The sequence below is a fragment of the Somniosus microcephalus genome, chromosome 23, assembly GCF_052327205.1.
Source record: "Somniosus microcephalus isolate GS21.2 chromosome 23, FLI_Smic_1.0, whole genome shotgun sequence".
NCBI lineage: Eukaryota > Metazoa > Chordata > Chondrichthyes > Squaliformes > Somniosidae > Somniosus > Somniosus microcephalus.
In genome coordinates this window covers 30,388,611-30,532,789 of record NC_141009.1, presented here as the reverse complement: position 1 = coordinate 30,532,789, position 144,179 = coordinate 30,388,611, and the positions used below count along the sequence as shown (strand labels likewise).

The 144,179-nt window shown below is 45.6% G+C and overlaps 1 protein-coding gene across 2 annotated transcripts; it reads left to right on the top strand.

Annotated features, from left to right (window-relative positions):
- Positions 1-22,537: 22,537 nt before the first annotated feature.
- Positions 22,538-141,776, top strand: LOC147101779 (keratin, type I cytoskeletal 18). 2 transcript variants are annotated; one of them, XM_085965714.1, is made up of 9 exons: positions 22,538-22,726; positions 112,316-112,405; positions 130,319-130,401; positions 134,760-134,916; positions 137,080-137,244; positions 137,777-137,902; positions 139,037-139,254; positions 140,253-140,299; positions 141,458-141,776. In XM_085965714.1, exons 2-9 carry the CDS (start codon positions 112,400-112,402, stop codon positions 141,562-141,564), a joined length of 909 nt encoding a protein of 302 aa, XP_085821840.1. In that variant the 5' UTR covers positions 22,538-22,726; positions 112,316-112,399; the 3' UTR covers positions 141,565-141,776. The 2 variants fall into 2 exon arrangements, with proteins under 2 accessions (XP_085821840.1, XP_085821839.1); XM_085965713.1 differs by lacking the exons at positions 22,538-22,726; positions 112,316-112,405 and adding an exon at positions 128,970-129,467.
- Positions 141,777-144,179: the final 2,403 nt, after the last annotated feature.

Sequence of the window (144,179 nt, the reverse complement as noted above, 5' to 3'; positions counted from 1 at the left end):
TCGATGTTTTTAATTGCGGTGGATGCACATTCAAAGTGGCCAGAGGTAATAAAAATGTCCTCAACCACCACAGAAAAAACTATCACAGTTTTACGAACCATATTCACCAGGAATGGGCTGCCTGAACAGATTTGCTCTGACAATGGACCACAGTTTGTGTCTGAAGAGTTCCGGAGGTTCTTAAAGAACAATGGTGTTAAGCATTACACATCTGCCCCATATCATCCAGCCACTAATGGACTGGCCGAGAGGTTTGTTCAAACATTCAAGAAGGCTATCAAGGCAATGTGTAATGAAGATTTACCCCTACAACACAAGGTGGACAACTTCTTGTTTGCCTACCGGAATGCGACACATGCGGTTACCAACCAAACTCCAGCCATGATGTTCTTCAATCGAAGACTACGATGCCGCTTGGATTTGGTTAAGCCAAACGTCCGAAGAGATGTGGAGAACAGGCAGTTTCAGAATATGAATGAAAGGCCGACCAGGAGTTTTAAGACAGGTCAACCAGCTTTGGCCCGGGACTACCGCACTGAGAAATGGCAGCCAGGAACGATTTGTACACGGCAAGGACCTCTCATGTATACCGTGGATGTTGGAGAGAGCATTGTAAGACGCCATGCTGACCAGATTCTAGAGTCACTGGAAAACGTCAACTCCACACCACGATCTGATACACCTGGCAATGAAATCGACGTACCAATTGCAGCTACCGCAGAATCGGTGATATTGGAAGCAGATGAACCAAACAACGACATGGATCCAGACTCAACCTTGCCAGAAGAACCTGATACTCCAAAGAGGCGTTATCCAGACAGAATCAGGAAGCCTCCTCAAAGACTGAACTTATAATTGCTTAACCTCAACCAATGTATCTAGCAACCATAATTGTGATTGTAATTAGTTATCATTTAGTTGTTAAATGAATGTTATGTACTGTTTATCTAAAAGGGGAGGAATTGTTGTGTATGTACCTTTAAGGGAATAACTGGTCTCAGACTGCAGTACCGGCAGTGACCACCCCTGTATAAAAGGTGCTAGCAAGCCTCTGTAGTTTCAGTTTCCCGATTGACTCCATTCAGTAAAGACTTGTTTAAATCAACTCCTGCTGTCCGTGTCTCAATTATACACGGACATAATAAACAGCTGTGAAACGGTAGCTTTCATACCACTTTTGCAGCTGTCACCCATTCACAGCAACGGGGAGACATAGCGAACCAGACCTACTTGCCTGACGTGATCCATGAGCGATGGGAACCTCGTAAAACATAGAAACATAGAAACATAGAAGATAGGAGCAGGAGTAGGCCATTTGGCCCCTCGAGCCTGCTCCGCCATTCAATGCGATCATGGCTGATCATCCAAATTCAGTACCTGCTTTCTCCCCATACCCCTTGATCCCTTTAGCCTTAAGAAATATATCCAACTCCTTCTTGAATATATTTAATGTATTGGCCTCTACTGCCTTCTGTGGTAGAGAATTCCACAGGTTCAGCACTCTGGGTGAAGAAATTCTTCCTCATTTCTGTCCTAAATGGCCTACCACTTATCCTTAGACTGTGACCCCTGGTTCTGGACTCCCCGACCATCGGGAACATCCTTCGTGCATCTAGTCCGTCCAGTCCTGTTAGAATTTTATATAAGTTTCAATGAGATCCCCTCTCATTCTTCTAAACTCCAGCGAGTACAAGCCCAATCGACCCAATCTCTCTTCATACGTCATTCCTGCCATCCCAGGTATCAGTCTGGTGAATCTTCGCTGAACTCCTTCCATGGCAAAAACATCCTTCCTCAGATAAGGCGACAAAAACTGCACACAATACTCAAGATGTGGTCTCACCAAGGCTCTGTACAACTGCAGCAAGACATCCTTGTTCCTGTACTCAAACCCTCTCGCTACGAAGGCCATCATACCATTTGCCTTCTTAACTGCCTGCTGCACCTGCATGCTTACCCTCAGCGACTGGTGCACAAGGACACCCAGGTCTCGTTGCATTTCCCCTTCTCCCAATCTATTGCCGTTCAGATAATAATCTGCCTTCCTGTTTTTGCCACCAAAGTGGATAACCTTACATTTATCCATGTTATATTGCATCTGCCATGCATCTGCCCAATCACCCAACCTGTCCAAATCATCCTGGAGTTTCTCGGCATCCTCCTCACAGCACACACGCCCACCCAGCTTTGTGTCGTCTGCAAATTTGGAGATACTACATTTAGTTCCCTTGTCTAGATCATTAATATATATTGTGAATAGCTGGGGTAAAGAAGTGGTAAAATAGAAATAGGCTAGCAAAATAGTAGTTAACAAGCATTTAACTATCTTAAATGACTCCCCCGTCTCTTGGTGTCGGATCTGTTCTGAAATTGCAGACCCGACACTTTGGACACTTACATGGAGGCGGGTTCGGAGTGGGTTCCCAACCAGCTGTCAATCATTTCGATTTTAACAGCGGACTCGCCTCCGAACCCACACTCTGAGCACCGGCAAAATTCAGCCTTGCATGTCTTAGTAGGATTCTTCAATCTGATTGGTTGAAGAGACACACTGTTGCCCTGTTCACACAGGTCCCAGATCCCCTGTAGAGGGCATCACGCTGAAATGGCTCTCTAATTATAGTAAGTTGCCGCGCAAAAGCCCACTGAAAGCCTGTGGGCAGCTGTAAGCGTAAGGAACGGCAAGCGCTGTTCCCTTGCCAGTGACTGCAAAATCCAGGCCATCGTGCTTGACTAATCTACTGGAATTTTTTGAGGATGTAACTGGTAGAATAGATAAGGGAGAACCAGTGGATGTGGTGTATTCGGATTTTCAGAAGGCTTTCGATAAAGTCCCGCATAAGAGATTAGCGTGTAAAGTTAAGGCACATGGGATTGGGGGCAAAGTACTGACTTGGATAGAGAACTGGTTGGCAGACAGAAAGCAAAGAGTTGGAATAAACGGGTCTTTTTCCGAGTGGCAGGCAGTGACTAGTGGGGTATCGCAGGGATCGGTCCTAGGACCCTAGCTATTCACAATATATATTAATGATCTAGATGAGGGAACTAGATGTAATATCTCCAAGTTTGCAGACGACACAAAGCTGGGTGGGCGTGTGTGCTGTGAGGAGGATGCCGAGAAACTCCAGGATGATTTCGACAGGTTGGGTGATTGGGCAGATTCATGGCAAATGCAGTATAATGTGGATAAATGCGAGGTTATCCACTTTGGTAGCAAAAACAGGAAGGCAGATTATTATCTGAACGGCATTAGATTGGGAGAAGGGGAAGTGCAATGAGACCTGGGTGTTCTTGTGCACCAGTCGCTGAAGGTAAGCATGCAGGTGCAGCAGGTGGTTAAGAAGGCAAATGGTATGTTGGCCTTCATAGCAAGAGGATTCGAGTACAGGAGCAAGGATGTCTTGCTGCAGTTGTACAGGGCCTTGGTGAGACCACACCTTGAGTATTGTGTGCAGTTTTGGTCGCCTTATCTGAGGAAGGATGTTCTTGCCATGGAGGGAGTGCAGTGAAGATTCACCAGACTGATACCTGGGATGGCAGGAATGATGTATAAGGAGAGATTGGGTTGATTGGGCTTATACTCGCTGGAGCTTAGTAGAATGAGAGGGGATCTCATTGAAACTTATAAAATTCTAACAGGACTAGACAGACTAGATGCAGGAAGGATGTTCCTAATGGTGGGGGAATCCAGAACCAGGGGCCACAGTCTAAAGATAAGGGGTAAGCCATTTAGGACTGAGATGAGGAGGAATTTCTTCACCCAGAGAGTGCTGAACCTATGGAATTCTCTACCACAGAAGGCAGTTGAGGCCAATTCATTAAATATATTCAAGAAGGAGTTAGATGTATTTCTTAAGGCTAAAGGGATCAAGGGATATGGGGAGAAGGCAGGGACAGGGTACAGGAAACTTTGTGATATCCGGCACTGACGGGACCGGCGTGTTGCCGATCTATCAAAACTGCCGGACATACAAAGTTAATGTTGAAGCATACGGAGGTTTTCATCTCCGTATCTGACAACAAACACTGTTGCTTAGCAACAGCTTCTAAAGAGTCAGCTGCAGCTGCAAGCGTCTGTAGCTGAAGCTGTTGCTATAGCTACAGACCTTGCAGTGGCTGACTGGGGAAAAAAAAAACAAGATCTAAAAAAACTTACAGAAAACGGCTCCTGATTTTTGCCGTTAGATCGAGTATTCCGGACATACAACCTCCGGATAAACCAAAGTTTCCTGTATTGAGTTTGGATGATCAGCCATGATCTCATTGAATGCCGAATGGCCTACTCCTGCTCCTATCTTCTATGTTTCTATGTTTCTATTATATTTTCAAAGCCACACGTCCCAGCAACTTGATGAGCAGGTCTTTAATTATGGAGAAAAACAAGCCTTGTCCCATTTTCATTCAGGGGATGCACCCACTTAGAATCAATAAAATATCTCACTTGTTTTCTGCAAATGCATTTTATATATTGAATTTGTTACTTGCATTTACCATGTGTCCTCGTTACCATAACACATAGTATTACCTCGTAGCATTTTTCAAATGGTCTCCGCCAGGTTGAAAGCCAGTCAAGGTGAGGAAGCTGGGCCTGTATAAATAGGTGAAGCACAGCAATCACCCCAAAAATACCATTTCTTATTTTTTGTTGATTTTCAGCAAGCTGAACATCACAACTGAGCCAATCCCAGCCTCAGCTGACAGGCACATTCTAGCAGGGATCACTGGATAGAAATCAAGAGTGAGGACCTTTGCTAATTTCTGTTTCTCTCCCTTACCAGCCAAAGAGCACTGAGGCCAACTTCAGTGACCCAGTTGCTTCCTGTCTGCAAACAGCTAACCGGGCACAGACCAGGGACTGAGCCTGGGACCCTCATTACTTGTGCAGTTTAGTACCACACCACATTAACCCACTAAGTCACTGGAGGAGTCATTTCTGCAATGCACCTTTATCGCTACACTATAACGCAAAACAGTAGCCTGGCTTAAAGGTTGTAAACTGCATGCTTCAACCTAACATGAGTTCTGTTAGAAATAGTATTGCTTCCGACAGGATTTAGCACATGTGCCTACTCTTATTGAAAGAACCGAATGACAATCTGGTTAAGTGTACGCAAGTACCACTGGCTCACTAAACGTACAACATTGGATTCATATCAGAGTCCAATTTAAACATTCATCTCCAAAAAGCTATCTGAAGTTCATTGAAATATTTCTTCATTTTCATACACAATTATTATTTTCATGTTTGGGAAATTGAAAACTTAAGAGCATCAAGTGGAAATGCAATTTACTTTAGAATAGGGACTGTGCTGTAATGTATAGAAGCCACAGTACTTTCCTGTGTAAGCGAGCATTATGAATTCCAATATCATTGAACCATCTATCACTATTTGGCATGACATCTGCCAGCAAATAAAAAAAAATGGAAATGATCAAGGGTAAAAGCCTTTGTTTCTATACAGCATACATTGGTTTGTGTTCCTGGGATTGGGATCTATATAAGAAAATTCTACACTCCCAGCAGGAAGATGCACTCACAGAGAACGAGGATCAGAGAACTGGGGCTCCAGTGCTGTGGGCCTATTTCTGATCCTCACTCCCTTTGAGTGTAGCTTCCCCACTAGGATTGTGGAATCGTGAAATTACTTCAAATACTTCTTGAGTTTCGCTTTCATTGTTTATGAGGCTGATTCAACTCCTCAGTATGTCACAGTCTTGTATCCCACTCAGAATTTGATATCATCCTGTATATTATGAGACAGGAAACACAAGCTCTGCCTGTTCCAATAGTCCAACTAAAACTTTAACATTTTGTGCTCCGTCTATGGCACACACCATATGAAAAGGATATTAAGATGATGCATTGGACACATTTGGAAGCCAGATGTATAATGTTTGTCCAGATTGATTGAAACCTACTGCAGCAAAGAGAAGGGTACATTACAAATATTGAGGCACAATTAATGTAGGAAATAATTAGAACTGCGCGCAACTTAAAATCTTAAAAAAATAACAATTAGTGACACAAATATCATCCTTCCGGGTGAAAACCGAATCAACTTGTCTTTGTTGCCTGTAACAGTTGAAATCACTCGTACAATTTAAAAAAAATTATTGAAATTTTCATGCTTTCTTTTTTTTATGTTCCTTTTCCCATCTGGTTTCCATCTGTTCAAGGTTCCATTGAAGCAACAAAAAATGAATCGTTTTGACAATTCCTTACTGGGGTCGGTTTTACATTGGAGTCCTGTGTCCCTTTTTGAGCCCATTTTCCACTGTTCAAAAGAAAACCCACTACGAATGCCTGGTACTTACACAAACCTAACTGTAAACAGATAACGGCCACCAAAAATAAAGTGCATCAAGTATTGGCATCAAACACCTGTCTTATTGCTGCAAGTCTTTTTGACAAATCTGGGCCAGAGTTTTACTGAGGGCCCACTTTAACAGAAAGACATTGGGCCGTATATTCCGATTGGGCTGAAAACCGGTATTTCCGCTCTGTCAAGAATGCTCTCGACAGATCAGACGCCTGCCCTGGAGAAGGGCCTCTGCAGGGGGAGAGTTCCGCTTTTTGCAGAACCTCCGCCCACTGAAAACCCTTAGAAATCTTACGCCTGCGTAAGGCCTACTTTTACCAGCATAAGAGTTGAAAAAAGTAAAAAAAACAATTTTTCACTCATTTATAATTTTTAAATACTTTTTTTAAAAAAAAGGTAAGTTTATTTTTAGCCCCGTAAAAAACGTTAATTATTTTTTTCAAAAAATTAAATTTTTTGTTTAAAATATTAAATTTATTGTAATTTTAACTCATTTTAAAAACGTGATGGTTTTTTAAAAATGTATTTAATGTTTTACTGTGTTTTTGGGGTGATCTCCATTCATATATTTGACAGGTCTATCTGTCAAAAGTATGAAGGGAGATTCCCTTCTCCTATTGGCTGGCCTGGCCCACGTGATCCCAGGGATGCTTGCAAACTGCATGCGCCCCTGGGACACATGTGCCCTGCGCATTTTGACTTTGGAGAGGCCCAGCATCGGAAGTGTCCGGACCTCGGGAGCCCTCAGGTAAGTTCGTAGATTTTTTTCCGATAGGAGGCATCTGCACGCAGGAAATTATGGGCTATAATATCAGTTATTGATGGTATGATTAACTCTAGTTAAACACATACCTGATCCAATCATAGAATGCCAATGGGCCGAATCATTCCCATTCACTTCCACTGCATAAAATTCCTGAACCAGGCATTACATTTCAATGATGATGCAACCAGAAAATGTCCCCCCCCCCATCTCCCGCAGTAATTCCTGCTTTTGTCTCCTTGTATACTGATCATTGTCAGTCCAGCACATGTTACTTACCTTTCACACAAATAATAACTTCTTGCATAGATCGCACTTTGCATGTAATTGTTTTCATCTATGTTCCATTGCCGATTGAGTAATTAGTGTGAGCTCAGGTTTTAAGATGATAAATTAGAACATTTTTTCATGAGCGTACTAAGAGATCCTGCCTCAAGCATGAAATTTCCTGGCAAATTAGCTGTGCATTAATCAGGATTCAGTTGTATGCTGACGCTCAGCAGATATCAGATACCTGCCATTCACAGGTCCTTGCTCTTAGTGAGTTCAGTCGTCAGTGTTTAAAGAGGGATGCTCGCCATTAGCGTCTCACTTTAGAATCAAACAATTACAAACGATTCTAAGAAGCGAAATGTAAAGGACCATATAGTGCTGCTATTTCTTTTAATACTAATGTTTAATAATATCTAGTCAAGTAATGCGTCTGATTTTGCTGCAAAGTGCTCCTGAGGTTACTGGAGTGTTTGGGTGAGCAGAATGCTGTATTTGGAAGGGTCTTGTTTCCCCATAGAAGAAGAAGCCTGGCAAGGCTCTTTTTTTCTTCAAACCTTTATTAAGAAGTGTGTTGCTATACAGAATTAAAGAGACATTCCTGGCAAACTTTTCAGCGCTAATGTATTTTTGCATCAAATTACAAACATTTTCTATCATTTAACAGAAATAAGAATTATTTTCCGTCATTCTCTGCAACTGAATATTTTAAAGCGGAATGGGTTAACTATGTAGCCATGTCAAATATTTTCTCAGGCCTTGAGAGCTTTTGATCGAAAAACAAGCCGTTCAACAGAAGAGCTTCCTTTTTGCGAAGGCAAAGAATGAGTCCAAAATGTTCTGTGAACAAACTGGAGCCATACTGTACTACAGTCTTCAAGTAAAAATACAGAATGCCAGTCAGTCAGCATCTGAAAGAGAAAAGGCAGGTTAATGTTTAAGGCGTATGCCTTTATCAGGATACCGTGGCCTTGTTATTTTTATTTGGTGCAAATATTGGAATCGTTGGGTTATAACTTAGAACGTAAGTAGAGCTATTTCTTGGCTGAGGTAATACTGCATGTGTTAATAGTTAATAAGTTTCCAATCATACATATTTGACTCAAAACCTACAACTGATCACAATCTTCACATCTGAAATATAGGCTTATCAAGATTATTCTACAATTTCACTATTCAAGGATTTTTTTTTTGTATTTTCTGCAGACTCCTTCACATCTCATTTCATCCCTTACTTCAACGAATACTATCTCAGTCAAATGCAAAGTACGCATTGTAATGGCTGCCCTGAAGAGTTAGTAGCTTGGCTTTGATAGAACTGTTACTTATTACCATTCACAAGAAATCTTTGCCTCTCAGACGACAAATTTCAATTTTGAGTTACCTTTATAAAAAAAATTTTTTCCCCCTTCAAGGACACTGTTCGCTTCAAAGATTATGGCAGTCATTACTACATATAAATCAAAATAAAGCAACCATTTGCAGCCCAAGGTTCTTTTTTTTAAAACGGAAACTTTAGATTGATATGTGCAGGGTCTTTTGGTTTATCTTATTGACCCTTCTACTGGGTCAGAAATTGCAAACACCCTCCCAGAGCAGCAGCTCTTTGAAAGTCACGCTAGAAAGAAATCCAGTAGAGACGAGTTGGGTTAGTTTGTTCTCGTCCAGCCAGGTTTAAAGTGGCCTTGCACCCTTTGGTCACTAAAGTTAGAGATACCGTTTAGTTGCAAGCATCCTTTTTATATGGCAAGCTGCATCGCTCGACCCATTAACTTTCCTCTCCACGTATAGATTGCCCTGGACTCTCCAGGAATTTAAAGACGCATCTCCAGCACACTGCCGCAAGAAAACCGGGAAAGAAATCACAGGGAGTTAAAAATACCGTGTTTTAAAAAAAATAAAAACATTCTTTGAACACTTTTGTTTACTGGTTATAAAAATATTGATATGGGGAAAAAGTGCTGTTTAACAATCAGTCAAGAATCATCCAATCAAGTAATGAAGAGTCTATTCACTTTCCAATTGGTGCAGGATGGCTACGCCCCATGAGGATGGATATGTCGGGCGACCAATGGCGAGAGTGAGAGGGCGGGGCAGAAGGTCATGTGACGAAACCTCTAGGAATATGTCCAATCAGAGTTGGCATCCTTACATACAGGGATGGATATAACCCCTAGAGCCACACTAAAACATTTTCCCCAATGAAAAAATGTTGTCATTTTCAATTTTTTTTTACAATTGCCGTGGATTTGTGATGACAAATTCTCTCTTGGAAACTTAAGGTGTTTTCCAAGCCTGAGGGGAAATAAACACAAAGGGCTTGTGAGGGCTGTGGCTCACAAAGCTTCTGGGATTGATGTTGATGCAAAGTTGATCAGGGTTGATCACAGCTAGAGGTGAAGGGGCTTCTGCTCCCCTAGAAGGAGAGAAGGCTGTTTTTCAGCCCCCAGGCAGACCCCAGGAGCTACAGCATTTAGAATTACATTAGGGACCACAATACTTAGGAGAAGATTTGAAAGCACAAACTTAGGGCCAGATTAGGACCCATAGCACTTAGAGGCAGATTAGAGACCACAGACATAGGGTAGTTTAGGATCTATAGGTTTGAGAAGGTGCATTAGAAACACAGGGTTACAGAGGTCTGCATACACACTGTAAACCTGGATAATCAAGAGATATGTTCCTGAATTAATGGTTAGATCATGGGCATAATTGAGAAGCAGATTAGACAGAGACCATAGCATTCAATATAAGACAAATGTCTAAGGGCAGCCGCTTAAGAAAACAAACCAGCAATCAATCGCTCGCAGACCTTTTTAAGGAGACAAATGTTGCCCTTTCTCATCCTCCTTTTGTACTGGTGCCTGCTGATCATTAGTCAACTGCGTGCTGCTGCTCCTATTAGTGACAATGATGTTCAGCATTGGCCACCTCTTCAGGGGTATGCCAGAGGCAACTGCCAGAGCTTACCTAAACACATCAGAGTTTTGCTCAATCTGCACCCTGGTCCAGCCATGGACCTCACATATAGCTCAGCCCTGCTGCGCAAGTTGCACAGAGGCATCATGACTTACAGTTGCAACATAAAGTCCCAACCCTCCCCTTGGAAGAAATTGGTAAAGCTAAACTCAGGCAGGATCTGTGATTCCTAGGCAGTGCGCATCAACATGGATAATTCTATCACAAATCACACACCATCTAGAAAATAAGGGGGTGGAAGCCCTTTCAGTTTAGGTACGGCGTCGCTGGATGTTGACTAATTGAAGTGTAGGTGCAATTAATTATTCCTTAAACCTAAGGGGAACATGGAAATTTGTAGACACCTTGGTGCCTTTGGGATTACAAGTGTTGTCCCATTGCTAAAATTGATGTATTGGTGGCCACAGCTCAACAGCAAGTTAGTCATTGACTGTGAGGACCAAATAGCATTTGACCCTGAAGTCTACAGTTGGGGCATGGAAGCCACTAGTGACATAGAATTGAGACATTTCATTACATTAACTAAACTACCACAAGGAGGGCAGTGCTGACTGAAGACTGTCCCTTCAGATCATCATTCTGGATATGATACAGGAGGTGGTACGACCTCCTTTTCGCACACTGCTCCTCCATTGGGGAGAAGTACCTACTTGTTGATCTGTACACCTTGCTGATGGAGTAGATGGTTCAGGTTGTCTTGAGTGTTCCATAGTCTTTGGTCCCACTCTATCTCTTACCTTTGGAACTCACTCCCTAAACATCTCACCTTTGCAAAGGCTCAACCTCTAGGCATTCCTTATCAAGGTTGAAGGGGCAGGAGATTCAGAAGTGGCAGATGAAAATGAAGGAAAAGGGAATCTAGGTGCAAGCATGATTCTGCAGGCAAGTGACAGAACAGACAAAGAATTGGACCCCGATTTGATGGCCGCTGAATTGGAGGTGGTGCTACATGAGATGATTACGTGGAGAATTTTCCTCTGTTCCACTCCACGGCATCATTCCTTTTAATTCGTTAAAGTTTCTTCGACAGCACCTCCCAAACCCATGACCTCTACCACCTGGAAGGACAAGGGCAGCAGATGCATGGGAACACCACCAATTCTAAGTTCCCCTCCAAGTCACACACCATCCTGACTAAGACATATATCGACGATCCTTCATTGTCGCTGGGTCAAAATCCTGGAACTCCCCCCCTAACAGCACTGTGGGAGTACCTTCACCACAAGGACAGCAGCGGTTCAAGAAGGCAGCTCACCACCACCTTCACAAGGGCAATTAGGGATGGGCAATAAATGCTGGCCTTGCCAGCGACGCCCACATCCCAGTAAAGAATGAATATAAGCATTAATTAAAAAAAACTCAGCATATTTTCAAACAGGTGGAGCCAAAGCTGACCATTACTGTTACTGGACTTGCCTACAGAAGATGACAAAGCATTGCATCTGGCTGACTAATGACCCAAACCCAGTGAAGGCAGATTTGCACAGTCATTGCCAGGCAGGTGTGCAGGTATGGTTGGTGGCATTTTAGCGGTTGGGCCAATCAGGGTATGCTGGCCGCTGATCATCCTGACGAGTATGTTTATGTGCAATGCCACCGAAATCATGGCATCCTGTGATCAAGGTTCTTCTGGGGAAGCATCCAACTTTTGTGGTTAGTCCTGCAGTCACATATATTAATAACGCCATCAGGGCTTCCGCCCCAGCTTGCTTTGGAAATAGGAGCATCCACATGGACTCTTCATCTGCTCAAACGAGGTTATGTTCACTGTTACCTGTAGACACGGGCGAGCAGATACATGTGCACGGGCACTGAGCACTTCTCCTGCAGTCTGACCAGATCTAGCATCCCTTAATTGGTGTTCCTTTTCCTTCTCAGGTAGGGGAATTCCCTTTAGGAAACCCACTGATGTCAGAAATAAGGCTGGGACAAAAAAAAAATTAGAACAATTGGTGCAAAGTCTCATGAGAACCCAAGTACCAGCAGAAAAAAAACCCAGTAAGAAATGGTTGAGCTGTATTTATTGTAACAGTTCTTTGTCCTTTTTCCACGCTGTTGCATATAATTACCATTACCTAACGATCCTGGATGGCTATTTCACATGGGCAGGATTATGGATGCCTGAACACTGGGAAATAACTGCAGGTCATCCAGCGAGCACTTTCCACCCTTAGGAAATTGCACTGAGTTTTCCAGTCAGTGCTTGCAAATCGGGTAATTTGATAGGAAAATACCCACCAATAATCCCAATGCAGGTCAGGAGCAATGGGGGGTGCCAAGAGAAATTTATAACGCCTAACAGAAAACAGCGCCACTCAGTGGTGTGAGCCATTATAACAAGCCTTTAGTCGGCATTACTCATAGAAACTATAGGAACAGGAGGAGGCCATTCAGCCCCTCGAGCCTTTTCTGCCATTCAGTGAGATCATGGCTGATCTGTATCTTAACTCCATTTACCCGCCTTGGTTCCGTAACCCTGGCCGAACAAAAATCCATCAATCTCAGTTTTAAAAATTTCAATTGACCTAGCCTCAGCAGCTCGTTGGGGAGAGAATTCCAGATCTCCACGACCCTTTGTGTGAATTTTAAGGTTACGCTCCCTTGTTCTGGACTCTCCTGCCAGCGGAAATAAGTCGTGGCCTTTGAAATAACAGTAGATGTTTGTTCTGTTAAACCCTTTTTTTTCCACAGGGTGGAAAACTTTGAAAAGTGCTGCAACTGCCAGTTGACACGATTAGCGTTTTTTTACCTCGTTTTTCGCCCTTTTCAACACCAACTTCCACTGGCAGCAGAAAAAAATACCTCACAAAGTCAGCTGCTCTCAGAGTGTCACAGTCGGAAGCCATGAACTACTTGTAGTGGTCATACTGCCTGCTACCCTCACCCTCTACTCCATTTCTTCCTACCAAATAGCCAGCAGCTCTGTTAAGCTCTGAAAGAGGCCAGTCTGGTAACTGTTGCATTAGTCAGGAGAATAGCGAGGCGTTTGTATGCTGCGATGCTGGTTTTCAGCAGAGTGGTACTATGCCAGCTTTCTGGCATAACTCCTCCCCCCACCCCACCCCCACCCCACCATTTATATTTCCACACTGGACCATTCTCCATCAGATGCTGAACAGAAGTGGAGCAGGCGAATCCAGCACTAGCTCATGAGACCCAAGAAAAACCCTCTGCTGCCACCGGAACTGGGTAAGTAGGGCAGTTTATAGTCCTTACTGCAGTTGAGGATGAGGAGATTGCCATCTGTTGTCAGCTACAGTTTTTAAACATAAAAGGTGCCACTCTTATAGAAACTTTACCTATGACCCAGCTGTAGCATATGTATATTGAGCATGAACTTTACGCTTCAAACTAAGTTTTTCTTAGCTCCAGGGAATGAGGGACTAATAGTGGGTGCATATGTGGCTTCAGACAGTGAAAGCATTCCCTTAAGGAATATGGGGTTGTTGTTGGCGCTGAGGGTGCTTTGACTGTGTGTTTCAGTAGTGTTGTGGGAGACTACAGTCTCCCGCGTAAAGAAATAGGCAACACAGCGAGCTACAAGAAATAGGTCTTTACTCCAACTCTCACAATACAGTACTGAATTCGTAAAGCCCGCAAACCTGTGATGACTCACGGATTGGTCACCTGCTGGAATCTGATTGGTTTTCCTCCTCTCAGCAGCAGGCAAGTCTGAACATGCCTTATTCCTCTCAGCTTGCAACTGTCTTGCGGGGGGAGGGGAATACAGCAGTTAAAAGGGGATTATACAGGTTTATCTACATACACACAGTGTTTCCCCAATGTGGCAACGCCACAGTGTCATATCCCACACACCAATAATTACCATAGCAAAATACTGCGGATGCTGGAAATCCGAAATAACAACAGAAAACACTGGAAAAACTCAGCAGGCCAGGCAGCATCCGTGGAGAGAGAAACAGAGTTAACGTTTCAGGTTGAAGATCTTTCGTCAGAACTGGAAAAAAGCAGGAAATGGAAAGCAAGTTTAGGGGCTGGGAAAAGGGGGGAGGGGATGAAAGAACAAAAGGGAAGGTCAGTGACCAATAATTACCTCTCCACAAAGACTGAAATCCTGTTCCCTTGTCCAATCAGTGTTTCCTGCATCGATCACTGCTTCCTAGCCCTTCCCTCTTCCCCTCATGCCCAGTGTGTGGCTGGTACTTCTGGCCATTGATTCCTAGGCTTTAGCTTTTAGGTCACAATATATTTTCGTTAGATGCACGGTGTTTTATGGACACAGAATTCATCTTAGTCCCAAATTATTGCCATGTCTTTTTTTTTAACTACAGGGTTAAGTGTTTCTTCCTCTTAGCAATTGAGGGCCTCCAGCAGCAGCCCATCAATTTCTTCCTCTGAATATCTGGCCTTGGGGAAGTTTCCTCATCCATGTCCGAGTCTGTTTCAAATTCGAGCTGCCGGAACACGCTTTCAAATGTTTAATACAAGTCATTAGTATGCGCAGTGCTGAGAGCAAGCACCTTCTACACAAAGCCGCATTTTTCTCAACTTTTCTGCAAGTCATTTGAAAATAGCAGACTAGAAGAAAATGACAACTTTTGTCCCATTACAACGCGAGCTGTGAAAAAGTTTTGAAAATCACGGCCCCCACACTCCTGTTTCCATTACTCAGATAAGTTTACCGAATGGTGCTTAATGTCATTGGCAAAGTTCAAATTTTACCATGTATTGATAGATTCACATTTTATTTCAGATTTGAAGATTTGCTCTTGCATAATGCGTCTTGGAATTGTAGCTTATTTCTGTTAAAGATTAAGTTGTACTTTACCAGCTGGATCCTACTTTGTGCTTTTCTGTCACAGACACAAAAACTGGTGCAACGTCAGGACTAGGCCAGCCTAGCAGGATTTACTTGTACTTCTTGCAATTTAATATACTGTATTCGCTGCTCACGATGCGGTCTCCTCTACATTGGGGAGCCCAAACGCAGATTGGGTGACTGCTTTGCAGAACACCTCCGTTCAGTCTGTAAGGGTGACCCTGAGCTTCCGGTCGCCTGTCACTTTAATTCTCCGCTCCACTCCCACTCTGACCTCTCTGTCCTTGGCCTCTTGCATTGTTCCAATGAAGCTCAACGTAAGCTCGAGGAACAGCACCTCATCTTCCGATTAGGCACTTTACAGCCTTCTGGACTCAACATTGAGTTCAACAATTTCAGACCCTAACCTCGGCCCCCATTTTTTCAGGTGGCAGCTGTTGATGATTCTGCCATCCCCATTTGCAACATTTAATCTCTCCTGCCTTCCATCCTATCACAGACCGTCCCTTTTATTCCTTCCTCCCCTCCCCCCTTTCCCTGCCTCTGCACCGGCTTAAAACCGGTTACATCTCTAACTTTTTTCCAGTTCTGACGAAAGGTCATCAACCTGAAACGTTAACTCTGTTTCTCTCTCCATGGATGCTGCCTGGCCTGCTGAGTGTTTCCAGCATTTTCTGTTGTGATTTAGGATTTAAATGCACTTTTTTTTAACTATCAGGCATCAGCATCATTGACTTCAATGGAAATAAAAATCAGGAGAGATGTAAAACGGGCGGCCGATTCACCATCACCCATTTTACACTATCGCTCAAAGTCTAAATCTACCCCTCTGGGTAATGATAACTATGTTGCAACTCAGTGTTAACAGCATTAATGTCAGAACATGACATCAAAAAAATCTGCGACATGGTTTTGGAGACACCTTTCTTAATTCCGAAAAGTTAATGTCCAATTTTCAGCCTGTAGCATCCATGTAAGGGTTAGTCAACAACAACAACTTGCATTTGTATAGCGTTTTTAATGTAGCAAAAATATTCCAAGGTGCTTTACAGAGAATCATTAAATCAAGTGAGTCACATTCATTTTTATTTTATTCGTTTATGGGATCAGGGCATCACTGGCAAGGCCAGCATTTATTGCCCATCTCTAGTTGCCCATGAGAAGGTGGTGGTGAGCCACCACCTTGAACCGCTGCAGTCCGTGTGGTGAAGGTACTCCCACAGTGCTGTTAGGGAGGGAGTTCCAGGATTTTGACCCAGCGACGATGAAGGATCGGCGATATACTTCGAAGTCAGGATGGTGTGTGACATGGAGGGGAACTTGGAGGTGGTGCTGTTCCCATGCGCCTGCTGCCCTTGTCCTTCTAGGGGGAAGAGATCGTGGGTTTAGGAGGTGCTGCCGAAGAAGCCTTGGCGAATTGTTGCAGTGCATCTTGTAGATGGTACACACTGCAGCCACGGTACGCCGGTGGTGGATGGGGTGCCAATCAAGCGGGCTGATTTCACTTAGAAGATTTATGTTCCAACCCTGCAATTAGGCCAGATGCCCGGTCCTACTTGTGTCACAAGTAGAATTCTTCAGCTTCTTACTGGATGTAACATGGGTTCCTCAGTCGGACTCCAGGACAAGGGATGCTAAGTCTTCATGGTCATCAACTGGGAAGAAAATAAAACTAAAAAAGGGCAAGCTTAAGTCATCAGTAGTAATAATCAACAGTGTGTCCTTAGTCTGTCGACTCAAATAAAACATGGGCCCATCAGACAAAGAAAAGGGATGGAGTAATTTGATGATCTCATGGGAATGATAATTGATCTTTGACTCGCTATTGGATTTTACTTTAGAAAAAGTGTGTCCCTCACCGCGTCCCCCCCCCCACACACACACACACACATTGTAAAACACACAGAATGTCAAAACGCTATTACAAAGAAATGTTATTCCACCCACAGCATGACACCTACCATACTTCAACCAGAAGAACTCTTTACCTGAATTATAGTAAAACCCATCGGCTGTATATTAAACAAATTTACTTTAATTTGATTTGATTATTATTTTGATTTGATTATTATTCTAAATAGGGTAATTCACAATGACAATAATATATTTGATTGCAGAAGCCTGTCTTAGCTCATGGCTAATTTTCATTAGGGCTCAGTGTCCTGTGCAAAATGCCCAATTAGTTCAGACGATTATGCACATTTTACAGTTTGGTATTTTTTTAAAGTTATGGGCCACTTTCTGTCCTATCGTTTCTACCTTTACATAAGAACAGGAGGTGGCCATTCAGCCCCTCAAGCCTGTTCCTCCACTCAATTAGATCATGCATGAACTGAACCTCAACTCCATTTACCCGACTTTGTTCCATATCCCTTGATGCCCTCACCCAACAAAAATCTGTTGATCTCAGTCTTGAAAATTTCAATTGACCCCCGGCATCCACAGCCTTTTGAGGGAGTGAGTTTCGGAATTCCACTAACTTTTGTGCGTAAAAGTGCTTCCTGATTTCATTTCTAAATGGCCCAGCTCTAATTTTAAGATTATGCCCTCTTGTTCTGGATTTCCCCACCAGAGGAAATAGGCTCTCTGTATCTACCTTATTGAATCCGCAGGGATCGGTGCTAGGACCCCAGCTATTTTTACAATATATATTAATGATCTAGACGAGGGAACTAGATGTAATATCTCCAAGTTTGCAGACGACACAAAGCTGGGTGGGCGTGTGTGCTGTGAGGAGGATGCAGAGAAACTCCAGTACGATTTGGACAGGTTGGGTGATTGGGCAGATGCATGGCAGATGCAGTATAATGTGGATAAATGCGAGGTTATCCACTTTGGTGGCAAAAACAGGAAGACAGATTATTATCTGAATGACAATAGATTGGGAGAAGGAGAAGTGCAATGAGACCTGGGTGTCCTTGTGCACCAGTTGCTGAGGGTAAGCATGCAGGTGCAGCAGGCAGTTAAGAAGGCAAATGGTATGTTGGCCTTCATAGCGAGAGGATTCGAGTACAGGAGCAAGGATGTCTTGCTGCAGTTGTACAGGGCCTTGGTTAGACCACACCTTGAGTATTGTGTGCAGTTTTGGTCGCCTTGTCTGAGGAGGGATGTTCTTGCCATGGAGGGAGTGCAGCGAAGATTCACCAGACTGATACCTGGGATGGCAGGAATGACGTACGAAGAGAGGTTGGGTCGATTAGGCTTATAATCGCTAGAGTTTAGAAGAATGAGAGGGGAACTCATTGAAACTAATAAAATTCTAACAGGACTAGACAGACTAGATGCAGGAAGGATGTTCCCGATGGCAGGGGAGTCCAGAACCAGGGGTCACAGTCTAAGGATAAGGGGTAAGCCATTTAGGACAGGGATGAGGAGGAATTTCTCCACCCAGAGAGTGGTGAACTTGTGGAATTCTCTACCACACAAGGCAGTTGAGGCCAACTTATTAAATATATTCAAGAAGGAGTTAGATATATTTCTTAAGGCTAAAGGGATCAAGGGATATGGGGAGAAAGCAGGGACAGGGTACTGAATTTGGATGATCAGCCATGATCTCATTAAATGGCGGAACAGGCTCGAGGGGCCGAATGGCCTACTCCTGCTCCTATCTTCTATGAATTCAGGTCTGTCATTTCATTATTATCCATTATAGTTCCAACTGCCTCCATCTTTAATTGGCCCACATTTCCCTTTACCACTCTCTTTCTCTTAATATGTTTTTAAAACTTTTACTGTTAGCTTTAATATCCTTTGCATGTTTTTTCATATTCCCTTTTTGCACATCTTACTACTTTCTTCTTATCCCTTTGTTGCTTTTTAGAGCCCTCCCAGTCTTCTGGATTTCTACCTTTCCTTGCATTTGTGTAAGCCTTTTCTTTTAGCTTCTCTTATCTCATTGGGTGCTTAGCTACACAAGTGGAGCCTTTGCCTCTTTGGGGTATGTGTACCGATTTTGTATTGTACCAAATCTTCAAATACTTCCTGACATGAATCTTGTCATTCATGTGGAAATGACTTATGAAGTAATACTGGGCGGCCTGCTGGTGGCGCTGTCCAGGGAGAGTATAAATACTCGGGCACGGGCCCAGCTTGCTCAGGACATTCTTTAACAGGAACTAGTGAAGGACACAACTAGATCTCCATGTTGAAAAACAGTTGATTAAAGCCTTGTTTAATACTCAGACCAAGTGCCTAGTAGTTTTCTTACGTCACTTCCCACTGTTTGTCTGTAGGTTTACCCATTTGCAGTTTAGCCCAGTTTACTGCGGTGTTTTAATTTCTCATCTCTTTGAAGTTTGCCGTACTTAAATTCAAAAGCTGGGTTTGTGACTCTCCCTCTCAAACCTAATATCAAGTCAACCGATGTGCAGTCTCTGCCTCCGCTCCCATACCACGAGCACTCCTCTGATGGACAGCCACTAGGAGTTGTGTGGGAACTGCCTGGTGCAGACTCCCCACCTGATCTTTCCTCTCCCTGCAGGGCAATGCTTAACCTCTGCTCACTTACCTTAAGTAGTGCATTGTGATCAGGAACTCAGTGCAGTGGGGGATCGAACACATGTCCATTACTTCAAGGTGCTGCTCAACTTTTTTTTTAAATTCATTTTATGGGATGTTTGCATTGCTGGCGAGGCCAGCATTTATTGCCCATCCCTAGTTGCCCTTGAGAAGGTGGTGATGAGCCGCCTGCTTGAACCGCTGCAGTCCATGTTTTCATTCTTTTTATTGTTTTTCGTAGCGGTTTGTTACAACTGAGTGGCTTGCTAGGCCATTTCAGAGGGCAGTTAAGAGTCAACCACATTGCTGTGGGTCTGGAGTCACATATAGGCCAGACTGGGTAAGGACGGCAGATTTCCTTCCCTAAAGGACATTAGTGAACCAGATGAGTTTTTACAACAATCTGATAGTTTCATGGTTACCATTACTGATACTAGTAATTATTCCAGATTTATTTAATTAACTGAATTTAAATTTCCCAGCTGCCGTGGTGTCATACAGTTTATTATTTTAAGCCTGAAATAGAACACTACTTTCAGGATATTCTGTTAAAGAAAGACTTGCAATTATATAGTGCCTTTCATGACCTCAAGAAGTTCCAAAGTGCTTTACAGCCAATGAAGTACTTTTGAAGTGTAGTCACTCATGTAACGTTAGTGGCAACACTTTCAGCACTTACCAATAGTCATCTAAAAACCTACAACCGTGTGTGGAAATATGTTACTTTATATTGACTCTGGTCTCAGATTCAGAAAACCTACCTCTATTTGAAGGCTTATGGGGAAAGAGCAGACAAGTGGGACTAATTGGATAGCTCTTTTAAAGGGCCAGCACAGGCACGATGGACCGAATGGATTTTTTCTGTACCTTAACATCTAAATGCTGCACATCACACACTTCCATCCCTTTGAGAGTCTAGTGGATGGTTGGGTAAAATGGAAGGTTTGGAGTGTACAGTTCATTCCTGGATAAGACATTTTTAAAGAGAATAGAAACTCTTAAATGATGGCCATTATAAGGAAACAGAACAACACAATCCATTCCAAAATACTGACTCGGGGAGAAGCAAAACAAGTAATATACTATTGAGGGGTGATATCCTCTGTATACTGGGTATAGCAAAATCACAAACATGTTCTTTATAAACAGATTTACGATTTCACTACCCATAGCAGAGAACTCAAAAATCTTTACTGTCCGAAAGAATGCAGGACTTAAAATGAAGTACAAATGGTTCATATTGTTCCATCACTTTAATGCATTCCAGTTCTATACTGAGCAAGCTCCAGTGTGACAGGCAACATTGAACTGAAAAGTGCCCATATATCAGTGATTTTATCACACTGGTGCTTGCTTGGTATGAGGTGAAGCTGATTAATAAACAATGAATGTCATGGTAACCGTTCCCCGCTGTGCACACAATCCCACTGCTATATTGCTCTCTCCCAATCCAGTCACTCTGGGTCTAAAAGTCAACTACAATTTAAAATTTAGAATTTGGAAAAAAAATGTCTGAACCTCTAAGTACGGAGCTAAACAATGTTAATGTCAGAGTGAGATCCATTAGGGACCAATTTATTTCTGCACAGATTATAATTAAAGGAGAATACTATTGCGGGAAACAAAGCCCTTCTCTCAGTGACCTTGAAAATATGTTTAACAATTATGCATCTTTCAGCCCAGGGCTGTGCCTGCTATTGAGACAGCACAAAATCAGCAAGTGGTGGTTCTGAAAGTACAGAGATCAGTATCATTTACTACTTCTCCCCCCCCCCCCCAGTGTTGTATCTATTGCTCCCCTGTTTGGGGCTCTGTTCTGCAAGGGGCTTCCCACCCCCCTCCCCTACCCTGCCCAAGGGGCTGTTTCACATGAGTGAACCTAGTTAATGACTGCTGGCAGGCCTTGACCAAGGGGGCATTGCGCTGAGGCCAATACTGTCCTTACACAATGTCCACACAACATGGGTGACTGAATAGTGATGAGTAGCATGAACCCTTGCTGGCTTTTTCCCCCCTCTTTAGCCCAGTTTGCACCGATATCAATAATGCTCTCTTACCTGCCACCCCTGCTGAGTTAGTTGATTTAAACATTTGTGACCTTCTGGTGTGTAAAGCTCAGTATCATTTCTAATTCAGAGCTCATTCCCAAACACATTCTACTCAGCTAAATGTGTGCACTTAATTGGAGAAACCCATTAAAGTGAATTTTATAGTGTGCCAATCCAAGTAACACATTAACAAATACAAACCAGCATCATATTGTAAAACAATTACTTCAGTCGCAGGTACAATAGCATTCAAGATGACCCCATTATAACTGCTTTATGTAGCAAACATGCATTTAGCGCAATAATAAAACTTTATTTTATACAATATGATCGTATTTATCGGAAACAAAATAACACAGTCAATGCAGCATTCTGACAAATTCTTCTCTTTACGAGGCTTTTTTAACCTCTTAACCTGCAACAATGACTTTGTGTCTCAGAATGAGTTCCTGCAGCAATGCTGGTACTACAGCGCCCCCTGAAGGCAAATATCAGAATTAGAAGCTGTCGAAACAGCTTCACCGAATTTGACATTGCCTGCATTGATTTTTATCAAATACTGTGGTATGCACTTTGACATTGAATCCACTTTTTCATTCTTTAGTCCCCAGAAGTGTGGGTCATGGGAGAATGACCAAAGTCCACCACTCTCGTGTCAGCCGTGGCTCAGTTGGTAGCACCCCCCCGGCCCGGCCCGAGTCAGAAGGTTGTGGGTTTAAGTCCCACTTCAGAAACCCAGGGCTCGATTTTCCAAGCCCCGAGGAGGCGGGCATGGAGGCGGGACAGCCGGTAAACTCGGAGAAATTGGAGGTGGATGGCAAACCCGCCCCCATCCCGCCTCTGTGCCCATTTGCCAGGAGGCGGGAAGATGTGCAGCTTCGGGTCCCGTCTCCTGGAGGCGGGAAAGGCATTTAATCCTTTTAACTGCCTGTTAACAGGTGGTTAACAGGCAGAAAAAAGGATTAGTGCCATTTTACCTTCACAGCGGAAGGCTTCCCGACCTCGGAGAACCCCGCCGGGTTGGAGGAGGTCTGCGGTGGTCGGAGGCACCTGGAAGTAAGATGTAGAGGTGAGTGACAACCAAAAACTCCCATTCCTACTGGGAGAGGAGAGAAGCTGTGTAACACTGGCGGCACACTATGTTACAGCTTGCCATGAACAGAGGGACAACCAGTAAACTAAGAAATGAATATATATAAACAATGCGAATGTATATTTATACACTCAGGGATATACCTGTTTATACACTGTATGAATAGAACTGCGTTTATGTGCTCAACCATAAATGTATTTTGATGCTTTGGCAACATAAGATGTAACTTATCATGCCAATAAAGCGATTTGAATTGTGAATTGTGATTGAGTGATGGGTGCAAGTGTGGAGTGGTAAGTATGCAAGGTGAGTGATAAGTTTTAAAAAGTGTTCACTTACCTTGTTTTCCTTCCATAGCCTTTAGCCGCGGAGGATCGGGACCCTCCGATCCATCAGACATCTGAAATTTACAAATTTGCAATGTTTGATGAGTCCTCACCTCAAAGACACATCACACTAAAGAGAATGTCAGTGTTTGACAGCTTCACAGAGCTGTCAAACGCTGTCATTTCTTCTTTCAAGAAGTCTTGACAGATAGCACATCTGTCAGTGACTTCTTCCCTAATAGGCCTGCTGAGCCCGCAGGGCAGGCTTAACAAGCTCAATCAGGGGAAAATCCCTCTGAATGGTCAGGCGAGGCTGCAGGTGGGACATTGACAGGACAAGCAGCAGTCCCGCCTCCATTCACAAAACCCAGCCCATAATCTAGGCTGACACTCCAGTGCAGTACTGAGGGAGTGCTGCACTGTTGGAGGTGCTGTCTTTTGGAAGAGACATTAAACTGAGGCCCTGTCTGCCCTGTCAGGTGGATGTAAAAGATCCTTTTGACTTAAAGATGGTCAGAGCTGAATTTTAGATAGATTGAGGGATGGTCAGGGATGAATTCTAAATAGTCAAATGTTTAGGGATGAAGTTTGGGAATTAATATGCCTTTAATTACATTCCGACCACCAAGCAACTTAAAGGAAATACCTATAAATTCATGTTCTTGTACAATATCAACTCACATAAAAGAGAGAAAGAGAGACTTGCATTTATATAGCGCCTTTCACAACCACCGGACATCCCAAAGCACGTTACAGCCAAAGAATTACTTTTTGGAGTGTAGTCACTGTTGTAATGTAGGAAATGTGGTAGCCAATTTGTGCACAGCAAGCTCCCACAAACAGCAAAGTGATAATGACCAGTTAATCTGTTTTTTCAGTGATGTTGATTGAGGGATAAATATTGGCCAGGACACCGGGGATAACTCCCCTGCTCCTCTTTGAAATAGTGCCATGGGATCTTTTACATCCACCTGAGAGAGCAGACGGGGTCTCGGTTTAACGTCTCATCCGAAAGACGGCACCTCCGACTCCCTCAGCACTGCACTGGCAACCTAGATTTTTTTTTGCGCTCACAACCTTTTGACTCCGAGGCAAGGGTGCTACCAACTGAGCCACTGGCTGACACTCAGCTGGAGGTTTCCTTCTGCTGTTTCCATTGTGTAACAGTGCCGGTTAAATGACTTCACAGATGAGGACACAGTTAATAAAAAAGAACGATGGATATGCAGAATAGCAGCTGCCATTAAATAAAAGAGGTCCAACATCGGAAGTACAGAGCTACAGAAAGTAATCCACACATTGTATTTTATGAACAAGCAGTATAGTAATATGATTTTCTGATAATACAGTAGATAAAGCACCTTCCCTATAAAAAGTAAAGGTCTCTGGGTTCTAAAGCTGGTTCAGGGCTGGAATACTCATACACAACTCCTAAAGCTATGAGAGATCCATCTCTTTCCTGTAATGTTTGACTATATATGCAATTGTATGTATGCATCTAGCAGAGGGAGTAGGTGATGGACATAATGCTGTTATTCATTTGTCAGGCTCCTGGCTAGGAGATGTGTGGCAATCAAGGTCTCGTACATACCAGCCATCCACATTTGAAGTGAACAGTCAACGTTTTGGTGGCCCGGTCATGTCCCGCTTCTTTCCCTCACTGCCACTCCAGGGCTCCTATCTCAGTCCTGTTGCTGCTGGTGCTGGAAGCCAAAGTGATTGAATGCGACTGCATAATATTGGTGGGAATTCTCGGGAATGCTGGAATTTCTGCTGGCAGCACACAGCTGTATTCAATCTGTTCAGCTTACAGCAGCAAGCAATAACATCAGGACTTGGGTCAGTGCTCCACAGTGGCTCTGATGGAGGGAGAGAAGGGGGAGGGGGAGGTTGAGTGCCAACTTGAACTGGGAGTTGGAAGAAAAGTATCAGCATAAACTGGGAGGGTCAGTGCGCCTCTATGAACTCAGTCTGGAAAGGGTAACGTGTACCGTGAACTTGGGATGATTGGAGCAGGTAGGGTATCTAACAAACTGTGGGGAGGGGGATAATTGGAGGGGGACTGTGACTATTGAGAGAGGTTTTATGAAAGTGTTTGCTGCTTAAACCCAAATGTCATCTATTTTTCCTTTTTAATATTAAAAGTATATCAAGAATGTGGACTCGGCATTGATTGAGTTTTGCGCGTGACTGAGGCAATTAATGATGAACAGTCAGTTCCAGAATGTGGTTTGTGAGCTTCAAATGTAGATTACTTAAAAAGGAATTCCATAAATGTGCATTAGAGAAAGACTATGATGTAAATAAAGATCAGGAGCTAACGTAGTCGATTTTTAAAATAGGAGACGTTATAACTGAGGGTCACTTTACCACATATGAACAACACACAGCAGAATGATCTGATCCAGAAGAGATACAGACAAAAGGCAGAATGAAGGAATGTTCTGACAAGAAGAAGTATGTCTGGCGGTTAAAGATCAAGTAGAGAGAAAAACTGTGAACAATGAAAAATATCTCCACAAACAAGTACTGTGACATACCAGAAGAGACCAGCTGTGACTTAAAACATAGATCATCATAAAGCCACAAGGAATGTCCTCCACTAAGTCTGGTGTAATTGGTATGAATGATTCCATAGACAATGAGAATGAGATTGTTGGTGAGAATGAGGACACATCAAGTGTAGACACAATAAAATTGAGATGCTCCATTAAAATGTGCTGCATATCTGAAGGATTATGTGATCAACTAAATAAAGTTAGACTGCGTGATATAATGATTTGAAATATTTTACAGGAAACTCTTTTTTTTATCCGGCGTGGTGCCGGTTTATCAAAAAGTCCGGATTACAGAGAGGCATAATAAAAGGTACGAGAGCTCCGTACACAGCAACAAATCCAGGCTTCCCTGTTGCTTAGCAACAGGTGCAGGAACTCCAGCCACAAGATCCAAGCGTCCCTGTTGCTTAGCATCAGGTGCAGGAACCCGACCACAAGATCCAAGCGTCCCTGTTGCTTAGCATCAGGTGCAGGAACCCGACCACAAGATCCAAGCGTCCCTGTTGCTTAGCAACAGGTGCAGGAACCCGGCCACAAGATCCAGGAATGGCCACTAATATGAATTAAAACTTACCTGAACCAACTCCTGAATTTTGCCGGTTAACAGAGATTTCCGGTTATTTAGGTGCCGGTAAATCGAGAGTTTCCTGTATGATGTATCCAATCTCAAGCCATGTGTCGGTATTGTCTTCATAGGAGTGTGTGCTGTTGCTGTGGAGCCTCATCTTTATGCAGTGTTGGCTCCCAAAATGACACTACATTATTATCATACAGTTTAGTAATGGGATTAACTTCAATAAATCTGTTAATGTGTGCTAGAGTTAAACTAGTTTCAACATTATGGTTCATGGATACAGTTTCTTCTAGAAGTTTAGTATTCAAACCATGCACACGTACACGTGCAGTCTAACTTCTTAATGATCTCAAAGTCTATTGTCTTAATTGACAATACAGGAAGTGGTGTCAGTACGACTCCTGCAGACATTTCTTGCATTGGTGAAAGAGGTTGTTACCCACACTCTCATTTTAGAGGTGGATTCATGGACGAGTCCAGCAGAGAAAATCAAATACTAAAACAAGAGTAAAATAAACTCTTCTTAAAAATGTGATTTATTAAATTCACCACAAGTTCTGTTGATGAAGGAGATATTAGTAAAATGTAAGTGATGGGATATCACATAATAATTAACAGAGAGAGCTCAGCAAAATGTAAGCTGGCAGCATACAGGGCAGGGGGATTGGGCTTCCCAATGTTACAAGTTAAATTCGTTTATGCTGTCTCATCTCGTTCAAGTCATCCATTATAGTAATATATCTACAACAACTTGTATTTATATAGCGCCTTTAACGTAGTAAAACATCCCAAGGTGCTTCACAGAAGCGTTATCAGACAGAATTTGATACAGAGTCACATAAAGACAGGTGACCAAAAGCTTGGTCAAAGAGGTAGGTTTCAAGGAGCGTCTTAAATGAGGATTGAAAGGTAGAAAGATGGTGATGTTTAGGGAGAGAAATCCAGGGCCAAGGGCCTAGGCAGCTGAAGGCACGGCCACCAATGGTGGAGCAATGGAAATTGGGGATGCACAAGAGGCCAGAATTGGAGGAACGCAGAGATTTCGGTGAGTTGTAGGGCTGGAGGAGGTTACAGATAGGGAGGGTAGAGGCCATGGAGGGATTTGAACACTAGGATATCACATGTACATGATGCAAAATAATAATTTTAAACACTCTGGCAATAAAGGATGGGGATACTCATAAGAATATAAGAACATAAGAAATAGGAGCAGGAGTAGGCCATTTGGCCCCTCAAGCCTGCTCTGCCATTCAATAAGATCATGGCTGATCTTCTGTCTTAACTCCACTTTCCTGCCCTATCCCCATATCCCTTGATTCCCTTAATATCCAAAAATCTATCAATCTCTGCCTTGAATAGACTCAATGACTGAGCCTCCATAGCCCTCTGGGGTAGAGAATTCCAAAGATTCACAACCCTCTGAATGAAGAAATATCTCCTCATCTCAGTCCTAAATGGCTGACCCCTTATTCTGAGACTGTGACCCCTAGTTCTAGACTCCCAAGCCAGGGGAAACATCTTCCCAGCATCTACTCTGTCAAACCCCTTAAGTATTTTATATATTTCAATGAGATCGTCTCTCGGTCTTCTAAACTCTAGGGAATATAGGACCAGTCTACTCAATCTCTCCTCATAGGATAATCCCCTCATCCCAGGAATCAACCTAGTGCACCTACGTTGCACTCCCTCTAAGGCAAGTATATCCTTCCTTAGGTAAGCAGACCAAAACTGTACACAGTATTCCAGATATGGTCTCACTAAGGCTGACATGAATCTTGTCATTCATGTGGAAATGGCTTATGAAATAATACTGGGCGGCCTGCTGGTGGCGCTGTCCAGGGAGAGTATAAATACTCGGGCATGGGCCCAGCTTGCTCAGGACATTCTTTAACAGGAACTAGTGAAGGACACAACTAGATCTCCATGTTGAAAAACAGTTGATTAAAGCCTTGTTTAACACTCAGACCAAGTGCCGAGTAGTTTTCTTACGTCAAAGGCCCTATATAATTGCAGTAAGACTTCTTTACTCTTATACTCCAAACCCTTTGTAATAAAGGCTATCATACCATTTGCTTTCCTAATTGCTTGCTGAACCTGCATGTTAATTCATGAGCTCTGCTAGCATGAGGTGATGCGATATTAGTAGCAGTTTTTGAGGGTCAGACTAGCTCACCAGTCACAACAGGAGACAACATATATGATATAAATGTAAGTGAAACCAGGAAAAGGGAATTTTTTAAATGTCTAATAAGCATCTGGCACTGTTTCCTGGTGAGGTCCTAATGAAAAAGAGCCAATGGATTTTCTTCATCCAGATTATACACATAATTCTGTCATTAAAACAAAATTCACACCTGAGTAAATGATCACTACAAGAGGTAGACAATTTGATTATTTCAACCAAGGGACACTAGGGGGTGCCTCCTGTTCATGTAAAGACCATTAAATAGATCCTGAATCTTAGGCTGTTATCCCAGCACATGAGTGGAGATGGGAGCTCTGGCTCTGAATTCTGGGATGATATCCAGTGAGAGACTTGCATCCGGTGGGTGTGGTGGCCCCCCGCTCACTGCATGGGTAGTGGGAGCCCACAAAACCCTCCTGCTGTATATGACTAACCACCCTATTGGCTGGTATAAAGATGGTTACGGCCATGGAAGGAGTGTTCACATCGCGGTCTGTCAGACTGTTAATCAGCCTGCGAATCCTTCTACTATTCACACTGTTCCCCAAGGGAAGAGCGCGAAGATACAAAAACAATAAAACTGCCACCCTGTCAGACTGTTAATCAGCCTGTGAATCCTTCTACTATTCACACTGTTCCCCAAGGGAAGAGCGCGAAGATACAAAAACAATAAGACCGCCACCCTGTCAGACTGTTAATCAGCCTGCGAATCCTTCTACTATTCACACTAATCTCCAAGGGAAGAGCGTGAAGATACAAAAACAATAAGACCGCCACCCTGTCAGACTGTTAATCAGCCTGTGAATCCTTCTACTATTCACACTGTTCCCCAAGGGAAGAGCGCGAAGATACAAAAACAACAACCTCAATTCTACATGATAATAAATGATGCTGTTGTGAACCTGCTGTTATATCTTTCTTCAAGCAAAATTCTCCACTAATATTCTACTGATCTTCAACTGCTAGATCCCACAACACCGGTCTCCCACAGCTGATGATCAGATGAGGTAAGGCTGCTGGATTTTGTTAACCTGGCAGCCAAGAAGGCCTCTGTTTTTCTTTGGATCTTGGCATCTGCTGCCGGTCTAACTCTGGCCACTAAACGCACTGCACCAGCACCAATAGAATTTCTTTTGACCCTATCACGTTAAGGCATAACCTCATCATATACACAGCATCATTGTGATGACATCATAACATAACTCATTTTATTCCATTAGATGTTCTGTGCATCTTGGTATGTTTTGACATCACAATGCAAATGCATTGCACATGCAGAGTGTGACATTGGCCCAGAAATTCGGGTCAGGGGCTTCCCGCGAGTGTAAGCCCCCGACCTGCACTTACCTTGCGCGCTGGCCGTTGAGCTGTGGACCCCCGTGGGATTCCGATCCTGGGCCTCCTCCAACAGCCGGCGCGCAGTGCTTGCATATCCCAGGGACGCAGTTAGTTCGATGCGTCCCCTGGGATCACGTGGGCCATGGGGAGCCAATCGGAGCAGGGAATGCTCCATTCATAAGTTTGACAGGAAGAGCTGTCAAACTTAGAAATACTACGGGCCCCAAAACATCATTAAATCTTCAAATAATTTTTTTTTAAACTTCACATTTTTAAAATAAACTATAAATTACATGAAATAACTATTTTAAACAATAATTTAAATTTTTGAAAAAAATAATTTTATTTTCTAATGGGTCTAAAAATAAACTTACCTTTCTTTAAAGTATTTAAAAATAATAAACCTGTGGAAAAAATGTTTTAATTTTAATTAATTCACCACTTACCTTGTAAAAAGCAGGCCTTACGCCTGCTTTTTAAATGTGTAACTTCTGCAGACTTACCCTCCCAGGAAAACCTGTAAAAAAGACGTAAGTTCGATGCGCACGCGCAGCCTCTCCCGCGCACGCGTTCGAACTTTGAACCCCTGCGTTCAGGGGAACAGAAGTGCCGGTTTCCCGCGCATGCGCAGTGCATGCAGGAAACCGGCACTTCCATTGGGCTTACGGGTGAGTACCCCGTGCATACTCACCCGTGGAGACCCGAATTTCTGGGCCATTGTCATGGCGAGTCTATGCATGCGCCCGATTCAAGAATGAAAAGAGCATGGTGCCACACCAGTGGGCAACCTGCATGCCAACCTGGATGTCAATAAGTGCTTGTTTATCATGCAGCTAGGTTGATCTGAAATTACTCTGACTGCTCCCCTCATTGGTACTTGGGACGCTGAGACGAGGTTTACAATTTGATACTGCAACTTGAAAATACGCCCTCCTGAGATTTGGGTATAATGAGATGCAAAGAACAAGCTGTAATGTTGCCAGAAAAAGTAGCAAGCCTGAGGATTGGGAGCAGTTTAGAATTCAGGAAAAAAGGACCAAGAGATTGATTAAGAGGGGAAAAATAGAGTATGAGAGTAAACTTGCAAGGAACATAAAAGCAGACTGTAAAAGCTTCTACAAGTATGTAAAAAGAAAAAGATTAGTGAAGACAAATGTAGGTCCCTTACAGTCAGAAACGGGAGAATTTATAATGGGGAACAAGGAAATGGCAAAGCAATTAAACAAATACTTTGGTTCTGTCTTCACGGTAGAGGACACAAATAACTTCCCAGAAATGCTAAGGAACCAGGGTCTAGTGATAAGGAGGAATTAAAGGAAATTAGTATTAGTAAAAAAATAGTGCTGGAGAAATTAATGGGACTGAAAGCGGATAAATCCCATGGGCCTGATAATCTGCATCGCAGAGGTAGCCATGGAAATAGTAGTTGTCATCTTCCAAAATTCTATAGATTATGGAACAGTTCCTGCAGATTGGAGGGTGGCAAATGTAACCCCACTATTTAAAAAAGGAGAGAGAGAGAAAACAGGGAACTACAGACCGGTTAGCCTAACATCAGTAGTAGGGAATATGCTAGAGTCTATTATAAAGGATGTGATAACAGGACACTTAGAAAATATCAACGGGATTAGACAAAGCCAACATGGATTTATGTAAGGGAAATCGTGTTTGACAAACCTACTGGAGTTTTTTGAGGATGTAACTGGTAGAATAGATAAGGGAGAACCAGTGAATGTGGTGTATTTGAATTTCAGAAGACCTTTGATAAAGTCCCACATAAGAGGTTAATGTGCAAAATTAAAGCACATGGAATTGAGGTTAATATACTGGCATGGATTGAAAATTGGTTAACAGACAGGAAACAGAGAGTAGGAATAAATGGGTCTTTCTTGGGGTGGCAGGCGGTGACTAGTGGGGTGCCGCAGGGATCAGTGCTTGGGCCCCAGCTATTCACAATACAGGAAACTTTCTGGTATCTGGCACAGACGGGACCGAGCTGGTGTCGGTCTATCAACAATGCCGGAGAATCGAGTGCTATAGTTAAAAGATACTGAGCTCAGCGCTCCGTCTAAAGCAACAAACCCTGTTGCTTAGCAACAGCTTCAAAACAATCAGCACAGCTTGCAAGCATCTCTGTAGCTTAGCAACAGCTTCAGTTAGACGCTTGCACAGCCAGAAATGAGTAAAAAAAAGTAACTAAAAGTAAAAAAAGTTATCTGAACTGACTCCTGAATTTTGCCGGTTAACCGACATTTATGGTTATTTAGTGGCCAGTTAATTGAAAGTTTCCTGTATATATCAATGATTTGGATGAGGGAACCAAATGTAATATTTCCAAGTTTGCTGACGACACGACATTAGGTGGGGTTGTGAGGAGGGTGCAAAGAGGCTTCGAGGCGATTTAGACAAGTTGAGTGAGTGGGCAAATACATGGCAGATGCAGTATAACGTGGATAAGTGTGAAGTTATCCACTTTGGTAGGAAAAACAGAAATGCAGAGTATTATATAAATAGTGATAGATTGGGAAATGGTGATGTACAAAGGGACCTGGGTGTCCTTGTACACCAGTCACTGAAAGCAAACATGCAGGTGCAGCAAGCAGTTAGGAAGGCAAATGGTATGTTGGCCTTCATTGCAAGAGGATTTGAGTACAGGGGCAAGGATGCCTTACTACAGTTAAACAGGGCTTTGGTGAGACCACACCTGGAGTACTGTGTGCAGTTTTGGTCTCCTTACCTAAGAAAGGATATACTGTGGCGGATCGCCACCTAAACGGGCGCAATCCACTTTTCCATCCGTGGACAATAAATCGGGCACCTTGCCTTTAAGAAGCATGCTGCCTTTAAGGCATGACAAAGGAGCGGGCGTCGCCCTCAGTGTGTACTCAAAAGCGCGGGTGTCGCCCTCATTCTGTTTTTGGGTTTAGCAGAGAGAGGAGCTGGGGCAGCCATCTCTCAAGAGAATGTAATAAAAGCCATGTGTTCCTCAGATCGGTTCGGCCTCCATTCGTGTTCCGCGGCAGCCTCAACAATACTTGCCATAGAGGGAGTGCAGCGAAGGTTCACCAGACTGATTCCTGGGATGGCAGGACTGTCGTATGAGGAGAGATTGGGTCGATTAGGCCTGTATTCACTAGAGTTTAGAAGAATGAGAGAGGATCTCATTGAAACATATAAAATTTCTGACAGGGCTAGACAGACTGGATGCAGGCAGGATGTTTCCCCTGGTTGTGGGGTCTAGAACGAAGGGTAACAGTCTCAGGATACGGGATAGGACGTTTAGGTCTGAGATGAGGAGAAATTTCTTCACTCAGAGGGTGGTGAACCTGTGGAATTCCCTACTACAGAAGGCTGTGGAGGCCAAGTCACTGGATATATTTAAGAAGGAGATAGATAGATTTCTAGACGCAAAAGGCATCAAGGGGTATGCGGCGAGAGCGGGAATATGGTATTGAGGTAGAGGATCAGCCATGATCATATTGAATGGTGTAGCAGGCTCGAAGGGCCGAATGGCCTACTCCTTCTCCTATTTTTCAATGTTTCTATGTGAGGGCTTGGCATGGCTGAGGTGCACAGGTCCAATAGGCAACACTTTGCAGGAAGCAGTCCTTGGGCTGTCCACCAGATACATGGTACTGTTAACACAACATAAGAACATAAGAAGTAGGAGCAGGAGTAGGCCATACGGCCCCTCGGGCCTGCTCCGCCATTCAATAGGATCATGGCTGATCCGAATCTAGACTCACATCCACTTCCCTGCCCTCTCCCCGTAACCCCTAATTCCCTTATCTGCTAGGAAACTGTCTATCTCCATTTTAAATGTATTTAATGTTGCAGCTTCTGCAGCTCTCTGGGGTAGCAAATTCCATAGATTTACTACCCTCTGAGTGAAGAAGTTTCTCCTCATCTCAGTTTTGAAAGGGCAGCCCCTTATTCTTAGATTATGCCCCCTAGTTCTAGTCTCACCCATCAGTGGAAACATCCTCACTGCATCCACCCGATCAAGCTGTCTCCTTGCTAGATTCCTTTGCATGTTCTGTCTTATTCTCCAAGCGTTCCAGGTCCCACAGCTAGTGTAGACAGCACTGAGCGTGCTTGCCACCTGCAGCCAAGACAGGGTTTTGCCTTCCTGTAAGGCAAACAATCCTCCCTCACACCCACCTCATGTAACTACACGCCCACCTATCCACGCCCTCCAGCTATTCCTTTACTTGCCCACAGAATCAGGTTTGATCCTCTCGTGGGTTTTGTTTCACTTAATTTCTGTTTAACACTTCTCCATCTGGTACCCCTCCTCCCACACCCCACCTCCACCTTGGCCAAGATTCTCAAACATCTCAAATTGATTTTGAAGCTCGAGAAAAGCTGAAATAAATATTTGTACCCACATGCAGGTACTTACCTTTAAGTGCACATATCCCTTTAATTTGGAGCTGATGGCCAGAAATTCCACTTGCTCCATTGGCCATGCACCCTGCACAAGGGGAAAGCTGCAGGATGCAGCAATGTATAACTATTCAAATGACCTGGAGTGGAATACCTCTGGACAAACCGAGGCCTGGCTCCACTAGTACGGTTTGCACCAGCAATGAGGCACAGGAATCCCAACTGTGCCAGGAGCAGTATTTCAAACAACTACTGTCTGTTGGAACTTGTGCTGCTTTTCAAGCCTTGGAGGAAAATGAAATGCAATGTTCCCCCCCCCCCCCCCCGAGATCTGGTGGCGTGTTGGGAGAAACCAGACAATCGCCTCTCCATTTGCGACCTTCAGGATCAATTTTTCCTGTAAATCACAGACTTACATAAATGTGTCTTATGACACGGGAAACACCTGAAACATCTATAAGTGATATGAGACCGTAAAGCAAGAGGACAGCAAGTTTCCTTCAGAATGACAGTAGATAATGATTCCCCCATGTCCTGTACAACAGGCGGAGGAGGCGTGTTTACCCTGAGCGGGTATTCCCATCCAGAGTTATATTTCTGGGCCAGTTAAAGGCTTGGATCTTGTGCAGATATCTCTCAGCTGTGTAGTCAATGACCTGAGAATCTAAAAGATCCCATTACTCACAGCTTGGCACAGTCTGTACTTCGTAATAGTCAAGCTCAATTCTGTCTTTTCTTTTTTATGCCACTTGTACCTTTTCAAATGCCAATTAGGTGACAAGTCTAGGGTGTACCTGCCAGTCAGGCAACTGATGCATTAGTCAGTGGAGTAGTTTGCGATATCAGTTTCCATTATCCAGTAACAACAAACAAAACATGAGCTTCACTGGTTTTGCCAGGGCTTGTGAGGAAGTAATAGGCCCACACATGAACACACGCACAAGGCTCTGAGCACTTCCAGAAACTGAATAACATTAGTGTGAACAGCAGCGTTTTCATTCACGGAATGTCCAGACATTGCTACTGGTAGGGCTGAAAGTTCTTCTGTGTCACTGGTTATTGACTGCCAATCAGTTGTAAAGAATCCTTCTAGTTTGTTTCCCACAATGTTGTATTCCTAAATCCTTAAGGAAAGTTGGAACGTCGGTACAATACAGCAATGGTTGTGACATTGTGCGAAAAACTGAATGTGTTGAAAGTTTATTCCGTAATTTCTTTTAAAGGTAAGTATCCATTTTGTTCAGCACATCTCACCAGTAACAAGGATAAAAACAAACAGAAAGCCTGAGAAAGTTATCTGATGATGCAGAAACATTCAGGAACAATTCCAGCGTGACCTACAGCACGTTACTGTGTTCAGAAGAGTAAGGGCCGTGAAGATTTTTTTTAAGTCAGAAGGAAAACCTCACTCCAATGTTTGGAAACAAGCACTGCAGTAAATTTACCATTGGATCTGTCGGCTTGTGAATGATTAATTGCTGCAATTATATTTGATTAGCTATGTTTATATTCACATCACAGCACATGATAAACAAACATAACGTAACGTTGCTGGTGTGGTTTCAAGCCCGCGATTGTATTTCATATTGATTGAAGTGAGAAGGTTGCAATGACCTGCTAGGTGCTGAAGCATGCTTATTTTTTATTAAAGTTTTTGTTAATTTTCATGAAGAATTAGTCTAAGATTAATAATACAATTCCACTACAGAATAACCAATGTAAGATGAGAACACATTCTTCATAGAAAGATCAAGCTAGAGCCCAAACATGCCCACCCCTCAGGACAACAAAATTGACTACATTTTTCAGATGCCTCCTCCGCAACACATGGGGCTGGGATTCTTCATTATCAGCTTGGCCTTCTCACCACTATCAGCAAGCTGAAATGACATTCATACCTCAGGAACTGTGATGTCAAAGCCAATAAGACAAGTAAAGCGTTGTATCCTCTCTGACCTTTATTGTTAGCTAAGTCTTGGATTTCTTAGACAACAGAGAATCTTGCTTTTTCACAACATACGTGAATCCAGCTTTAACATAGGGGATAAAAAGAGAAAATGCTGGAAATACTCAGCAGGTCAGGCAGCATCTATGGAGAGAGAGAGAGAGTTAACGTTTCAGGTCGATGACCTTTCGTCAGAGCTGGAAAAAGTTAGAGATGGAACATAGGGGAGCTTGGTTTGCAAGCTGACCTAATGAAACCAACCATAACTAGGCAGGTTTGAACATTCAAACTCACCCACTGTAGGTCAAACCACGACTACACTTTCCAGACAGTGGCAAAGTGTACTTGCATATATAGGTACTATCTGAGCCTGCAGCTAAGCAATGATTCTGGTCAGGTTTAACAGTAAACTTGGATTGTTGAGGCACAACCCATCTTGGGTAAAGATAGGGGCAAAGAACTGTGAATCCCCATCATCTCAGCACATGGGGCTGCTTCTCTCACCAGCCAAGCCATTAAACAGCTATTGAACATGCCGAAGTGTGTTGAAGATGAAAATCTCACTTCAAAGTCAATTGTATATAGAGCATTGCACAGAGTTACTTTAGGTTACTGTTGCTGGTAGTTTAACTTGACAGGCTTCAGCCTTCTACTAAAATCTTATCATGCATGTATTGCAGATATAGGTGTTGCTGTAAACACTTTCTTCCATATCTGGGCACAGGTAGAATGATATAATTACTGTTTGCACCAGTGGAAAAAAAAGCCTTTTGTTTGTGGCTTCCTTGTTAAAACAGTAACCATCTAAATTATTGTCTCCATAGCACACCTCTCACATAAGTAACTATCATGAGGAACAGCACCTCATCTTCCGATTAGGCACTTAACAGCCTTCCGGATTCAATATCGAGTTCAACAATTTCAGATCATAACCTCGGCCCCTATTACATTTTTACTTATATTTTTTATCCACACCTTTGTTTTGGTTTTTCCCTCCCCCCCCCCCTTCCTCTTTTTTCTCTCTCCCACATGGCAGCTGTCTCCCATTCTGTCAGCGCATTTCTCACCTAATCCAGAGCTGTCTTTTGTCTCCACTAGTCCTATCACCATCTCGTCTTGTTTTAAGAACATAAGAACATAAGAAATAGGAGCAGGAGTAGGCCAATCAGCCCCTCGAGCCTGCTCCGCCATTCAATAAGATCATGGCTGACCTGATCCTAACCGCCAATCCACTATCACAGAACCATCTCCTGAATCTAACAGAATTAGACACACGAAATAGGAGCAGGATCAGGCTACACGGCCCCTGGGCCTGCTCCGCTACCCACAGGGCCATGACCGATCCGAACCTAGACTCATGTCCAAATTCCTGCCCGCTCCCCGGAACCCTTAATTCCCTTTACTTCTAGGAAACTGTCTATTTCTGTTTTAAATTTATGTAATGATGTAGCTTCTACAGCTTTTTGGGGCAGCATATTCCATGGACCTACCACCCTCTGAGTGAAGTAGTTCCTCCTCATCTCAGTTTTGAAAGAGCAGCCCCTTATTCTAAGACTATGCCCCCTAGTTCTAGTTTCACCCATCATCGGGAACATCCTCCCCGCATCCACCCGATCCAACCCCTTCACAATCTTATATGTTTCAATAAGATCGCCTCTCATTCTTCTGAACTCCAATAAGTAGAGTCCCAATCTACTCAACCTCTCCTCATATGTCCATCCCCTCATCCCCGGGATTAACCGAGTGAACCTTCTTTGTACTGACTCGAGAGCAAGTATGTCCTTTCTTAAGTATGGACACCAAAACTGTACGCAGTATTCCAGGTGCGGTCTCACCAATACCTTGTACAACTGAAGCAATACCTCCCTATTTTTATATTCTATCCCCCTAGCAATGAAAGCCAACATTCCATTGGCCTTCTTAATCACTTGCTGCACCTGCATACTAACCTTTTGAGTTTTGTGCACCTGGACCCCCAGATCCCTTTGTACTTCAGTACTTTCCAGTTTCTTGCCATTAAGATAATAACTTGCTCTACGATTTTTCCTGCCAAAGTGCATGACCTCACACTTTCCAGTATTGTATTCCATCTGCCAAATCTCTGCCCACTTACTTAGCCTGTCTATGTCCCCTTGCAGGTTTTTTATGTCCTCCTCACTCATTACTTTCCCTCCCATCTTAGTATCATCTGCAAACTTTGATATGTTACACTCGGTCCCCTCCTCCAAATCGTTAATATAGATTGTAAAGAGTTGGGGACCCAGCACTGACCCCTGCGGAACACCACTAGTTACTGATTGCCAGTCTGAGAATGAACCATTTATCCCAACTCTCTGCCTTCTGTTAGATAGCCAATCCTCTATCCATGCCAGAATATTACCCCCAATCCTGTGATTTTTTATCTTAAGCAATAATCTTTTGTGTGGCACCTTGTCAAATGCCTTTTGGAAGTCTAAATACACTACACCCACTGGTTCCCCTTTATCCACCCTATATGTTACTTCCTCAAAGAACTCCAGCAAATTTGTCAAACATGACTTCCCCTTCATAAAACCATGCTGACTTTGTCCTATTAAATTATGATTATCCAAATGTCCTGTTACTGTCTCCTTAATAATGGACTCCACAATTTTTACCTACCACAGATGTTAGGCTAACCGGTCTATAGTTTCCAGCCTTCTGTCTACTGCCCTTTTTAAATAAGGGTGTTACATTAGCAGTTTTCCAGTCTGCCGGGACCTTTGCTGAGTCCAGGGAGTTTTGGAAAATTATTACCAATGCATCCACAATCCCTACCGCCACTTCCCTCAAGACCCTAGGATGTAAGCCATCAGGTCCAGGTGATTTATCCGCCTTGAGTCCCATTATTTTACCGAGTACCACTTCCTTAGTGATTTTGATCGTGTTTAGCTCCTCCTCCCCTTTAGCCCCCTGTTTGTCCAGTGTTGGGATATTCTTAGTGTCTTCTACTGTAAAGACTGATATAAAATATTCATTCAGTGTTTTTGCCATCTCCATATTTCCCACCATTAATTTCCCGGTCTCTTCTCTTTTGTTCTCTCCCAGCCTGGCCTCTTAATCTATTTCATTCCCTGTGCTTCTTTAGTCTTGATAAAGGGTTTCGACCCGAAACGTTGACTCTAATTTCTCTCCACAGATGTTGCCTGGCCTGCTGAGTTTTTCCAGCATTTTCTGTTGTTATTTCGGATTTCCAGCATCTGCAGTATTTTGCTATCAACATTGTGTGTTCAGTTTGTCTGTTGCCAGACACAGTACTCAACAATCTGCTTTAGTTGGAGTTAAACAAAGGCATGATACAACAAAAGGGAAATTTGAATCTGTGCATTGTTTACATGGGAGGCTGTGGTAATTTAAAAAAAATGCTTATAAACTTATAATCAGCACTGTGTTCAATAGGGCTACCAATCAATACCAAGAAAAAAATGGGTCTTGGCACAAAAAATGTGCTTCTTTCTGTTATGGATCGCTAATATAAAATTTGCATAATTGTTATTTTCAAAATAGAGCTGGGAAAAATTGCACAATTTTCCAGTTAGCATGCAAGAGCATGTTGCCACTTTGCAATTTGCAAAATAGGTCACAAAGGGGAAAAAAAACTGTCTGTAGCATGGAAGCAACGTAGGTGTTGGAATAGGAGGCTAACCACAAATGTCAAAGCAAACTCGAAAGTTTTCAGAAGAAGTTTGTTCTTATGCAATGTTGTTTTTGCAAGTCTCTAATTGTGCTGTGTTTATTTCATGTATTGCATGTTGTCACCGTGTAGTGATATTCCTACTTGTGCATCTAATACTGCACCTACTGAGGAGAGGGTTATTGCTCTCGAGCTTGAGGGCTGGTTGAAGATCTTGATGAATGTAAGAGCATGTCATGTGTAATGATATGGAAATAAGTCTGATTAACATTTTACAGTTAAGGATTTTATTGTGAGTGAATTCCTGACTGATAATGTAGCAATCAAGGATGCATATGCTTACAGTATCTTAAAAAGGTGTCATTTCCATTTCTTTAGAGGCACACAGTAGAATGGCTAAGACTGTTTCTAAGTATATCATTGCATGTTACTCTTGTGTGATGCTACCATGATGAAAGTGATGCAAAGTTATCCTGGTTCTTCTCTTTCTCTGAGCAAATAAAAGGTGAGCCGAACACTTGAAGAAAAATTCATGGGCCAGCAATCCATAGAAACATAGAAAAACAGGAGCAGGAGTCGGCCATTCGGCCCTTCGAGCCTGCTCCGCCATTCAACACGATCATGGCTGATCCTCTATCTCAATACCATATTCCTGCTCTCTCCCCATACCCCTTGATGCCTTTTGTGTCTAGAAATCTATCTATCTCCTTCTTAAATATATTCAGTGACTTGGCCTCCACAACCTTCTGTGGTAGAGAATTCCACAGGTTCACCACCCTCTGAGTGAAGACATTTCTCCTCATCTCAGTCCTAAATGTCCTACCCCGTAACCTGAGACTGACCCCTCGTTCTAGACCCCCCAGCCAGGGGAAACATCCTCCCTGCATCCAGTCTGTCTAGCCCTGTCAGAATTTTATACGTTTCAATGAGATCCCCTCTTATTCTTCTAAGCTCTAGTGAATACAGGCCTAGTCGACCCAATCTCTCCTCATACAACAGTCCTGCCATCCCAGGAATCAGTCTGGTGAGCCTTCGCTGCACTCCCTCTATGGCAAGTATATCCTTTCTTAGGTAAGGAGACCAAAACTGCACACAGTACTCCAGGTGTGGTCTCACCAAGGCCCTGTATAACTGTAGTAAGACATCCTTGCTCCTGTACTCAAATCCTCTTGCAATGAAGGCCAATATACCATTTGCCTTCCTAACCGCTTGCTGCGCCTGCAAGTTTGCTTTCAGTGACTGGTGTACAAGGACACCCAGGTCCCTTTGTACATCAACAACAATCCAGGCAATTGTGCCAGGATCACACCAGCCAGGAGACTCCATCACTAACCCCCACGGACTTTCCAGGGTCAGGGAGAGGTTCCCTAATTTTGCTACCAATGACCACATCACTAGGGGCATAGCAACGGCACCCACCTGCTGAAGAGGCTGGAAAGTCTGGCTGAAGACTACTGCCCCCCGTTCCCCCCTCTCCCGGTACCAACAGAGAAATGCTCCCCAGAGCCCTCTTTGTAAGGGAGCTGCTTTAAAAAATATTTTAAATTTGGTCCTATTCTTTGATCCCAGCCTGGACACCCAGTGGAACTGCACATCCGCTGGTGGTCAAGGAGGTGTTTCTGGTTTGCCAACCAGAGGTGCGTCCCAGTGATGGTCCAGGACACAGGAACTCCCAATCAAAATCAAATCAAATCAAATCAACTTTTATTGTCATTGTTAGTGCACAAGTGCAGTACAATGAAATGTAGGCTTGCGGCTCCCGAGAGTGTACATTTGGATTAAGACATTTAAACATTCAACATACATTTGGCTTGTAGTATATTAACATAAATATAACCATAATAAAGTGCATTGGCAGATGTGCAGGCTTTAGAGTTTATTTGTGGAGTTCAGTAGGATGACAGCCCTGGGAAAGAAGCTGTTCCTAAATCTGGTCGTACGGGTGCAAATGCATCTGTAGCGTCTCCCAGATGGCAGGAGGGCGAACAGACTGTGGCTGGGGTGGGTAGGGTCTTTGATGATGGACCGTGACCTCCGTAGACAGCGTTTCTGGTATATGTGCTCTATGGTCGGTAGCCGGGTGCCAGTAATGCGTTGGGCAGTTTTGACTACCCGCTGCAGGGCTTTCCGGTCATAGTAGGGTGTTCTGACTCCTGGTCCCATCCCAACTTACGATGATGGCCATGTTTGAGATAGGTGGAGACTCCATCTTCAGCAATCCAAAGAGGAACACAGAAGACTCAACATAACCAGGTCCAAGCCTAGTTCCTGGTGGTTCCAGAGGACTACCTCCAAAGTTATGGCAGGAGTCCACTGGAAAGAATGCAAATTTTCAGGGTCAGTGCCCTTCTAAAGCATATGTACCAAAATGGGGCCTGATGAGGCAAACAGCAAAAGTTTAGGTACAGCATGATATTTCTCCATGTCAAATGATAACCTACAGCTTTGTTTTTGAAAATGTTGTGCTCGTCAGGATGGGGGCGGGGCAGGGGGGTGGTTAGTACTGGGTAGTGGAGCAGTTTCTATTTCAGGCATCAAGCACTCACAGGTCAGATTAGATACTTTAGTACTCCAGATACTTCTTGTACTCTAACCCAACCATGCCCAGAAGAACATTCCTTACTGCAACAAAATTACGTTTCCCTCTGCAACCATCACTCACTTCCGCCTTATCTCACTCTCCTCCACCACCAAAGCCCTCATCGATGCCTTTGATACACTCTACTCGCCAGCCTCCGACTAGTCCAAAACTCCACTGCTGTGCTGAATCTTGCTCCTCTATCATCCCTGTCCTTGTCAACCTGCACAGGCGCCCATCCCCCATCAGTGCAGCAGTTGAAGTGCAGAGTAATCGATCATTCACTAAGTCAACATTGTTGGAACACTGATTAGGCTATAAAAGATCTCTTAGCACCCCAGTGTAAATTCTGCAGATCTTTTTGCATCCTTAGCAACCGGCAGGGTCAGGAGATCCCCTTGCTTCTTACAATTGCTACCAGCTGCACCCTGTTGCTATCAAACTAATGATATAAATTCAGAACAGTGGGCCCTGCCACTGACTTTGGGAATAAATGGACATAAAGACATTTGGTCTCGGGTTTATTGTCCTCCTGAAAAGGTGGTGGTGGTGGTGGCTGTTGTTGTTTCATAATTGAGTGGCATGCTAGATCAGTTCAGAGGGCATTAAGAGTTCATTACATTTGGTGGAACTGGAGCTATGTGTAGGCCAGACTGGATGTCTGGCAGATTCCCTTCCCTGGTGTACAATAGTGAACCAGTTGAGTTTTTACTATAATCTGGCAGCTCTCACAGTCATTGTTCTGATGCCAGACCACAAATTGACAGATTTATTGAATTCAGTTTCACATCTTGATCAAAGTGTAGTGGGAAGGCGCCGAACACCTCGAGTCTCTTCGCCGGGAGCAAGCGGAAGCCAAGCGCAGGCAGCGCAAGGAGCGCACATCAACCCAAGCACCCCACCCAGCCGCCCCTTCAACCACCGTCTGCCCCACCTGTGACAGAGACTGTAGGTCCCGCATGGACTCATCAGTCACCTGCGAGCTCATTTTTAATGTGGAAGCAAGTCATCCTCGGTTCCGAGGGACTGCCTAAGAGAAGAAAAGAGAGTGGGGGGTAGAGAGATTGGATTCAGCAACCCTGGGCTTGAAGGGTGGTGGTGGGGTGGGGTGGGTGGGGGGAGGAAGGAGGAGAAGGAGGTGGGGGGGGGGCGATTCCACACCTGATTGCTTTTTCCAATGATTCCTACTGAAAAATTAGTGTGTGATTGGATGAGGAGAGGATTGGATTCAGTTCTGATACCCTGCCCCAGACTTTCAGACTTGTCTAGGCCCCACACAAAGAATGGCCATTTGGATGAGGTTTCAAATGGATGAGTGGATCAAGTGACGAACCACAGTCTTGCATGTTTTCTTATACAATTCTAAAAGCATTAAATGAATGAATAATCTGATTCACCGATTCCAAAAATACATTTAGCAGGCAGTGGGAACTCGGGAAATTTCCCAAGTGCCCCTGTTAATACTTTCTTAGCGCCCCTCAACCTTGAGAGTTACAACAGTCTGACTTCTCTCTCAACATGAAGACATTTTTTTTTCTCTAAAACAGGTTCTAATCATTGTAAAATGCAGTCTGGGTACTTTATCAAGATACCTCGAGGAAGTGTCTGATTGTGTTGTGAGTGAGACAGTTACAGGGCTGTCGATTTAAGGTTCCCGATGGTTCTGGTGGGGAGAGGGTGGGAGGTCTCGGGCTCTTAGCAAGAGGCAAAAGATTTAACTGGACAGGCACAGAATGGTTACTAAAACTGGCACTCGTAACAACAGCAGCTTCATGCTTTCGTTGACTTTTAAATTGCAGTTTCCTGGTATTCCTGGTGGATTTTTACTTTTTTTGAATAATTGTTTTAAAGACTCGCTACAGTTTTATTTACAGTCTCTGTAGCAACATCACAATATCTTTCTCCGTGACCAATAACCGCATAAAATGCCTTTTGATAGGTTTTCACTAATTATAAAATATATTTATGTGGGGATAACCACTCAATTTTACAGATGGCCGGTAGGGGAAGCGACCGCTGAAATGTCCTGTGCTGCCTCTGCCAGCGCTGCGCCAATATGGCCGCAGCGATGGTCGGCAGCACTGGTCGAGAAGCGCTCCAGGAACAGCAAGGCAGGACGGCGCGGCAGATCACCCGCAGCAGCCGCTTCAGCTCGTGTTTAAGTTGCGCAAGGTCATTTCTTAGCCCTATAGCGTAACCCAAACGTGCAGTGTCACAAGAAAATGTGGGGAATTAAAAAAAACAATGGCCCATATCATATCAGTATGTGTCAAGACAAAAGATTAACATTCTGGGTTGTAGACGAGGCTGAGATCTTCGTGGATAGCACGTTTAACGAGGTGGTCACACCGCAGGTAAAGAGTGCACAGGCAGAAAGGGAATGGGTGACCGCCAGACAGAGTAAAAGAACTAGGAAGGTAGTGCCGGAGTCCCCATGGTCCCTATCCAACAGATTTTCCATTTTGCATACTGCTGGGGGAAATGGTTACTCAGGGGAATGCAGCAAGAGCCAAGTTTGTAGCACTACGAGTGGCTCAGCTGCACAGGAGGGGAGGAAAAAGAGTGGGAGAGCAATAGTGATAGGGGATTCTATCGTAAGGGGAACAGATAGACGTTTCTGTGGCCGCAGAGGTGACTCCAGGATGGTATGTTGCCTCCCTGGTGCCAGGGTCAAGGATGTCACTGAGCGGCTGCAGGACATTCTGAAGGGGGAGGCTGAACAGCCAGAGGTCGTGGTCCATATCGGTACCAATGACATAGGTAGAAAGAGGGACGAGGTCCTGCAAACAGAATATAGGGAGCTAGGAAATAAATTAAAAAGCAGGACCTCAAAGGTAGTAATCTCAGGATTACTCCCAGTGCCACGTGCTTACAAGAGCAGAAATAGGAGAATAGACCAGATGAATGCGTGGCTGGAGAGATGGTGTAGGAGGGAGGGACTTAAATTCCTGAGGCATTGGGACCGATTCTGGGGAAGGTGGGACCTGTAAAAGCTGGACGGGTTACACCTCAGCAGAACCGGGACCAATATCCTCGCAGGGGGGTTTGCTAGTGCTGTTGGGAAGGATTTAAACTAGTTTGTCAGGGGGCTGGGAACCTAAGTGTGGGCCCAGAACAGAGAAAAACAAAGCTGGAAGTGCAAGTTAGAAAAGTAGTCAGCAAAACTAGTAGGGAGCAGAAACAAAGGCCAACAGTAAAGAGGGCCAAAGTGCAGAAAAATATTAAACAGGCAAAGTTGAAGGCACTTTATCTAAATGCACGTAGCATTCGCAACAAGTTGGATGAATTAATGGCACTAATAGAAGTAAATGGGTATGATGTAATTACCATTACAGAGACATGTTTGCAGGGTAACCAAAGCTGGGAACTGAATGTTCCAGGGTACTCAACATTTAGGAAGGACAGACAAAAAGGAAAAGGAGGTGGCGTAGCGCTGTTAGTAAGGGATGAGATTGGTACGGTAGAGATAAAAGATCTTGGCTTGGCAGATCGTGATGTAGAACTGGAATCAGTTTGGGTGGAACTAAGAAACAGCAAAGGGTGGAAAACATTGGTGGGAGTTGTGTATAGGCCACCAAACAGTAATGGTAATGTAGGGCACAATATCAATCAAGAGATTAGAAGTGCATGTAACAAGGGCAATACGGTAATCATGGGGGACTTCAATCTACATATTGACTGGGCAAATCAAATTACCACTAATGGTGTGGAGGACGAATTCTTGGAATGCATGCGAGATGGTTTCCTGGATCAGCATGTGGAGGAACCAACCAGGTAACAAGCTATTCTGGACCTGGTACTGTGTAATGAGAAAGGGCTAATCAATAATCTTGTGGTAAAGGGGCCTTTAGGGACAAGTGACCATAATATGATTGAATTTTATATTAAGTTTGAGAGGGATGTAGTCCAATCTGAAACTAAGGTCTTCAATCTAAACAAAGGAAACTACAAGGGTATGAGGGACAAGCTGGCCATAGTAGATTGGGAGACTACACTAAAAGGTATGAAGGTGGGCATACAATGGCTAACATTCAAGGAAATAATGCACAATTTGCAACAAACATATATTCCTCTAGGGCATAAAAACCCAAAAGGAAAAGTGAACCAACCATGGCTAACAAAAGAAATTAAAGCTAGTATTAAGTCAAAGAAGGAAGCTTATAAAGTTGCCAGAAAAAGCGGTCAGCCTGAGAATTGGGATAATTTTAGAAATCAGCAAAGGGGAACCAAGAAATTGATAAAGAAAAGGAAAATGGAATATGAGCACAAACTAGCGAAAAATATAAAAACGGATTGTAAAAGCTTCTATAGGCATGTGAAAAGGAAAAGACTGGCGAAGGTAAATCTAGGTCCTTTACAGTCAGAGACGGGAGAGTTTATAATGGGGAATGAGGAAATGGCAGAGAAATTAAATAAATACTTTGTTTCTGTCTTCACGGAGGAAGACACAAAAAACCTCCCAGAAATACGAGAAAACCAAGGGTGTGGCGAGAATGAGAAACTTAAAGAAATTATTATTAGTAAAAAAACAGTACTAGCAAAATTAATGGGACTAAAAGTTGATAAATCTCAAGGACCGAATGACCTACATCCTAGGGTTTGAAAGAGGTGGCCATTGGGATAGTGGATGCATTGGTTGTCATCTTCCAAAATTCTATAGATTCTGGAACGGTTCCTGCAGATTGGAGGATAGCAAATGTAACCCCGCTATTTAAGAGAGGAGGGAGAGAGAAAATGGGGAACTACAGACCTGTTAGCCTCACATCAGTAGTTGGGAAAATGCTGGAATCTATTATAAAGGATGCAATAACTGGGCACTTAGAAGCTAATAGTAAGATTGGGCAGAATCAACATGGATTTATGAAGGGGAAGTCCTGTTTGACAAACCTATTGGAGTTCTTTGAGGATGTAACTAGTGGAGTAGACAAAGGGGAACCGGTAGATGTGGTGTATTTGGATTTTCAGAAGGCCTTCGATAAGGTCCCATACAAGAGGTTGGTGAACAAAATGAGGGCACATGGAATTGGGGGTAATATATTAGCATGGATTGAGAATTGGTTAACAGACAGAAAACAAAGAGTAGGGATAAACGGGTCTTTTTCAGGATGGCAGGCTGTGACTAGTGGGGTACCGCAAGGATCAGTGCTTGGGCCCCAGCTATTCGCAATCTATATCAATGATTTGGATGAGGGGACTAAATGTAACATTTCTAAATTTGCTGATGACACAAAGCTAGATGGCAGTGTCAGTTGCAAAGAGGATGTGAAAAGGCTTCAAGGGGATCTCGACAGGCTCAGTGAATGGGCGAGAACATGGTAGATGGATTATAATGTGGATAAATGTGAAGTTATCCACTTTGGTAGAAAAAACGGAAAGGCAGAGTATTTCCTAACTGGTGAAAGATTGGGGAATGCAGATGTTCAAAGGGACCTGGGTGTCCTTGTACATGAGTCACTGAAAGTGAATGTGCAGGTGCAGCAAGCCATTAGGAAGGCAAGTGGTATGCTGGCCTTCATTACAAGAGGATTTGAGTACAGGAGTAAAGAAGTCTTACTCCAATTATATAGGGCCTTGGTGAGACCACACCTGTAGTACTGTGTACAATTTTGGTCTCCTTACCTAAGGAAGGATATACTTGCTATAGAGGGAGTGCAACGAATGTTCACGAGATTGATTCCTGGGATGGTGGGACTGGCGTATGAGAAGAGATTGAGTAAACTAGGCCTGTATTCTCTTGAATTCAGAAGAATAAGAGGGGATCTCATTGAAGCATGCAACATTATTACAGTGCTTGATAGGGTGGATGCTGGGATAATGTTTCCCTTGGCTGGGGAGTCTAGAACCAGGGGCCACAACCTCAGGATAAAGGGTAGGCCATTCAGGACTGAGATGAGAAGAAATTTCTTCACACAGAGGGTGGTGAATCTTTGGAATTCTCTACCCCAGAGGGCTGTGGAGGCTCAGTCATTGGGTATATTCAAAACAGAAGTTGATAGATTTCTGACTAGTAAGGGCATCAAGGGATATGGCGATAAGGCCAGTGAATGGAATTGAGGCAGAAGATCAGCCATGATCTCATTGAATGGCGGAGCAGGCTCGAAGGGCCAAATGTCCTACTCCTGCTCCTATTTCTTATGTTCTTATGTTCTTATGTCTGATGAAGAGTCTGCATCTGCATCTACAAGCAGCAGAACTCTGCGCTCCTCCGATTCTGGTCTTTCGTGCATCTCCCCTCCCCCATTGGTAGCAGTGCCATCAGTGCCTAGGCCCCATGCCATTTATAGGATTATCAATGATATTCTGGTAGATACTTCAATAAGCTGGTCAACTTTCTCTTGTATCCTCTCCTGTTTAAACCTGGAGCTGAGCTGCTGACCCCATATCCGCTCCATTACAAAAGCAGCCTACTTCATCCTCCATAACCTTCCAAACACACGCTTTCTGCCCCCTCCAAGTCACACACCACCCTGACTTGGAAGTATATCGCCGTTCCTTCATCGTCGCTGGGCCAAAATCCTGGAACTCCCTCCCCAACAGCACTGTGGGAGTACCCTCACCACACGGACTGCAGCGGTTCAAGAAGGCGGCTCACCACCACCTTCTCAAGGCAATTAGGGATGGGCAATAAATGCTGGCCTTGCCAGCGACGCCCACATCCCATGAACGAATAAAATAAAATCCCCCGCCTCAGCCCATCTGCTGCTGAAACCCTCATTCATGCCTTTCTCACCTTCACATTCGACTAGTCCAATTCTTTCATGACCGGCCTCCCAGCTTCCACCCTCCATAAACTTCAGCTGATCCAAAACTTTTATCTTAAATGAGGAGAGGGAGGTGGAGAGATAGAAAGGCTTAGAGAGCATGGGGCCTAGATACTGATGGCACTGCCACCAATGGTGGTGGGAAGGGAGGAGAGGTACACCCAAGGCCAGAGTCAAAGGAATGCAGAGTTCTGCTGCTTGTATCCTATTCCACACCAAAGCCATTGTCACCCATCACCCTGTCCTTCCTGATCTACATTGGCTCGTGGCCCCACAATGCCTCCAATTTAAAATTCTCATCCTTGTACTTAAATCACTTAATGGCTTTGCCCCTCCTTAAAATGTATGAACTTTTCTGGCCTGTTGACTTTGCCGCATTTGAGGTGATTGGAATGTTTGATTGCGTTGCACAGTCCATGCATTCCATACAACAACCCTTTGTTTTGCAAATATATACACTTTTTAAATCTTGAATTAAAAAAAAAACTTTAACAGAAATTGCTAAGGAAAATCTGACATAAAATTGCAATGGAAAAATATTGATGTCCCTGTCAAGTAATATCAAGGAAATTGCCCAAATGTAAAACTTTTGCTTTCGTAACGGTCTCTGCACCATTTGTGCCACACGGGGAGGATTGCTTGAGTATTCCCCCTGATTTTCTTTCTCTTTCTCCCTCCCATTCCCTTCAGCCCCAACCTCCGAGAATGTTTCTGAACTATGCCAGCCAGTGTCCCACAGAGCTGCTGGTTGGAATCGCAGGAATGTGAGTGTTTATAGATGTGAACTGATGTTGCACTGTTACATTAGAACAAGAGGTTCTTTTCAGAACACAACATTGGAAATTATTTGAAAATGATCATTTTGGCTCGACGGGCCGAATGGCCTCCTTTTTTTGTGCTGTAATCATTCCATTGTCTATGATTTATGGCAAGTATATATTACCAAATGTTTGTCTCACCTCCCTCCTTAATACCTTGTGTGAATTTCTGGCTAGACTTCTGCAACATGGTCCAAAGCTTACTGCTTTTAACAAGGTAAGTGGTGAATTAATTAAAATTAAAACATTTTCTCCACAGGTTTATTATTTTTAAATACTTTAAAGAAAGGTAAGTTTATTTTTAGCCCCGTTAGAAAATGTAATTCATTTTTACAAAAATGTAAATTATTGTTTAAAATAGTTATTTCATGTAATTTATAGTTATTTTAAAAATGTGATTTAAAAAAAATTTATTTGAAGTTTTAGTGATGTTTTGGGGCTTATAGTATTTGTAGGTTTGACAGGTCTTCCTATCAAATTTATGAATGACGCATTCCCTGCTACCTTTGGCTCTCCATGGCCCACGTGATCCCAGGGGACGCTTCAAACTAACTGCGCCGCTGGGATACGCAAGCACTGCGCGCCGGCAGTTGGAGGAGGCCCAGGATGGGAATCCCACGCGGGCCCACAGCTCAACGGCCGGCGCGCTAGGTAAGTGCAGGTCGGTGGCTTGCACCCGCGGGAAACCCCCGACCCGAATTTCTGGGCTTGTTGCACAATTGCCCTACAGCTTTTGAAATGTGTACTGTAACCTCCCTCCGAACAATTTTTTTTTTACATTTTGGCTGCCAGACAGAGTTTAATTGGCTCTCAACTAGCTAAAAATGAAATATCACCATGTACATTTTTTGAATCAGTTGAAAGCTTGCGCTGCAGAAACAAGTTGGAGATAAACATCTGTTTTTACAGGAAATTCTTTCAATTATCCCAAGCTCAATAATTATGGGGTGAGTCATTTCTTGGAAAGGACTTTTTTTTTATAATAAAGGAAAGTATTAAATTAAAAGATATCTATATTAAAATATGGATTAATTTTGTATAAAACAATCTTATAGGCCAAAGCAAAACCAAACCTGCATTGCTTCTGATTTTTATGGTCATTGCTGCACCTATAATCTTCGCTAGGCATAAATCTCTACATCATTAGTCTCATTGTTTTCTGCTTTTAGGTGTCATGGCACCCCCTACAAATTGGTTCCCAATTTCACATGCCAGTTCCCGCAGCCCTTTCTGGGAGCCAGACCACCTCTGTTAGCAGGGCTCACAACTGCACAAGGAATTGCTGCCACTTTGATCATTACTGATACTTTCCCCATCTTCGCTTGTTTGGTTAAATATTTCAAAAACATATTGGCCCAGAATTTGCAGGAACAGGGCATCGTTAGTTGGACTTTTTCCACTCACCCTTCACTTCAAACATTTTTGCCCTGCAAGTTGCTGAAAGTGCCAGCTGATAACGGCGTGGCACGGGCGACGGGGCATTTGGGACCTTGGTGAGCGACGGAACCAACAGTCCATCTCCTTTAACCAGTGAGATTTAAGGATTGAGAAAGAAACAGACATCATCGCTGTCCACACCACATCGCTCGCGCCCCGGCCACGATCTTCGGTAGCACACCCTGACTTACCGCCAGACGCTATGTCCGACAGGGTCAGGGGGCCCCATCTGCGGCCGGGGTGGCGTTAATTAAAGGCGAGGTACCGGGCGGCCATTTTTGTTGCTTGCCACCTGCCAGCACCTGCTTCCATTGCCGTCCCTGGCCTCCTGAGCACCCCCCCACCCCCGCGGAGTGCCGGCTGCGCTCCATGAGCCCGGCACTTCTCTTGAGTGCTGGGCTCTTTTGCTGGCACTCCAATCCCGGTGGCCCACCCCGGTCCCGGGCTCTTTTGCTGGCACTCCGATCCCGGGTCGCGCTGCGCAAGGCCCCTCACGGCACCCCAAGAGGGAGGTAGGGCGCTTCCAGTAGCGCCCCGCTTCCCTCTTGGGGGGATGCCGATGAATTTTGGTCACGGGGGCACTAATTTTTCGGGGCACTAAAAGTAGCGCCCCGGCGAAGTTAACACCCCAAAGGGGGCGCGACTCAATTTCTCCCCCTGGTTCTATAAAAAAAAAAAATTAATTTTAAAAATCTCTAACAACAATTTACTACCTACATGAAAGAGATGCCACAGTTTAAATTGTTCCCTTTCTAGGCTGGAAAGGTTGAGTGCCATTGGAGGAACATAAATTTTGTCATTAAAGAAGTACTTACACTGTTAAGTATTAGCCCTAACTTTCTGCGGCGAGTTTTAATTGGCAATCAATGTGCAAATGCAGCAATTTCTTGAAACTCACGGGGAGGTTGAGGGCGAGCTGTCATTGTCACGAGGCTAACAACAGAGCTGCGCAAATCATCCAGCAACTTGTGGTGATTCACAATGCGCGGGGTATGACTTCCTCGCCACAAGTTGCTAGACAATTTACACATTAATAGCGGTGAGTGCCATTAAACTCATTGTTGGTTTGACAGTGAAATCTGGGCCATTGGAGAGCATTATCCTGCCAGCAGGCTTCAGTTCAAGCCTGTGGTCTTTTTGCTACCATACCTCAGCTAGCTGCAGTTAGCTGCAAAGAACATGGAATATCTGCAGGATAGAAGACACATGGAAAGAAGCGTTCTCAAGAGGCTGCTGAGAAAAGAGCAGAAACAAGATGATTAAAGGCCAAGAATAGGTAAATGAGAAACAAGAACTGAGATAAAAAGTAGAAACAAAGAGGAGGAAGAAAATACAAACTACAAAGAAGCGGATAGTTGTAATATATGCTCTGTATACATGTCCATGCTAGAATTTTCAAGTGTAATTGCTGCTGACCAAAGTGTCCCCCAAAAGTAGCTCAATTTGTATTTAAGCTTCTGAATAAAAATTTCTGACCTATCTTTTAAATATAAAGCCACCAAAGCAAACAACAGTAAATATAAAACCATGTACAGGAAACTCTTTGGTATCCAGCACCGACGGGACCGGGATGGTGCCGGTTGATTAAAAATTCCGGATGACGGAGAGGGTTATCTACCGAGGCTATTTTTAACAAACAAAGGCCTAGAAATTGGGTATAGCCCCGCTTGAAGCGTTAGAACTGGCGCTGCGCAAAGTTTATAGCCAGACGAAACTTATCGCCGCCTGGCGCGATATTGGGTCGCATCGCCCCCCAAAGGGGATTCAGGCGCGAATTCAGACATTGCATGGGCCTCCAAAGGCGCAAAACTTCCGGCGCTGCCCAATATCGGCGCGGACGGGCGCAGCGCAGGTGATCTCAATTACCGATAACCACGAGACTTCCAGGCGCCGGCCGGCTCTTAAAGGGGTGGGTCAGTCAGCCTCAGCTTCCACACTCAATGCCCTGTAGACCTCAGAATCGGCGCTCTTCCTTCTCTGGCGCAAAAAACTTGGTCAGGATGGAGAAGGTGAGACAGAGAGCAGAGCGCTTCAGCACTGAGGCTCTGGAGGAGTTGGTGTCCGCAGTGGAGCGCCGTCGAGATGTTCTGTATCCTGACAATGGCAGGAGGCCGAATCAAAAGGATTACCGCTGAGCTTAGAGGGATGTTTCTCAGAGGGTCAACTCCAGCAGCATGGCGACCAGGAGCCCTGTTCAGTGCAGGAAGAAATTCAACGACCTCACTCAGGTCGTTAGGGTGAGTATTGTTTATGCAAACTTCTGATTCCCTCCATCTGCACCTGACTTCGCGCACCCTCTTGCCATGATGCCCCAATGGCATTCTGTCAGCAAGCACCCATGGCCCTTTCTGGGCACACACATGCACATTTGACTCAAGGCATCATGTAAGGGCTCTTGCACCATGGGGGGCATGAGATGATCTCTCAAGGCATCATGTAAGGGCTCTTGCACCATGGGGGGCATGAGATGATCTCTCAAGGCATCATGTAAGGGCTCTTGCACCATGGGGGGCATGAGATGATCTCTCAAGGCATCATGTAAGGGCTCTTGCACCATGGGGGGCATGAGATGCTCTCTCAAGGCATCATGTAAGGGCTCTAGCACCATGGGGGGCATGAGATGATCTCTCAAGGCATCATGTAAGGGCTCTTGCACCATGGGGGGCATGAGATGCTCTCTCAAGGCATCATGTAAGGGCTCTTGCACCATGGGGGGCAGGAGATGATCTCTCAAGGCATCATGTAAGGGCTCTTGCACCATGGGGGGCATGAGATGATCTCTCAAGGCATCATGTAACAGAGCTTCCCCTTCTTTCCCCTGCAGTCCAAGCTGGCGATGATCCGAAAGGACCAGCGTCGAACCGGTGGCGGACCTCCACAAGTGGTCACTCTCATGGATCTCGAGGAGAGAGTGCACCAGATTCTTGGAGGACGTCTGAGTGGTCCTGTTACCACTGCAGCTGCTGACCCCATTGTCGACAGCGAGGGTAAGGCTCTCACCTTTTTCAGCTGTCTCCTTCCACTTGGTCCCCCCGCCAGCATGCTTTCTCAGTGTGCAGCCATGTCAGAGCCTTGCCGCAATCTGGCATGCCTTGCCGCCAACCTGTCCTTTTGGTAAAGCCACTCTTCCACCTCCCTGCTTTCAGATGATGCATCACCAACTCGGGATCTGCGCCCTGAAGCTGCCAGTGCCAGTGCCTCTGGAGGCGAGGATCAGGAGGAAGCCGGAGCATCCGTTCCAACTTCAGGGGAGCGTACACATCTGCAGACTGGGGATAGTAGTTCCCTGGAAGGGAGGGGGGGCGGGGGGCTCTGCTGATGAGCCAGTTGCCAGAACAAGCGGCATGCAGCAGCGCGGGGTGGGTAGGCAAGTTCGGCCACCGGCTCCCCGGAGGGCAAGGCAGGGAGTGATGACTGCTGCACAGAGTGCAGAGGAGGTGCGTAGCCTTGCTGAAATGAGCACCCAGGCCCGGCTCAGGCACACTGAGCTGATGGCTGCAGTGGGGAGGATGCCTCAGTCGATAGAAACACTGGCAAAGAGTGTGTTGGACTTTGGAGCAGCAATGGAGAGGACTGTCCAGGGCTTCAGGGCAGCAATGGAGAGGACTGTCCAGGGCTTCGAGGCTGCTATGGAGAGGACTGTCCAGGGCTTCGAGGCTGCAATGGAAAGGACTGTTCAGAGCCTCGGACAATCCCTGGAAAGGTCTGTCCAGGGCTTGTCCGAGGCAGCGGAACGGACTGCTCCGGCCTTGTCCGAAGCAATGGAAAGAACTGTCCAGGGCTTCTCCAAAGCACTGGCACCTGCCACACAGGTCCTCACTGCTGCCACGCAGTCACTTGCTGGCCTCGTCCACCCCCAGATTGAGGCAACGTGAACTCTCACTGCAGCCACCCTATCTGCATCAGCTAGGATCACCCTGGGCCCTTCCAGTACTATACAAGGCCAGGAATCAGTAGAGCAGGCGATTGTGGCGGTTGAGCCGAACTGGTCCCCTCAGAGAGCCAGTGTGTCGTCCGACCATGGTGCAGGTGTCCTCTCTCGGCAGGTGACCATTGCTCATGCCAGCGCTGGTACGTCTGCAGTGCAGCTGCCACCACCTGCAGGGCACACTGCTTCCAGCCATGCTCAGATCAAGCAGCCTGTGTCCGCACCCTCCAAGACCAGAGGTCGGCCAGGCCGTCCCTCAGGGGCTTCTGCACTTCCACACAGTCAGCAGGCGTCCCCCAGCCTTGACCCCGCCACTGGGGTTCAATTACGTAGGAGCAGCAGGGAGGGAAGGGGCCGACCGCGAAAGAGAAATCGTTCTCCATCAAGGGGCCAGCAGTAGAGGGAGGTGCAGAGACGTTTCTTTGGCCAAATTCAAGGACTCCCTCACCTGTTGTGATTGTTGGAAATGGTTTGTTTAGTTTTGCGGCTTTGTCGAAGAGTTAACTGTTATTTTGTTAGTTATGGTTTCTGTTGACATGACGTTGTTATGCTGGAAGGAAGGACTTTTGTGACAATAAAGAAAAGTTTTAATTTGCAATGGTACACGTAACTATTTACAGTCATGCTGGCCTTCAGAGCTTTTCAAAGATCCGCAGTGCGCAGGACGAATGACACCCATCATTCCGCCAGAGGGGCCTGGAACCGAGTCCTGATGAGCCTCTGACGGATGGCCCTTCCACTTGCAGGAGCCCTCCCATCTTCCTCCTCCTCCTCCTCCTCCTCCTCCTCCTCATCCGCATGCTCCTCCTCCTCCTCCTCGTCCGCCTGCTCGTCCTCCTCCTCCTCCTCGTCCGCCTGCTCTGCTGGACCTTGAGGGACAGCTGGCATTGGCTGGGTGCATCGAATCGCCAAGTTGTGGAGCATGCAGCAGACGACGACGATGTGACCCACTTGCTCCGGCGAGTACTGCAGGGCTCCCCCCGAATGGTCCAGACAGCGGAAACGCTGTTTGAGCACACCAATAGTGTGCTCTACAATGTTCCTGGTCGCCTGATGGCTGCTGTTGTACAGCTCTTCTGCTGGGGTGGCGGCCAAACGGAGTGGTGTCATGAGCCATGGGCAGAGAGGATAGCCCTTGTCCCCAAGAAGCCAGCCTCGTGGGCGAGTCGGCCCCTCAAAAAGGTCACAAACTGAGGTTTGTCGCAGGATGAAGGCATCGTGGCTGCTCCCTGGGAATTGGACATTGACTGCCATGATCATTTGGCAGTGGTCACAGACCAGCTGCACATTGAGGGAGTGGAACCCCTTGCGGTTGCGGAAGTCCTCAGGATTGAGCAATGGCGCCCGCAAAGCCACGTGTGTGCAATCAATCGCCCCCTGCACCATGGGGAAGTCCGCAATAGCAGCGAAGCCCTGCGCGCGCTCCGCCTGCTTCTCCAGGCTCAGAGGGAAGTTGATGAATTGACGCCTTCGTCTATAAAGGGCAGCTGTAACTTGCCGGATGCAACAATGGACTGCAAACTGAGAGATATTCGCAATGTCCCCAGTGGCTGCCTGAAAGGATCCGGTGGCATAGAAATTGAGGGCAACAGTCACTTTAACAGACACCGACAGAGAGGTCCTGCACCATAGACGCGGCTGCAGATCCTGAGCAAGCAGGTGGCACAGCTCAGTTACAACCTCCTTCCCGAATCGGGGCCTTCGCACACACTGCTCCTCTGACATTGCAAGGTATGAGACCTGCTGCCTGAATACCCTCGCAGCGTACCCTCGGATTGGCCGACCTCCATTGCCCCTCCTCCTTCTGGCCAATCCCGGCCCTCTCTCCCGCCGTCTCTCTGCCCCTTCACAGTGTCCGGCCATGAGGACGTTGCCATCCAAAGCAGCTCCCATTCCGATGCCAGTCGGTCCAAACGCTGTTAGGTGTAGCGCTCCGGACAAATTTGAAGGTCCCAAGTATTCTAAGACTAAATTCCAAAAAATCTGCTCCACAGTAGCTCACCAACTCTCTCCAGCAATGATCATAATGAACAGGCCAAGTGGCTGCAGCTTTTATACTAGAGCTGTCCCCTTTAAATAGCGCCCCCCGACGACGAGAAGGGCCTGGTAGCATTCCATTGAACTGTTACTAACAGCGCTAGGCGCAAAGGTTCCGGGCGCCACCGAATATCCGGTCCGGGGCGCCAAAAAGGCGTTGCACACTGAAATAACGTCATGATCTGCCTGCGTCCGCGGGCGCGCGCAAAGAGTTAGCGCCGGCGCTAAAACAATACTCAATATGGGAGGTGGCGCAATATTCACTGCGCCCGCCCGAACATTGGGTAACGCCCCAATTCTCGGGCTCTTTAGGCGCTAATCGTTGGCGCTACCAACCGAATTTCTAGGCCAAAGAGTCAGACTCCTGTTATTGACAGCGCCAAGAAGCCGAGCAGTGGCAGTTTGGAGAACTACCCCCACTGACTAACTCGGCCACCGCGGGAGATTCGGACTCGGACTCGACAATATTTCCGGTTATTGAGGTGTTGTTTTCAGAGTATTAATTTTGCCAGTTAATAGAGAATTCTGGGTGCCGTTTAAACGAGAGTTTCCTGTATTGTGAAGAGCAAATTATTTGAAGACAATCTGAAGGACAGTTGTGAGGCAAATGTTTGTCACTGTCGTTCTTTAGCTCCAAGGTGATGATGAAAAATGATCGTCACTGTGGTATGAAGGGATTGGTGGGGAGGCATCCTGTCAAGCTGGTGGCAATAATATGTCAATTAGAATTACAAAAAAATCTCACATACTCAGAGTTGTTAAATGGGGAATCTTTCTGAATGCCCTCGATTACAATTGTGCTGTTGAAACGTCTTATTTATGGAAACTACTATTAAAAAAAAACTATTTGTCCAAACAACTTCACTTTACTGTGAGGAAAAAATCTGGTAGTTAGAATACACTCCATTGTTTATTTAGTTTACTTATTGGATAGATCTGCTTTAAATACCTGTTTCGCAAGGTAATTTCCTTTCATCACAGATTCAGACAAGCGTGACTACAAGTCATTTCAGATCTTCTTATGGGTCTCATAAATATTTTGATCAGCGGTTCAGAATCAAGGGACTTAAGAAATAACGTCCATTTAACAATTCTTGGCGAGGGTAAGAGATTTTAAAAATAATTTGAATTGACATTTTATTGCCTTGACTAATTTCTTCACGGCTAATCCAGAAAAGAGAAAAGAAGGAAAAAGAGTGGGGGGGGGGGAAGAGTAGAAAAAACAGAGAGGACCCTTTTTCATCACTTGGAGCCAAAGTAAAGAATGATAGTGACAAACACTTTACCTTATCATAACAAGTCGGTCTTCAAATCTTTTGCCTACATATGAACACATCCTCACAGCCTGTTGCTTTGTGTTTACACTGTTGTCCTATCCAAGCCAGGCTAACCTTTTGTTATAATTCATGTTTTTCCCCAAAACTCTTTATTTGTGTTCCTGGTAAATTGCAGTTTCCGTAGTCAAACCTGCGTTCCCTATGAGTCAAAACTCATTGGGCAGAAGCATGGCAGATGCAATATAACGTGGATAAATGTGAGGTTATCCACTTTGGTGGCAAAAACAGGAAGGCAGATTATTATCTGAATGGCAATAGATTGGGAGAAGGGGAAGTGCAAAGAGACCTGGGTGTCCTTGTACACCAGTTGCTGAAGGTAAGCATGCAGGTGCAGCAGGCGGTTAAGAAGGCAAATGGTATGTTGGCCTTCGTAGCGAGAGGGTTTGAGTACAGGAACAAGGATGTCTTGCTGCAGTTGTACAGGGCCTTGGTGAGACCACATCTTGAGTATTGTGTGCAGTTTTGGTCACCTTATCTGAGGAAGGATGTTCTTGCCATGGAAGGAGTTCAGCAAAGATTCACCAGGCTGATACCTGGGATGGCAGGAATGACATATGAGGAGAGATTGGGTCAATTGGGCTTATACTCACTGGAGTTTAGAAGAATGAGAGGGGATCTCATTGAAACTTATAAAATTCTGACAGGACTGGACAGACTAGATGCAGGAAGGATGTTCCCGATGGTCAGGGAGTCCAGAACCAGGGGTCACAGTCTAAGGATAAGGGGTAAGCCATTTAGGACAAAAATGAGGAGGAATTTCTTCACCCAGAGAGTGGTGAACCTGTGGAATTCTCTACCACAGAAGGCAGTAGAGGCCAATTCATTAAATATATTCAAGAAGGAGTTGGATATATTTCTTAAGGCTAAAGGGATCAAGGGGTATGGGGAGAAAGCAGGGACCAGGTACTGAATTTGGATGATCAGCCATGAACGCATTGAATGGCGGAGGAGGCTTGAGGGGCCGAATGGCCTACTCCTGCTCCTATCTTCTATGTTTCTATCTATGTAAACCTACAATTTTAGAGCATGTGATGATTGGGAATTGTATCCCTCAAGGTTAACAATATGTCCATTTACAGTAAAGTTGCTACTGGCTAGCATTTACGATTTTACTATGACACATGTTGCTTCAGAATGTCTGCTCACTTGTGAACAAGGCCCTTGCTATCCATGAACTTATTGTGGATGATTGCATCAACAACATGGCCTTGACGGAAACCTGGCTGAGGGGTGATGACACCTTCCCCCTAAATGAAGCTTCCCTGCCTGGCTATACCTTCCACCACTTGCCCTGTCCAAGCTGCCGCGGTGGTGGTGTGGCTCTTATCACCTAATCACACCTTGGTCTGCCTCCCTAATCCTCTGGCACCTTCTCCTCCTTTGAATATCTCACCTTGTTCCACCCCTCTCGCCTCTCATTTAAAATTCTCATTCTCTGCCGCCCACCATGTCAAGTACCATGTCAATTTTTTCACCAAGCTATCTTCACTACTTTCCTCCCTCAACCTCTGCACCGAGCGACTTCTCATCCTTGGTGATTTCAACCTCCATCTCAACTCATCATGCTCTCTCTCCTTTGAGTTCACCGCCCTCCTATTCCTCCCTTAATCTCTCTCCCTCCATATAAACTCCCCTACCCATATTCACGGCCACCTCCTTGACCTTGCCAACTCACACGGCCTTGCTAACTCCCATCGTGTCAATCACAGATAAGGCCATTGACGTAAGAAAACTACTAGGCACTTGGTCTAAGTGTTAAACAAAGCTTTAACCAACTGTTTTACAACATGGAGGTCTAGTTGTGTCCTTCACTAGTTCCTGTTAAGAATGTCCTGCGCAAGCTGGGCCCGTGCCCGAGTATTTATACTCTCCCTGGACAGCGCCACCCGCAGGCCGCTCACTATTATTTCATAAGTCTTTCTTTCATGAATGACTGATTCATGTCAGCCATCTCTGATCACTTCCTTGTATTGTTCTCTACCCACATCCCTCTTTTCCCCTCCCAACCTTCTGTGTCTGCCCCTGGAAAAAGCTCTCTCCCAATTCACTTACAACTGCACTTTCAAAACCCCAACTATATAGATTTTGGCCCTCCATTAACCACAGCATTTCTGCAGCTATCAATCTGCTCAACCACACCCTCACCTTCACCTTTGATACTCTAGTCTCCATTAAAGCCATTACTTTCTCTCACCCTGGTCGTTCCCACTAGTATGGCCCTCACCTCCGCTCCATTAAGTCCAAGGGATGCAGACTTGAACATATATGGTGGACAACTGGTTTAGCCATTCATCGCCAAATCTGGCTGGACCACATCAAGCACCATTGCATCCTGCTCTCCTTTGCCAAAACTGCTCACTTCCAGGATCATCCTGGAATGCAAAGATAACCCTTGGCTTCTTTTCTCTAATACAAACCATCTTCTTAAACCTATCTCCCCATCTGCCTCCACCCTCGTCTACAACAAGTGTAAGGATCTCATGGACTTCTTTGTCACTAAGATTGAGACCATCCGTTCAGCTGCCTCTGTCCCTCTTCCCTCCCTTCTCCTAGCCTTCCAGGCCAAACTTATCTAAGGTTGTCCCTTGCCCTAGCCCTGAACTCGCATCTTTCTCTTGTTTCTCTCCTATCTCCCCTCATGCCCTCTCCAAGCTCATCTTGTCCGTGAGACCCACCTCCTGCTCCTTCAACCCTATTCCCACTAAACTGCTGGCCATCCAAATGTTCTTCTTGGCCCCCATGTTAGCTGATATTCTTAATGGTTCTCTGTCCTCAGGTATTGTCCCCCTTCTCTTCAAATCTGCCGTCATCACCCCTCTACTCAAAAAAAACCCTTAAACCCTCTGTCCTTACAAACCACTGCCCCATCTCCAACCTCCCTTTCCTCTCCAAAGTCCTTGAACGTGTTGTCACCTCCCAAATCTATGCCCATATTTCCGGGAACTGCATATTTGAATCCCTCCAATCAGGTTCAGCCTTTGCCACAGTACTAAAATGGCTCCTATCAAAGTCACAAATTACATCCTATGTGACTGTGACCATGGTAAACTATCCCTCCTCGTCCTTCTCGACCTGCCTGCAGCCTTTGACACGGTTGACCACTCCATCCTCCTCCAACGCTTCTCCTCACCGTCCAGCTCTGTGGGGGACTGCACTCGCCTGGTTCCATTCGTATCTATCTAATCGTAGCCAGAAATTCAACTGCAATGGCATCTATTCCTGCTCCCGCACGGTAACCTCTGCTGTCCCCCAAGGATCTATCCTTAGCCCCCTCCTATTTCTTATCTACATGCTGCCCCTCGGCGACATCATCCGAAAACACAGCATCAGTTTCCACATGTACGCTGACGACATCCAGCTCTACCTTGCCACCACCTCTCTCGACCCCTCCACGGTCTCTAAATTGTCAGACTGCTTGTCAGACATCCAGTTCTGGATGAGCAGAAATGACCTCCAATTAAATATTAGGAAGACCGAAGCCATTGTCTTCATTCACTACAAGCCCACTGACTCCCACAGCTACCTGGACTACACTTCCTCCCACCCTGCCTCCTGTAAGGACTCCATTCCATTCTCCCAGTTTCTCCGTCTCCGCCGCATCTGCTCCGACGATGCCACCTTCCACACCAGTGCTTCTGACATGTCCTCCTTTTACCTCAACCGAGGATTCCCCTCTACCGTGGTTGACACGGCCCTCGACCGTGTCAGGAAAATGGCGGCGCGCACGGACGCAGCGGCTTTGTCTCTCCCGAGACTGAACGGTTTCACCCTCCTCCTGAGTCTCTTCTGGACTCTGCTGATCCGGGAATTAAAGGCTGACCTACTGTACAGCCGGCAGACGCTCCTAGACATCGGGGCCGACTGTGTGAAGCTTAAATTCGGCGACATCGATCTGCCTCCCGACATCGCCCGACCCCCGGGACCAGCGTGGCGTCCTTCCCCAGCCGGAAGTCGGCGCAGACCGCGCAGGGAACGCAAGCAGAAGCGGGGTAAGAGAGCAGGGATCCAAAACAGGCTGAAGAGGGCCCCACACAAACCCTCCCTCCCAAGTATTTTCCTGGCCAACGTCAGGTCACTGGAGAACAAAATGGATGAGATCAAACTGGATCTCACCACACAGAAAAGGACAAAGGAATGCTGCGCCATGATCTTCACAGAAACCTGGCTGAACAATGGCATCCCTGACACCACCATACAACTAGAAGGACGCACGGTCTTCCGCGCCGACAGAACTGCAGACTCCGGTAAGAGCAAGGGAGGCGGTTTGTGCATTTACACCAACAATGCCTGGTGCACCAACAGTGATATAATTGATAGATCCTGCTCGGCTGATTTGGAATTCCTCATGGTAAGGTGCAGACCCTTCTACCTGCCTCGGGAATTCACGGCTGTTATCATCACTGCGGTCTACATCCCACCACACGCTAATGCCAAACTAGCACTAAAGGACCTCTACAGGGCCATCAGCGAACAACAAACTGCGCACCCAGACGGAGCTTTTATCGTCGCGGGGGACTTCAATCACACAAACCTAAAAACTGTACTACCGAAATTCCACCAGAATGTCTCCTGCCCCACAAGAGGGGAGAACACACTGGATCAAGTCTACACGAGCATTGTAGACGCTTACAAGGCCATTCCCTGCCCCCATCTTGGGAAGTCTGACCACCTCTCCCTGTTTCTAGCCCCGGCATACAAACCGCTCATCAAAAGAGAGAGAACATCAATGAGAGCAGTGAAAGTATGGCCAGAGGGGGCAGTATCGGAGCTTCAGGATTGCTTCGAACGCACTGATTGGGGCATGTTTGCCCACAATGACATCGAGGAATACGCATCCACAGTGCTATTCTACATCAACAGCTGCGTCGAGGTCGTCACGACCCACAAAAATATCAGGTCATACCCCAACCAGAAACTCTGGATGAACGGAGAGGTCCGCTCACTGTTGAAAGCACGCGACGCAGCATTTAAATCTGGCGACGCGGCGGCTTACAGAGCAGCTAGGACCAACCTAAAAAAGGGTATCAGGACTGCCAAATGGAAACAGACACTGCGGATAGAGGATCACTTCCGCAACAACTCGGACCCCCAGCGCATGTGGCAAGGCATCCAGTCCATCACTGACTACAAGGGCAAAAACACCAGTCCCCCGGTCAGCGACGCCTCCCTTCCGGAGGAGCTTAACAACTTCTACGCTCGCTTCGACAGGGACAACAAGGAGCCGGCTACCAAAGCCTTGCCACCCCCGGAAGACCAGGTGCTCACTCTGTCGACCTCCGACGTAAAGGGCGCTCTACGCAGAGTGAACACACGAAAGGCTACTGGACCGGATAGCATCCCTGGACGGGTACTCAAGGAATGTGCTGATCAGCTGGCTGATGCCTTCACCGCCATCTTCAACCTGTCATTGGCCCAGGCAGTAGTCCCTACATGCTTCAAGACCGCCACCATCATTCCTGTGCCTAAACAAGCGGCTGTGACGTGTCTGAACGACTATCGACCTGTCGCACTCACACCCATCATAATGAAGTGTTTCGAGAGACTGGTCTTAGCCCACATCAAAGCCAGTGTTCCTGCCTCCCTTGACCAACACCAGTTTGCCTATCGGGCAAACAGATCAACGGAGGATGCAATCACAACTGCTCTACACTCGGCACTGAATCACCTAGATGGTAAGGAGACCTACATCAGAATGTTGTTTATAGACTACAGCTCAGCATTCAACACTATCGTCCCCAACAAGCTGGCCACCAAACTCCAAACTCTTGGCCTGAACACTTCCCTCTGCAACTGGACCCTGGACTTCCTAACAAACAGACCCCAGTCTGTCAAATTAGGTAACCACACCTCCCCCCCCCGACCCTGAACACGGGGGCCCCACAAGGATGTGTGCTGAGCCCCCTCCTCTACTCCCTCTTCACCCACGACTGTGTGGCTGTTAATGGTTCCAACACCATCATCAAGTTTGCAGATGACACCACGGTAGTAGGCCAGATCACCAACAACGATGAGTCAGCCTACAGGGAGGAGGTCCAGCATCTCGTGAAGTGGTGCGCCAACAACAACCTGGCCCTTAACACCAAGAAAACAAAGGAAATAATCGTGGACTTCAGGAAGTCCAAAGGCGGAAGTCACACCCCCATCCACATCAATGGGGCGGAGGTGGAAAGGGTGGCCAGCTTTAAGTTCCTCGGAGTCCACATCACGGAAGACCTCTCCTGATCCCTCAACACCTCCTCTCTGGTGAAGAAGGCCCAGCAGCGCCTATATTTCTTGAGGAGGCTGAAGGGATGTAATCTGTCACCCCCGATCCTCTCTAACTTCTACCGCTGCACTATAGAGAGCATCCTGACAAACTGTATCACGATATGGTACGGCAGCTGTAGCTCCCATGACCAGAAAGCCCTGCAGCGGGTAGTCAAAACTGCCCAACGCATTACCGGCACCCGGCTACCGACCATAGAACATATATATCAGAAACGCTGCCTACGGAGGGCACGGTCCTTCATCAAAGACCCTACCCACCCCAGCCACAGTCTGTTCGCCCTCCTACCATCTGGAAGATGCTACAGATGCATTCGCACCCGTACGACCAGATTTAGGAACAGCTTCTTTCCCAGGGCTGTCATCCTACTGAACTCCACAAATAAACACTAAAGCCTGCACATCTGCCGATGCACTTTATTATGGTCATATTTATGCTAATATATATGTACAAATGTATGTTGAAATGTTTAAGTGTCCTAATCCAAATTGTACACTCTCGGGGGCCGCAAGCCTACATTTCGTTGTACTGCACTTGTGCACTAACAATGACAATAAAAGTTGATTTGATTTGATTTGATTTGACCGTGTCCGTTCTATCTCCCGCAATTCTGCCCTCACCCCTGCCCCTCCCTCCCGGAACCACGATAGGGTTCCCCTTGTCCTCACCTTTCACCCCACCAGCCTCCACATTCAACGGATCATCCTCCGCCATTTCCACCATCTCCAATGTGATCCCACCACCAAACGCAACTTCCCCTCCCCTTCCCTTTCAGCATTCCATAGGGACCGCTTCCTCTGAGACACCCTAGTCCACTCCTCTATCACCCCCAGCACCCCTTTCCCTTTGCCCGGCACCTTCCCATGCAAGCGCAGGAGATGCAACACCTGCCCTTATACCTCCCCCCTTCCCACTGTCCAGGGCCCCAAACACCCCTTCCAGGTGAAACAGCGATTTACTTGTACTTCTTGCAATCTAGTATACTGTATTCGCTGCTCACGATGTGGTCTCCTCTACATTGGGGAGACCAAACGCAGATTGGGTGACCGCTTTGCGGAACACCTCCGTTCAGTCCGTAAGGATGACCCCGAGCTTCCGGTCGCCTGTCATTTTAATTCACTGCTCCATTCCCACTCAGACCTCACCATCCTCTTGCATTGTTCCACAGAAGCTCAGCATAAGCTCGAGGAACAGCACCTCATCTTCCGATTAGGCACTTTACAGCCTTCCCGACTCAATATCGAGTTCAACAATTTCAGATCATAACCTCGGCCCCTATTATATTTTTATATATTTTTTATCCACACCTTTGGTTTGTGCCTTTTCCTTTTTTTCTCTCCCACATGGCAGCTGTCTCTCACTCTGCCAACGCATTTCACACTTCATCTAGAGCCGTCTTTTGTCTCTTTACCTGTCCTATTACCATCTCGTCTCGTCTTGAATATCTCTTACTGTCTCTTCACCTCTCAGACCTTCCCTTTTGTTTTTTCATCCCCTCCCCCATTTCCCAGCCCCCAAATTGGCCTTTTAATGTTTCATTTCCTGCTTTTTTCTCAGTTCTGAAGAAGGGTTTCGACCTGAAACATTGACTCTGTTTCTCTCTCCACCGATGCTGCCTGGCCTGCTGAGTTTTTCCAGCGTTTTCTGTTGTTATTTTGGATTTCCAGCATCCGCAGTATTTTGCTATCGTTTCAACAGAACATTGCTCGCTGGCCTCCCGTCTTCCATCCTCCATAAACTTAAGATCATTCAAAACTCTGCTGCTTGTCCCCTAACTCGCACCAAATCCCATTCACCCATCGCCCCGTGCTCGCTTACCTACATTGGCTCCCAGTTAAGCAATGCCTTGATTTAAAAATTCTCAATCTTGTTTTCAAATCCCTCCATGGCCTTGCCCCTCCATGGTCTTGCGCCCCCATCCCCCCCAATCTCTGTAACCTCCTCGAGCCCTACAACCCTCCAAGATCTCTGCGCTCCTCCAATCTGGCCTCTTGTGCATCCCCAATTTTAATCACTCCACCATTGGCGACCAAGGGTCCAGCGAGAATGAGAAACTGAAAGATATTAGTATTAGTAAAAAAGTAGTACTGGAGAAATTAATGGGACTGAAAGCTGATAAATCCCATGGACCTGATGACCTACACCCTAGGGTTTTGAAAGAGTTGGCTATAGAGATAGTGGATGCATTGGTTGTCATTTTCCAAAATTCCATAGATTCTAGAACGGTTCCCATGGATTGGAAGGTAGCAAATGTAACCCCACTATTTAAGAAAGGAGGGAGAGAGAAAACAAGCAACCACAGACCAGTTAGCCTGACATCAGTGGCAGGGACAATGCTGGAATCTATTATTAAGGATGTGGTAACAGGGCACTGAGAAAATAATAATAGGATTGGGCAGAGTCAACACTGATTTATGAAAGGGAAATTGTGTTTGACAAATTTATTGGAGTTTTTTGAGGTTGTAACCAGTAGAATAGATAAGGGGGAACCAGTGGATGTGATGTATTTGGATTTTCAGAAGGCATTCGATAAGGTGCGACATAAGGGGTTATTAAACAAAATTAGGGCTCATGGAATTGGAGGTAATATACTAACATGGATTGAGGATTGGTTCACGGACAGAAAACAGAGAGTAGGAATAAACAGGTCATTTTCGGGTTGGTAGGCTGTAACTAGTGGGGTACCGCAAGGATCAGTGCTTGGGCCTCAGCTATCCAGCTAAGGGAATCAAGGGGGATAGTGCAGGAAAGTGGAGATGAGGTAAAAGGTCAGCCATGATCTTATTGAATGGCGGAGCAGGCTCGAAGGGCCAAATGGCCTACTCCTTGTTAAGTCTGTGTGTCCCAGTTATGCTTATTATAAATCACTGGACACAGACCACAAGAATAACTTTAACAGGTCTTTACTATTCGGAGGTCAGGGCTGAACTGCCCAGCAAATCCCTACACAACACTTATATACCGGTGTGGTCACCACCGGTATTACAGTATACAGCAGCCAAGAGAAAGTAGTACATCTCTTAAGGTAGTTCTCTTAAGGTGGAACAGGTTACATACACCACACTCCTGCCCCTATTTCTTATGTTCTTGAGGCCTTAAGCTCTGGAATTCCCTCCCTAACCTCTCCACCTCTCTATCTCTCTTTCCTCCTTTCAGACCCTCCTGAAAACCTACTCTTTGATCAAGCTTTGGGTCATCTGCCCTAATATCTCAATGGCCCGTATTTTCCGATCGGAGGCTTCTTGCGTGCGGAGGCATCCAATCTGGAAAAAATCTACACCCTTTCCTGAGGACTCCGGAGGTCCAGACATTTCCACTCCTGGGCCTCTCCTGCTGCACGCGCGCAGAGGCCCAGGTATCCCAGGGGCGCATGCGGTTCGCAAGGATCACGTGGGCCATGGGGAACCAATGAAAGAAGGGAATCCCCCTTCATACTTTTGACAGGTCTCTCAGCTTAGACCCATCAAAATCATGAATGGAAATCACTCAAAAAACACATCAAAACATTAAATACATTAAAAAAAAATCACATTTTTAAAATTAGTTACAATTACATTAAATTAAATATTTTAAACAAAAACTTAATTAAAAAAAAAATTAAAGTTTTTTATGGGGCTAAAAATAAACTTACCTTTTTTAAAAGTATTTTTAAATTATAAATGAGTGGAAATTTTTTTTTAAAAAACTCTTATGCTGGTAAAAGCAGACCTTACATTCGCTTTTACCAGGCGTAAGATTTTTCAAGGTTTTCAGTGGGCGGAGATTGTGCAGAAAGCGGAACTCTCTGCCCGCAGAGGCCCTTCTCCCGAGCAGGCGTCCGATCGGTCAAAGGATTCTTGACAAATCGGAAGTGCCAGTTTTCAGCGCATGCGCTTCGCATGCCTGAAAGCGGCACTTGCGAGATCACTACGGGTGTGTACACAGCTCGTCCACACCCGTACGGATCGGAAAATACGGGCCCTTATGTGACTTGGTGTCAAATTTTATTTGATAACACTCCTGTGAAACGTCTTGGGAGATTTTATTATGTTAAAGGCGCTATCTAAATGCAAGTTGTTGTTGTTTTTTGAGGCATTAAATAATACAATACAGTGATGTCCGGAGACAGTTTGCAAGGGATAAACAAAAGAAGCCAGGCTGACCAGCTTCTTCTTACAGGTGTTGGCACACAATGCCTGTTAGAAAGCATATGATCTTCTTCCTCTGCAAAAACCGACGTCTTTGATGTCAGGATACATGTTCGTATGCTATTAATTCCTTTGAAGGACAGACACTTACTTTGAAATTCAATCTGTCAAATAATCCCATTGATATTTATTACTTTTAAAGACAAAGGTGGTTTTTAACCCAACCCGCCCAGCAGGAATGGGGTGAGCACGAAAATGAACTTGCCACCCCCTTCCTGCCAGAGACCCGCCGACCACCATTTTAACTCCGGAGCTGCCCCGGATCAGAAACACACCTGCCAGAAACAGGCGGGTGCCTCATGAATAAATTCAAATAGGGGTCTGTAACTGGGCGGATCAGAAGTCCCGTCCAGTGCATCAGGAGTTCAGCCCAGCGGCAAACCCACTGAGTAAAACTTTGCAGCATTGGCTTGACAAATTGACTTGACATGACTGGAAGCTAAATTTAAAGGGCCACTCACCTGCAGGTACTTGGGTCATTTGGATCGGTGTGAGTTGTGCATTTCCAAGCTAGTTCTGAGCTTCCTGTTGGCTTCTTTCTGACTCCCTCCCCACCTCCCCCACCCCCAACCTTACCTACCCTCATTAAACACCCACTGCTTACCATAGATGCTGCTTCTGCTTCACTCCTTTGGATGGACAAAAGGTTGGGGGTAGAAGGAGCAGCAGCCTGCAGAAGCAGGACAAGCAGCACCTGGACCTGTTGGAAGACAACAGGTGAGGGAGGCGGCTCACAGTCAGCCTTACCCAGCCACAGAGTCGATAGGCCAAGAGTTACTTTCTTGGATATTTCTGAGGAGCAGTGCAGGAGGAAACTGTGCTTCACTAGGGAGGCTGTTGCTGATCTATGCAGCTGGTTGCAGCAAGATCTGCTGCTGGCCCAGAAATTCGGGTCGGGGGCTTCCCGCGGGTGCAAGCCTCCGACCTGCACTTACCTAGCGCGCCGGCCGTTGAGCTGTGGGCCATGTGGGATTCCGATCCTGGGCCTCCTCCAACTGCCGGCGCGCAGTGCTTGTGTATTCCAGGGGCGCAGTTAGTTCAATGCATCCCCTGGGATCATGTGGGCCATGGAGAGCCAATGGTAGCAGGGAAATGCCCATTCATAAAATTGACAGGAAGAGCTGTCAAAACTATAAATACTATAAGCCCCAAAACATCACTAAAACTTCAAATAATTTTTTTTTTAAATCACATTTTAAAAATAACTATAAATTACATAAAATAACTATTTTAAACAATAATTTAAATTTTTGAAAAAATTAATTACATTTTCTAACGGGGCTAAAAATAAACTTACCTTTCTTTAAAGTATTTAAAAATAATAAACCTGTGGAAAAAATGTTTTAATTTTAATTAATTCACCACTTACCTTGTTAAAAGCAGGCCTTGTGTCTGCTTTTTAAAAGTGTAACTCCTGGAGACTTACCCTCCCGGAGAAACCTGCAAAAAAAACGTAAGTTCCATGCGTACGCGCTGCCTCTCCGGCGTACACGTTCGACCTCTGAACACTTTCCTTTAAGAGAACGGAAGTGCCGGTTTCCCGCGCGTGCGTAGCGCATGCACGAAACCGGCACCTCCATTGGGCCTATGGGTGAGTACCCCATGCGTACTCACCCGTGGAGACCCAAATTTCTGGGCCATTTTGGTCCAGGGGGCCATGCTTCGCCATTGACTGCCAAAGCTACCACCGCCCCTAGCCAAAGTCACCACTGCCCCTAGCCAAAGTCACCGCTGCCATTAGCCAAAGTCACCACTGCCATTAGCCAAAGTCACCACTGTCATTAGCCAAAGCCACCACTGCCCCTAGCCAAAGTCACCACCGCCCTTAGCCAAAGTCACCACTAAAGTCACCACTGCCCTTAACGTTTTCTCCACAGGATCCTTCCAGGCTGCTACAGGGGACATCTGCCGCATCTCCCAGTCTGCAGCGCACAGCTATGTCAAACAGGTCACAGATGCCCTCTTTGCCGGAGCAAACCATTACATTATCTTTGTGATGGATGCCCACAGCTACAATGAGAGAGCTCTATGATTTGCAGCAGTGGCCAATTTCCCCTTGTGTTCAGGGCACTCATGGCGCTATCATGGCAACAGAAGATGAGGCAGCAGCTTATGTGAACAGGCAGGTCTTCCATTCCATCAATGTTCAACTGATGTGTGATCACCGCGGAAGGATAATGTATGGGTTTCTAAAGAAAGGTCATCGACCTAAAACGTTATCTCTTGCCACAGATGCTGCCTGATCGGCTGGGTATTTCCAGCATTTTCTGTTATTATAATGCATGTCTGCGCCAGTTTTACTGGTAGCTGCCATGACACCTTCTTCATTCTGCAACATGCTTTGATCCCCCCACTTTTCCATCCATCCTGGATTGTCAGAGGATGGCTGCATGGGGATAATGGAGCTGGCTGATAACACCCCTCCGCAACCTTACCACAGGCGAGCAAGGCGGCTGCAATGACAGCACCAGGAACATTTTGAAGCAAAGGTTCAGGTGCCTTGATCATTTCCAACAACATGGCCCAAAGTGGGTAATCACACACCAGTTGAACATTGATGGAGTGCAAGCCCTTCCTGTTCACATAAGCTGCTGGCTCATCTTCTGGTGCCTTGGAAACTATGTGCGCGCAGTCTGTTATGCATCATTGGGCAGAATGGAGCAAACTGCAATCTGGCAATGAAAGAGCATTGGAGTTGGAGGAGTGACAGCAACAAGAAGAGGCATCGTCAGATGAGGAACAATTGGACGAACGCAAGGGAGAACCACAAGAAGGAGGGCCAGCGGACACATTAGAACTAGACAGGGCAGCCATTGAAAATCATTGAAACCATTCAGCCAACTTCAATAAAGGGACTAGAATTAGGACGACGCACTGAGAAGCTGGGCTGTAGCAGATGACAAGCTGCGTGATTGTGTGTTTTCCAGAGGTCCATGAAGAGGTGCAAGTAATAGAAACCCCCTGTCTGGAAATCTCCTATCCTGACAGTGGAGGGACCACTGATTCCCAGTGCTTCTGCTCCAGTTCCGACAGCGCCATGCGGTTGGATGGTCTTCCCTGGTGTTGTGTGCCGTTTTATCCTGCAGAGAGAGAAGGCGAGAATTAGTGAGTGTCTCCTACAAAGGAGAGTACAGACATGTGGGGCTTCTGCTTGTTTCACAGATACTGAGAGGGAGAAGAAGCAAGTACCAATCAGAATGTGGAGGTGTTGAATTGCCAGCGGGTGGTGTGGAGTGTGAAGCGAGGGAGCAGCCACGAGAGAAGTTGTTTCTTTTATTCATTCACGGGATGTGAACGTCACTGACAAGGCCAGCATTTATTGCCCCGTAGGAATCGACCGATCCCTAACTGAAGCACTGAGGTCGAGTCAGTTCAATAAATCAACCGAATTTAATTAAACAAGCGAACAAAACAAAAGCATGCAGGAGCAACAGCAAACAGGTCTTTACAGCAGCTTGTTACATGAGGTCTGACTAAGGGACCTCCCACTCTCTGATGTCATGACATCATCACGTTTCCCGCCGTTCGGGGCATCACGTGACCAACGTGATGACGTCATCGCGTTGTTTCAGGACTTTTACAGAAAGCTTATTTACACTCAGCAAACAAACATAGATGCTGTAACATTGGGTTAAAGACAGTTATGCACTTGTACAGGAGTCCATTGGTGGTTTTGCCACAGCCCATCCCTAATTGACCTTGAGTAGGTGGTGATGAGCCGCCTTCTTGAAGCGCTGCAATCTGTGTGGTGCTTATTGTAATTTTTTGCAGCGGTGTTCTACAAACTGTGTGGCTTGCTCGGCCATTTCAGAGAGCAGTTAGGAGTCAAATCATGTTCCTGTGGGTCTGGAATCACATATAGGCAAGACTGGGTAAGGTTCCTTCCCTAAAGGACATTAATGAACCTGTTGGCTTCTTGTGACAGTCCGATAGCTTTATGGTCACCATTGTTGATACTAGTTTTTTATTCCAGATTTATTTAAATAACTGAATTCAAATTTGCATACGGCCATGGTGAGATTTGAACTCACGTCTCAGGATTATTAGTCCAGGCCTCTGGATTACTAGTCACGTAAAATAACCACTATGTTACCGTACTCCATAGAGGTGCATTACCGCTTTAAATAGGCCTCTTGCGGACCTGCCGAAATTGCGCTCCGGAAGTGGCCAGCTTTCCCGGCTAATCAGTGAATCAGGTGGGAAGCCCACCTGTGAGATTCTAATTAGAAGCTGAGGATTTAAAATACCCCAGGCATATGTTCTGGAGCAGCGAGTGAGTTTCAAACTCGCCCCGCTACCCACCCACCTAAAACCCACTCAGAGTTAAAATTGGGGCCAAAGTTGTGAAGATGACCACATGTGGTGTTGATGAGGACTGTAAGATTTGGGACTCCCATCAATTCACATCTGAATCAAAGCACATTTAACTTAACTGATTTCTGATCAAAGGAAAGCAGGCTCGTTCCTGCAGCTGAGATGACACCAGCTGCCATTTTGAAGCCTTGAGAAGGCACAGATTTCATTTTGGAAAGATTGAGTTATTAATATAGGGCGACACTTCAGTGCAGTACTGAGGGAGTGCTGCACTGTCGGAGGTGCCGTCTTTCTGATGAGATGTTAAACCATGGTCTTGTCTCCCCTCTCAGGTGGATGTAAAAGATCCCATAGCAATATTCAAGGAAGAGCTGCGGAGTTCTCCCAGAGTCCTGGCCAACATTTATCCCTCAACTAATATCATTAAAAAAAAATATTTATCTCATTGCTATTTATAGGACCTGTGGAGAGCAAATTGGCGGCAGCATTTCTCTACATTACAACAGTGACTATACTTCAAAAATACCTCATTGGCTGTGAACTGCTTTGTCCTGAGGTTATGTAAGGCACAAAATGCATGTTGTTCTTTACAGGTAACTTAACACAGAGCACTGAATGTGTAAGGAATGTACTTGACTCCTTCGGCGCTGTAATAAAAAGATTCCAAAATGTTAAAATTGAGGGATTGTTCAATGTAATTGATGGTTTGTTTGATGGAATCCATCAAAGCAGTTGGCATGCCTACAAAACATTACCTGCCTGGTGTAGCAGCTGCTATTCCACCCATTCCTCCAGCTGCTATTTCACCCATTCCTCCAGCTGCTATTTCACCCAATACTCCAGCTGCTATTTCACCCATTCCTCCAGCTGCTATTTCACCCATTTCTCCAGCTGCTATTTCACCCATTCCTCCAGCTGCTATTTCACCCATTCCTCCAGCTGCTATTTCACCCATTCCTCCAGCTGCTATTTCACCCATTCCTCCAGCTGCTATTTCACCCATTCCTCCAGCTGCTATTTCACCCATTCCTCCAGCTGTTATTTCACCCATTCCTCCAGCTGCTATTTCACCCATTCCTCCTTCTATCTCTAACTCACAATTCCTGACAGTTGGCTTTAGAGAGCTCAAAAATGGGGTTGAATTAGTTGGCCATAATTCTCATGGACAGTATGGGGAGATTTTCGTGGGTCTGTATGCAGGCCCAGTGATTTACCTGGGCACAGCAAATATTGGAAAATCAGGCACATTTCCTAAAGGAACTGCCCGATTCTCTGATATTCCCGTTGTTTGTTTTTCAAACGGAATTTTGATTAAATGGATGACTTAGCGGGGTGGTCAAGTGAAAGGGCTGATGCACAAGCAGGGCTCTCCTGCATTTCTCTCGTGATCAATGTGGTGCAGACCATGTGAAAGGCATGTATGCTTAAATTGACAAAACTGTGTCTAATCACACTCACAATGATATGAAATAATAACCTGTCATTAGGCAAGGAACAAATTCTTGTTTACAGTAAAATGTTAAGCAGGAATTGAAACAATGAATGCAGTTCGCATACACCTGAACTATTCTGGCAGCTGTAATGCGCCAATGTACTATCATCCTAAAAATCTAAGTATTATATTAAAACTCTTTTGTATGTGTACATTTCCTGCCCACAAACATTATCACTGAAAATTCCTATATAATCAGTTATAATGGAAATTGCAGGAAAAATGTGACCATTTGGTATTCACTGTATCCTCTGACACATTGTGAGCAATGCCACAGGCGTTCTACTGGTACCATATTAGCAATTTTGCGAAATATTTACTTTACCTTTTAGATCATAAGTGTTGTGGACCATTGGAACGTTAAAGGACTGCTGCCATAATGAAACACTGTTTGACAATCCCTTTTGTTTGAGGAGGAAGAAGAACCCTATTTTTATTTTATTTTGCCACTGTGGAAATATGCAGTTGGCACAATGATGGAGTTTCAGCACAATTTAGATTGCACACCAATGAAAAAATATTTTAAAAACTCTTTACAAAGAATGTGTGAAAATAAATTAACTCTCTTTACTTCTACATCCCACATTACAACAGTGACTACACTTCAAAAAGTACTTAATTGGCTGTAAAGCGCTTTGAGACGTCCGGTGGTCGTGAAAGGCGCTATAGAAATGCAAGTCTTTCTTTCTATACTTCTACATCAGTTAAGGGTAAATGAGTTGTCAACTCGGGAAATCCGCTAAAGTTTACACTTTTCCACTGTTAGCATTGCCATTGATGGCTAACTTTACTGGGTAATGTATGCACATTTGCATTGTATAATCCATTTGTAACTTAATGTATATATTTTATCATAACATTTTTTATTGTTGTTCTTTGGGTTTCTCTGCTGAAATCCTGAGACATTTTGGGTTGTTTTACGGCAGAATTATATTTGCTACAAATTACGATTGCCCCAAACTCATTTCACTTAAAACCCTTACAGCCAATTATGAGGGGAGGTGGCAATTCATCATAGCTAGATTTGAACCCAAGTCTCAGAGGTGGGAGGACAATATTCAAACTCACTACAGCATCTAGTCACTTAAAAATATCTACAATTGGCAAGAAGTGCAATAAGGACAATTTACAGTTCAAAAGTTATGAATAAAGGCTCACAGAGCTGAACTTGGTTTTATTGGAGAAGTGTTTGGGGAGAAGAATATATGATGTCATTCTTTATAAATGATCGGCAGTGTAGATAATGTAGGTGTAAGGAGGCAATATTATTTGGACTGTGAGCATGGAACTAGAGCAATTAACTACAAAATTAGCAAGCCCAAAACAAGACTAGGAATGAAAAGAAGCCGATTTCCTCCGCACTGCACCGGAATATGGAACAGACTGGTTGGTCTGCGAAATGGGAAACACACATTGGTGCAGTTGGGGCTGCCCTTCTGAGTACAAGGACTGAGCCACATTGTTGGGGGGGGGTGCGGGGGCAAAGCAGAAAGAGCTTTGTTCCACAACTAACCTGACCGAGGAACAGTGATCGAGTCAATTGGGGTGGTCAGCGGGTCCTGACCAATGTTCCCTTTAAGCTGCGTGGCCGCGCAGTGTTCTGGACCTCCCACGCAGCAGGCTCACTGGTTTTTCAATGGGGAAATACCGCACATGCACGCTATTTTGAATGGGCCACGCAGCCCCTTAAAGGGGCCGCGCACCCAATAAAAAATTAAAGGGAACATTGGTCATGATCCCTCCCCACCCCCCACACCTCCCCGCCCCCCACCCCTGCCAATCACTTTAGGGTTGGCCAACTTTGTATGTCAGGACTCGCCCAAAACTGACAGCAAACAATTTACTTACTCGCTTAACCTGTTTCATTTGCAAGTGCTAATATCCTTTATCTTGATGAGAGCATCATTAGCCAAAACATTTTCTCAGAAAACAGAAAGCTTTAATTTAGCATTGCATTAATTGGACATTATGTGCAGTGCAGCGAGCCAAAGGGTGGATCTGGTATCAAATAACATCAAAGGATCAATTTAGATGATGTTTAAAGGTGCCACTTGTGAAGCAACCAAATTATAAAATTACATCTTGAGGCATACGTTAGTGCCAAGATCGTGTCAGCTCCACTCAAAGCACGAAATCAGGCTAAAATAAAAACAGAAAATGCTGAAAAACACCCAGCAGGCCAGCCAGCATCTGCGGAGAGAGAAACAGATTTAACAGACCAGACTTTACTGCAGCAGGGCCTCGCATGACTTGTTCATGCACGATTAGGTTTTTAAAATGTTTTGCCCACAAAGTTGCTAGAGTGCGAGCTGATAACGGGCAACAGGGCACCTGGAACCTTGCTGAACGGCGGGACCAACAGTGTATCTCCTTAACCAACGAGATTTAAGGATTGAGAAATAAACAGCGGAAGGGCTGGCGAGGAAGGTGAATTAGAGTGGGTGAATTCAATGTCAAATTAGGTACAGAAAGAGAAATAAAGAGAGAGAAGGAAAGATTGGATTAAGAGAGAAAAAAGAGACAGAAAGGAAACGTAAGAAAAAAATAACAAAATGTAAAATTTGACATTTTTAAAATCTCCTAAAACAATTCACAACCTGAAGGAATGAGACTCCACACTTATAATTGTTCACTCTCTCGGCAAGAGAGATTGAATGCAGTCATTTACAATTATCATGTCGTTAAAAGGGCACTTATGCTGGGTGATAATCACTAGACTTAACTTTCAGTAATGATTTTAATGGACAATTAATGTGTAAATGCAGCAACTTCATGAAACTCACGGGGAGGTTAAGGACGAGATGCTGTTTTCGTGCAAATAAAAAAAAAACTTACATTTATATAGCGCGGCCTTTCACGACCACCGGACGTCCCAAAGCACTTTACAACCAATGAAATACTTTTGAAGTGTAGTCACTGTTGTACTGTAGGAAACGTGGCAGCCAATTTGCGCACAGCAAGCTCCCACAAACAGCAAAGTGATAATGACCGGATAATCTGATTTACTGATGTTGATTGAGGGGGAAATATTGGCCAGGACACCGGGTATAACTCCCCTGCTCTTCTTTGAAATAGTGCCGTGGGATCTTTTACGTCCACCTGCCTCATCCGAAAGACGGCACCTCCCTCAGTACTGCACTGGAGTGTCAGCCTAGATTTTTGTGCTCAAGTCTCTGAAGTGGGACTTGAACCCACAACCCACTGAGCCGGCAACTTGTGGTGATTCACAATTCACGGGGTATCTCTTCCTCGCTACAAACTGCTGGCCGATTTGCACATTAATGAGAGTGTGCGTTGTCCAGACACCTTTATTTTTCTGCAAAATCTGGCCCATCTTTCAGGTCGATGACGTTTCAGATGACCTGCTGAGTGTTTGCCAGCATTTTCTGTTTTATTTTCAGATTTCCAGCATACGGGGTATTTTGCTTTTGTTTAAATGAAATCCGTCCCGTGGTTTTCATAGGTGCGTGTATTAATCCGACCACACCCATGCTTATCACCGTTCCTGTTTTTCCTTGAACAATCCTTCTGGTTTGTACAGTAGATCATGCAACCTATTGAGGTGTTGTGTTCCATGAGTCACTGCACGAGAGCTCGCAAAGAGCATCAAATGGTAAAATAACATCTTCATCTTCAGCTGCTTTCAAATGTTTGATTAATAAATAAACATTCCAGGGAAGCACCACACCACCGCCACCCCCCCCCCCCCCCCGCCCACACATGAACTCCACGAGAAGTAATAACTTACTTCGAACTGCCAGCATATGTAATGGTGCCTGTGGTGACTCAATAGTCATGCTGTTGCGGGGCAGAGGTGCTGAGGCATGGAAGTGGGAGGGGTGCACATGTCCACTGAAACAATTTGGAAAGACATTTGTAAGAGATCTCCATAGAGACAGTGACGTAAGTGCGATTTAATCGATCACTGTCACTTCAGTGGAAGATCAGCAGAAACCTCAGCGAAATGGCGTAAACTGTCCTTTGCTGCATCTCTCCAGGGGTTTTTGCTGAGTCTCCGCAGAGGTTATGGCAGGAGGTCAGGAGAAACCCTACGGGAATGACTGGAGACAGTGCTTTCCTTACTCACTCCTGATTGATAGATGAATAGCACGGAAAATAAGTAAGTAAATCTGCATGTAATATGTGGGAGCAGCTCTTTACCTCTAGACTTGACTATTCCAGCGCTGTCCTGACTGGCCTCCCATCTTCCACCCTACATAAACTTGAGCTCATCCAAAACTCTGCTGCCCGTGTCCTAACTCGCACCAAGTCCCGTTCACCCATCACCCCTGTGCTCGCTGACCTACATTGGCTCCCGGTCCGGCAACGCCTCGATTTTAAAATTCTCATCCTTGTTTTCAAATTGCCTCACCCCTCCCTATCTCTGTACCTCCTCCAGACCTACACAAATTTGAGATCTCTGCGCTCCTCCAATTCTGGCCTCTTGTGGATCCCCGATTTTAATCGCTCCACCATTGGCGGCCGTGCCTTCAGCTGCCAAGGCTCTAAGCTGTGGAATTCTCTCCCTAAACCTCTCCGCCTCTCTACCTCACTCTCCTCTTTTAAGACGCTCCTTAAAACCTACCACTTTGACTGTCCTAACATCTCCTTATGTGGCTCGGCGTTAAATTTTGTTTGATAACGCTCCTGTGAAGCGCCTTGGGACGCTTTGCTACGTTAAAGGTGCTATATAAATACAATTTATTGTTCTTCTTTTACCTTAACGATCCACCTATTTAGGGTATGGATTTTATAGCAAATGCCAAGACATTTTAAAAAAAAAGAAATGTTGCTGGATGAACCATTTAGAATGCATTACAAAATATAACGAGATAATTGAAGTTAATGCCATAGTCGTAGGTTTTATCCTTTTCTATATTTGATACAAGGGAGTGCAGGATGTTTCAGGCAGCCTGTTCTGAGAATGGTCAATCTCACTGTCAATCAATAAAATCTATAAAATCTATAAAATTCTAACAGGACTAGACAGACTAGATGCAGGAAGGATGTTCCCGGTGGTCGGGGAGTCCAGAACCAGGGGTCACAGTCTAAGGATAAGGGGTAAGTCATTTAAGACAGAGATGAGGAGGAATTTCTTCACCCAGAGAGTGGTGAATGTTAAATCCGTGAATCTTGATGTGTGGCGTCCTTCAAATAATCGACAGAGACTGCAGAGGAACAATCAACAGGTGTTTACTGGATGAGGGTTACGCTAAAACTAAAAGTACAGATCCCTACTCAGGGTTTATGTACAGGTGTGGTCACTGCCGGTACTGGAGTATACAGGAGCTGTAAAAAGTAGTTCTCCCCTTAAAGGTACATACACTACAATTCCTCCCCTTCTGGATTAACAGTACCATAACATTAATTTAACAGTTAACACTTTTAACATGCAACATTAACTGAAAATAGTCCATTTATAAATTCAGTCTTGGGGCGGCTTCCTGATCCTTTCTGGATAGCGCCTTTCCTGAGTGTCTTGCTCTTGGTGCGGAGGCGATTCTGCCCCCCTGTCGTCGGTTGGTTCATCAGCTTCCGATGCTACTGTTTCTGGGGTAGATGCTACCTGTATGTCGGGTTCATCACCAGGTACGCGAGACATGGGGTTGACTCGTTCCTGTGACGCTAGGATCTGGTCGACATGGCGTCTCACAATGTTCTCCCCAACATCCACTGTGTACATTAGTGGCCCCTGCCGTGTGCATATCATTCCTGGTTGCCATTTCTCTGTTCGGTAGTCGCGGGCCAAGACTGGTTGCCCTACATTAAAGCTCCTTGTCGGCTTCTCATTGATGTGCTGGAATTGCTTATTCTCAACATTTCTTCGTACATTTGGTCTGAGCAAATCCAGACGAGATCTCAACCTTCGGTTAAAGAACATCATGGCCGGGGTCTGGTTGGTAACTGCATGTGTCGCATTTCTGTAGGCTAACAGGAAATTGTCCACCTTATGCTGCAGTGGAATGTCGTCATCGCACATGGCCCTTACTGCCTTTTTAAAGGTTTGTACGAACCTCTCAGCCAATCCATTTGTGGCTGGATGATACGGGGCGGATGTGTAATGCCTTACCCCATTCCTTCTCCTAAATTTCCGAAACTCTTCGGACACAAACTGTGGTCCGTTATCAGAGCAAATCTGCTCTGGCAAGCCGTTCCTGGCAAATATGGTCCGTAGGACTGCAATCGTTTTCCCCGTGGTGGTGGAGGACATTTTGATCACCTCAGGCCATTTCGAGTGCGCATCCACGGCTATTAAGAACATTGAGTCCATGAATGGACCAACAAAATCAATATGCACCCGTTGCCATGGAGAGGAGGGCCACTCCCATGGGTGTAGAGGGGCATGTGGTGGTACATTTTGGAACTTCTGGCATCCTGAGCAGCTCTTTGTCAGGTCCTCGATTTGCTGATCGATCCCCGGCCACCACACATAAGCCCTAGCAAGGCTTTTCATTTTCACCCTGATGTGCCTCAATAATTCCGAGACTCGAAGTTAGCAGAACAAAAACAAGGCTTTTATTAACTTAGAACGTAACACGTAAGCGAGAGAGATGTCGTCCTTCTGGAGACTGAGGCCAGACTGAACTAGCTTACAAACGGGGCCAGGTATGGGCGGAGCCCTACACACAGCACATTCCAGTATACAATACAGCACATTCCAGTACACAATACAATGAGGTCTGGGGGAAGGGAAATGACACTGAAACCGATCTCAGTCACAGGCAGTGATGAATGGAAATATTTCATCACATTCACCCCTTCTATAGATTTAGTCTGTTCGGGGGTTTGATAGTCCTCTGCGACCGACGTGGCTGTTGCGGTGCCGCGGGTGTCGGCTGGGTGTCCCCGGTAGCCTCCTGGGTCTCTGCCGGGGGTGCCGCCAGGGTTGTTGAAGGGGTAGTTGGTGGGGGTGCCGTTGGTCGGTGTTCTTCCGGGGGTGATGAAAGAGTAGTGGGTGGGTAAGAGTTGCTGTGATCGTCGTTGCCGCTATTGCCGTGGTTGTTGTCGATGCCGGCTGGGGCGATGTCTTTTATGGACACGGTGTCCTCCCTTCCGTCGGCGTGCCGGACATATGCGTATTGGGGGTTGGCGTGGAGTAGGTGTACTGGCTCCACGAGAGGGTCCGTCTTGTGGCCCCTCACATGCCTTCGCACGAGTACCGGACCTGGGGTGGAGAGCCATGACGGCATGGATACGCCTGAGGTGGATTTCCGGGGAAAGACAAACATTCGTTCATGAGGCGTGGTATTAGTGGCCGTACACAATAGCGACCGTATCGAATGGAGCACATCCGAGAGGACTTCCTGCCAGCGGGAGATAGGGAGGCCCTTGGTCCTTAGAGCTAGAGTGACTGCTTTCCATACTGTCCCGTTCTCTCGCTCCACTTGGCCGTTACCCCGGGGGTTGTAGCTGGTGGTACGGCTCGTGGCGATCCCCCTGGACAGCATGTACTGGCGTAGCTCTTCACTCATGAAGGACGCCCCCCTATCCGTATGGATGTAACTCGGCATACCGAACAGGCAGAACAGGCTGTTGAGGCATTTAATGACCGTGGCGCTGGTCATGTCTGGGCAGGGGAAGGCGAATGGGAACCGGGAGTATTCGTCCACAATGTTCAGGAAGTAAACATTGCGGTCGACGGACGGGAGGGGGCCCTTGAAATCTAAGCTGAGCCGCTCAAAGGGCCGTGTAGCTTTGATTAAGTGGGCTCTATCTGGGCGGTAGAACCGAGGCTTGCACTCAGCGCAAGTGCGGCAGTTCCTGGTCAGGGACCGAACTTCCTCAATCGAGTAGGGTAAGTTACGGGACTTTATGAAGTGGAACAGCCGCGTGACCCCTGGGTGGCAGAGGTCGTTGTGGAGGGTCTGTAGCCGATCCCCGGTGGCGCTGGCACACATCCCTCGTGAGAGGGCGTCAGGGGATTCGTTAAGGGCCCCTGGCCGGTAAATGATGTCGTACTCGAAGGTGGAGAGCTCGATCCGCCACCTAAGAATCTTATCATTTTTAATCTTCCCCCTCTGTTTATTATTGAACATAAACGCTACCGACCGCTGGTCGGTAAGTAGGGTGAAGCGTTTGCCGGCTAGGTAGTGGCGCCAGTGGCGCACTGCCTCCACGATGGCTTGGGCCTCCTTTTCCACGGAGGAGTGTCTGATCTCGGGCCCTTGGAGGGTCCTCGAGAAGAAAGCTACAGGCCGCTCCGCCTGGTTGAGGGTGGCCGCCAAGGCGAAGTCAGACGCATCACTTTCCACTTGAAATGGAGTGTTCTCGTCCACTGCCTGTAGCGTGGCCCGCTCAATATCCTGCTTAATGCTTTTGAAGGCGGCGTGGGCCTCAGCAGAGAGCGGGAAAGAGGATGCTTTCAAGAGGGGGCGGGCTTTGTCGGAGTAGTTGGGGACCCATTGGGAATAATAAGAAAATAACCCCAGGCACCTTTTCAGGGCTTTGGGAGTGTTGAGCAGGGGCAGCTCCCGTAGGGGGCGCAATCGGTCGGGGTCTGGTCCGATTTCCCCATTCTCCACCACGCTGCCTAGTATGCAGAGGCGCGTGGTGTTGTAAACGCACTTGTCCTCGTTGTAGGTGAGGTTGAGTTTTTGTGCGGTTTTCAGGAACCTCTCGAGGTTCGAGTCATGATCCTGCTGGTTGTGACCGCAGATGGTGACGTTGTCGAGGTAGGGGAAGGTTGCCTGCAAGTGGTGGTCATCGACCATGCGGTCCATCTCCCTCTGGAAGACCGAGACCCCATTCGTCACCCCAAAGGGGACTCTGAGGAATTGGTAGAGGCGTCCGTTCGCCTCGAAGGCGGTGTACGGGCGGTCCTCTGGTCTGATAGGGAGCTGGTGGTACGCTGACTTGAGGTCGATGGTGGAGAACACCCGGTATTGGGCGATTTGGTTCACCATTTCTGATATGCGGGGTAGCGGGTAGGCGTCTAGTAGGGTGTACCTGTTGATCGTTTGACTATAGTCGATCACCATCCGTTTCTTCTCGCTACCCCTTACCACTACCACTTGGGCGCGCCACGGGCTGTTGCTGCGTTCAATAATGCGCTCTTTCAGGAGCCTGTCTACCTCGGTCGCGATAAACCGCCTGTCCTCCCAGCTGTACCTCCTGCTTTTGGTCGTTATTGGCCGGCAGTTAGGGGTAAGGTTCGCGAATAGCGAAGGCGGCTTTACCTTCAGGGTAGCCAGACCGCACACTGTGAGGGGCGGCTGGGACCCACCGTACTTGAGCGTGATGCTTTGGTGGTTGCACTGGAAATCCAGGCCCAAGATCACGCTCGCACATAGGTTCTTCATGATTAATACTTTAAAATTATCATATACAGTTCCGTTAACGCACAATTGTACCGTGCAGTAACCCAGAATGGTCGATGTCTGGGTTTTGTCAGCCATAGAGATGGTACCCTGAGTAGGGACCACCTTTAGGGAGAGTTGTTGTGCCAGTTCTGGGTGGATAAAGCTCTCCGTGCTTCCACTGTCAATTAAGCATTTAACCCGGCACCCGTTTACCTCGATGTCCACCATTGATCTGGATAGCGGGTGCGGCCTGGTCTGGTCCACTGTGACCGATGCCACTGTAGGGCCCTGATCGATACAAGATGGCGTCCACGCTGTCTGCTCACAAGATGGCGGACCCCACGAGGTCGGGCAAGATGGCGTCCAAGATGGCCGCTCCCACGGCGCACACGCGGCGGTGGCGGGTTTTCCGGCGGTTGGTTTTCCGGCGGGGTTCCCTCTGCACACCTTCCCGAAGTGCCCCTTCTTACCGCACTTAAAGCAGGTGGTGCCTTTTGCCGGGCACAGGTTTCTGGTGTGCTTTGGCTGCCCGCAGAAGTAGCAGTTGGGTCCCTGACGCGTCGCGGCTGTCGTAGGGCTTCTGGGGGGAGAGCGGGGCCCAGCCGGTGTCGGGCTGTCGGGCGGGGAAGATGCCTTCCAAGATGGCGGCGCCCTCGGTGCACACGTGGCGGCGTGGACGGCGCGGGCTGAAGAGTAGGCGTCCGAGTTTCTCTGGGCCACATCCAGGGATCGCGCGGTGTCCGCAGCCTGTTTCAGGTCCAACCCCGTTTTTTCCAGCAGTCTTTGCCGGATGTAAGTGGAGCTGAGGCCTGTGATGAAGGCATCGCGAACAAGCTCGTCAGTGTACACTGCGGCTTTTACATCTCGGCACTTGCAGTCTTTGCCAAGCATTTTCAGGGTGCTTAGGAACTCCTCCACCGATTCCCCAGGTCGCTGTGCGCGGGTGGCGAGCAGGTGCCTAGCATACACCTCATTCGTAGGCTGCTGGTAATGCGCCTTTAAGATGTCGCAGGCGGCCAGGTACGTCTCGGCGTCTTGGATGAGGGGGTAAACCCGGTGGCTTACCCAATTCCGCAGAATTCCGAGTCTCATCCTCGCAGCGTCCGTAGCGTCTTTGACGGCTGCGGAATTGTCCAGGAAGAATTCCATACACTCAAACCAGTGTCCGAAGCGTGCTGATGCGTCCGGAGCATGTTGATCCAAATCCAAACGTTCGGGTTTCAGGAGTTGATCCATAGTGTTGAAAAATAAGTTAATAAAATTGATGTGCCTCAATAATTCCGAGACTCGAAGTTAGCAGAACAAAAACAAGGCTTTTATTAACTTAGAACGTAACACGTAAGCGAGAGAGATGTCGTCCTTCTGGAGACTGAGGCCAGACTGAACTAGCTTACAAACGGGGCCAGGTATGGGCGGAGCCCTACACACAGCACATTCCAGCACATTCCAGTATACAATACAGCACATTCCAGTACACAATACAATGAGGTCTGGGGGAAGGGAAATGACACTGAAACCGATCTCAGTCACAGGCAGTGATGAATGGAAATATTTCATCACACACCCCTCCCAGATGGCCTTCGTGAAGCTCATTGAGCACTCTCTCCCTTAACTTGGGTGGAATTACTACTCGGGATCCACACATCAAGGTCCCCTGGCATACTGACAGCTGTTCTCTTCTGGATGAGAATGCTGGCAACAGTGAGTCGCCATGTGTTGGCCATCCCTTCACCGTCAAATCATATACCCAAGACAGTGTCGGGTCATTTCGGGTCTCCTTCTTTATATCCGCGTTAGTTACTGGCAAGCGTTCAATTATAGTCGAATAAAATATTTCGACAGGGTCCACTGCTGGTGCGTCCTTTGCAGTAGGCAGTGGCAGGCGTGATAGCCCATCAGCGTTTCCATGCTGTTTCGTGCCCTTATACTGTATTTCATATTGGTTCACCCCTAGAAAAAGGGACCATCTTTGTAGCCGTTGCGCAGTCATCACCGGAACGCCCTTCTTTGGATTAAAGATGGAGACAAGTGGTTGGTGGTCAGTCAGCAAGGTGAACTTCTGCCCGTGCAGATAGTGGTTGAACTTTTTTACTCCCCACACTAGGCTGAGGGCCTCCCTGTCAATCTGGGCGTAGTTACGCTCGGCTGAGGTTAGTGACCGAGACGCAAAGGCTACTGGCCTCTCCGAGCTGTCTGGGAATTTGTGCGACAGCACCGCTCCAATACCACAGGGTGATGCATCACACGCCAACCGAATTGGTAGTGCTGGGTTGAAATGAGCCAACACCCCTTTTGATGTGATCAATTCTTTGCACTTCTGGAAAGCTCGTTTACATTCATCATTCCACTTCCATGGTACCCCCGTTTGCAGTAGGGTGTTCAGTGGGTGTAGTACTGTAGACAAATTCGGCAAGAACTTATGGTAGTAGTTCACCAGCCCGAGGAACGACCTCAGTTGTGACACATTTTCCGGTGCTGGAGCCTTGACTACTGCCTCAATCTTTTCAGGGGACTTATGTAACCCCTCTTCATCAATAACGTGGCCACAATACGAGATCTGCTTCTGGAAAAACTCGCATTTGTGGCGATTAGCTCGGAGCCCATATTCCTTCAATCTAGTGAGCACCTGCTCCAGGTTGGCGAGGAGATCACTGTCATTTTCGCCCGTGACCAGGAAGTCGTCCAAATAACACTGGGTCCCTGGAATCCCTTGCAGGACTTGATCCATTGCCCTTTGCCAAATCGCCGGAGCTGATGCTACCCCGAACACCAGCCGGTTGTATTGGTAGAGACCTTAAGAAGAGTGTTGATCGTGAGGTACTGTTTCGAGGCTTCTTCTACCTCCATTTGCAGGTACGCCTGGGCCAGATCAATCTTAGTGAAGCATTTTCCTCCAGATAGCGAGGCGAAAATTTCTTCAATCCGCGGAAGCGGATATTGTACCGTGTGAAGGACTGGGTTCACTGTCACCTTAAAGTCCCCACTGATGCGAACCTTCTTTGGTTCCCCAGGCGTATTACTCAACGACCTCTTCATTACAGGAACAATGGGTGTAGCCCACTCGCTCCAGTCCACTTTGGACAGTACTCCAGAACGTTCCAAACCTTCCAGCTCTGCTTCGACGGCTGGGCGGATCGCATAAGGCACCGGTCTGGCCTTAAAAACTTTGGGCTTGCATTTTCCCCTATTTTGATCATCACTGTTGTAGTGTATGTACCCGTCTACCTTTAAGGGAACTATTGAATGTAACCGTTCACCTTTAAGAGAACTACTTTAGGTGTGGCACTATTTGTTTGGCTTCTGTATACTGTAATACCGATAGTGACCACACCAGTATATAAGTGTTGTGGCAGGATTGCTGGGGCAGATTCGCCCTGACCTTCGAATAGTAAAGACCTGTTTGTTTGTTACTCCTGAAGTCTGTGTCGTTATTAACTGTACAACCCACAGACTTTACAACTGTTATGCCTTTTAGTGTTCCGAGTCCCTCCTGGAACACTTCTTGTGCGTCAGTTAGCATTTTTGCCAGTCGTCCAGGTGTGACATCGTCATCCTTTTTGGCATCTACCGTCAGTGCTTGTATGGCATGCCAATCTAACTGTATCTTCCGGATCCATTCACGTCCTAGTAGTGGTGGTCCTCCATCTGGCAATACATATATGTCCATTTTTGGTGTTTCCTTGCCGTTGTATATCACCTTCACCCTTATTTTTCCTTTGGGGTGGACTTTTTGCCCCGTGTACGTCTTCAAGACAATCTCTGTATCTCTCAAGGGTATATGTGAGAATAGCCGCTTGTAGTCCCTTTGGTTTATAACTGTTAGGGCTGATCCTGTGTCCAATTCCATTTTCACTTGGACTCCGTCTATCTTGAGCGTGACCCAGATAGTTTGGTGATCCTCCATTTTGATTACATTATGTAGTTTCAGACAACCCAGCTCCTTGCTTCCGGAGTCTGTATCACTTTTCTGTTCGTCTGAACTACTCTCCGTCACCTTATGTACCTTTTTGTACTTCTCCTGTGGAGATTTCTTGCTGCTGGTTTTCTTTCCCGACCTGCAGACTCTTGCTATGTGTCCTACTTTTCCACACTGTCTGCACACTTGGCCCTTGAACCAACAATCCTTATGGTCGTGTGTTGTACTGCCGCAGCGATAACACTTCACTGCTCCATATGACATTTCATTTGTGCCATGTTCTTGCGGTCTCCGTTGTATCTCTGCAGCGCCCCGTGCGGCTGCTTCGTGTGATACTGCCATGCTGAAAGCCTTGTCCAGTGTAAGATCCTTTTCTGATAGAAGCCGTTTCTGGGTTCCTTCACTTTGAAGCCCACACACAAACTTGTCCCTTAAAGTATCTGCTAGTCCCGTTCCAAACTGGTAGTGTTTCGATAGCTTGCGCAGTTCCGTTAAATACTCAGCATTACTTTCGTCTTTATGCTGGTTCCTTTTGTGAAACTTAAATCTTTCTGCTATCAGCAGCGGTGTGGGGTTTAAGTGGTCCTGTAGGATTGCCACTATGCTTTCCAAATCCTTTTCCATTTGCTTCTCTGGGATTACTAGGTTTCGCAGTAAGCCATACGTTTTTGCACCCATGGAATTCAACAATACCAGTGCTTTCCTGGCATCTGGCACTTCATTCGCCTTGCAGTACACTTCTATGCATTCTACATATGTCGCCCAATCTTCGACTTCATTGTCGAACGCTGTGACACTGCCACTCTTCGGCATCCCTGGGTGTGGTTAGACTGGCTAAAAATGGCATCTCCCGCGCTCTCCCTTCTTCTCCGCTGGCTCAAAATGGCGTCTCCCGCGCTTTCCTTTCTTTTCGCGCTCTCCCTTCTTTTCCACTGTGGCTCAAAATGGCGTCTCCCACGCTCTCCCTTCTTCTCCGCTGCGGCCCAAATGGCGTCTCCCGCGCTTTCCTTTCTTCTCCCGCGGACGCTGCTCAGCCCTTGAACACCGGCCGCACTCTACGCGTTTTCCTGCGCGCCTCTCTCGTTGACGCCGCTCGGTCCAGAACCCCGGCTGCGCCCTGTGCGCTTTACCCTCTTTCTCTTTTTTTTTTGTCGACGGCGCTCGGTCTTCAACCCCGGCTGCGCCCTGTGCGCTTTACCCTCTCTCGTTGACGCCGCTCGGTCTTCAACCCCAGCTGCGCCCTGTGCGCTTTACCCTCTCTCTTACCCATCGACGCTGCTCGGCCTTTTTCTGTGCCGTCGGTCGGCTCCCGCCGCCGCTGTCCGGGAAGGGTCTGCGCCGTACCTGCTGCCAGCCCGCTGCGCTGGATCGTCGCGACTGGAGAACCAAGCCCAGCTCTCCACAGCCTCCTCTGCGATGAGTTGCAGGTAGGTTTGAATCCACTCGTCGCCACTGTTAAATCCGTGAATCTTGATGTATGGTGTCCTTCAAATAATCGACAGAGACTGCAGAGGAACAATCAACAGGTGTTTACTGGATGAGGGTTACTCTAAAACTAAAAGTACAGGTCCCTACTCAGGGTTTATATACAGGTGTGGTCACTGCCGGTACTACAGTATACAGGAGCTGTAAAAAGTAGTTCTCCCCTTAAAGGTACATACACTACAGTGAACCTGTGGAATTCTCTACCACAGAAGGCAGTAGAGGCCAATTCATTAAATATATTCAAGAAGGAGTTGGATATATTTCTTAAGGCTAAAGGGATCAAGGGATATGGGGAGAAGGCAGGGACAGGGTACTGAATTTGGATGATCAGCCATGATCGCATTGAATGGCGGAGCAGGCTTGAGGGGCCGAATGGCCTACTCCTGCTCCTATCTTCTATGTTTCTATGTTAATCATTAAAAAAATCTGCAAGCTATAGATGAGTGCACACTATGAGCCATAGTTTATCATCAGCAAAGAAAGAAAGCACTTGCATTATGAGTAGTGAAATACTTTTGAAGTGTAGTTACTGCTGTAATCTAGAGAAATGCAACAGCCAAAAACTGCACACAGAAAGGTCCCAGAAACAGCGATGAGATAACTGACCAATGAAATGGTTTTAGTGATGTTAGTTAAGGGGTAAATGTTGGCCAGCGCGCTGGGAAAACTCCCCTGCTCGTCTTCGATTAGTGCCATAGGAGCATCGATTCAGTGAGACTGAGGCTTCTTGCAAAGGGTCAGGCTTCAAATGGAAAACATTGGCTTCGAAGCTGGGGGAGTGGTGGGGTGGGGGGTGGGGGGTGGGGGCGGCGTTGAATGAATTCAAGTCAGTAGGTCAGAATCTGCAATCGCAACAAAATTGAACCAATAAATTTTGACTTCCTGGTTTCGTGTCTCCAAACTGTGCAGCAGGCGCAATGCGTACCCGCATGATGCGATCTCAGCTCTATTTAAAGGGTCAATGTACAAACAACAACAACTTGTATTTATATAGCGCCTTTAACGTAGTAAAACGTCCCAAGGCCTTTCACAGGAGTATTATAAGACCAAATATTTGACAGAGAGCCACATAAGAAGAAATTAGGGCAGGCGGAGGTAGGTTTTAAGGAGCGTCTTAAAGAAGGCAAGAAAGGTAGAGAGGTGGAGAGGTTTCAGAGCTTAGGGCCTAGGCAACAGAAGGCACAGCCACCAAAGGTTGAGCGATTTTAATCAGGGATGCACAAGAGGGCAGAATTAGAGGTGTGCAGATATCTCGGGGCGAGGGGGGGTGGGGGGGGGTTGTGCAGCTGAAGTAGATTACAGAGATAGGGAGGGGCGAGATCATGGAGGGATTTGAAAACAAGGATGAGAATTTTGAAATCGAGGCGTTGCTCAACCGGGAGCCAATGTAGGTCAGTGAGCACAGGGGTGATGGATGAATGGGACCTGGTGCGAGCTAGGACATGGGCAGCCGAGTTTTGGATCACCTCAAGTTTACGTCGGGTAGAATGTGGGAGGCCAGCCAGGAGTGCGTTGGAATAGTCAAGTCTAGAGGTAACAGGCATGGATGAGGGTTTCAGCAGCAGATGAGCTGAGGCAAAGGCGGAGACGGGCGATGTTATGGAGGTGAAAATAGGCGGTCTTAGTTATGCTGCGGATATGTGGTCGGAAGCTTATTTCAGGGTCAAATATGACATCAAGGTTGCGAACAGTGTGGTTCAACCTCAGACAGATGTTAGGGAGAGGGATGGACTCAGTGGCTAGGGAACGGAGTTTGTGGCAGGGACCGAGAACAATGGCTTCGGTTTTCCCAATATTTAATTGGAGAAAATTTCTGCTCATCCAGAACTGGATGTCGGACAAGCAGTCTGACAATTTAGAGACCGTGGAGGGGACGAGAGAAGTGGTAGTGAGGTAGAGCTGGGTGTCGTCAGCATACATGTGGAAACTGACGCTGTGTTTTCGGATGATGTCGCCAAGGGGCAACATGTAGATGAGAAATAGGAGGGGGCCAAGGCTAGATCCTTGAGGGACACCAGAGGTAACGATGTGGGAGCGGGAAGAGGAGCCATTGCAGGCGATTCTCTGTCTATGATTAGATAGATAAAAATGGAACCAGGCGAGCGCAGTCCCACCCAGCTGGACGACGGTGGAGAGGCGTTGAGAAGGATGGAGTGGTCAACCGTGTCAAAGGCTGCAGACAAGTCAAGAAGGATGAGGAGGGATAGTTTATCTTTGTCACAATCACAAAGGGTGTCATTTGTGACTTTGATGAGAGCCGTTTCGGTACTGTGGCAAAGGCAGAAACCTGATTGGAGGGATTCAAACATGGAATTGCGGGAAAGATGGGCACGGATTTGGGAGGCGACAACATGTTCAAGGTCTTTGGAGAGGAAAGGGAGGTTGGAGATGGGGGTGGTAGTTTGCAAGGATGAAGAGGTCAAGGGTTGTTTTTTTGAGGAGAGGGGTGACGACGGCAGATTTGAGGGAGAGGGGGACAGTACCTGAGGAGAGAGAACCGTTAACAATATCAGCTAACATTGGAGCCAGAAAAGGAAGTTGGGTGGTCAGCAGTTTGGTGGGAATAGGGTCGAGGGAGCAGGAAGTGGGTCTCATGGACAAGATGAGCGCGGAGAGGTCAAGTGGGGAGATCGAAGAGAAACTGGAGAAAGATGCGAGTTCAGGGCTAGGGCAGGGGGGAACCTTAGAGGAAGTTTGGCCCGGTGGGCTAGGGGAAGGGAGGGAAGTGGCAGAGGCAGCTGAACGGATGGTCTCAATCTTAAAGAAAAAGAAGTCCATGAGCTCCTCACACTTGTTGTCGGAGGTGAGGATGGCGGTGACGGAGGAGAGGGGTTTAAGAAGAAGGTTAGCAGTGGAGAATAGGAGCAGGGGTTTACCTTTGCATTCCAGAATGATTCTGGAATAGTAAGCAATTTTGGCAGACGAGAGCAGGACCCGATAATGCTTTACGTGGTCCAACCAGATCTGGCGGTGCATGGTTAAACCAGTTGTCCGCCATATCCGTTCAAGTCTGCATCCTTTGGACTTAAGGGAGTGAGGATGAGGGCTGTACCGGGGGACCAGCCAGGGTGAAAGAGAGTAATTGTTTTAATAGGGACGAGGGCAACAAAGGTGGTGGTGAGGGTGTGGTTGAGCAGATCGGTAACTGCAGAAATGTCATGGTGAATGGAGGGCCAAAGGCTGGACAGTTGGGATTTCCTAAGTGTAGTTGAAAGAGAATTGGGAGAGAGTTTTTTCCAGGGGTGGACACAGAAGGAAGGCTTGGTGGAGGGTGGAAGGGGGATGTGGGTGGAGAGCGAGACGAGGAAGTGGTCAGAGATGGCTTTATCTGCGATTGGCACGATGGGAGTAGCGAGGCCATGAGAGATGGCAAGGTCAAGGGGGTGGACGTGAATATGGGTTGGGGAGTTTACATGGAGGGAGAGATTAGGGGAGGATAGGAGGGTAGTGAACTCAGAGGAGAGAGAGAATGGTGAATTGAGATGGAGGTTGAAATAACTGAGAATGAGAAGTTGTTCGGTGCAGAGGCTGAGGGAGGAGAGCAGTGAAGATATCTCGGTAATAAAATTTTTATCATGCTTGGGTGGGCGGTAGAGAACAAGAATTTTAAATGAGAGGTGAGAGGGTGGAACAAGGTGAGATGCTCAAAGGAGGAGAAAGTGCCGGAGGAGTAGGGGGACAGACCAAGGTGTGATTTGGTGATGAGAGCCACACCGCCACCACGGCGGTCTGAGCGGGGCAAGTGGTGGAAGGTATAGCCAGGCGGGGAGGCTTCATTTAAGGGTAAGGTGTCATCACCCCTCAACCAAGTTTCCATCAGGGCCATAATGTCGATGCAATCATCCACGATAAGCTCAGGGATGGCGAGGACCTTGTTCGGAAGTTAACAGACATTCTGGAGGGAGATGCGGAGAGGGTCGGTGATGGTTGCCCCAATGCCAGCGTCCACAGTTGGATGGGGAGGAGATTGGCAAGATTTGCCCCCAGTGGGCGCGCTGGGCAGGATGGTCGGTGAGAGAGTTGGGGTTGCTGCTCGTAAGGAGGCAGCAACGAGTGTCTCAATGGGCCCTTCATAGGATGCCAAGAGAGGCACAGAGGGAAGCTGTAGGCTTATCTAGGAGGGAGTGAAGCCTGGGACAGCAGCAGGAGAGTAGGAAGGTTGAAGAGTAATGAAGGATTGGGGTAAGGATTTGGAGGGCAGAGTATCTGAGAGAGGAGGGATGAAAGGAGGCATGACAAAAGGAGAGAGCGATCAGGGAGGGATAGGGAGAAAAGGAAAAGAGGGGGAAAAGGTGGAAAAGTATTGAATGGAAATTGGAGGAGCCAGCAGGTGTTTACGATGAATGCACAAAGAGCATGGGCAGTACCCAGATTTAAGGACACATCACTGGAATTCCTGCTGGGTGCAGTCAGGGGCAGGAACAAAATACTTTCCCCAGCAATGGGAGGAAGAAACCTGCGGCTCCCACCAAGAAGGCACGTGGTTGGAGGTGGCCGGAGAGATGAGCAGCAGGAGCATTGTGCCCCGGTCTTGAATGCAGTGCAGGAAGCGGTTTAATGACCCAACCAGGTCTCAGGATAAGTGAGTACAGTTGCTGATTCACCTACATCCTGTGGTTTAATACCCCCCACCGCCCCACCCCCCTACACCCTCTGGGTTTCTGAGCCCCTGAGGGCCCCACCATAGACTGCTCCACCAGCCTCTGTGCAGTGGCAGACTCAACCATCGGGAGATGAGGCAGCATGTCAGGTACTGGCAGCGAGGGGAGCAGCAGAGGGGGAGCAGTTCGCAGGAGGTACTCGCAGCGACACAGATTTTAAAGGCAGAGGCTGTATTTCTTTGACTTGTCCAAACAACAGTGTTTCAGGAGGATGAGGTTGTCATGTCAGGTGATGACAAACCCTGCAGCCTCCTAGAAGAAGACCTGCTCCCTGCTGGACCTGGTGACCACGAGTTCCCAGTGGCTATCAAAGTCACCACTGTTATAAATCTCATCATCAAGAAACTACTTATGAAATAACGCTGGAGGGCCAGCTGGTGGCGCCGTCCAAGGAGTATAAATACTCGGGCGTAGGCCCCAGCTTTCCAGGGACATTTTGTAAGACAAGGAGCTAGTGAAATACAACTAGACCTCCATGTTCTGAAACAAGTTGATTAAAGCCTTGCTTTATGCTCAAACCAAGTGCGTAGTGAGTTTTATTACGTCAACCACCACCCTCAACCTTTTAGCCTTCGGATCCTTCCAGGGCTATGCCAGAGACATATCCAGGATCTCCCAGTCGGTGGCCCACAAATGCATATGACAGGTGAATGATGGTTTGTTTGCCAGGGATAGCAATTATATCAACTTTGCATGTGGATTTGCCAGTCAGGATGAGCGGGTGCTCGGGTTTGTATCTCTGGTTGGCTTCCCACAGGTGCTGGGCGTCATCGACTACACACACGTGGCAATCCGGTGATCACTGAGGAGTATTCATGAACCACAAAGGGTTCCACTCCATCAATGTGCAGCTGGTGTGCAACCACAAAAAGATATTTCTGCAGGTGTGCGCAAGATGCCCAGACAGCTACCACGATACTTTCGTCCTGCGGCAGTCCAAGCTCCCCGACATCTTCAGACCTGCAAGCTTAAGGGGTGGTTGCTAGGAAACAAGGGATACCCACTTCAAACTTGGCTGATGACACCCATCAGAAACCCAACCATTAAAGTCCAGCAGCACTACAACGAATGCCATATGACCACCAGGTGTGTGCTGAAGATGCGCTTCAGGTGCCTAGCCGATCTGGAGGCACCCTGCAGTACACACCAGCCAAGGTCTCCAGAATGATCATGGTGTGCTGCGCTCTGCACAGCATTGCACAGCAGCGAGGTTTGGACCTGCAGGAGGAACAAGGTGCAGAGCTCAGATCCTCTTCTGATGGTTCCGAGGAGGAAGAAGACGAGGAGGAGGAAGGTGATGAGGGCAATGCAGCACCAGCTGCTCACATTGCTGCCTGGGATGCCAGGAATGCCCTTATTAATGCAAGGTTCACTTAGGTTGGACTGATGTCAGAACTCTTCATGCCGCCACCTGCAGCAACGCCCCCCCCACCCCCCATCCCCCACCCCCTCCAATGCTGCTGACACAAATCAGTCCTGCAAACAACCAACCATCCTTTTCACATCCCCCATTGGGACGTTTTACTCCGTTAAAGGTGCTATACAAATGCAACTTGTTGTTGTTGTTTTTGTTACAGTTCTTCTCTTCTTGCCAACTCCAACTCCTCCAAATTCCATCTTTGGATTAGCCCTTTAAATACTGGAATTGAGATCGCGTCATGCGGGTCCTCGCCCTGCCCTCTGCCGCTGATTGGATGCCAAACCCGGAAGTAAAATGTTAATGATCTGGCTGAGTTAAAAAGCCACCGACAGATGCGCTGAGCTTTCTTGCGGGCTTCCCGTGCGATATCGGACCCCTCCCCCAACCGGTCCCAACGCGTCTCCGAGTTAACATCGGGGCAAAAAACCCTCTGCCAAATGTTTGCCAGAGGTGAACTGAGACACCAGTTGCAATAAGTCAGCTTTTATTCATATTGGGGCAATCACAAATTTAAATAACCACATGAACTACGGCCAATCTCGCCTCTGTTTCACTGGTCAGTTTCCTGAAACCCGTGCTGGAGACGTTAAATTTAAGGGTAAGTCAAAATCAGTTCAAGACTACCTCGTTAACGTCTCCAAAAGACATTAATTGCTTCGATAAGTACCCGCCTCCTGCACTAATTAATGTCCCGACTTCGGCGAGTAGTTTATTTGCAGGCATCCAAACGTGCCTCCATTAAACCCGCAAGTGGGCTGTGGCCGCGACCCAAAATTAACTTAGTTTAACTACCCATCCGCTCCCAACCCACCCATTCTTGGGGGTTAAAATTCCCCCCATTGTTGCAGACATTTGAAGCACACAAACTATTGCAAAGGTTAAGTTTAATAATTTTTTGGTAAATATTTCTGTCTTTATTATGTTATCGTGGTAAATCCTTAGTTCAGTAGAAACCCAAAGCTCGCTTTCAAAAGAATTTTCAAAAAATTGTGCAATTTCATTGGTTCCCTTTCTCCATTTTTTATTGGTAGCTGTTGCCGACTGCCCACTTTCATTCATTTTTTGAAATTCTTTGGTGAATTTCATTCTGCTTGCTGATTTTAAACATCCTGCAGTGATTTGTTGTACTTTGAACAGGAAACTTGTGCCAATCATTTTGAATTGTGATGACAAGCATGATTTGTATGGTCATTCAGCAGTTTTGGCTCCTGTGTTAAATGACTCCCTTTATTTTTCAGTGTAATTAGTAATTTCACAGAGATGACAGACAGCTTCTGGAGAGGACTAAAAGGTATTTCAACCCATCGGCAACCTTTGCCAAGGATGAAGGGGCATGGGGGTAAGAAGTGGCAGGCCAGGATGAAGGGAAAGGGACCCATAGGGACAGGAATAGCCCACAGCAAGTGACGGTGCAGTCCCGCACTTGACCTCTCTGATGGCTGCGGAGGTCGAGGTGATGCTGTATAAGGTGCTTGTGCAGGGTGTTTTCCTCTGTGGCTCCCTACAGCGCTGTCCCATAGGTCTGCAAGGAAGTGCAGCCACAGCTGACCACTATTATCCCTGCACATGTGCAAGCTCTGTACTGCATGGTGCCTGCTGATACCATTGCTGCAGATGGCAGAGCTTGGCATCTGCTCCTTTGTTGACTCTGAGAAGGCAAGTTGCCTTTCCCCGCCCCCTTTTGCATATCCTATTGAACGTCCGGACTTTTGGGTGGGAGCTTCAGACACCCATCCCAGGCCCAGTCAGAAGATCAAACAAGGCCTTAAGCAAGCAGGAAACTGGCGGAACTGATTTCTACCTCATCTCCAGACCTCTACCGCCATAGGAACATTAGGAGCAGGAGTAGGCCGTTCAGCCCCTTGCGCTTGCTCCGCCATTCAATTAGATCATGGCTGATCTGCTCCTCAATTGCATTTACCCACCTTTACTCCATATCCCTTGATACCCTTACCTAACAGAAATTGATCTATCTCAATCTGGAAAGCTACAATTGTCCCAGCTAATTGTCCTCCCTTCCTGCTAGCGCCCCCAATTAAGTCAGTGGCGAGACGGAAATCTTCCTGTCAGACACTTTGCACCCCTCTGGCATTAATGTTGACGTTAACAACTTCATGTCTTAACTTTAACTCCTATTTACTTTACAGTAGGAGATTGTGGTGAGTGGATTGGGTGTGCCAGCATTTTTTTGGGGGGCGGGGGGGAGAAAGAGAAGCCTTGCCACTTGGGCTGGGAAATCCCCCTTTGGAATAGTGCAAATAATCTGCACCTTTTGGTGTTGGTCTGCTTTTACCTTCTCCGGCTCCTGGATCCTGTTATGGGGTTTCTGTTTCCATTTCAAACATAGCCCTGTAATTTACAAATATGTGAATTAGGAAACTGCCTCGTTGTCATCGTGGCTACTCCACAGAGTTTTATGTTCAAAATCTCTAAACTGATTTTTAGTTGCCCTTTTTCCTGTATATTTACTTGCCAAGAAGGGAGTGCAGCGAAGATTCACCAGACTGATACCTGGGATGGCAGGAATGACGTATGAGGAGAGATTGGGTCGATTGGGCTTATATTCGCTAGAGTTTAGAAGAATGAGAGGGGATCTCATTGAAACTTATAAAATTCTAACAGGACTAGACAGACTAGATGCAGGAAGGATGTTCCCGGTGGCAGGGGAGTCCAGAACCAGGGGTCACAGTCTAAGGATAAGATGTAAGCCATTTAGGACAGAGATGAGGAGGAATTTCTTCACCCAGAGAGTGGTGAACCTGTGGAATTCTCTACCACAGAAGGCAGTGGAGGCCAATTCATTAAATATATTCAAGAAGGAGTTAGATATATTTCTTATGGATAAAGGGATCAAGGAATATGGGGAGAAAGCAGGGACAGGGTACTGAATTTGGATGATCAGCCATGATCTCATTAAATGGTTGAACAGGCTCGAGGGGCCCAATGACCTACTCCTGCTCCTATCTTCTATGTTTCTATGTTTCAATATTTAGCACTCTTGTAACATTAAAAACTTGTTTTTAATTACAGTGTTTTGTAACGCAAAAAATCAGATAAGCAACGTCGGACTAGTTAGACCTGGTTATTTCCTAAGATCGCCCCATCTCATCCTTAGACCAAAAGACCTGCCTTCAAGTTCAATTATAGCATGGTAAGGGTTTATGTAACAATTACTGAGAATAATCCAGGGATAGGCAATCTGAAGAATAAGGTCGGGTCTGTTCACATTTAACTCCAGACAAATGCGAGAGGGATCACAACAATTGGGTGGCTAACACTGTATCCAATTGACACTGAGGCAGATAAACACATTCCACCAAAGAAATGCGCACTGATATGCATCATTAGAGATCTAACTGGTACAAAAGTAAAAAAAGGCAGCCATTTTAAAATATGACCATCATTGACTTCATTCCTAACTTTGGAGAGTTATTGATCTGAAGCAGTCCCAAAGTGTCAGAAAATGTTGAGCTTATATAATTAATACATTTTTGATAAAGTCAAGCAACAACAACGACAACAACTTGTATTTATATAGCGCCGTTAATGTAGTAAAACATCCCAAGGCGCTTCACAGGCGTGTTATCAAACAAAATTTGACACCGAGCCACATAAGGAGAAATTAGGTAGGGCAGGTTGGTCAAAAAGGTAGGTTTTAAGAAGCATCTTAAAGGAGGAAAAAGAGGTAGAGAGGCGGAGAGGTTTAGGGAGGGAATTCCAGAGCTAAGGGCCTTGGCAGTTGAGGGTACGGCCACCAATGGTTGAGTGATTATAATCAGGGATGCTCAAGAGGGCAGAATTAGAGGAGCGCAGATATCTCGGCGGGGGGGGGGGGGGCGGTTGTGGGAATGGAGGAGATTACAGAGATAAGGAAGGGCGAGGCCATGGAGGGATTTGAAAACAAGGGTGAGAATTTTAAATCGAGCAGTTAAAAGTACAATTTTGTAAGTAAGAAATGAAACTGCAGTTTATGAATTCATCTAAGAATCATCTTAATTCATAGAGTATTTTCTGCTTGTAAAACAATTTATCCAATATTTTATAAAAAGTTATTTATGGGGAAAAAAATTGAGTTGTCACTTTTGTGCAAGCCAATTGGTGCATGGGATGATTCGACGTTGATTTCGTTTATTTTCCCAAGGAAGGTTTTCAACAAGTGTTACTTATGTAAAGATTTAGATAAAAATGAATTAAACCAGCAGATTTTCATTACATTGTTCAGTTTTTCTCATTCCAAAAAAGATCTATGTTTCCAATCAGTTTATTTGCGGGTGAAATTGGTCTTTGCCAGTAGTTCGAAACGGGTTCATAGCGAATTGGCAACCTGTTTTTACACTGCACCCGATTTTTCTTTTCTTTACCTGCTTCATGGTACTGGCAAAGACCAATTTCACTCCCTCTGTTTCTAAAAGCTGCATTGTTGGATATAATTTATCAGTCCTCACACCTTTCACTCTCCGCTGTCCCTCTTCCATTATTATAACATGACAGGAGTATATAACATTGGTTGAGTGATATCATGGACACAGTAACAAACTAAGAGGTAGTATAGTGAGAGGAGCACAGTGACTGTAATTACTGGTTGTGGTGATTTGAAATAGCTTAAATACTTTCTTACAACAGGTGAAACACATCACAGAAGTGATTAAGTTGTTTTGACTGTCAAAGTTCCGAATACGCATTAAACTGTGCAGAAAAATATTTATTATTTTAAAACATTGAGTGCCTTAAGTGTCACTACTGAGTGAGCTAATTAGTTTGTGTTAGCCATGTGACTTAACACCACATGGTTTCCATAGACCGCAACAAAGAAATTGGCCATAGTTGTGCCTGTTCCTGACTCTGGACCCAGTCTCTCCAATCCCAGGCCAACTCTGGACCCAGTCTCTCCAATCCCAGGCCAGCCCTGGACCCAGTTTCTCCAATCCCAGGCCAACTCTGGACCCAGTCTCTCCAAGCCCAGGCCAACTCTGGACCCAGTCTCTCTAATCCCAGGCCAACTCTGGACCCAGTCTCTCTAATCCCGGGCCAGCCCTGGATCCAGCCTCTCCAATCCTAGGCTAACCCTGGATCCAGCCTCTCCAATCCCAGGCCAGCCCTGGATCCAGCCTCTCCAATCCCAGGCCAGCCCTGGATCCAGCCTCTCCAATCCCAGGCCAGCCCTGGATCCAGCCTCTCCAATCCCAGGCTAGCCCTGGATCCAGCCTCTCCAATCCCAGGCTTGCCCTGGATCCAACCTCTCCAATCCCAGGCCAACTCTGGGCCCAGCCTCTCCAATCCTAGGCCAGCCCTAGATCCAGCCTCTCCAATCCCAGGCCAGCCCTGGATCCAGCCTCTCCAATCCCAGACCAGCCCTGGATCCAGCCTCTCCAATCCCGGTCCAACTCTGGGCCGAGCCTCTCCAATCTCGGTCCAACTCTGGGCCGAGCCTCTCCTATCCTGGGTCAAGTCTGGACCCATCCTCTCAAATCCTGGGCCAACTCTGGACCCATCCTCTCCAATCCCGGGCCAACTCTGGACACAACCTTTCCAATCCTGGGCCGACTCTGGACACAACCTCCCCAATCCTGGGCCGACTCTGGACACAACCTCTCCAATCCTGGGCTGACTCTGGACCCATCCTCTCCAATCCTGGGCCAACTCTGGACACAACCTCTCCAATCCTGGGCTGACTCTGGACACAACCTCTCCAATCCTGGGCCAACTCTGGACACAACCTCTCCAATCCTGGGCCAACTCTGGACACAACCTCTCCAATCCTGGGCCGACTCTGGATACAGCCTCTCCAATCTTGTACAAATCTAGGTTGAGTCTCTCCCATCCTGGGCTAACTCTGGATCCATCCTCTTCCACTCTGGGCTGAATCCACACCCTCGCTACTGGTGCTCTCTTGCCACTTTATTTAAAACCTGGAACAATTACAGGAAAAAAAGATTAGTTTTACTTTAGTTTGTAAACACCATGGGAGATGAACTTGTTATATACCAAAAGTATAAACTGACCAAAAGTATAGTTGGAAATTTGACCCTTAGTGTACTTCAGACAGGATTAATGTTTGTTTTATGATTTTTTTTAGACTTCGTAGGTTTTCTGATGCAAATTGTTATTTTAGTCAACCTTTTACTCAGAGTTACAGGTGGGTATTTGATTTGGTCATTTGGGTTTGCCATGGATGAAAGCCATTTGCCGTGCTTAAGAACCTCCAAATCAAGTGACTGAGAAATCCATACAGGTCGTCCTTATGTTGGACCAATATGGAGTGCATAATCTCTCCCACTATGGGCACACTCCACTTGCCTAAATTCAAAGAACTTAGATGCAGGATGCCAAGAGCTCAGGTTTAAGGACCCCAACATTTATCTGACGTACTGTTGGACCAGCTGAAACCAAGCAGCCCACCAGCACAGAACTCAGGTCAACTTCCTGCTGCTTCGTCAACTCTTGGGGCATAAGAAATGGCTCAACAAGGTAGATGCAGAGAGGATGTTTCCCCTCGTGGGGAAATCTAGAACTCGGGGGCATAGTTTCAGAATAAAGGGTCGCCCTTTTAGAACTGAGATGAAGAGGAATTTCTTCTCTCAGAGGGTCGTAAATCTGTGGAATTCTCTGCCCCAGAGAGCTGTGGAGGCTGGGTTATTAAATACATTTAAGGTGGTGATAGACAGATTTTTGCAAGATAAGGGAGTGAAGGGTTATGGGGAGCGGGCAGGGAAGTGGCTTTGAGCCCAAGATCAGTCATGATCTTATTGAATGGTGGAGCAGGCTCGAGGGGCCAAGTGGCCTATTCCTGCTCCTATTTCGTATGTTCTTAAATAGGAGCAGGAGTAGGCCATTCAGCACATCAAGCCTGCTCCACCATTCAATAAGATCATGGCTGATCTTCTACATCAACTCCACTTTCCTGTCCTATCCTCATATCCCTTGATTCCCTTGGTGCCCAAAGATGTATTGATCTCAGTCTTGAATATACTCATTGACTGAGCATCCACAGCCCTCTGAGTGAAGAAATTTCTCCTCATCTCAGTCCTAAATGGCCGACCCCTTATCCTGAGACTATGTCCCCTGGTTCTAGACCCTCCTGCCAGGGGAAACAGCCGCTCAACATCTGTTAAGCCCTCTAAGAATTTTATACATTTCAATGAGATCACCTCCCATTCTTCTAAATTCCAGAGAATATAGGCCCATTGTACTCAATCTCTCCTCACAGGGCACCCTCTCATCCCAGGAATCAGTCTAGTGAACCTTTGTTGTGCTCCCTCTAAGGCAAGTATATCCATTAGACATTGGCTTTCAGCATTATCTGGAGCCAATAATCTCAGTCATCAATGACGGGTCTACAATGCAGATCCCATAATCACAGAAATCACAGAAACCCCACAGTGCAGATAGAGGCCATTTCGGCCCATCGAGCCTGCACCGACACATATCCCACCTGATCCCCGTAAACCCTACACCAACACATATCCCACCCTATCCCCGTAACCCCACGTATTTAACCCCCCTGACACTAAGGGTCAATTTATCATAGCCAATCATCCTAACCCGCACATCTTTGGACTGTCATCCTGAGTCAGGTTGTGGTCAATCATCAATAGTAAAGAGAACCTACTTACCTTCCCCCTCCCCCAAGAAGGATAGTCCCTAGTTTTTTTGTTTAGTAACTGATGAGTACGAGTTTGAGTGTTGCTAAGCAGACAGCATGGGGTAATTTTAATGTGGAGCAGCGTGTGGGTTTAGGTGCGAGGTTAAAGTGACCAAAAATGCATTTGCATCCAGAAGCCAGCTCCAACATGCCAATTTCTGGGTTTAACTCTGGTGCTATTAGCAGGTTGTACGTAACCCCTTTCGGAGAGGCAGGTTACAAAGTGAAATATGTTAACCGCTCCATTGTAGCGATAGTCCAACCGACATTCGAATTTACCAGCACATCCAAGGTTTTCTGGGCTTCCTGAAAGTCACCACTGAAACCAAGAGGATAACACAATGGCAATTCATGGGGCGCATTAAAAGTCAGGCAAATACGCCAATAAATACTCCCAGCTGCTTTCTTACCTACCACTAGGAAAGGGTTTGTTCAGAGTGCCTGTGATGTGAGGTTATTGACATTGAAGGTTTTCGGACTTCGATCGGGATGGGTGGCACTTTGATAGCCTTAGATCAGACCTCGAACGAGGAGCAAGATGACCATCAGCAGCAGCAGCAACAGCCCGCTGTGGAGAGACCTGCAGATAGTGAGCAGAGAGGGGAGTAACAGAGGGGTCAAGCTCGGAAGAGGCACTACCCACATAACAGGCTGTACAGAGGCTCAGCTTCCTACACCTCTCAGAAGAGCAGTGTTTCCGGAGGTTGAGATTGTCACATTAGGTGGTGGCAGATATCTGCAGCCTCCTAGAAGAAGACCTGCTTCTTTCTGGACCTGGTGGCCACGCGTTACCAGTGGCTGTGAAAGAGACACCCACCATCACCATTTTTGTCTCCGGATCCTTCGAGGGCTCTGCCGGAGACGTATCTAGGATCTCCAAGTTAGCTGCACACAAATGCATACGTCAGGTCACTGATGAAATGTTTGCCAGGGCCGGCAATTATGTTAACTTCACCTGTAATGATGCCAGTCAGAATGAGCAGGCACTCAGGTTTGCATCTCTGGCTGGCTTCCCACAGGTGCAGGGCGTTATGGACTGCACACATGTGTCAATCCACGCACCCCCAGATCAACCAAGAATATTCATAAACCACAAAGGGGTTCCACTCCATCAGTATGCAGCTGGTGTGCAACCACAAGAAAAAGTTTATGCAGGTGTGCGCAAGATTCCCGGGGAGCTGCCATGATGCAGTCCAAGCTCCCTGACCTCTTTGGACCTGCAAGCAGACTTAAGGGGTGGCTGCTAGGAGACAAAGGATATCCCCTTCAAAGTTGGCTGATGACACCCGTGAGGAATCCTACCAATTGAGCCCAGGAACGGGACAACGAAAGTCATATGACATCCAGATGTGTCATTGAGCAAGCGATCAGCATGCTCCAGATGCGCTTCAGGTGCCTGGACAGATCTGGAAGCACCCTTCAGTACTCACCAGCCAGGTGTCCAGAATGATCGTAGTGCGCTGTGCTCTGCACAACACAGTGCGGCAGCGAGGATTGGAGCTGCAGGAGGAACAAAGTGCTGAGGACACATCACCTGCGGAGGATTCTGAAGAGGGTGAGGAAGTGGAGGAAGAAGATATGGCGACCCCAATGCAGCACCAGCTGCCCGCGTTGCTGCCCAGGATGCTAAGGATTCCCTTAGTTAGTTACCATCACTAGGCCCATGTAACAACCACATCCAATGATCACGCTGAGCGCAACCCCCCCCACCCCACCGCCCCCACCCTAACGCCCCCCCCCCACCCCGGCAATCCCACTGGCACAAAAACAAATGGGTCCACTATCAGTTAGCCTAAACTACAGACTAGTACAGACCAGGGGAACTACAGATCAGTTAGCCTGACATCAGTAATAGGGAAAAAGCTAGAATCTATTATTAAGGACATGGTAACAGGGCACTTAGAAAATGATAATAGGATTGGGCAGAGTCAACACGGAATTATGAAAGGGAAATCATGCTTGACAAATCTAGTGGTAGAGAGAAAACGGGGAATTACAGACCGGTAAGCCTGACATCGGTAGTGGGGGAAATGCTAGAGTCCATTATAAAAGATGTAATAGCAGAGCACTTGGAAAACAGTGACAGGATCGGACAAAGTCAACATGGATTTACAAAGGGTAAATTGTGCTTGACTAATCTACTGGAATTTTTTGAGGATGTAACTGGTAAAATAGATAAGGGAGAACCAATGGATGTGGTGTATTTGGACTTTCAGAAGGCTTTCGATAAGGTCCCGCATAAGAGATTAGCGTGTAAAGTTAAGGCACATGGGATTGGGGGCAAGGTACTGACTTGGATAGAGAACTGCTTGGCAGACAGAAAGCAAAGAGTTGGAATAAACGGGTCTTTTTCCGAGTGGCAGGCAGTGACTAGTGGGGTACCGCAGGGATCAGTCCTTGGACCCCAGCTATTCACAATATATATTAATGATCTAGACAAGGGAACTAGATGTAATATCTCCAAATTTGCAGACGACACAAAGCTGGGTGGGCGTGTATGCTGTGAGGAGGATGCCGAGAAACTCCAGGATGATTTGGACAGGTTGGGTGATTCGGCAGAAGCATGGCAGATGCAATATAACGTGGATAAATGTGAGGTTATCCACTTTGGTAGCAAAAACAGGAAGACAGATTATTATCTGAATGGCAATAGATTGGGAGAAGGGGAAGTGCAACGAGACCTGGGTGTCCTTGTGCACCAGTCGCTGAAGGTAAGCATGCAGGTGCAGCAGGCGGTTAAGAAGGCAAATGGTATGTTGGCTTTCGTAGCAAGAGGGTTTAAGTACAGGAACAAGGATGTCTTGCTGCAGTTGTACAGGGCCTTGGTGAGACCACATCTTGAGTATTGTGTGCAGTTTTGGTCGTCTTATCTGAGGAAGGATGTTCTTGCCATGGAAGGAGTTCAGCAAAGATTCACCAGGCTGATACCTGGGATGGCAGGAATGATGTATGAGGAGAGATTGGGTCGATTGGGCTTGTACTCGCTGGAGTTTAGAAGAATGAGAGGGGATCTCATCGAAACTTATAAAATTCTAACAGGACTAGACATACTAGATGCTGGAAGGATGTTCCCGATGGTCAGGGAGTCCAGAACCAGGGGTCACAGTCTAAGGATAAGGGGTAGGCCATTTAGGACAGAAATGAGGAGGAATTTCTTCACCCAGAGAGTGGTGAACCTGTGGAATTCTCTACCACAGAAGGCAGTAGAGGCCATTTCATTAAATATATTCAAGAAGGAGTTGGATATATTTCTCAAGGCTAAAGGGATCAAGGGGTATGGGGAGAAAGCAGGGACCGGGTACTGAATTTGGATGATAAGCCATGATCGCATTGAATGGCGGAGCAGGCTCGAGGGGCCGAATGGCCTACTCCTGCTCCTATCTTCTATGTTTCTATGTTTCTATTAGAGTTTTTTGAGGTTGCAACTAACAGAATAGATAAGGGGGAACCAGTGGATGTGGTGTATTTGGATTTTCAGAAGGCATTCGATAAGGTGCCACACAAGAGGTTATTAAACAAAATTAGGGCTCATGGGATTGACGGTAATATACTAGCATGGATTGAGGATTGGTTAATGGCCAGAAAACAGAGAGTAGGAATAAACGGCTGTAACTAGTGGGGTACTGCAAAGATCAGTGCTTGGGCCTCAGCTATTCATAATCTATATCAATGATTTGGATGAGGGGGCCAAATGTAATATATGTAATATATCCAAGTTTGCTGATGATACAAAGCTGGGTGGGAATGTACATTTTGAGGAGGATGCAAAGAGGCTTCAAGGGGATATAGACAGGCTACGTGAGTCGGCAAGAACATGGCAAATGGTATACAATGTGCAGAAATGTGGTTAAACATTTTGGTAAGAAAAATAGACAAGCAGAGTATTTTTTAAATGGTGATAGATTGGGAAATGTTGGTGTTCAGAGGGACCTAGGTGTCCTTGTACACAAATCACTGAAAGTTAACATGCAGGTACAGGAAGCAATTACAAAAGCAAATGGTATGTTGGCCTTTATTACAAGAGGAGTTGAGTATAAGAGTAAAGGGGGGAAAAATTCGGTTGATTTGCGCCTCCATTAGCGCCCTAAGAGGCGCTAACGGGGCACAAAGCAACTAGCGCCCGGGCACAGCGCCGCTAATACCTCCCGCGAAATTCAGCAGGAGGTTAGCAGTGGCGGTGACATGAATCTTGTCATTCATGTGGAAATGACTTATGAAATAATACTGGGCGGCCTGCTGGTGGCACTGTCCAGGGAGAGTATAAATACTCGGGCATGGGCCCAGCTTGCTCAGGACATTCTTTAACAGGAACTAGTGAAGGACACAACTAGATCTCCATGTTGAGAAACAGTTGATTAAAGCCTTGTTTAATGCTCAGACCATGTGCTTAGTAGTTTTCTTACATCAGGTGGTAACCGTTAGCACCCCGTGACCCAATTTTGCCCCCAGGATTTCTTACTGCAATTATAGAGGGCCCGGGTGAGACCACACCTGGAGTATTGTGTACAGTTTCGGTCTCCTTACCTAAGGAAGGATATACTTGCCATAGAGGGAGTGCAACGAAGGTTCACCAGACTGATTCCTGGGATGGGGTGATTGTCCAATGAGGAGAGATTGAGTAGACTAGGCCTATATTCTCTGGAGTTTAGAAGAATGAGAGGTGATCTCATTGAAACATACAAAATTCTTACAGGGCTTGACAGGGTAGATGCAGGGAGGATATTCCCCCTGGTTGGGGAGTCTACCAGGGGTCACAGTCTCAGAATAAGGGGTCAGCCATTTAGGACTGAGATGAGGAGAAATTTCTTCACTCAGAGGGTGGTGAATCTTTGGAATTCTCAACCCCAGAGGGCTGTGGAGGCTCAGCCGTTGAGTATATCCAAGACAGAGATGGATAGATTTTTGGATATTAAGGGAATCAAGGAAGGTGGAGATGAAGTAGAAGATCAGCCATGATCTTACTGAATGGTGGAGCAGGCTCGAGGGGCAGAATGGCTTACTCCTGCTCCTATTTCTTATGTTCTTATGTTTACCAACCATCTATTGCACATCCCCCCCATTGGTCCCGGTCAATTCAGATCTTCTCATTCATCAACAAGCAACTGAAAAAGCGAGTTGCTACTGGGCAACCAAGAATGGGCAACACGGGAAAGTGCTGCAAAGTAATAAATTTTACGTGATTGTACTAAACAACGGAAACTTAACATAACATTTTCTCAACCACTCTTGTGCATATCCTTGTGCAACCACAAAGCTTTACTCTTCCTTTTCCTATCGCTCCTACGTGGTGCAACCCCTGTGGCTTCAGAAGAGGTAGAAGCGGGCTCCTCGGATCCCTGTTCTCACTGCTGAGATGTTCTTGTCTGATGTTCTCTAGGCTTTGGGGCCCATGAGGGCCCCACCAAAGACTGCTCCACCTGCACCTGTGCAAGGGCAGACTCGGCCATCAGGAGACGAGGCAGCATGTCGGGTACTGACTGGGGTGGGGGAGGGGTGGGGGGCAATGGGTGAGATGAGGAAGTGCTTTGAGTGGAGGCCCCACTTCCATGTCCCACTCATGAGCCAGCTGAGGTTCACTCCTACCACTCTGCTGGAGAGCAGCTTGGTGCAGATCAGTGAAGCACTGTACAGCCAAGGCGAAGGTATCTGTCTTCCTATTTAAGGTGGCAGACATGTTGGCATCCAGAGTATGCACAGCCGTGCTCAAGGCCCATAAGGACTCATGTGATTGTCGCAATTGATGTTCCACAGAGTTGGCCAATCTATCCATGGAAGAAGACATCCTCTCAATGCCCTGCAACATCAACCCACACTTGCTTCAGGTGGATTCCTCCTTTCTCTCTGCAACCATAGACATTGTGCATGGAAGGCCTGTCAGTATGTCGCAGATTTTCTGTTTCCCCTCAATGATTATCCCTTTCATTGATGGCCCCAGGGTTACAGCATCTCTGTCCAACTGAGCAGAGCTTGGAGAGGGCTGCACCCTCTGAAGAGGTCTCTCCACAGCGGTCCCTGCCACCACTGTCTGCTCTTGCTCACTGTGAGTCACCAGGTGAAAACCCAACTATCTGTCCAATTGGTCCCACCAAAGTGTAAGTATCTGAGCTGGTGCATGGTAAGCATGAGTCCTGTGATGGTGCACCCTCAGAAGGAATCAGTTCCTCTGAGGATTCATCATCCGTGAGGTCCATGGACTCCTGCTGCACGTGTGAAGGCCCTGGCAGAGAGAAAAGATATGAATTTGTCCTGTCAAGGTAAGAATGTTGTAACCTATCATTATGAAGATGATCATATTTCACTCTGAAATCACATTAACGTGACTGAGTGTTTTATGACATGTCAGTTGATGATATTTAATTATGTCATCAGGTAGCTGGGAGTTCCCCATCTCTCCATCTCCGACGGTCAGGGACACCGAAACATCACTGACCTCCAGCGCCGCCTCCTCACCAGCTGTCGGCTGTGAGATCTGTAGAGTCACCACCTCCGGTTCTCTCCCTCTCCCTTGTGTACTGCCCTCTCTTCTGCAACGGGGACAAGAACAGACCTATGAGTAACTGTAATGGCATGTGCTCAGTCGATGGCTGCAGTGCATTTGGTGAGGTTGACTATCAGGGAGAGGCATCCAATTGCGCAAGGGTCTGGGTGAGTGGCAGTGATGGATGGATAGATGGGAATGGGATTAAGTGCATAGAACGAGCAGGATGGGTGCGCTTGCAAAGTAAGTGGGTGTGAGGAGTGATGTGATGGAGTAGGCTTGACATGGCAGAGGGTGATGTGCATAGCAGATGTAGGTGAACGTGAAACTGTACTCACCTTTCCTGACCTGCTTAGGTCATTAAAGCGCTTCCTGCACTGAAGCGTGGCACAATGCTCCAGCTACTGACTTGCTGGACCACCTCCAGCCGTGCCTTCTTTGTAGCAGCAGCAGGTTTCTTCCTCCCATTGCTGGGGAAGAATATCTCTCTCCGATTACTCACAGCACCCAGCAGTATATCAGGCAAGGCGCCATTAAAGCGGGCATCAGCCTTTGAGTGCCCTGATCCATATTATGCAATTCCCGTATCTGTGCCAAACCTCCTGACTCCTCTAAATTCCATCTTTGGATTGGCCCTTTAAATACACCAGTTGAGATCACGTCAGGCGGGTCCGCACCACGCCCACTGCCGTGCATTCAATGCCAAACCCAGAAGTAAAATTATAATGAGGTGCCTGGATTAAAATGCCGCAGACAGATGCACTGAAATTACTTCCGGGTTTCCCACGCGATATCGAACCCCTCCCACTCCCAATGTGCCTCGAAGTTAATATTGGGGCCCAAGGATCCGAAACTTCTCACAAGCTGCATGATGAGCAGCATAACTCATCATGAGGTGTGTGAGTGTGTGGCCATCATCCTCCTGTCGACAACACGGAACCACCCCATCAAACACCCCTTCCACAACTTTAGCTGTAGCTGCTTGCCTCTTTGCAACCGGGTTGGCACCAAACTCTGGATATATGAGGACATATTTGATATGAATCGGTCATTCATGAAAGAAAGACTTGTGAAGTGATGCTGAACGGCCTGCGGGTGGCGCTGTCCAGGGAGTGTATAAATACTCGGGCACGGGCCCAGCTTGCGCAGGACATTCTTAACAGGAACTAGTGAAGGACACAACTAGACCGCCATGTTGTAAAACAGTTGATTAAAGCTTTGTTTAACGCTTAGACCAAGTGCCTAGTAGTTTTCTTACGTCAATATTCTTATACCGAGCCTCAGGAAGGCTCTTCCGGGCTCCACAAAAATAATGTGGGTCTGCTGTTACCCAGGGCTCCCCTCTGCCTGTTCAGGCCTTGCCCAGCTAAGCGACCTCTAGACCTCCCAGTATTATGCCAGCCCGAATCTGGCGAGCTGCATCGGGATGCTCATTTAGGCCCTGGCCTCCAAAATTGGAGAATGAATCTTGGAGCTTGAATCGAATCCTGTATCCAATCCATGAGTCAGGAGTGAGCCCCCAGGTGTTCAGTACTTGGCTGTTGCTATATTAAGTTGTTAGATTTTTTTTTTGAAAAGAAGCAATTTATCTTTGGAACAGCCTTCCAGATATTCATAAAGTTTTAATGGTGCATTCCCCAGGAAAGAAACTTTTATTTTCTCTCAAATTTGGGCCTGGAATTACAAAGATTTAATGAACAGGACTCTCAACAAGGAAACTCTAGCTGAATCGAAGTAGGAATTTGTATTGCTTGGTGGAGCTACCCCTGGGGCGAGGGTGGGTTTTGGTGCTGTTAACTGAAACAGATTGGAACATGAATCAGAGAGGAATCCCTTCGTATGTAACTCAAACACGCCTCTTCCAGGACCAAACAAAGAATACTTCTGAGAACATCTATGATGATGTTCTATGGGCCATGCCTGCGGATACAAATAGGAAAATACATGCATAGGTAAAGAACTTTATTTCAAAAAGACAGCACGAAAATCACGCACACCCATCTATGTTTTGAGCAATTAGATATTTCATTATAATTTTGCAAGTAACCGTAATGTGCAAGATTGCATGGGACAGTTGACTAATGATCCATGTTCTGTGGTTAAGAATGCACTGTCAGCCGAGAGATTCAAAATGTTCCCATTACTCCACGCACCTGTAGCCCTGCCCTTGTAATACCTATTGCCACAGTTCTGAAGAATTACATTAATTTTAATATGTTAAGCACATATCCTTGAGCATCACTCTGGGAATTATGGCCAGGATATCCACGCATTGAATATTTTAAGCATCAGAAAGCACACAAGGCATTTGTGAAACACTCTTGTACAACAGCCTATGTAGAATTTAATTGTGTTTTGCTACCAGCTACAACCTCCTGAGAATGAAGGCGTTTTCCCAAAACATTTCACAGATATATGCAATATATGCCTGTCACTTCAAAATCATTGTTGCTCAAAAAAAATTAAAATTACACTTAACATATTAAGTTATTTCTGCTCCTGCATTTAGTTTCTCCATTCTAATTTTCTCCTTCCCTTTCCCAAAGGCACTGGCATATTGGAATATAATACTGGATGCCCACAGTACCTCGCCCAACGGAGCACTCTTTATTTGTGAGCCTGGATATTGAATGTTGGTAAGTTAGTCAACATGAACAACATCAAAGCTAAACCCAGTTCTCTCCCCACCTTATGTTCTCATACACACATTTTCCAGGAGGAATCATTAGATGTGCGGGTTAGGTTGATTGGCCATGATAAAAATTGGCCCTTAGTGTTAGGGGGGATTAAATACGTGGGGTTACAGGGTTACAGGGATAGGGCTTGGGTGGGATGGCTGTCGGTGTAGGGACCGGGTGCTAGGGTTTGGATAATCAGCCATGATCTCGTTGAATGGCGGAGCAGGCTCGAAGGGCCGAATGGCCTACTCCTGCTCCTATCTTCTATGTTTCTATGTTTCTATAAGTACAGGGGAGAACTGAAAAAGTAAATAAGAGGGGCAAAGAAAGTGTATGAGACTAGATTAGTGAGTAACATAAAAGGGAACCCAAACGGGTAGTCATAGGAAGATTGAGGCCAATTAGGGACCAGAAACATAGAAACATAAAGGAGATCTTGTGGAGGCAGAGGGCATGGCTGAGGTACTAAATAAGTAGTTTGTATCTGTCTTCACTATAGAAGAGGATGCTGTCAATGTCACAGTGAAGGAGCAAGTATTAAAGAAGTTGGAGAGGATAAAAATAGATAAATAGGAGCTGCTTAAAAGGTTGGCAGCACTCAAAGTAGAAAAGTCACCCGGTCCTGATGGGATGCATCCTAGGTGGCTATGGGAAGAAAGGGTGAAAATTGCAGAGGCTCTGGCCACAATCTTCCAATCCTCCTTAGATATGGGAGTGGTGCCAGAGGACTGGAGGGTGGCAAATGTTGCACACCTGTTCAAAAAAGGGGAGAGGGATAAACCCGGCAGTTACAGGCCAGTCAGCCTAATGTCAGTGGTGAGGAAACTTTTAGAGACAATAATCCAGAAAAAATGAAAGCCAGCATGGATTTGTTAAAGGCAATAACAACAGAAAATGCTGCAAAAACTCAGCAGGTCAGGCAACATCCATGGAGAGAAATTTGAGTTGACGTTTCGGGTCGAAACCCTTTTTCAAAACTGGAAAGAAAAGAAAATAGATCGAAGGCAGGGCTGCAATTGAACAAAAAAAATAAAAGAGACAATAAAAGGTATTCGAAACCAGACGAGATGGTAATAGGCCAGTGGAGACAAAAGGCAGCTGAGATTAGGTGTGAAGTGTACTGGCAGGTAAGAGACAGCTGCCAGGTGGGAGAGAGAAACAAAAGGAAAGGGGGGTGGGGGGTGGGGGAGAAAGGAAGACCCAAAACAAAGGGGTGGAAAAAATTATAAGTACAAAAGTAATAGGAGCCGAGGTTATGATCTGAAATTGTTGAACTCGATATTGAGCCCGGAAGGCTGCAAAGTGCCTAATCGGAAGATGAGGTGCTGTTCCTCGAGTTTACGCTGAGCTTCTGTGGAACAATACAAGAGGCCAAGGACGGTGAGGTCCGAGTGGGAATGGAGCGGTGAATTAAAATGACAGGCAACCGGAAGCTCGGGGTCACCCTTACGGACTGAACGGAGGTGTTCCGCAAAGCGGTCACCCAATCTGCGTTTGGTCTCCCCAATGTAGAGGAGACCGCATCGTGAGCAGCGAATACAGTATACTGGATTGCAAGAAGTACAAGTAAATCGCTGTTTCACCTGGAAGGGGTGTTTGGGGCCCTGGACAGTGGGAAGGGGGGAGGTATAGGGGCAGGTGTTACATCTCCTGCGCTTGCACGGGAAGGTGCCAGGCGAAGGGGAAGGGCTGTTTGGGGTGATAGAGGAGTGGACTAGGGTGTCTCGGAGGGAGCGGTCCCTACGGAATGCTGAAAGGGGAGGGGAGGGGAAGATACGTTTGGTGGTGGGATCACTTTGGAGGTAGCGGAAATGGCGGAGGATGATCCGTTGAATGTGGAGGCTGGTGGGGTGAAAGGTGAGGACAAGGGGAACCCTATTGTGGTTCCGGGAGGGAGGGGCAGGGGTGAGGGCAGAAGTGCGGGAGATAGAACGGACACGGTCGAGGGCCGTGTCAACCACGGTAGAAGGGAATCCTCGGTTGCGGAAAAAGGAAGACATGTCGGAAGCACTGGTGTGGAAGGTGGCATCGTTGGAGCAGATACGGCGGAGACGGAGAAACTGGGAGAATGGAATAGAGTCCTTACAGGAGGCGGGGTGGGAGGAAGTGTAGTCCAGGTAGCTGTGGGAGTCAGTGGGCTTGTAGTGAATATTGGTTGATAACCTATCCCCAGAGATGGAGACGGAGAAGTCGAGGAAGGGAAGGGAAGAGTCAGAGATGGACCATGTGAAGGTGAGGGAAGGGTGGAAATTGGAGGCAAAGTGAATGAAATTGTCTAGTTCGGGGCAAGAGCAGGAAACGGCACCGATACAGTCATCAATGTATCGGAAAAAGAGGTGAGGGAGGGGACCTGAGTAGGACTGGAACAAAGATTGTTCGACATATCCCACGAAAAGGCAGGCATAGCTGGGACCCATGCGGGTACCCATAGCAACACCTTTGATTTGGAGGAAATGAGTAGAGTTAAAGGAGAAGTTGTTCAATGTGAGAACAAGTTCAGCCAGGCGGAGGAGGGTGGTGGTGGATGGGGACTGGACGGGCCTCTGTTCAAGGAAGAAGCGGAGCGCCCTCAGGCCATCCTGGTGGGGGATGGAGGTGTAGAGGGATTGTACGTCCATGGTGAAAAGGAAGCGGTTGGGGCCAGGAAACTGGAAACTGTTAAAGTGGCGGAGGGCATCCGAAGAGTCGCAGATGTAGGTGGGAAGAGACTGGACAAGGGGAGAAAAGATGGAGTCGAGATAGGAAGAGACAAGTTCCGTGGGGCAAGAACAGGCTGAAACGATGGGTCTACCAGGGCAGTCCTGTTTGCGGATCTTGGGAAGGAGGTAGAAGCGGGCTGTGCGGGGTTGGGGAACTATGAGGTTGGTGGTAGCGGGGGGACGATCTCCAGAGGAGATGAGGTCAGTGACAGTCTTGGAAATGGTGGTTTGATGTTCGGTAGTGGGGTCATGGTCCAGGTGGAGGTAGGAGGAGGTGTCGGAGAGTTGGCGTTCAGCTTCCGCTAGGTAGAGAGGCAAATCGTGTTTGATTAACTTAATTAAGTTCTTCGATGAAGTAATGGAGAGGGTGGATGAAGGTAGTGTGATTGATGTTGTGTATATGGACTTTCAAAAGGTCATTGATAAAGTACCACATAATAGACTTGTTAGCAAAATTGAAGCCCATGGGATTAAAGGGGCAGTGGCTGTGTGGATACGAAATTGGCTAAGTGACAGAAAGCAGAGAGTTGTGGTGAAAGGTTGTTTTTCAGACTGGAGGGAAGTGTGCAGTGGTGACCCGCACTACTTTTTTTGATATATAGTAATGACCTGGACTTGGGTACACAGGGCATAATTTCCAAATTTGCAGATGAAACAAAACTTGGAAATGTAGTAAACGGTGAGGAGGATAGTAACAGACTTCAGGAGGACATAGACTGACTGGTGAAATGGGCAGAAACATGGCTGATGAATTTTAACGCAGAGAAGTGTGAAGTGATTAGTTTTGGTAGGAAGAATGAGGAGAGGTAATATAAACTAAATTGTACAATTTTAAAGGGGGTGCAAGAACAGAGACCTGGGGGTACATGTACATAAGTCTTTGAAAGTGGCAGGACAAGTTGACAAGGCTGTTAAAAAGGCCTGCAGAATCCTTGGCTTTATAAATAGAGGCATAGAGTACAAAAGTAAGGAAGTTATGCCAAACCTTTATAAAACACTAGTTAGGCCCGAGCTAGTGAGGGTGCAGAGGAGAATTACTAGAATGGTACCAGGGATAGAAAACTTCAATTACGTGGAGAGACTGCGGTTGTTTTCCTCAGAGCAGAAAAGTTTAAGGAGAGATTTGAGAGAGGTGTTCAAAATCTTGAAAGGTTTTAATAGAATAAATAAGGAGAAACTGTTTCCAGAGGCAGAAGGGTTGGTAACCAGAGGACACAGATTTAAGGTAATTGGCAAAAGAACCAGAGGCGACATGAGGAAAAAAAAATTACGCAGCAAGTTATGATCAGGAATGCACTGCTTAAAAGAATGGTGGAAGCAGATTCAGTAATAACTTTCAAAAGGGAATTGGATAAATACTTGAAAAGGAAAAATTTGCAGGGCTATGGGGAAAGAGCAGGGGAGTGGACTAATTGGATAGCTCCGCCAAAGAGCTGATACAGGCACAATGGGCTCAATGGCCTCCCTCTATGCTGTATCAATCTATGATTCTATGATAATCATAAGGAGTAAGGAACTAAGCTCATTTATTTATGTATTTATTCACCCAGACAGACCCATCTCTTACCCAGGGGACTGAGGCCACTTGTGGCTATGGCATTGCCACATGTGCTGATATCATCTAACTCAGCATAGGCCAGGAATCAAACCTAAGACTTTCCTGGTCTGTATAGTTTCATTCCAGACTTGGAAGTGGGGTAGCATCATTCCATTATAATTTCTCAAACTAGCCTGAAAATGAGTTAACCTGACTTCATTTATTCAAGATAAAGTAGTCCAGAAGCAAGCCAGTACCACGCCAATGTGCTGAAAAAATGGTTTGCATTTTGTTTGGCTTATAATACTCATGTTATATTGCTACAACTGCTTTGTAACAGGACTGTATATTTTCCAACCTTCTCGCAAGAGGTTTCTCCCAATGCCCCCTCCCACTGTGTTCCTGGTACGTTGTTTCATTCTTACTTCTCTGCTTCTCTTTCCTGGCTCCTTTCCTCCCTCCTGCTCTCTGTTCTGGTATCATTTTACAAGGCTTTCCATACAAACTGCGGTACTCTTGAGACTCGCACCGAGGCTTCAATGACACTGACCTCCAATAAGACTGCAATACCGACATAGACAATAGTCAATAGTCCCGTCTCAGTGTAACAAGATTCTTCTTTACAAAAGGAACTAATATTAGCTTACATCTTTAAACAAAGGTGCAAGATATATATTATAAACAAAATACATGCCAGGATATTGGTGGATTGTGGAAAAATGAACCATTCATGGCCGACCTGAAATAATTGACTGTCTTTACTTGACAGTTCACTTTCCATTACTTCCTGTTGTGTTTCCTCTTCGAACCCAATTTAAAAGCTCAGTTTTGGTCCAAATACAATACAAATGGCAGACAACAAAGAGAACATCGCCATCATGGGGGATAGATTGCTCTGGTCACTATATACAGGTATATATATATATAACTACATTACAAATGCAATCAAAAATAACATGTTTATAGTGTTGCTACACTAGAGAAATTCTCCCAATGTGTTTGGGAACTCTGGTCAAAGGGTAACATGATTCTGGTATAAATACAAATCCCATGGCACCAACCACCAGCATTATTTACAAAAGGAAAAATCTAGCTGATGCTTTTCCTGATACTTTTGAATGATTGGCTTCAAATTTTTGCTTAGTATTGTCGATCTCTATGTTGGAACCTTTCAGTGCCTGAGGGTTTCTTGCCTGAGGTCTTTGTTAATTAATGCTGAAAAATGTCTTGGAATGGAATCTCAGTGCTCTACTTCTAGATATTTGAATTATTTATAGATTAAATTAAAAATTCTTGAATTAGGGTTGTACAATTCTTCAATGCAATGTCCCAATGGTATTCATTGGCACCTCAATATGTGGTCATGTAATATTAATGCCACCACTACTGTACTCATTCACCATTTTCCTCCTTCTTTGCTTAACATTCTAGTCCAATAGCTGCTCAAAATAAATCAACCACCTCTAAAAGGTGTATCTCATGTAAGTTAACATTCAGAACAGAATACGTACAAGTTATGGCAAGAGATTCGTAGAATACTGATAGAAATTCCAGGCGATAAAGATTTTCCTTCTTCTTTAGGTTAAGTGGTATATATTGTATTTTATTTGCTGTCTCCAACTACATATTGGGAAGACCTAAGCCATTGTCTTCAGTCCCCACCACAAACTCCGTTCCCTAGCCACCGACTCCATCCCTTTCCCTAGCAACTGTATGAGACTGAACCAGGCTGTACCCAACCTTGGTATCATACTTGACCCCGAGATGATCTACTTATCCATGCCATCTCTAAGACCGCCTACTTCCACCTCCTTAACATTGTCCGACTCCGCCCCCGTCTCAGCTCATCTGCTGCTGAAACCCTCATCCATGCTTTAGGGAGGGATTTCCAGAGCTTAAGGCCTAGGCAGCTCAAGGCACAGCCACCAATGGTGGAGCAATGAAAATCTGTATGTGCAAGAGGCCAGAATTGGAGGAGCACAGAGACCTCGGTGGGTTGTAGGGCTGGAGGAGGCTACAGAGTTAGGGAGAGGCAAGGCCATGGAGAGATTTGAAAACAAGGGTGAGAGTTTTAAAATCAAAGCATTGCCAGACCGGGAACCAATGGAGGTCAGTGAGCACGGGGGTGATAAGATCAAAATTGATACAGATAAGGAAGACAGTTCTTATTTACATCTAGAAAGACCATCCAGCCTCATCGCTAAATCCAACTGTTTCTTAAATTATTCCAAGAATTTTGTCTCCACTATCATATCCAGAAATCAATTTCATATGTTGCTCACGCTATGTGAACAAACATTTCCTGACATCAGTCCTAAGTTTGTCTTTTACTAGTTTTAACCTGCGTCTCCTTGTCTTAGTGTCCCGTTTTGTTGGAAGTAGTGTTCTGGATGTACCATTTCACTATCACCTCTCAGTTGCCTTCTTTCAAGTCTGTAGAGCCTAACCTTTTCCAGTTTTCCATTCAATCGTCTGACACTAGTGAGTAGAAATTGGACCTTACTGCGTCCATTTTCAGGACAGAAAACATATGTAAATGAAAGGCCTAATGTCTGTTTTAAGTTCCACTGCTGAAATTGGTTTGAGATGAACGGAGCAGGGCTTAAGAATCTTCAGTGGCCCCTACGGCCGGTAACAAAATGTAAGTGATTGATTTAAAAAATAATTGAAATCATAAATCGTTGCTGTGGAGCCAGAATGAGAAGGAGTGCTCCCGTGACTCCACAGCACTTGAGATTGGCCCCCACCAATTGGCGCTCCACCAGACCCAATCCCCTCCTGGAACTTGCCTTCGGGGTGCTGCCAGCGAAGCAAAAAACCCGACATTGATATTTGTAAAAGGGCCGCGCTGCCTATGGAGGCCCGACAGGTGCTGGCAGCCCATTTAAATTAAGCAAATAAGGCCCGAGGACCAATTTCGGGGCGGCCTTGGGCATCCCGTTTGGGGCGCGTGATGTAGACCATAACCAATGGGCCGTAACTAATTTCCACACCTAGGGATCAGCCTTCTGGATCTCCTCTGACATGCCTCCAGGGCGTGAAAGTTTCTCTTTTATGTCTTGGAGACCAAAAACTGGACACAATACCAAGATGTGATCTGACCAGACACTATACAATTGCATCATGACTTCCTCCAAACGTTTACTGTTTAGGCTATATAGTGCAGCATTCTATATGCCTTGTTGATTATTGCTGCAGTGTTTGAAGATTTGAGGATTGAGTCTAATAAAACCTGTAGATCGCTTTCAAATTCATCCTGAGCTATTCTGACACCATACATCGCTCAGTTTATCTTCCTATGTGCAGTACTTTAAACTTTTCAGTATTAAATTTCATCTTCCATTGTCCTGCCCAATTAGATATTTTGTTCAATTCATTTTGTAATTCCCAAGGTGCCTCCTCAATTGTCCCTGCTGGTTTGTATTGTCTGCGAATTTGATGAGCTATCTTAAGGTACTTTACATCTTTCTTCCTCCCCAGAACGGAATCCATTGCTAAAGTGCTGTGCCTGGTGAAAGCTGGCATTCCACATTATTCTAGTAAATTAATTTTGTGGGAATTCATCTGTTATTTTCAAGGCTGTGTCAGCCGTGGCTCAGTGGGTAGCACACTCGCCTCTGAGTTGGAAGGTTGTGGGTTCAAGTCCCACTCCAGGGACTTGAGCACATAAATCTAGGCTGACACTCTAAGGGAGTGCTGCACTGTCGGAGGTGCCATCTTTTGGATGAGATGTTAAACCAAGGCCCCGTCTGCTCTCTCAGGTGGACGTAAAAGATCCCATGGCATGATTTCAAAGAAGAGCAGGGGAGTTATCCCCGGTGTCCTGGCCAATATTTATCCCTCAATCAACATAACAAAAACAGATTATCTGGTCATTATCACATTGCTGTTTGTGGGAGCTTACTGTGTGCGAATTGGCTGCTGTGTTTCCCACATTACAACAGTGACTACACTTCAAAAGTACTTCATTGGCTGTAAAGCACTTTGAGATGTCCAGTGGTCGTGAAAGGCGCTATATAAATGCAAATCTTTCTTTCTTTAAGGCAATTCATGCCCTTGCCTCCCAAATTAGAATATTGGGGGGTGGGGGGGGAATTCATTTTGTGCCTGTAAAATGGGAAATAGGCCTCCGAAATTTGCGTTGCAATCTGTCATACCCAATCTTGACCAGAAATACGCCAGTCGCCATACTGGCTCAGGCGAATTTTTGTCATCCAGGGTGGCTGCCTGAAATAGGTAAGTCGGGCCTTAGCCGGTTGTAGGACCCCGAATGCAAACTTCAAGTATAACTGAGCAGTGCCTGCAACGCACAAGCTTCGCTTAGTCATACCAGGCCTTGAACAGCCCAGTGTCTTTAAAGGGACTGCTGGAGGCCGTTCAACTAAATGGCCCACAACATTGTCTGTTTTTATTTTTGATAGGAGGAGCACTTCCGCTTCTCCTGGGCCCAGAATAACACTCGGGCCTGTTGTCAGGCTGTTTGTGGCCCCCAACCCACCTCGGGATCACCTTCCGTTCCCCCCCTCCCCCCCACCCACAACTGACCTGGCAGCCGGATCCACGTGAGAGCCTGCTGATTTTACCACCCTCCCTGACCAGTCAGCTGTATCTGGGCACCGCAGCTCGCCATCGACATTCAAATGGCACAGAACCGGCACACCATGCGGTCACTTGACCAACTTTACGCCTGTTTTGGGTGTAAGTCAAATTTCTCCCTCTATTGTATCCCACTTATATTTACTCCCTGGATCTGAGGGAAAAGCCATACCTTTAGGGTGAGCACAAATGACATTTTGGGGGGGGGGGCAGCATCCCTCCCCCTCTTCAAGTCCAAAGGGGAATGGAAGCAGCTATTGTGAGTATGAATGTCTGTGATTTAAAGTACATGTTTGGACCCCATCAGTAAAATCACATCCAAAATGAAGATTAGAAAAACATACCTCCACTAGATCCTATTGCAAACCTTCTCCGCATCCAGGGAAATTACTACCATTAGACTGTTATCGATGCTTTTACATGTTGCTCATAATCTGCTTTGTTATTTCTGGTGAAACATTTTTGTACCAACTAAAGCTGTTCTGAAATTGTCAGGAATTGTTAGATCTTCTGTCTGACAATCTCTTGAAGTCTACTTAAAAGAGAAATATAGTGCACTTGCAAGCACATTCCAGTGCGTATGAATCATAATGGCTGACCGCCACACCTTTTTCCTGTACCTCTCCGTATAACTCTTGTAAAATTTGCACCTGCTGCTTTCTCTTTTTTTTAATTAATTCACGGGATTTGGGCGTCGCTGGCAAGACCAGCATTTATTGCCCATCCCTAATTGCCCTGGAGAAGGTGGTGGTGAGCCGCCTTCTTGAACCACTGCAGTCCGTGTGGTGAAGATACTCCCACAGTGCTGTTAGGTAGGGAGTTCCAGGATTTTGATCCATCGAGGATGAAGGAACAGCGATATACTTCTAAGTCAGGATGGTGTGTGACTTGGAGGTGGTAGGTGGAAGAGGTCGCGGGTTTGAAAGGTGCTGTCGAAGAAGCCTTAGCAAGTTGCTGCAGTGCATCTTGTAGATGGTACACACTGCTGCCACGGTACGCCGGTGGTGGAGGGAGTGAATGTTTAAGGTGGTGGATGGGGCGCCAAACAAGCAGGCTGCTTTCTGTGTCGAGCTTCTTGAGTGTTGTTGGAGCTGCACTCATCCAGGCAAGTGGAGAGTATTCCATCTCACTCCTTACTTGTGCCTTGTAGATGGTGGAAAGGCTTTGGGGTGTCAGGAGGTGAGACACTCACCACAGAATACCCAGCCTCTGACCTGCTCTTGTAGCCACAGTATTTATGTGGCTGGTCCAGTTAACCAGGATATTGATGGTGGGGGATTTGATGAGGATAATGCCATTGAATGTCATGGGGAGGTGGTTAGACTTTCTCCTGTTGGAGATAGTCATTGTCTGGCACATGTGTGGCGTGAATGTTACTTGCAACTTATCAGCACAAGCCTTAATGTTGCCAGATCTTGCTGCATGTGGGCACAGACTGCTTCATTATCTCTATTATAATACTGATAACTATTAAAACCCAAAGCCAATTTTCCTAATAAGCTTTTAATCTCTGTCTCCTCTGTGGCTCCTTCCGTGAAATCTGACCAATCTAGACTTTCAAAACATTTGGCAACATTGCCCTTCTCAGACTAGAGCCTGCTTTTGACAGCTATCAGGGTCCATTATATTTGAATAAATTTAGCCATGTCTGTGGCTTTTGCCAGAGTACCGAACTATAATTACAAACACTGCAGATAGATGTCAGTGCAGCCTCTATAAATATGACCGATGCTGCCGCTTCTTAATTGTGGCAGGAAGCCCAGTTCTACAAAGAAGCATTCAATCTCCCCCTCCAGTTCAGATGCACCAAGAACTAACTATATTATACTAGCAGAACAACTGAATAGGGACAACGAAAACATAAATTATCGTTATGTTCCAATTGTTCTTAAAGTAATAGTTACTTTAGGGCAAATAGATACCACAGCAGAGCAGATTAAAGGGGTACCACCTTCCTGGAAAACTGTTTTAATAATTGCATCTATAATAGCATCTTATCAAGTCCCGAAATATTTCATACCAAAAGAATTACAGTTGAACTGCAGCCACTGTTGTTATGTAGGCAAACTTAGCAGCCAAATTGCTCATGGCAAAATCACACAAATAGCAGATGAGATAAAAGACCAGTTAATCTGTTGTTTTTGTGGTGTTGGTTGAGGAAGAAATGTTGACCAGGACAATGGGAGAATTCCCTGTTCATCTTTGAATAGTGCTGTGGGATCATTTGTGTCCACTTGAATAGGATAGATGGGGCCATCGGTTAATGTCTTATCTGAAAGACAGGACCTCTGACAATGCAGAATTTCCTCACTATTACACTGAAATGCCAGCCTGGACAGTGTGTTAAAGTTCTGGAGTGGAGCTTGAGTCTGTAACTTTGTGACACAGAGGCAAAGGTGCTACCAACTGAGACAAGCTGACACTGGGAGAACATTATAATAATGCAGTGCGATACTGAAAAATATAAAAGCAGATTAGCATCATTTGCACGCAATACCTTTCTTATGAAAGTGAGATATAGCTCTGTGCCTCTTCTCTCTCCACAAACAAAAAGTGGCTTGCCAAGCACTAGTTCTTCAAGACAGTAATATAAAAGCAAAATACTGCAGATGCTGGAAATCTGAAATAAAAACAGAAAATGCTGGGAATACTCAGCATCTATGGAGGGAGAAACAGAGTGAACGTTTCAAGCTGATGGACCAGAAAGGTTCTGATGAAAGATCAGTGACCGGGGATGTTAATGTTTCTCTCTCCACAGATGCTGCCTGAATTGCTGAGTATTACCAGGAATTTCTGTTCTTATTTCTACAAGGCAGTGCCCTTGGAAAGTTACTGCACCTGCAGCTTACCTTGAAAACAAAAGCAAATTCTTTCCAGAGTAAGAGCCATTACAAATGGTTGCTGTTGCTGTTTTTGCTCTGAGCACCTTCAGATGGCTTACCATTCACCTTGAATCCTCATGAACTAGGAACACCTGTGCAATACCATTGGAAGAAGTAATGCTAGTTTGGAATGGGCAGGCAGCAGTGTAGTAATGTTTTAAGCAAATCTGTGATGCAAATCTAAAACCACTAAACCATATTAAGATTGCTCAAGGTGCTATTTTCCAAACCACAATGTATTACTAAGACATGAAAATCAGGCAAGTCCTTTATTAAACTTGTGAGTTGAGATTATGGGCCATAATTTGCTGTAGTAGGGCATCTAACGGGGTTTGCTGTTAGTTAGACTTGCCCTTGCACATTTAGGTTTTTGAATATTTTGCGTGGCAAGTTGCTGAAAGTGTGAGCTGATAACGTCACAGCGAGGGAAACTGGGCATCTGGGGCCTGAGTGAACTTCAAGCAACTGTGTATCTCCTTAGCCAATCATATTAAAGGATTGTGAAATAAACAGCGCAAGAACTGAGAAGGAAGTATAAGTTAGAGTGATTGAGTTCAATGTCAAATCAGGTACAGGAAGAGAAATAAAGAGGGAAAGAAAGATTGGATTATGAGAGAGAGAAAAAAGAGACAGAAAGGAAAAGTTAAACAAAAATTAATTTTACATTTTAAAAACCTCCAACAACAATTAATACCTGAAGGAATGAGATTCCACACTTTTAATAGTTAATTTTCAGTGGCAGAGATGTTGATTGGCAGTAATGAACACTCATGTCATTAAAAGGCTGCTTAGACTTGAAATGACATGACTTCACTTTCTGTGCCAAGTTTAGTTCGTATCTACTGCATTTCAATGGTGAGGCAGACAACGAGATGCCGTTTTTGCGAAGTTATCGGCGGAGCGGCGCAACTCGGACAGTAACTTGGATTATCATGTTTAACCGAGAATCTGCCACTCGTCTGAAGTTGCTGTGCCATTTGCGCTTAAATAACGGCGAGCGCCATTAGCCTCATCATTATTTGGCCAGCAAAATCTGGCACAATATTAAATCTCAATGATTAGTGTACTCCCAATGGCAATACATGATCCCATTTGAGAATGTTTTACAAGCATTCCTGGAATAATACTAATTAGCATTTCAATCCCTTCACCGGTTCACACTTGCTGAGTTTTCACAACCCTTGTAGAGACGTAATAAACTAAATTATACGATGATTCAATTGAGACTTGTATTCAAATTAGCAGTTCCCGGGTGTGTCCTAAACCTCATGAGCAATGTTGATCTAGTTTGGGTTGGCACAATTGGGAAATTAAACAATTTCTTTCAACTCACGACCAGATATTTTTATATGGTATCAATTTTACTTAAAAATATCATTCAAGTTTTGTTGAGGCATTATCTGATGATCATGGTCGAGACAAGGTGTTATACATGACAGGGTAACAACAATAGTTACTGGTACTATTTTACCAATTTTTTGCCCGTGGATGATTGAAAAATATACCAACACAGTATAAGATATACAGGATATCTCACGCTGAAAAAGACATAGAGGATACTATGCACGGTACAAGATAGGATATTGGGTGGGCGTGTGTGCTGTGAGGAGGATGCCGAGAAACTCCAGGATGATTTGGACAGGTTGGGTGATTCGGCAGAAGCATGGCAGATGCAATATAACATGGATAAATGTGAGGTTATCCACTTTGGTGGCAAAAACAGGAAGGCAGATTATTATCTGAATGGCAATAGATTGGGAGAAGGGGAAGTGCAACGAGACCTGGGTGTCCTTGTGTACCAGTCGCTGAAGGTAAGCATGCAGGTGCAGCAGGCGGTTAAGAAGGCAAATGGTATGTTGGCCTTCGTAGCGAGAGGGTTTGAGTACATGAACAAGGATGTCTTGCTGCAGTTGTACAGGGCCTTGGTGAGACCACATCTTGAGTATTGTCTGCAGTTTTGGTCGCCTTATCTGAGGAAGGATATTCTTGCCATGGAAGGAATTCAGCGAAGATTCACCAGGCTGATACCTGGGATGGCAGGAATGACGTATGAGGAGAGATTGGGTCAATTGGCCTTGTACTTGCTGGAGTTTAGAAGAATGAGAGGGGATCTCATTGAAACTTATAAAATTCTGACAGGTCTGGACAGACTAGATGCAGGAAGGATGTTCCCGATGGTCAGGGAGTCCAGAACCAGGGGTCACAGTCTAAGGATAAGGGGTAGGCCACTTAGGACAGAAATTAGGAGGAATTTCTTCACCCAGAGAGTGGTGAACCTGTGGAATTCTCTACCACAGAAGGCAGTAGGGGCCAATTCATTAAATATATTCAAGAAGGAGTTGGATATATTTCTTAAGGCTAAAGGGATCAAGGGGTATGGGGAGAAAGCAGGGACAGGGTACTGAATTTGGATGATCAGCCATGATCGCATTGAATGGGGAGCAGGCTGGAGGGGCTGAATGGCCTACTCCTGCTCATATCTTCTATGTTTCTATGTTTCTATATGGAGTGTGAGATACTACACAAAGTATAAAAGAGACAGGATACTAAGCACAAGATGTGCAGAATATTGGATGGGTGACAGTGAATTATACGGCAGAATTCAAATGAAGATGTCATAAACTGCAAGAGCAAAGCTCGAGTAGTTTGTTGACTGAATACCACAATCAGATTAGTAGGAATCTTCTGCTCGGCATCCAGTTATGTTTATGGCGTAGTTTTAAGTATTGCAACTTACTTTGCTGCTGGTCATGTTATGATGTTCAGCTTCGCAGAGCACATGGTTAATCTGGCCGATAAATTACAGAAAAATTCACCTTCCTCATATCTTCTATCTATCTATATATATAAAAGGATATTTCTGTCTGTCATTCCGTCTGTCTGTCTGTCTTGAATTAACTCGAAAGTTATAGAGCGTACCTACATGTGCGTTACGTCGAAAGAAAGCTGATGATTCCAGAACCATCCTAAGCATATTTACGTTTCGGCCGGACAAAAATTGTTCGCGCGTTATGCAAAAACCTTCAAAATTAAACTCATTATCTGCTAAGTAGCATTGATTGACTAACGTCAAGGTCGACCAATCCTGTGCCGGCACGATTGACCAACCCTACAGTTCAGTCGCCTGATGGTTGGCCAATCGCTGCGTCTGTGGGTGGGACTAATGCTTTTCAACTCAGGCATCGGGCAGCCATTGCTTCACTACTTCCAGCTCAAACTCTGCTAATCCAGCTTCGAAAAAGTTAGTATCTCTTTTAAAAATTACATAACATTTACCAAAAACGTTTTATAAGTACTTTCACTTTCATCTTTGAAGCTATTAAAAGGTAGAAATGTTGCCCGGCAGCAGATTCACACAGGGACAGACAGACAGGCCCCAAAGCCTGGCACTCGATTTAAACCACCCGGCCCAAAACAGCCCTGGCAAAGCCAGGCTCCCCCAGCTAGTAATAATATAAAGTGTCTTTCATTGTGTGAATGCCAACTACAATCCAGCACTATTCTGTGTGTTTAAGCTACCTTGTTAATTCGCGAGCGTCAAGGAAAACACTCAAATATCAAACGTTACCGTATTTGATTAAAGGGCATTTCCTTGCTCAGGTCACGGATGTCGGCAGTTTCAGCTTTCAGAGGCAAATCAATCGAAATTGAATCATCCCCTGGTGATTTCGCGGTTACACTAACGTGGGCTGCAGACAGTGAAAACATCCCCCCGCATGACACCGATTCCAGGGCAGCGATCCAGCCCCACCCTCAGCCACGTAATAACATGACCGAATATCAGAACAAATACATCTTGAAAGAGAAACCTTCAGGGGGGAAATCAACTGTATTTGACTCCCAAACGCCCACGCCTAGTCCGCCACAAGAAGAATTAGTGGAAGAACTTTAATCCCAATGCGGGACCGTACAGCTCACATTTCCAGCATTCAGTTTATTACCCCTTTTGAATCTGACTGGTCATTCCCTGTACTGCGAGGTGACTTTCAGCGAAATGTGATTAGAATGTCTTCACATTATTCTAAAGATGAGGCTTCCCTCTGCCTTGGCGATCTGATCGAGACAAGGGTAACAACAATAGTGAGATCGGTGGAGAGAGAGTGACACCATCGCCTGACTGGTACTGTTCCCACTTCTGATGAAAGGTCATCGACCTGAAGCGTGAGCTCTCTCTCTCTCTCGCTCTCTCTCCACAGATGCTGCCTGACCTGCCGAGTATTCCCAGCACTTTCTGTTTTTTTAGTTCAGAGTTCCAGCATCAGCGGTATTTTGCTTTGATACGGTTCGCCTGCCTGTCCATTTAAGCTACGATGATACATCAGTGTGCTGTATCCATTTAAAGAGCAGATTATATAATATCCGAAGTTAATAGTGACTGATTTTAATAACGCCGGGGTAGCCCTGTCTATACTAGAACGTGGTGTGGAGATGCCGGAGTTGGACTGGGGTGGACAAATGTAAGAAGTCACACAACACCAGGTTATAGTCCAACAGCGCTCCGAAAGCTTGTGATTTCAGATAAAGCTGTTGGACTATAACCACGGACTATAACCTGGTGTTGTGTGACTTCTTATATTAGAACGAGTAGCTGTTGTGGATACAGAGAGGTGACGGGAACGGGTGCATCAATTCACATAGTGAGACTCTTAACTAAAGTTGCCCCTTTCGATATACGCTCTGGACTGTAACGTGGACCAAAGCAACCCGGGTTATGTGACAATGGGTGTCTATTTAGATACACCCATGATCTAACAATGCCTGCGGCGGGTGGGTGCAGCTATCAACTGGGCGTGGCGCCACCAGCTTTCACATCCTCCCTCCCTCCCTCCCTCTATATATATTCGGCTACATCTTGCAGTCCACTCAATCCGCTTGCCACATCCATCCTCCAGCGCCTCCGAGCCACCGCAGCCATGCCCAGCATCACCAGCAGCTTGTCGCAGCGCCGGGCTTCCAGCCGAACCGTGCCCAGTTTCTCCAGCAGATCGGTCCAGAGCACCTCGTCCTGGGTCAGGAGCCCCTCCAGCCGGAGCTCCGCCGTCTTCCTGGGGAGCCCCGGCGGCTTCGGTGGGAGCGCCGCCGTGGGCACCTTGCGGGCAGGTGGAGCGATGAGCGCCTCTATGTCGGAGAAGGAGACCATGCAGGGTCTGAACAATCGCCTGGCCCTCTACCTGGAGAAAGTTCGCGTCCTAGAGACCAGCAACCATGAGCTGGAGGTCAATATCAAAGCGTTGCTGGAAGAGAGGAAACCGGTTGACAGAGACATCAACCCCATGCTAGCACAGGCACATGCCATGAACAAGCAGGTACAGTGTGATATTCCCAGGTGGGGACCGCTTTCGTTGAGTGCGAACTTTGAGACAGATTTTTGCACACAACTTTGACTCGCATTGTGTAATACCGGTTTAAAATCGACTATAAAACGTTCACAAAACACATTTAGTTTCCATTAAGTGCCGTGAAATACTCTCTCAGTTTCTCTGCAAAATTTAAAAAATAAGTGAAGTATGGCCAGGCGGGTTATGGCTGTAGTATCTGGACGGGTGTTACCTCACAGACAGACTGGACAGTGATTCGACCCAGCGATAAATTGCGATTAATTGTGTTCATCAAATACGCGCGAACATTTTTACCGGGAGAAATTAATCAAAATTTGTCAGCGTTCAACAAAAAATCCGAATAAATACCTGATCAACTGCTGATCGCAGGCGGGTCGGCTATTTAAGGTCATCCACTCCGTGTTTGTTTTGCCAGGCGAGATAGTTTTGAAAATAAAAGGCTTATTCGGGCAGCATTGCACGTACTTGATATCCCGCAATAATTTCCCTGTAACGGGATTTAGATTCTTGCCACTCCTGTTTGAAAGCAGGGTTAGACTGAAAGCAGCCTGTCAAACGGGTCCAAGCCTAGACTGTCTCTGTCCACCCCGAGTGCTGGTGAGAACTGTCAGAGAGACCCGGTCGGGCCCGGCTCCACACGGGGAGGCCAGCACCAAGTGGACAGCAGCGGAGGAGAGTACAGTACAATCAAAATAATCAGCAGCTGAACAAAACAATTAATTCCGTAATAAAAACTGCTACAGGTTTTTTTTTAAAAACGGAAGGCGCGTTTGGATATATGTCAAGCTTCTCTGAATATTGTTCTCTTTGCTTTTCAGATCCAGGAACTCACACTGAATAATGCCGCAATTTTGCTGCAAATTGACAATGCAAAGCTGAGCGCCGAGGACTTCAGAATGAAGTTTGTACCATAAATCTTGACTTGTCTTTGCATTTTAATCCTGTGAAATTCAGTTTTCTGGCTAGATTGATCTATTTCTCAACTTGATATCTACAATGTATTAATATGTATGCACAGAGCGGAATTAAGCGGAGTGTACTTAAACACATGGGGGTGATTTTGCCAATGCAGGCGGGACTGCTGCTTGTCGGGTTTTAGTCCCGATTCCATCGACTTGTGGTTAACCCATTTTCCCTATTTTCCCTTGCCTGCCCAGCGGCCTTAAGGGGAATTAAGGGGAAGCTGGTTACAGAGAACGTCAGTGTATGACGTTTCATCTGTCAAAAATTTTTGACAGATGATTTGTCATTGTTTGACAGCTTTGAGACGCTGTCAAACACTGACATTCTCTGTTGTTTGGTGAGTTCTTGTACTCAAGGCTCACCAAACCTATTTTCTGAGCAGAAGGCAGATGGCTGTTACATCGGAGAATACAGCAGTCATTCTGTCATCTCTGCCATTGAGATGCCGGAGCCTCTGGATCCCCAACGATTGAAGCCTGCAGGAAGAAACAAAGGAAAAGAAACTTTTTCTATCACTTATCACTCACCTCACATAATTACCTCTCCACACTTGCACCCATCACTTACCACCACAGCGCACTTTTGGACCCCTCCGACCCCCACAGACCCACTGCTCGCCTCGGTGACCCTGGCGGGATTTCCCGATGTCGGGAAGCCCGCACCTCTGCTGGAAAAATGGGGATAATCCTCTTACATAGAAACATAGAAGATAGGAGCAGGAGTAGGCCATTCAGCCCCTCGAGCCTGCTCCGCCATTCAATGAGATCATGGCTGATCGTCCAAATTCAGTACCCTGTCCCTGCCTTCTCCACATATCTCTTGATCCCTTTAGCCTCAAGAAATATATCCAACTCTTTCTTGAATATATTTAATGAATTGGCCTCAACTGCCTTCTGTGGTAAAGAATTCCACAGGTTCACCACTACCTGTTAAAAGGCAGTTAAGTGGCTGTAATCCCCTTCCCGCCTCTAGGAGACGGGACCCGGCATGGGTCGGCTACCCGCCTCCTGGGTAGATGGCACGGAGGCGGGTTGAGGGCGGGATGGGTACCCGCCCCCAGATTCTGCCATTTTCCTGGCAGTCCTCCAAACCCACCTCCCCAGGGCTGGCAAAATCGCCCCCGGAGTGTTTCATTTGGGAATTTTGGAAGAGTGGGAATTCGGAGAAGAGGGGGAAGGGGTTGCTGATTTTTGCCTACACTACTTATAGTGCTTGGTGTTACAGGTAGATATTTAATTTCATTACCCATGACTTCATCTAGATCAATTAAGTAGTCAAGAAACTAAACTGTAACCTAAGTTACTTAAATACAAATTTAAATTAGTTTAATTAAATAGAACAAGGTCATATAGGGATGGTAGTGCAGGTGGTGTGCCTCAACTGCAGCATGCAGGAGTTTGTGGAGAGCATTGTGATCCCCGACAACCAGGTTTGCAGTAAGTGCCTGCATCTTGAGGAACTTCAGCTCACAGTTGTTGAGCTGGAGTCTGAGGTGCAGACATTGCGAGGCATCAGGGATGGGGAGAGTTACCTGGACACTTTGATCCAGGAGGCAGTCACACCCCTTAGGTCTGGTTAGTGGTCAGGGACAGGAGGGAGTGACTGCAACTCAGGCAGGTAAGGGGACCCCAGGTGAAGTGCTGGAGGAGTCTCAGCATTTGTCATTATCCAACAGGTATGAGGTTCTTGCTGCCTGTGTGGATGAGGGAAAAGCCTGCAGGATGGATGAGCAAGCTGACCATGGCACCATGGTGCAGGAGGCCATTCAAGTGAGCAGAGTGAAAGGGAATGTAGTTCTGGTAGGGGACAGCATAGTCAGAGGAATAGATACTCTTCTCTGCAGCCGCGACCGGGAGTTCCGAAGGTTGTGTTGCTTGCCCGTGGCAGGGTTAAAGACACCTCCTCATGGCTGGAGAAGAACTTAGAGTGGGAAGGGGAGGATCCAGTTGTTGTGGACCATGTAGGAACCAACGACATAGGTAGAACTAGGGATGAGGTTCTGCTGAGAGAGTTTGAGGAGTTGGGGTCCAAATTAAAACACAGAACCTCAAAGGTAATAATGTCTGGATTGTTACATGAGCCACGTGCCAATTGGCATAGGGATAAGCAGATTAGAAGATTAAATGCGTGGCTCAAAGAGTGGTGTGGGAGACAGGGGTTTTACTTCATGGGGCACTGGCACCAGTACTGGGGAAAGAGAGAGCTGTTCCGTTGGGACGGGCTCCACTTAAACCAGGCTGGAACAAGTGCCCAGGCGAATCGAATAACTAGGGCAGTAGACAGGGCTTTAAATTAATGAAGGGGGGGCGGTGGTGGAGGATTCAGGAAAGAGTAAATTTAAAAGCAGCAAGAGAAATGTCAAGGCTCTAGAGCAGAGCAGAGTTTTGGGTAAAAATAAGCAGTGTGGGCCAGGAAGGGACAGAGAGAGTAACAAAGGTAATTGGGCATCAGTGACTAAGGTGACATCAGGGAAAAATAGAAAAAAAGTCAAAGCTAAAGGCACTATATCTGAATGCATGCAGCATTCGCAACAAAACAGATGAATTAATAGCAGAATTAGAAATTAATAGGTTTGATCTGATACCAATACGGAGACATGGTTGCAAAGTGACCAAGGTTGGGAACTAAATATTCCAGGATACTTAACTTTTAGAAGAGATAGGCAAAATGGAAAAGGAGGAGGGGGAGCCCTGATAATAAAGGATGGGATAAAGACAGTAGAGAGAAAGGATCTTAGCACCAAAAATCAAGAAGTAGAATTTTGGTTTGGGTGGAGCTAAGAAACAGCAAGGGGCAGAAAACATTGGGGGCCTATAAACAACTCCCACCAAACAATAGTTGTAATGTAGGGCAGAGTATAAATCAGGAAATTAGAGGCACATTCAACAAGGGTAATACAGTAATCATGGGGGACTTTAATCTACATATAGACTGGGCAAACCAAATTTGCGGTAATAATGTGGAGGACAAATTCATGGAATGTATACAAGATAGTTTTCTAGATCAGTAACTTGAGGAACCAACTAGGGAACAGGCTATTTTAGTTCTAGTATTGTGCAATGAGAAAGGGTTAATTAATAACCTTGTAGTAAAGGGCCCTTAGGGAAGAGTGACCATAATATGATAGAATTTTATATTAAGTTTGAAAGTGATTTAGTTAAATCTGAAACTATGGTCTTAAATCTAAACAAAGCAAACTACGTAGGTATGAGGGGCGAGTTGGCTAAAGTAAATTGGGAAACTGCATTAAAAGGTATGATGGTAGACAAGCAACGGCTAGCATTTAAAGAATTAATACCTCATTCACAACAAATATACATCCCTTTAAGGCACAAAAACCCCATAGGAAAAGTGGGCCAACCGTGGCTAACAAGAGAAGTTAAAGATAGTATTAGATCAAAGGAAGATGCTTATAACGTTGCCAAAAAGACCAGTAAGCCCGAGTATTGGGAGGATTTTAGAATTCAGCAAAGGAGGACCAAGAAATTGATAAAGAAAGGGAAAGCTAGCGAGAGGCAAAAAGACTGTAAAATCTTCTAAAGGAATGTAAAAAGGAAAAGATTAGCAAAAGTAAATGTGAGTCCCTTACAAGCTGAGACAGGAGAAATTATAATGGGGAATAACGAAATGGCAGGGAAATTAAACAAATACTTTGGGCTGGATTTTCTCAGCCCAGAGGAGGCGGTTATGGAGGCGGGACTGCCGGGAAAGTTGCAGAATTTGGGGGCGGCTGGCAAACCCGCCCCCAACCTGCCTCCATGCCCTCTTGCCAGGAGGCGGGAAGCCGTCCTGCCCCAGGTCCCGACTCCTCGAGCAGGAAAGGGGTTAAAGCCTATTAACTGCCTGTTAACAGGTAATTAACAGGCAGAAAATAGGATTATCCCCATTTTTCGTTCCGAAGTGCAGGCTTCCCGACCTCAGGGAACCCCGCCAGGGTGTAGGAGATGAGAAGGAGGTCTGCGGGGGTCAGAGGGGTCTGAAAGTGCGATGTAGAGGTGAGTGATGAGTGCAAGTGTGGAGTGGTAAGTATGTGAGGTGGGTGTAAAGTGTTAGAAAATGTTCACTTACCTTTGTTTCTGCCTACAGCCTTCAGCCGCTGTGGAGCCGGAGTCCCGACATCTCCATTGTAGACATCACAGACTGGCTGTTGGATCCTCCGATCCAACAGTCATCTGATTTCTACAAAGTAGAAAGGTTTGCTGAGTCCTGAACACAAGGACGTTATTGGCGCCTGTACGATGGTATACTTTAATTTGAAAGAAGGTTTCTAGATTTGTGCGTCTGGTTCCCATTCAGGGTGGAATCTGAAGCTTACCTTCGACAAACTGTGGAGAGCGATATCGACCGTTTGAGACACATCAAGGACGAGTACGATGGCAGCGCCTTAGCTCTGAGGAACGAAGGGGAGATGTTGGCTGAAGAACTTCTGTTCCTGAAAAAGAACCACCAAGAGGTGAGAGCAGGGAGCTGGCCCCACCAGTCCTCCCCACTGCTCATGCGCTGTCAACATTAGTAGGTGGAGTCGGTGTGGAGGGTTAGTTTAAGACCGACTGATATAGGTGATTGAATTTAAATGGAATCCCATTGCATTTTTCCATGAAAACCGTAAACATAGAATGACAATTGGGCCGGAATTTGCGGTGGCTAATAATGCAATAGTTATTACCCCTTTGAAACTGACTGCAACTTCTGGATGTAGGGCACATGAGGAAATCCTGAAGCTGTGGTCAGTCATTCACTGCTCCAACACTGGCTGCGTTGTGCACCCACCAGCACCCCCAGCTGGAAATCAGGGAAACTGACGAAAACTTGGGCTTTTCTGCGGTAATATCGCTGTTAAATACCCCATTAAATAATATTGGCCCAGAAATTCGGGTCGGGTGCTTCCCGCGGGTGTAAGCCCCGACCTGCACTTACCTAGCGCGCCGGCAGTTGAGCTGTGGGCTCCCGTGGAATTGCGATCCTGGGCCTCCTCCAACTGCCGGCACGCAGTGCTTGCGTATCCCAGGGTCGCAGTTAGTTCGATGCGTCCCCTGGGATCACGTGAACCATGGGGAGCCAATCGGAGCAGGGATTGCTCCATTCATAAGATTGACAAGAAGAGCTGTCAAGACTTATAAATACTAAGGCCCCAAAATAGCACTAAACCTTCAAATAATTTTTTTTTAAATCACATTTTTTAAATAAACTATAAATTACATGAAATAACTATTTTAAACAATAATTTAAATTTTTGAAAAAAATAATTTTATATTCTAACGGGGCTAAAAATAATCTTACCTTGCTTTAAAGCATTTAAAAATAATAAACCTGTGGAAAAAATGTTTTAATTTTAATTAATTCACCACTTACCTTGTAAAAAGCAGGCCTTACACCTGCTTTTTAAATTTCTAACTTCTGGAGACTTACCTTCCCAGAAAAACCTGTAAAAAAAACCTAAGTTTGATGCGCACGCGCAGCCTCCCCCGCGCACGCATTCGACCTCTGAACCCCTGCTTTCAGAGGAACGGAAGTGACAGTTTCCCGTGCATGCGCAGTGCATGCAGGAAACCGGCACTTCCATCGGGCCTACGGGTGAGTACCCCGTGTGTACTCACCCGTGGAGACCCGAATTTCTGGGCCATTAAGTCTTGTAGGATTAGGTGTAACTTGGTTTTAACAGTGTATCGACTGCTAAACAAACATTATGGCCCTGAAAAACTAATTTTAATTTTGTGGCATGCCAAATTTCTCCATTATAATAAAATTCCAATTTTTAAGAAACTTAAAAAAAAAATGTTTTAAAGTTTGTTCATGATATTTCAGGTTCGACCTAATCCCCATGCAATCTTTGTTTTGCTCTCTCTAACATGTTTTAAAAGTCCAGATAAAAGCAGCTTCTCGTTTCCTGGTTCCCTGTTTGTGAGAATTCTGCAATCTGATTGGCTGCTTAGACAGCTTGTTGACGTCACAGCAGCATTGCACTAGGGAATTCCCACTACACTGCGCTGAAATCACTTGAACGTCGGAAAAGCCAAACTTCTCGCCACAGAGATCGCAAGATCTATGTGGGAAGCTTTCTTCGGGGCCAATGGCAAACGCCTTAATTCGCCGCTGACCGCAAATCCCGGGCCAATAGAATTTACAGCACAGAAACAGGCCGTTCGGCCCAACTGGTCTGTATGGTTGTTTATGCTCCGCCCAAGCATCCTCCCACCCTACTTCATCTAATCCTATCAGCATATCCTTCTATTCCTCGTGTACTTATCTAGCTTCCCCTTAAATACATCTATGCTATTGGACTCAACTACTCCATGTGGTAGCAAGTTCAAAATTATAACCACTCTCTGGGTAAAGAAGCTTCTCCTGAATTTCTTATTGGATTTACTAGTGACTATCTTATATTTATGACCCCTAGCTTTGGGCTCCCCCACATTGTCCACAATCTTGTGCATTTGAGGTAAAATTCCTCTAAATGAGCAAACAGGGATACCTGTAAACACTGTAAGGAAAAGAGTTTATACCCATGAATGAATGTGGATTGCACAGGTACTGGAGGGAAGCACAGAATGAAGAGGATTGCATGTTGTGTGACAAATGAAATGTTAGAATCACACTGTCTGTCATTATTTGATAGGAAGTGAATGGTATCAGAGCACAGTTGAAGAATGAACAAGTCACCGTGGAGGTGGAACCTCAGCAAGGACCTGATCTTGCTGCCATAATTGCAAAGGTCAGGGCTGAATATGAGGAAGTAGTGACAAAAAACAAGGAGGATGCAGAAACCTGGTACCAATCCCAGGTAAGCTCTCTTAAAGCTGGATGTGGCGTTTCCAATCAACGTCTTTTAGTTTTAAGTCTTTTTCACACAATATCTCCATGTATCTGTACTTCTCTGCCTTGTTATTCTTACACTAGATATACAAAAAAATCCCAGGGAAAACGCAGATATTTACATTTCATCCCAGGGACGATTGGTCTCATCCTTAGTTCTGAAATTGCAGATCATTTTATACAGATGGTGAATAAAACTTACTGCAAACAAACAAAATAAATACTATTTATAGAAGGTTTGGAAAAAGTAACAGTATTGTGAATTGTTAAATATTTCTACTAGGTTGATTATGAATGTGGCCCTGCAGCAACAAGATTGGCTACAACTGTATGAGCTGTGGATTTGTTTGTAGATATAATTAGCATATATACATGCACATGGTAATTTTTCAGAATTTAATTGCACACTTGGAGTTTTCCATATGAGTATTTCTGCGTCAATCTCTAGTTCAAACACGTCAGGTATATCAGAATTTACAGCGCTTTTATTTTTGATACAGGTGCAGATGATCACCACTGAAGTAAAGCACAACAGTAAAGCCCTTGACATGGCCAAGGCAGAACTCAATAGTAAACAACAAGCAAAGCAAACCCTGGAGATTGAGCTGGAAACCATTAGGAAACAGGTACTAGTGTTTCCTCAAATAAGCCAAAGTGAGGTCGCTCAAGATCAACCTGATCGGTTCTGTCAAATGGATAATGGATGGAATAGTAAAATGCAATATGGTGCTTAATAATTAGCAGAGGAACCTGAAGAAGGAGCCTATAGATTCTCTTGAAGACTGGTTCAGATTTAGCCCTTTTTTATGAAGTTTTACGCTAGTATTGTGGCATTTTAATGTCAATATCATCCACCTTCCATTGGGAAAGTGGATAAACTGGTCTTGCAGACACCTAACATCAACCCTGTGTCTGGGTGATTGCCAAGAGCTGGCGTAACTTGTTTGGGGAATTCGGGATCTTAACCTTTAGTCAACAGTTAGAGTTTATGGGATGTTCCACCAAGTAAACTGAGAATTGATCCAAATGAGAGACAGCTTGATTTTAAATCTGTTGCCTTAAATCCTGGCTGCAGCAGAATTGAGCTGCCACAAAGATATTGCTAAAAGTACAAATTCTCCCTAAATATTCTCCCTAAATAATGGCGATATTTCAAACTTGATGTAACAGATCGTTTAGAATTTTGAAAAGTTTAAAATTCTCTCCGCCCCGCCCACAGCTTGTTACAATGAGGATCACATTTTGAAATGCTTCGTGCACTGTCTGTCGAAACCATGACCATGTTATCGTTAATATAGAGAGAACGCAAAGAAAGACTTGCATTTAAACAGCGCCTTTCACGACCTCAGGGTGTCCCAGAGCGCTTTACAGCCAATTAAGTACTTTTGAAGTGTAGTCACTGTTGTAATATAGGAAAAGTAAGGTAAGTGTAAAGGTGTAAAATAAGTCTTTAAAAATTTAAATTTCATTTTAATAAAAGAAACGCTGGTTTAAAAGGATGTTAACGAGGTGTTACAACTTTAATATGATAATGAATCTTACAAATAAGAAAATTAATCTTACAAAGTTCAGCTGCAGCTTGCTGGCAAGAGGAATTTTCATAAGTTTGCATATCGCTATTTCTGGATTTTCCTGCAACAGTACCTAATCGCAGGTTTGTATTAGTGCAGACGTTAAGGTACTGTTCATAGACAATTGTATTTTATGAACCAACTTTTACAGTTTTATCTCATTGGTGTAACTTTTCTTTATCTATACAGAATATGGGACTGCAAAATATATTGGGAGACACTGAAGAAAGATATGGAGTGGACTTCAATAAGCTGCAAGTTACTATCTCCAAATTGGAAGCCGATTTGTTAAATATACGGCATGAAATGTTGCAAAACAAAGGAGATTTTGAAGCTCTTCTGAAAAGCAAACTAACTCTGGAGGCAGAGCTTTGCGAGTACAGGCGCTTACTTACCGGGGAAATGAGGTACAAGAAATATTTTGCAAAAAAACAATTGTTAAGGTTTCATTTTTGTCGATGCGATGATTAAATACTTCAACAGGAAAAAAAAGATTGAGCTTGATTTCCAAACAAAGACTGCAGCCTTGAGAATAAAAAGCTCTGGTACAAAAGCGTGTGGTAACCTAAGTCAATCTGACCGAACCTAATTTTCGCAGGAGGCTGCGACCTCCCACCATAATTTCAGCAGAAACCCCGGAGAAACGGCGTAAATGGCCATTTTTGCTGTTTCTCTGTGGTGGGGGAGGGGGGGGGGGGTGGGGTTCGCCTAAGTTACAGCAGGGGATCGGGGTACCCCTGCAAAAGATTTACCGCATTGTGCCCACAGACCAAACTAGGCCTTTCTATTTTCACTTTGGCTTATCTGGCAGCCCTCTGATGTAAAGCTCCTCTCCAGAGATTGAGCACATAATCTAGCACTGAGGGAGTGTTCCATTGTGAGAGGTGCTGCCTTTCAGATGAGACAGTAAACTGAGGCACCATCTGTCTTGTATATAATCCCACAGATGAAAAGATGGGTAGACGGGAAGAAAAGACAGGTAGACGGAAAGCAAACACTAGTACGATAGCAAAATACTGCGGATGCTGGAAATCCGAAATAACAACAGAAAATGCTGGAAAAACTCAGCAGGCCAGGCAACATCCGTGGAGAGAGAAATGTCCGGACAAAGGGTTTCGACCTGAAACATTGACTCTATTTCTCTCTCCACGGATGTTGCCTGGCCTGCTGAGTTTTTCCAGCATTTTCTGTTGTTCTGACGGGAAGCAACGCAGTCTTATTACACAATATGCAAACCTGTTTCGGAATTTTCATGTCAGTTTCATTTTAGAGTAACCATTATTTAATTAGACAGAGTGTTAACTGCATCAACTGAACCTCTGTATTAGATTTGCTTTTAGCGCCCTAAACAAACTGCACAGCACGTCAATTTTGTGACTTAAACTTTTATTTTTAATCATTATAGGACAAAGGTTGTTCAGGCTCCTCCACCTGCACCCACTCCTCCTCCTCGTAAGTATTTTTTTATTCATTCATGGGATGCGGGCGTCGCTGGCAAGGCCAGCATTTATTGCCCATCGCTAATTCACGTGGAGGATGTAAGCAAAATCATGTGCTAGATGTTTATCATTATAGTCCATAACTTCCAGTGCTTCATCCCATTTGGATAAATTAATACTGAGCTAATTTCCTGTTTAAGGAATATAGAATATGGTCTATTTTATAACTGACATTTGCAAATATCTAAACACCAAATTTCAAGTTATTTATGGTGACAGTACTTCACCCTTATTTCTCAAATTATTCTCCATTGTTTTTTCCCTGGTCTCCCTGAGTCACAAACCATAACCTGCTGACTTTTCTAAGATATTAGTACGTGTGCCACACTTGAGAATGACACCGTGACAACTGTTCCTTCAGGTTTCCAATCACTCTGCTTCCCGAGACTTCAGCCTTTCTACATTAAAGTCAACAATCCCAATTTTAAAAAACCCACTCTCGACCACCTCAGTCCTCTCCAATTACTGCTCTACCGTTAACCTCCTTTTCTGCTCTAATGTCTTTAAACATGTCATAACCCCTCAGCTAATGCCCACCTCTCCATCTCTTCCTGTTTTAAATCCTTTCAGTCCAATTTACACTATCACCCTAGTCAAAGTCATTACTGACTTCCATCATGGCTGCAACTATGGTACGTTATCTCTCTTTCTCCTCAACCTCTCTGCATCATTCAACATCATCAACTACTCCACCATTTCTCTGTGATCCATCTCCATGGCACTGCACTCACTTGGTTCCACTTCTATTTGTCCCAACTTAGCCAGCATATTTCCTGCAATTGACTTCTGACCCCATATGGTCACCTGACATGTGCCCCAAAGTTCTAACCTTGGTCCTCTTCTCTTCCTCATCTATACACTGCCCTTCACTGACTCGTGGGGTCAGCTTTCATATACATGGCAGTGACACCCAGCTCTATCTCTCCGCAATTACCCTCAGCTCATGTCCACCACTGTGCTGTAGGACTGCTTGTCTGACATCAAGTTATGGAGGAACAGTCAGATAATCATTAATATAATTAAATCCCATCGCTTTAGTCAGACATGCCAATTATAATTTTAAGATTTAAAAATTAAATTTTAATGTCATATTCCTTTTTTTACTTAACAGCTGAGGTCACAACAAGGAAAATTGTCAAAGTCATCACAACAACACTGGTGGATGGCAAAGTTGTTAATGAATCAAGTGAAGTTGAAGAATTTAATGAGAGAAAATAAAAGTAAACAACATGAATGCTCATAAATGCATAAACTATGGTCTTGTGAAATATTATGCATCAAATGGAATCTATGTTACTGGGGTATAATGGCATTTTTATGTTAATTGAAGCATTGAGCGGCTATAATAATCTTGTATAAAGCATTTGAATTTTCTACTTTATCCACTGTATGCAATGGCATAACCTCTAATAAATCTTTTAACTCATGTCCATGTTGCATTATTGTGCAGTCATTACTCTTACAACTGTCCAAGTAACAAGAAGATTTAATAAGCAAACCCGAGAAAGGACTTCCATAAGCACCATTTAGAGGGCTCCATTAAATTTCATATAGTTTCCATAATAAGCTTTTATATTTTCTAGTGTAAAGACTTTTCCCTTTTCCAAAGGTTGATGATAAATTGTTTTATTTACAACAATAACAACTTGCATTTATATAGCACCCATAATGTAGTAAAACATCCCAAGGCGCTTAACAGGAACATACATATGAATTAGGAGCAGGAGTAGGCCACTCGGCCCTTCGAGCCTGCTCCGCCATTCAATAAGATCATGGCTGATCTGATTACTCCACATTCCCGCCTACCCCCGATAACTTTTCACCCCCTTGCTTACCAAGAATCTATCTACCTCTGCCTTAAAAATATTCAAAGACTCTGCTTCCACCGCCCTCTGAGGAAGAGAGTTCCAAAGACTCACGACCCTCTGTGAGAAAAAAATTCTCCTCATCTCTGTCTTAAATGGGCGACCCCTTATTTTTAAACAGTGACCCCTAGTTCTAGATTCTCCCACAAGAGGAAACATCCTCTCCACATCCACCCTGTCCAGACCCCTCAGGATCTTATATGTTTCAATCAAGTCACCTCTTATTCTTCTAAACTCCAGCGGATACAAGCCTAGCCTGTCCAACCTTTCCTCACAAGACAACCCGCCCATTCCAGGTATTAGTCTAGTAAACCTTCTCTGAACTACTTCCAACGCATTTACATCCTTCCTTAAATAAGGAGACCAATACTGTACACAGTATTCCAGATGTGGTCTCACCAATGCCCTGTACAACTGAAGCACAACCTCCCTACTTTTGTATTCAATTCCCCTCGCAATAAACGATAACATTCTATTAGCTTTCCTAATGACTTGCTGTACCTGCATAGTAACCTTTTGTGATTCATGCACTAGGACACCCAGATTCCTCTGCATCTCAGAGCTCTGCAATCTCTCACCATTTAGATAATATGCTTCTTTTTTATTCTTCCTGCCAAAATGGACATCTTCACATTTTCCCACATTATACTCCATTTGCCAGATCTTTGCCCACTCACTTAACTTATCTATATCCCTTTGTAGCCTCCTTATGTCCTCTTCACAATTTACTTTCCTACCTATCTTTGTGTCATCAGCAAATTTAGCAACCATACCTTCGGTCCCTTCATCCAAGTCATTTATATAAATTGTAAAAAGTTGAGGCCCCAGCACTGATCCCTGTGGCACACCACTCGTTACATCTTGCCAACCAGAAAATGACCCATTTATGCCTACTCTCTGTTTCCTGTTAGCTAGCCAAGCTTCTATCCATGCCAATATGTTACCCCCTACACCATGAGCTTTTATTTCCTGCAATAACCTTTGATGTGGCACCTTATCAAATGCCTTCTGGAAATCTAAGTACAGTACATACACCGGTTCCCCTTTATCCACAGCACATGTTACTTCCTCAAAGAACTCCAATAAATTGGTTAAACATGATTTCCCTTGCACAAAACCATGTTGGCTCTGCCTGATTACTTTGAACTTTTCTAAATGCCCTGCTATAACATCTTTAATAATAGCTTCTAACATCTTCCCTATGACAGATGTTAAGCTAACTGGCCTGTAGTTTCCTGCTTTCTGTCTCCCTTTTTGAATAAAGGAATTACATTTGCTATTTTCCAATCTAATGGAACCTTCCCCGAATCTAGGGAATTTTGGAAAATTAAAACCAACGCATCAATTATCTCACTAGCCACTTCTTTTAAGACCCTAGGATGAAGTCCATCAGGACCCGGGGACTTGTCAGCCCGCAGCTCCAACAATTTGCTCAGTACCATTTCCCTGGTGATTATAATTTTCTTGAGTTCCTCCCTCCCTTCCATTTCCTGATTTACAGCTATTTCTGGGATGTTACTTGTATCCTCTATAGTGAAGACCGATGCAAAATACCTGTTCAATTCAACTGCCATCTCCTTATTTTCCATTATTAAAATATCTATAGAAACTCTTACTATCTGTTTTTATATTTCTAGCTAGCTTTCTCTCGTACTCTAATTTTTCTCTCCTTATTAATCTTTTAGTCATTCTTTGCTATTTTTTATATTCTGTCCAATCTTCTGACCTGCCACCCATCTTTGTGCAATGATATGCTTTTTCTTTAAGTTTAATACTATCTTTAACTTTTTTAGTTAACCACGGATGGTGGGTCCTCCCCTTGGAATTTTTCTTTCTTGTTGGAATGTATATATTCCGTGTATTTTGAAATATCCCCTTAAATGTCTGCCACTGCAACTCTATTGACCTATCCCTTAACCTAATTTGCCAGTTCACTTTAGCTGGCTCTGCTTTCATGCCCTCATAATT

What these genes read in the sequence shown, in the direction of transcription:
- LOC147101779 (XM_085965713.1), top strand. Translation starts at nt 129,075, where the DNA reads ATGCCCAGCATCACCAGCAGCTTGTCGCAGCGCCGGGCTTCCAGCCGA. An exon ending in CACATGCCATGAACAAGCAG is followed by an intron (nt 129,468 to 130,318) that starts GTACAGTGTGAT and finishes TTTGCTTTTCAG; the next exon opens with ATCCAGGAACTCACACTGAA. An exon ending in TGCACCCACTCCTCCTCCTC is followed by an intron (nt 140,300 to 141,457) that starts GTAAGTATTTTT and finishes TTTACTTAACAG; the next exon opens with CTGAGGTCACAACAAGGAAA.